The sequence below is a fragment of the Micromys minutus genome, assembly GCF_963924665.1.
Source record: "Micromys minutus genome assembly, chromosome: 32".
NCBI lineage: Eukaryota > Metazoa > Chordata > Mammalia > Rodentia > Muridae > Micromys > Micromys minutus.
The window spans coordinates 14,813,761-14,957,422 of NC_137967.1; the positions used below are offsets into that span (position 1 = coordinate 14,813,761).

Here is a 143,662-nt window from a genome sequence, read left to right on the forward strand (position 1 = left end):
AGAGACCAGATATCCAAAGCAAGTTGGCTAGCATAACCATATCTAGCCATATTTAGCAAGCTCTGGGTTGGATTGAGAGCCCCTGCACCATCGCTGAGCTCTGGGTTGGATTGAGAGCCCCTGCCCCAGTACATACAGTGGAAGAGTGATTGGAGGTGGTTTCTGAGATAACCCAGGGTCTCCACATGGTACCTGTGCAGAAGTCCACATCCACACATACAAACATAAATATATGCAAATAAATACAGTGCAAACAAATTCAAAAAAAAATTATAGTCAACATATGCTCAGATTGGTATGTTTCAAGATGGATCTTTTCTTTTTAAGATTTTTATGTATGTGAGTACACTGTAGCTGTCTTTAGCACAGGGGGGGCTTTCACGAAATCTCTGAGACTAAGGAGTAAAGGTCACTAGAAATCTGCCAGAGGGAGGGTTCCAGTAAGCTCAACAGGGAGCTGAGATACACAGGAGAACGGGGCTGCCAGGAGGGAAAGGGGCCATTCTTGGGAGCTGGAGGAAGACAGCAGGCAGCTTCTATGGTGAACTGAGGACACTCCTGGTGGGAGCTAAGAACATATGAGGAGAGAGAATAGGGTAGGAGAGGGAAGGGTACGTGTTCTGGTGAAAAAAATTAGCAATCCAGTCATCCCTAAGTGGACTCAGACTTGTCAGGGACAAATGTCCCCAGTCACAGAGGCGAGGTATTTCTTTCCACATGATGGCCCAGGAGGGTAAGAGGAGCTTGTGGCACACACCAGTGTGGCTTTACAGCAGTGGACAAAGGTTGCTCCAGGGTGACACCCAGTAGAGGAAGAAAGATATGGCTGAAGAGATGGTCTGGGAGGCTTTGGGAAAAGGGAGAAGGGTATGTGTCTTAGCAGAGAAGTGGCCACGTGACGGGTATAACAGATGTCAGGAGCCAGGGGGACACTGAGTAGGTGAGAGGGATGAAAGATTAGAACAGGTAGAAGGAAGAGGTGGCAGGAACCAACAAAGACAAATAATCCATACATACCGTAGGAGTTCTGTCTTAGGGTTTCTATTGCTGTGAACAGATACCATGACCAAGGCAACTCTTATAAGGACAACATTTCATTGGGGCTGGCTTACAGGCTCAGAGATTCAGTTCATCATCATCAAGGAGGGAACATGGCAGCATCCAGGCAGGCATGGTGCTGGAGGAGCTGAGAGCTCTACATCTTCATCCAAAGGCAGCTAGGAGAAGACTGTCTTCCAGGAAGCTAGAAGGAGGATCTCAAAGCCCACCCCCACGGTGACACACTTTCTTCAACAAGGCCACTCCCTGGGCCAATCATATTCAAACCACCACACTCCACTACCTGGTCCCCAGAGGCTTGTTCAAACACATGAGTCTATGGGGGCCATACCTAAACATAGCACAATGCAAAGTACATTTAGGTCAACTTCAAAATCCCTCCCCCCAAGTCTATCACAGTGTGCACCATGTTTAAAAGTCAAACGATTCATGCAATCTCTAAACTGCAAATTCTGACAAAATAAAAATGCAGACCACACACTTCCAACGTATTTTTCTTACATATGTGCATGTTTTGGCTATATGTGCACCACTTGTGTGTCTGGTACCCAGAGAGGCCAGAGCAGAATGTTGGATCTCTGGAACTGGAGTTATGGATGGATTTTGAACCACTATGGGGATGCTGGACTTGAACCTAAGTCCTCTGAAATAACAGCCTTAACCACTCAAGCCATCTCTCCAACCCGTTTTTACTTAAAAAAAAAAAAAAAAAAAAAAAAATTGACCTGAGTGACCCCTTGTCCTCTATCTTGTCTTTTTCCCCCCATTTCCCACATGACCCAATCTGTTGCTAAGGCTTTCTGCAGGACCTTTAATTTGGCTTACTGGGTTTTTCATTTCCAGAATGATTTCTGTTGGCCTTTTTTTAAGCTTTATTTTTATTTTATATACATTGTCGTTCTGACTGCATGTATGTGAGATCCCCTGGGACTGAAGTTACAGTTATGAGCTGCTATGTAGATGATGCTTGGAATTAAACCCAGGTCATCTGAAACAGGAGCTGGTGCTCTCTCCAGCCCCTAGTTCGGTTTATCCTAATTTTATTTTATTGAATCCTATTCTATTTTGATTTCCTCATTTTCCTCTCTTTATTCTTAGAGCAGATGATGTCTAATTTAGGTTGCTAAAAAGAGTTCTTCCAAGTTATTTTCACTGGTAACCTGTTGCGTGTAATAATTTAAAAAATCAACCCACGCTATTGCTGGCTACTTTCTGGCCTGGTGGTCTCCTTCACCCCATGGCTAACTCCATGGAGTGTGTGCTTAACTTCTGGAGGTTTGCTTGCTGAGGAACCAGCTCACATTCCTATCCACCCCCTATGGCTGTTACAAATCCCCGTAACCCAGTAAAACCAAAACTCCAGAGGTTGGTAATTTATCAGATTTTTATCAGTAATTTCTCACCTTACAAAACGCCGACACAATGAACGCAGAGCCAATTGATACTGATAGAAGCTGCCCACCTAGATTGGACAAATTGTCCTATATTATCCTATAGATAATATACATACATATTGCCCTATATTATCCCTTCTATGATATTCATAGTTACCTGTGGCTATTTAAAGCCACGCAGACCTAGAGGTTTGTCTCCTTCCTCTATCTTTTCTGTCCTTTTACCGGTCTGTCCCCAGTCCCGAGAGTCTTGGCCCTACCTTCCTTTTTCATTGTCTAACCTCAGACTCATCTTACATCTCACCTGCTTATTGACAGTAATCCACAGGCGCCATCAGTAAGAGTTTGGTGATTTTTTTTGAGACGACAGGTTATCTTGTTTTCTGTTCTGCAATGGGACTTACACATTTGGAGTTCATTTATTGGTTTTCCAGTGGAATGTACATGTGGACTTGAGTCATGGGGAGTTTTCTCCTCTGAGGGGCTGCCATTTGGGGCCAGAACTCTAGATCTTGATTCCCCTGAGGTCATGTACTGCCCTTGGTCATCTTTGGTCTCCTGTCTTGTCTGTACCAAGTCCCCACCATGACTTGTGTTGGGGTTGTGGGACTCCCTGTGCACCTCACTCTAGACCACCTCAGGCTTCTTCTCTGGATCTGCATCTTCCACGGAAACTTCTGGAACACCCTGTAGGCCTTACCTGTGTCACCTTTTTTTGGGACTTCACTGGTTTTGGCAGACATGTGCCTCCTAAAGTGGTCATGTGGCCTCAAGCCTCTCACCTGTCACACTTGGTGACAGCGGGAGTGCGGTACTTCCCACCCAGCCACAGTGCATCGGGTCTGTAGCTGTTCTACTTTCTTCCTGGGTTGTATGGCTTGTAAGCATGGCTCTTTGGTTTTGCTGAATGATCTTTAAATGAGAAACCTTTATTAGTCCCTCGGTGCTTATATACAGATGTTATCCAATTCTGTGGTCCTTTCACTGAGTCTAACACACACAATGAAAAAAAGAGCAGGCACACCAAGAATTACATCTGTACTTGGCCGCCCCACACTGACAGAGTAAGAGGATGTGAGGAATATCCACCACCCATGTGTAACCTGAATTTGGTTTGCAGACACAAGAAATGGCCTCACAAAAGACTACACCATACTTTTCTGAAATGATTTATTTTATTTCACAAAATCCTAACCCAAACCAAGCAAACACAAACCCATGCTTCAGAAACACTGAGCTGACAGTACACACAGACTACTGATTCTCTGCATTTTTAGGCAGGAAAATTAAAGCCGTAAAATATGGAAAACTACTTGAGGTAAAAGATTTCAGGAACAAGACTAATAATACAGATTAGACACTACCTAAAACAGATGGGAAGGCACGCCTACAGGCTTGGCGTGGCACGGCCAGCTGCTTGCTTCTGTGAATGTTTTCTAGAAACACAGCGCTATCCAGTTCCGGTCTGGCCAGAAACATGCTGATGTTTTGGAGTGTAACATTTGCTTTGGGGGCTGTGCACCACAGGACACTGAGAAGGATCTCTGGCCTCTGTTCACTAGACACAAGCAGCAGCCATCTTTAAAGTGACAAAAATTCCCGTGGACATCGGCAAATGTTCACTGAGGGTAGAAGTGACTGGGAGTCACAGGCTCGTACAGGACAACCTTCTACAGGGCACAGGCTGCACAAAGTAGGCCCCAAGCTGAAATGTTCACTGTCTGGTCCTAAAACATCTGCTATTTTTGACAGAAACAGGGGCAAATGACATATACCAGACATTGCCCGTGTGTGATATGATCTCGTAGGCGTGTTACAAACAGCAGTGAGATCGACAGCAATGTGCAATCCTCAGAAACGAGGCTCAAACGACCTGCGGGCCAGGGAGACGCTCCACCTCCCTGGCCGTCAAGGAAGTGCAAAGGGAAGGCACATTTTCAGTCCTGGTTCCCGTTGAGATGTGAGCTCCACGTGGGAACACTAAGGCACCAGGTACATTTTAAGTCCACTACTAAGGCAGGAACATAGCTGCTCTACAGAAACGGAGGCAGCCACATGAGGTGATGATGACTATGAGGCTAACGTCTGCCAGGAAAGACCAGGCCACACGCACAAGGCTTCTGTGTATGAGGTAGAGCTGTGAGCGGTGACTGACTGAAACGCCCTCCTAAGGACATCACCATGTGAGAGAAGGAGCCTGCATTCCTGTGTGAGTGCACAATCCCACTCAATACGCTCCTCCCCACCCATAATCTGTTACCCAGACAAGGCTAAGCGTGTGTGTGCACCTCAGCCAAAAGAGAACAGCAGCGCGGCTCCCACCATCAGCACTTAGGAAACAGTGCACACATGTCCTCTAAATATATCACTGTAGGATATTTTTGGTTTCAGGTGCATCATGATACATACACTTGGGAGAGGACATTCAAGTCTTGAAAAAACTGTATATAGGAAATTAAAAAAGCTATCTTTCCAACTCTGAAATCAGTACTAAAAGCACCCTTTAAAAAACTTCTATCAATCTAGCTAATTCCTATAAAATGTGCAAGTTCTCCTCTTAGAAGAATAGTTAACAATTTTAGATAGATTTATTAAGTTAATATACCAGTGCAGATTAAAACTCAGCTATCATTTCTCCTTTAAAACACAGGGTGCTGGCTCGGGCAGGAAGGTGACCCCCAAAGCTCCCCAAACTCACAAAGCCCTGCATTTAATTCCAATGCTAGGGAGACAGAGTTGAGTGGATCCCTAGGGTCCTCTGGCCAGTCAGCTGAGCCCAGTGGGCAAGTCCCAGCTGCTTGTAAGACCTGCATCAGAAAACCACAGTGGATGGCTCCTGAGGCAGGACCCCTTAGCCTGACTGCTGGCCTCCACACGCCTGCACCCACACCCACATGCCGCCTGAACGGTCATGATTGTTCTGCAGGAGCCTGTCTATGCTCAGCAGCTTTCCCTATCACCAGGTGACGTCTGCAGGTGAGCTCCAGGAGACAGCAGACTGCTCTCAACATGGATGCCTACAGACCAGGACAAGGACGGGACTTCTCAGCAGGCTCTGCTGGTCGGGTGACTGTATAGTCCTCACTTACTCATTAGCACTTCTCCGACGTCCTTTCCAGAGCCCCACACTGCTCATTTCCTGGGCCGCTGGATGCTACACCCTGCTATAACCTCAACACCCTCTGAGGACGAAGAACTGGTGAATAACCGACTGACTTTAGATGCTGCTGCCCTTTCCCACAATTGGTGAGTGTTTGCTGCCCCCAGCTGCGCGTGCCTCCCGTCCGATGAGGTAGAAGGTGTGTTAGCTGTCGGATGATTCGGGTTTAGAGGAGTGAGCGGAGCTCCTCAAGCAGCTTCTCCTTGGCTCCCACTTCAGTTGGGAAAACAATACATTTCCAGGATTTAAGATACACTATAAAAAGCAGGCTATAAAAACACGCTATCAAATGCTCTAAGTAAAAACACTACATCTTACTAAATTGACACTGAATATATATTTCAATAATATGGCTAAGAAAATACTTTGGAAAATAATGCTTCTCTATGTCAGATATACTATAAAAAACTGAATATAGCACCTTCTATGACTGAAACGGAATATATCTGTGTAAAACAGTTTCCAATGCTAAATTTCCAAGCGCTATAAATACTGTAAAGAACTGAGTATAAATTTTCAGTAACTGCATTTCTTACTCTGTAGGTCCAGGCAAAGGAGAGCTCATGGTTCCACAGTGTCAACGACAGTGTGTTCTAAGGCAGGTGCCACAGATGGCACAGATGTGCTCCCTGCAGCACAGCCATGGTGACACTGCAGGGAGATGGCTGTCATCTGTGGATGGACAGAACCTCTGCTCTCTGCTCATTCAAGCCTTATGTCCTACACGCCATCTTCATCTCCTGTGAAACACGGTGTGTCTCATCTATTCCAGCTTTGAGGATTGATTATTTGCTCTCCTGTTACTGAACATACTTACTGAGAATCACCAGGACCAGGCACTGTAACGGGCATACAGAATCCTAGACTGTACAATCCCCATTTTTTACTCATGTGAAGGGAAGTTCATATTCTTCAGAGTGTAGTGTACAAACTTCACTATCTAGTGCAACTTATTCCTAGTGGACCTTCAGCTAGAAATGTATTTCTATACGCCTCTAACATTTCCTACGGAGGTTTGGATCTTGGTGAAAGCCTTGCTATTTCCCAGTTTTCTGGTGCATAGATTATGGCATGGCTTTCATTTATGAAGGCTCCGAGTCGGCAGAGCATGCTGTCCAGGCCACCGCCCAACTCACTAGTGGACCAGGACGGACTTGAGTTCCTGTCCTGTTCCTGCCTCCAAGTGCTGGGATTACAGGATGTGTGTAGCACCACACCTCGCTCAGGGAGGCTTTAGTAAGTTACTCAGCCCTTCACAGTGACCTCACTGCGTTCCAAATATGAGGCTTCTGACCAGCAGAAGGGTAAACTATGAACAAAAGCTTTAAGTCTTTCTCCCTAAAATTCTGTAACAGTCAAAGAGACGAGGCAAGATGTCCCTCCAGTTACTGGACATGTAAGGCTTTGCTCTTGTAAGACTGTTACAGAAAAATTACAATTATGAAAATAACAAAGAAAGCAGCCATATTTGGCCTTTTTTTAAAAAAACTAGAGTCTCCAAGCTAGCCTCAATTTTGATCTTCCTACCTTTGGCTTCCAAATGCGCACATTATCACAGGCGTGGAACAGCATGCTTGAGCACTGGCACACTTTAAATACCAGCTGACCGCTAGTCCACAAACTACACACCCTCATAGCATAACTAGAAAGATGGGGCTGACACTGCTACTTTACAATAGTCAGCAAATAATTTGCCCTGACTCACAAGGACATGTAAAAAGTCATGGCCGAGACCTTTCCACGTGAGCTTTATGAGCTAGCGACAGTTTCACGAGTGCTGAGTGGGATGAATGGCGAGTGTGCAGCAGTTTAGAAGTGTGGCCTGAGGTGTGACAGGACTTCTCTCGGAGGGCTGGCCCGGTGTGGCTGTGGCGAGGTTCCAACCGCTCACCTCTCCAACACGCCCACTGCCCTCCTCAGCATGTCCCTGCTATGACTCCCCTGCGGCCTGTTTGTTTGGCTCTAGGCCACCGAGAGGCATTCCTCCTTTCTTTACATTCATGGAACTTTCCAGTTTTTCATCAATTAAAGCCTTATGATAAATTTTGAAACGAGTAAGTCCCTTCCGGTTTCTGTAATGACAAGGTTTTTTTCTGGTGACACACGTCCAATCACTTCTGGGCCTACCTGGTCTTTGAGTTCTAGCACCGATGAGAAACCCTGTGACTCTGTCTTCCCACATCTGTCAGCCACCACAGGGTTTGTAACTGTACAGATTTTCTGACGGCACCTCATTCACTCCTCTGTCCTGTATGAATCCTCTGATGTTGGGTGAGGTGAGAGCCGCGGATAAAGGCCTTCCCACACTGATTACACTTATAGGGCTTCTCGCCCGTGTGGATTTTCTGATGTCGACTGAGCTCTGAGCCTCGGCCGAAGGTCTTCCCACATTCCTTACACTCATAGGGCTTCTCACCACTGTGGCTTCTTTCATGGTGTGTTAGCTCTGATCTTCGAATGAAGGCCTTCCCACACTCCTTACATTTGTGGGGCCTGTCTCCAGTGTGAACTTTCTGATGTCTAAGGAGCTCTGTGGTGCAGGTAAAGGACTTGCCGCATTCCTTACACTTGTAGGGCTTATCTCCAGAATGGGCTCTCTGATGTCGGGCAAGTTCTGAACCACGGCGGAAGCCTTTGCCACACTCCTTACATTTATAGGGCTTCTCACCAGTGTGAACACTCTGATGGCGAAGAAGGTGTGAGTCAGAGATGAAGCCTTTCCCACACTCCTTGCACTTGTGGGGCTTCTCCCCGGTGTGTGTCATCTGGTGGAGAGTGAGCTGGGAGGCACAGCTGTACACCTTGTCACATTCCTTACACTCAAAGCGCTTGGCCCCAGCATGAGTGAGCAGGTGAAGGCTGAGCTGGGTGTCATAGCGGAAGGCTTTCCCGCACTCCTTACACTTGTGAGGCTTCTCCCCAGTGTGGATGCGCTGGTGCCGGAGCAGGTGTGAGGGGCGCATGAAGGCTTTCCCACACTCCTTGCACTCAAAGCACTTCTCATCAGTGTGAACTCTCTGGTGAAGACTAAGCTGGGCATTAGATGGGAAGGCCTTCCCACACTCCTTACACTTGTAGGGCTTCTCACCTACATGCAACTTTTGATGGTGACTGAGTTGGGATGGAGTATGGAAGGCCTTCCCACATTCCTTACACTTATGCGGCCTCTCACTACCCTGAGCACTCTGAGGTTTCAAGGCTTCAGAACCCTCGCTGCCTTTTCTGCTTTCCTGGGGTCTCTGATGCACGGCCACGTCTGATGTGCTGTTAGAGACCTTCCTACTTTGTGCTTGCTCACTGCCCTTTTCCTTACTGGGAATCTGATTGCGTTCCTTGGGAGGTGCCTTGCTCTTGGACGTTTTCTGACATTTCTCACACCGGCAGGGTTTTCCTCCAGGTTGAGCCTCCCTATGGGCTGTGCACTGGACAGAACCAGGTCTCTCCACAGAGGTTAGTACAGCTTGTCTCAAGTGTCCTGCCTCATGGACCTGCTGACTCTCTGACTTGCATGTGACTTCTCTGTTACCTCTGGCCCTGCTGTCCTCAAGGCTGGAGCGTGCGTGGATTTTTGCCATCTTTTGTTGCAATGCTTGAATTTTAGAACTGTCCATGGGAAGGAAGTTCTTGACTTCTGTCCTGGACTCCCAATCTGTAAGACAGTAAGAAAGCGAAGGTTATTTTCACACTTCTGAAGAAAGTTTTGTTACAAGTGACAACTAAAGACAATGACAATTTAAACAACTTGTAACTCAACCATGGGCTGGAGAGGGAGGGTGTGAGCTGAGATGGAGATGAGAGAGAGCCCTGTAAGGACGGGGAGGCCATGTCTGTCTACTCTGATGGGTGATAAAGTCAGAAAGGAACTCCAAGCAAAATGTCCAGGAACGGCCCAAGAAAACGGAGCCAACATAAACAATGGGCAATCAATAGGTCACAGCTATATCTTAAGACCGTGTACAGATGTTCAGTTCTCAACATTAAAAATAAACTTACTGCTGGAGAAATGGCTTAACAGTTATGAACATTTGCTGCTTTTGTAGGGGATGTGTGTTCAATTCTACCCATAATTCCAGATCTAGGAATTATTGTGGGCATCAGGCATTTGAGAGGTGCACACATAGATGCAGGCAAAGACACTCACACACATCAACAGATCCAAACAGCATCTTAATGGAGCTGGGGAGACGGCTCAGCAGTTAGGAACGCTTGCTGCTCTTATAGAGGACCTGGGTTTGCTTCTCAGCATTGGCTGATTCCCTGGCTCTGATGGTGGGTGCGTGCGCGCACGCACACGCACGCACGCACGCACACACACACACACACACACACTCGGGAAAAAGCACCTTTCAGAAATCTGCCCCTCACTACCTCTTTCTGACCTTTAGCTAATTCTACCCCAGCTCTCTGAGCAATTGTATGCTCTTTACACTGTGAAGCATGGCATTACTTCAGAATATGCTGGCAAACATCTCCCCTCAGATCTCAATATGGCTAGTGAGTTATGGGCATCAGGCATCAGTTACTTTGTTCTGGCCCCTGGTCTCAACTCTGTGTGGGACTTCACAGAACAGGGGCTCACTCTACCTACTCTGTTTTTATGCAGCACATTTATTACATACCATCTCACATGTTCTAGTGCTATGAACAATGTCAGATATATACAGAAAAAGTTCATTAACTCATTACCCAGACTGGACAGGATGCACTGTGTTCTATTTCCCTTATTCTGCATCTAATGTGATACTAGGTAACTTTCATGTCTTTCTAATTTATTTCTGTGGTTTCTTCTCTTAAAAAAACACAGGCTGGAGAGATCACTCAGCAGTCAAGAGCACTGGCTGCTCTCCCAGAGGTCCTGAGTTCAATTCCCAGCAACCACATGGTGGCTCAGGACCATCTGTAATGGGATCTGATGCCCTCTTCTGGTGTGTCTGAAGACAACCACAGTGGATCATATACATTAAATAAATAATTATTTAAAAAACTCTCCAGTAAAATGTTTCATCATCACACTGCAACTAGTTTTGATTGCCTCACATAACTTTGATGTAGCCAAATTCCAATCATTAATCCTCTCAGCTACTTGGTTACTGTCATAGCAACCAACTGTCCCCCACGCCTCCCAGACAGGGTTTCTCTGTGTAGCCCTGGCTGTTTTAGAACTTACTCTGTAGACCAGAGATTGTCTGCTCCTGCCTCCTGAGTGCTAGGATTAAAATTGTGAGCCAGCACACCACATCTTTTTTCTAACGCTGATGAGTTGTATCACAGCATTTCCTCACAGGTGTGCCATTACAGATGGCTGTGGGCCACCAAGTGGTCACTGGGAATTGAACTCAGGACCTCTGGAAGAACAGTCAGTGTTCTTAGCTGCTAAGCCATCTCTCCAGCCCCAAGTGTGTCATTAGTCCGTCTGTCCCCTCTTCCTCCACATGACCGCCTGTGTTAGTCCCTGTTTCACGTCACATGCATCTAGTTCTCTGTCCCTTTCTTCTTAAGCTAAGGCTGTTCTCAGGGCTCTGTGAACCACTCAGATTTTCCTCTTAGCAGTCTATTCCTTCTGCCTGGCTCACTGGCTAGGTGCAACTCTTTTCTCAAGTGAATAGACATGGTAAAGGGCTGGGGCTGAGTCTTGTAACATTCCTGCTTTCCTCTCTTAGAATTATATGTAATTTAAAGCTTGGCAACAGTGGTACAGTCAAAACTACATTTCCCAAACAGCCTTGCAATTCAGCCTGCTACATTGTATCAGCATGAAAGTGAGCAACATCCTGACTGACATCAGTAATAGGAAATGATCCTGTAGGCACATCTGGACCTGGGCTTGTATGCTGGGTGTGGACAGACTGTACCAAGTATGGCTGTGGTGAAGATGCTTTTTAATTTGATGGCTTTGATATATACCCAAGTCCACAAATACTACAGCTATCCCCACTGCATACGTTACAGGATGAGTTCTATGATCCATTATATCTCAATGAAGGTGTTTAGCAAAGCCAAGAGAGCTGGACAGTGGTGGCACATGTCTTTAATCCCAGCACTGGGAGCCTGTGAGTTTGAGGCCAGCCTGGTCTACAGAGCAAGTCCTAGGATAGCCAGGGCTGCACAGAGAAAGCCTTTCTCAAAAAACCAAAAAGTCAAGAGAAAACCTGACTCAAATACAGGTAAAATTCTTGTCACAGGTTCTTCTGGGGAATGAGCAGGAGCTCTGAGGAAATACTGGTCTGAGAGTGAGGGGGTAAGAGTTCAGGGTCTTGCGCTAAGATGCCCTTGCTCCCCGGACATCAGGTTTTGCTTGCAGGGGGTTTCCCAGCAGCACCTCAGAGTGCTGCCTTCTCTATCGGGGTGACAACCTGCCCGATATCCCCAGTCGCACACCCATCGCTTACCAGGATGCCAAGTTTTTGTCTCATTCCTCATAACCATCCAGGGCTCTTTCCCCTGCTCTAAAAGGGAGACCACACTTGGCTTGGTATCAGCAAGACCTGTCCAAAGACAAAAGGAGAATTTTATGGTGCATGTCAGAGTTGTGCGTGCCTTCAGTGCTGGTGTTAGCCTGCAGGCTACGGTTCAAGTCTTCACCTACTGCAATCACCTGCCACAGCACAGAAAAGGACTTTGCCACGCATTATTCCCAGCTGTTTTCTCTCTCTCCCTCCTCCCCTCCCTTCCCCTCCTCGTACTTCTCTGTCCCCCAACTCTTCCTTCTTTGGCCTCATGGCTCTGTTCCGTTCTGCCTATTTACATGTTCTCTGGTCTGCCTCTACCTGTCTCAGGTCCGCACTCCCCTCCTCGCCCTACATAAACCCTCTTACACCAGATCTGTTGCACGGCATAATTGACTCAGGCATACCTCGGCACGGGCCGGCAGGTACCCTGGCCGTGCTGTATTTCATTGCACACAGCAGTCTAGAGGCAGAGGCAGATGGATCTCTGGGTTCAAGGCAAGTCTGGGCTACATAGTAGAAATTAAGTCCAGGTTTGCCAAGAGAGAAAAATGGGTCTCAGCCATGAGAGGGGAGTGGACAGAAACCACATTCCTAACCCAGAAGCTATTCTTTCGAACTGACAGCTCCACAAGGGAAAAGTTAAAATTTCTCCGGAAGACTCTCACCAGGTGCAGAAACCACAATTGCTGGCAGGCCCCATGCTCAGCAGGAGATGTACAAAACTCAATGTATTGTTGGGCTCCTTCTCTTGATCTTGTCTCTGAGCTTTATTTTTTTTTTTCCTCTTTAAACATAGTAACAGACCTTTTGCTCATACATTATGGTTTCCAATTGGTTTTCTATATGTGTAAATGTGTGTTTTTCATGCTCCCCCCCCCAGGGGGGCTTGTTTTCTAAAGACAGAAAGAAAGGGTGTGGATTTGGGTTGTGGGGAGGGTAGAGAGGATCTGGAAGGATTTGGGGAGAGGAAATGTAATCAGCATATATTGTATGAAAAAAATTTATTTTCAGTAAAAGACAGAGGGGTGTGTGTTTAGAGGTAGGAGGAGAAACTGGGCAATAAGATGGCTCAATGGCCTGGCAAACTAAATTTAGTCCTTGGAACCCACGTAAAGATGGTTGGAGAGACCTCTAGTGCACTCCATCCCCCGCTCCAATAATTATAATGATAAAAGATATATGTAATTTCTAAGGACCAAAGTGAAGGAACGTTAAAGCCCTGGAGAAGATAACATGCTTGTGTGCATATGTGTGTGTGAGCGCACATGTGTAACATCATCAATTTAACCCAGTGCTTGAAAAGTGTTCATGAAAAACTCAACAAAAGCTATTGGTGGTGGTGGATGCCTATTTCCCCAGCACCTATAAAGATGAGGCAGGAGGATTGTCAGTTTAAGATGATCCTGGGCTACACTGCAGACTTTGTCTCTAGGTAACGGAGAGATGGCTCAGCAGGCTGCTCCTGCGGAGGACTGGAGTTCAACTCCCAGCAACCACATGGCTCACAACTGTCTTGACTCAAATTCTAGAGGATCTAATGCACTAAGCATGCACATGATAGGCAAAACACCCATTCACACAATGAAACAAAGTCACAAAGGGCATGAAAACCACACACGGCCTTTCTGAATATTGGTGGGTGGGTGAGCTTACTCAGCGAAAGCAGGTTGCTGTAATTATCCAACATCACGGCGCGGTACAAATTCCTGCTGGAATGGCACAAGCACTCCCACTCCTCCAGAGAGAAGTAAATGACCACATCCTCGAACTTCAGGTCCTGAAACCACAGACATACCATTTGTACAATTAAGACAACAGACAGCAGAGAAGACAGTCCCTGGAGCCCTTGCTGCACCCTTCACATGGGCAGCCCAGACTCTCTGCTCTGCACCTATAAAAATCTGCCCTTCCACAATCTGAAACAGTCGCACACCCATGACCTAACCTGTACACCTCCTGTCCCATGTTGCATACACTTCTTTGTTCTAAAGAAACCATGACAGTCACACCTCCAACCAGTGCCCGTGCTCAGTCTCTATGCACGGAAACTCAAGAGGAGTATGAAAGGAGCAAAACTGGAACTGGTGATGAACCATTAGGCACACCACCCCAATCTGCTCTAATAGCTGCAGGGAATGATTCCCACTGAGGAAAACCTTTAAAGGCCTACCACAAAACAGCCCTGGAAAGAGTTAAGATGGAAAAACACACCCATCCCCACAGACGTGCAAAGCACAGCAAAGATTATAGGACCATTAACTGCACAGCAGGTGCTCAAATCCCCAACTCCCCATAACAGAAACCAAACCGTGGCCCAGTGAATGAGAGCAGTGAGCTGCCCTGTCCCTCCCAGGCTGCAGCTGAGCACAGGCCCAACAATGCCTGGGCAGCACAGTAGAGGGGCCCTGATGGTGAAGCCAACCTCAAGGGCGTGAGTGTGGAAGCACTGGCTCAGCCCCTTGCAGGCTGCAGCACTTGGGAGAGTGGACCCTGGCTCTGGAGGTGCAGGTGTGGGTGAGCCAGGCCCAAGGGCATGAGTTCAGGAGAGTTTGTCCTGCCTCCTGCAGATGGTGGCATTGGGTGGCTCACCAGAGCAGTGCAGGAGAGCTTGCCCTGGTGTTTCGGGTTCAAGACAGTTGGCAGGTTGACCAACTAGGCCCACATCAATAATTGGCCTACCCCACAATCTACTCCATCTATGAACTGTTAGCGTGTGAGAAAGGGCCAGTCTTACAGATCCAAAGCAGCAGGACCCCATAGCACAAAACAGTAACTGTGAGGGTACCCAGTGCGCCCAATATGGCTGGTGTCACACAGCCAGGTCTTAAACCTGACCAATGACTCCTTGCAATGAACATCTGCAAGTGACGATGTGTGGGTAGAGGGACACACTCTGACACACTACAGCTTCCACAATGAGACGGTGGTGGTGGTGGTGGTGGTGGTGGTGCGTGTATGCATGCTTTACTTTGGAGGGGATGTCGCAAGGGCAAGGGTGGATATGAGGGATGGGAAAATGAGTGGGACTGTGATAAACGATGTGAGACTCCCTAAGAATCAAGAAAAAGTTAAGCTCTGTGACGTAGGAAAAAAGGGAGTCTCTGTCACCAGCTGTGTAATCACCGGTGACCCAACCAGGCACAGGACAAGTTCAAATCCAAGAGTGACCGTTTGCTGTACTGGCCCATATTTTTAGTCACAGCACTAGGGAGGCAGAGGATCTCTCTCAGTTTGGGTCATCCTGGTCTTCAAATTGAGTTCCAGGCCATCCAAGACAAACCAACCAATCTGTGGGTCACACAGATGGCGCTGGTTAAACTATATGGGTCACAAAACAAACCCAAGGAAAGAGACATGTAAAGAGACTGGGGTGTTGTCTGGGATAAGGGGAAGATAGGAGAGGATCAGGAAAGAATTACCAGAATGCATGAAACTGTCAAAGGAACATCATTAAAAAAGAAAAAAAGGGGAGGGAGAGGGGGTGCTGGAGAAATGGCTCAGCGGTTAGATCATTGGCTGCTCTTCCAGAGAATGCAGGTTCAATTCCCAGCACCCAAAAGGCAGCCCATAACCATAAGTAATTCCAGTCTCTGAGGATCTACCATCTTTTACCAGGCACACACGTAGTGCAAACACGCACACACAGGCAAAAGACGCGCACACATAAAATAAAAATACATCTTTTTTAATGTCACTGTCTTCAGACACACCAGAAGAGGGCATCAGATCTCATTACAGATGGTGAGCCACCATGTGGTTGCTGGGAATTGAACTCAGGACCTTTGGAAGAGCAGCCAGTGCTCTTAACCCCTGAGCCATCTCTCCAGCCCATAAAAATAAATCTTAAAACAATGTAATTCGCCATAGGAACGTCATTAAGGCTAGGAGAGGCACAGTAACATGGCCGTGGCACTCTGCCCAGGCCTGAGCCCGCAGGACCAGTCAGCACCAATGGGACTCACTGGGTGAAAAAGGGCCTAAAAGGGACACAGGACTGTCTGGGGGAGGTGACAGGGAAAGCTGAGGGTGCATGTGATCAATAGCCATCATTGACAAAAAGACACCCTATTTAATTCTGTCGGCATGTTCATGCACTGAACAGACTCATGAGGCCAATTATACGCACAGACAAAAGAATCCAAAACCAGTAACCACCGAGTGTCTTCTGGGTGACTGATGTTCTTGGTCAGTTCTCAGATTTTTACAGAAATCTTCTTTACTAATGTACATACAGAATGCAATCAGGGTTTTCCATCTTGTGAAAAAATGAGTTGAAGAGGCAGGCAGACACCCTAGGCTGTTTCAACTTTTAAGCAAGAATGTCGTCACCACAGTGACACTAGAAGGGACAACGAAGAGGCAGAAATGACCTTATTCTGCTAACTGATCAGGTTCTAATGGACAAAGCCTAGGAGACAGAATCTAGATAACACAGATACTGTCTGTACAAAGCAAACACTCTACGCTGGTGTGGGAAAACTACTCACAAACATGGCTTTCTCTTCTCCAAATCACCTAAGCCTCCTGAGAAGATTCCTCAATTTTCAGCAGCATTTAGAAACCAAGAAGCTTTCCCGTGGCCAAAGTGGCAAACTCTGCTTACCTTGGCCATGTCCTTAGAGGCAAAACTCTTCATTCCTCTTCTTGCGGCTTCTTAGAAAGAGAAAGAGGTGGGATATGGTTAAGAAATTGCTCAGAGGTTCTCCTGCACCATCCCACCTACCCCCAAGAGGACAAAGAGGCCAGACCTCACTGCCTGCTCAAGTCTTCCTTAGTTAAAAGGTGGCCTTACGATCCATATTAGGACCCTGGGGCAGGGTCCCAAATGTAGCTTTATTAAGAAAAGGCTGTCTGCGGCCACCATCTTTAACAAGTCAGATCTCATCCATCTCGTCGGTAAGTAGGGTTGGGCTTGTCTGGTTATACGTGGATGAGGGAGACCCTTACTCCACAGTCTTCAGCCTCAGTATTTTATAGTGAGCCCAAGTGTGGCTCTAAGACACTCCCTAAGAGTAGGTGCGCTGCTGTCCTTCAGTCTGTGGTATCTACAGATAGAGGAGTGAGAGCCCTAAGGTTCTAGACCTTAAGGCTAGTGCTAGCCTGAGGGAACGCATTCCCAGCACTGGAGAGTTGCAGTTCGGGCCAGTCGGACTCCAGCCAGCTCCCAAGGAGTACACTGCTCACAGAAGGAAAAGGCTGCCTGTCCTGGGGCACAGCAGGTACTGGACGTCATGGAGTGTCCCATACACACATCTACTAATGTTCCTCAGATAGGAGCAAGGAAAAGGACAATGCAGCCACCAAAGCCAAGAGGAGCTCTCTTCCTTCGTGTCCCCTTTGCAACCTCTACTGACCAAGCTTAATATCACACCCGCTGGAAAGAGACCAATCAGAGTTTATGGCAAGGAGTGAATAAATCTTTAATCACGTCATAAAGAGTAGCTGGCAGCCTTTCCCACCGGCTACTCAGTTCCTATAAACCATCAGACGCACAATCAAGCTCCCTCAGGACAACCTGACTCCTTAGTTCTTCTAGCGTTGTGCAACTAAGCAAACAAGAAGATGCACAATCCGAACGGTTGGTCATCGGTACTAACTGGCTAATTAGTAGCCATATTAATTAGTTTTCAAATTTAGGTACACAGAACACTCTTTTACCTAAAGAGTAGGTTATAGCTGGGTGTGTGGTGCACACCTTTAATCCTAACACCCAGGAGGCAAAGGCAGATGGACCTGTGAGTTCGAGGTCAGCCTGGTCAACAGGGTGAGTTCTAGGACATCCAGGACTACAGAGAAACCTTGTCTTGAAAAACAAAACAAAACAACCAACCATAGATAACATACAAACACATGTAACAAAATAAAATGCACTGAGTTAATAGCAGCCTTGACATTTGTCATTGGATACACCTTATGCTTGAGGGCTGTAGCTTCCTTTTCAAGATATTCTCATGCATGTAAAGGAAAGGGCCACTAGTGTCTTAAGTCTCACAAGCAGGGTGGCCTAAGCCTTCATTCCTGAGGTCCGGCTCTTCAATTGCCACCCCTGCCCCCATTGCTGCCCCCACTGCTGCCGTTCCCCACGAAGTCACACAGGAGGTGCAAGAGCAGGCCAGAGCCTCCTGGGATTTACAGCCCCTACTGCCTGTGAAGCCACATCCAACAGAGCCAGTTGATCAACATTTAAAAACCACTGGAGCGTCTGAGGTGGGGACAGCTTCAGAACTCACTTGTATTAGAGAATACCCAACTTATGTTTGCTGCTGCAGAAGTGTGTAGATGCTGACAAATGAGGTCACCTCTATTAGTGACATCAGTCATCCTGTAGGATGTGATTATGCCTACTCCTGTCAAACCATTTCTCAGGTGGACCTCAGTTTTATCATTTTAATATAAAGATCAGACAGACTGAGATTCCTCATGGTATAGTTAACACCATGGTTTACTTCATCTTCAATCTGGTTTCTTTCCTTCTCCCCACTACGCACTCTCCTCTTGGTTCTTCTGTCCTGGACTCTCTCTGTAGAGCAGGCCGTCCTTAAACTCAGAGATCCACCTCCCTCTGCCTCCTCAGCGCCGGGACTAAAGGCGTGCGTCACCACTGGAAACCAAGTTGAGAGAAGATCCCAGCGCTGGGTGAGTGTCCTGCAGGCTTGGATCAGAACCTATTTCTAGGGACACTTATTCTCCCTTGGTTTATCATCTGTGACATTTGTCACACACTAGGAAGGGAGTTAAAAAAAAATTCATGAAGATTGTTTCTTATCCCTCTCAAGTGGATCTGATTAATTAGCTAAAAGTCTCATAATGGGTCTCTAACACTTTACACACTGAGACATCTTCACACAGTGAAAGCAGACACAACTCCTGCCCCGGAAGCTGCCTTCCCCTCTGCCACTATTTTTACAACAACCGGACACGCAGCGTGGTGGCCTTTAATCCAGCACTTGGGAGGCTGAGGCAGGTAGAGCTCAGAGTTACGGGACAGCAGAGGTACACAGGGAAGCCCTGTCTTAAAAAACAAAATAAAACAAAAACCAAGAGAAAAAAAATAAAGCCCATCTACCCCCAAATCCCAAATCCTTTACTGGGGATGCCCAGCGGCTACAACTCTTCCCTTTGTGAAGTAGCAGCCTTTTGCAGCTTTAGTCCCTGCTCTGAGCAGGTCCAGCCTCTCAGGATAACAGCCAGTGCCTGCCTCCAGAAAAGCAAGCGTAGGAACCTGCCACACTTCTGCTTGCAGCTCCCTTATCCAGACAAGTACCAAGTTCTCAACCCCTCAAAATGTCCTTCCTTATTCATGTGGTCCTGTGACAACCTAACTCCCTCTATCTGAATCTCCTTAGTGTGCCTAACAGCAAGAGTGGAAACCCCAGACGCATCCATGTCCCGTTTTTAGCTGGAAGTCAACAGCCACTTCAGCAGCTGCTTCAGGAGCCTAACTGATGCCTGCTACCATGTCACTGTCTAGGGGGACTCACTGTCCACTGACACATTTTAAATTTTAGGGTTAGGTAGCTAGCAGACATCAGCAGGCATGAAGGTCATCAAGGAAGGACCTCCCCCACAGCACCCTTCTCCTCTAGGATTTCCCACAGTAGAGACTGTCCACAACTTCCCTGATAAGTCTTTATCCACCTCTACCTAGCAGGAGAAAAACTACTCAATTCATATGTCTCCCCTCCCTATCTTTTATCTGGCTAATTAGAACAACAACGGAAAAACCCCCAACCACTCAAGAATGTTAGCTAGGGGCTCACCAGTGTCTAAAGATCCTCTATGACCTATGTTTCTAGATTCCAGTCCTTCCCCACTTCAGGCAAAGCCTGCCTTCAGGTCATATAGACAGCCTCATTCAAACTACTTGCTACCCATCCAACAGACATGTGTAGACATGTGTCCTAGAACCTCCCCCTCTGGGACTGACAGAAGAGACAGTCATTTGGTCACATGGGGCTGCACTCCTCAGAGCCCCCACTGTGCTGTCTGTCTTCTATGACGTTAACAACTTTTAATAAGCCTCATACATAGAAGAGAACAAGGCATCGTGAATCACGCGGAACAGATCTAAAACAGGGAAGCAGCCATTCTGCCAAGCTCACTGACAGAGACTTTATGTAAATTGGTTTTTTGCATTGCTCTCAGTTGTTCGACATGGGAACAGGCATCAGTAATGCTCCTGAGGCAGCTGCTGAGGCTTCCCGAGGAGCTGGCACAGGCGCTTTGGCAGCTGACACCCATCTGTCATTTACTGGTGCAGTCATCAGTCAGAATTACCACTGTGACCCGAGTTTCCATGGTTTGCTGAGCTAAGAAAAGAAAACTATTAAGATGGAATCAACAGTACTAAAAATGGTGAGTTTTCATAATCACACGCCTCATGTTATCCAGCGACCCTCACCTCTGTTCATCTGGTCAGGAGAAATGAAATACTCTGCATGAAGGCTCCTGTACGCGCCACAATGGCTTTCTTCTGACAGCCACAACTGGAAGCTGTTCGGCTAGTCCCTGACAGGTGACTGGATAAGTTAGTTGTGGGAACATCACTAATAAAAAGCTGCTGCTCAGACAGCAGTGTGGAGAAAGCTCCCAGGATCTGAGCAGTTGAAGCCAGCTGCCACGGCGCTGCGCGATCCCACTACAGGAAGGGCTAGAATGTGTGACTAATCCAAGATACAAGTCGGAACTGGTGACTCTAAACTGGAGTCATCTGAGGGAAGGGGCAGAGGACACTGTGGGAAAGTGGGCTATTGTCTCCTCTAGGAACAGAGACATGTCTCTGTGTAAATTTATCAAGATGTAGACTTACAACTCTTATGTAAAATGCTTCCATCTTTAAAAAAGGAGAAATTTTAGTCTTTAAAGTAAAATACAGTTTCTGGAGTCCAAGGCTGGTAAAGAGAGAAGGAGTAAGAGGCCGACAGCCTGACTTACGCAGACTATTTCAGAGCAGAAGTGGAGCAGCTAATACGTTACGAGTTGGCTTCTCATGAGCGTATGAAGCTTGGAAGCTCTTGCTCTCCTAACAAGTAAACCCATTTAAAAACCACCATCTTCTCCATCCACCCACCCAAACTGTGCAACCCAGGAGAAACTATTCTTCCCAGTTCTGAGACACAGGCAGATGTGCGATCACAGAAAACAAGTCATGGGGTAGAAAACCCAGCACTACAGCTGATGGGTTCCCAGCCGGATCCACTGCGCAACACAAGTCCCAGTCTCAGGAGAGCACTCGTGAGTTTCTATTCTTTTTTAAAAGATTTATTTATTTATTTTATGTGTATGAGTACACTGTCTCTGTCTTCAGACACACAGAAGAGGGCATCAGATCTCATTACAGATGGTTGTGAGCCACCATGTGGTTGCTGGAATTTGAACCCAGGACCTCTAGAAGAGCAGTCAGTGCTCTTAACCACTGAGCCATCTCTCCAGCCCTGAGTTTCTTTTTTATATAAAAACAAAGTGGATTTTATTTAAAATATAAGGGGGCGGTACCCATTTTGGTTAAAAGTTGGCCTGTAGTGCTTTAAAAGGATTTTAGCGCCCTCACGCCAAGGGCAGTTTGACTGCTAAATACAAAAGTGAAGAGAGTGCTTAGTTGGGTCACACCAGCAATTCCCTCCCTTTCTCTACAAATCCTTAGGAAAGACTACAGTTGCATCTGACAGCTCAAGTCTCAACATTTCAAAGCAGAAGGGTGGAGAAGCTGGCAAAATGGGGGGGGGGGGAGAAAGAAAGGAAAAAGGGTATATTGAGAAATATAACTGACAGAGGCAGCCGCCACTTGTGGCAGACCACCAGTCTGTTGTCAGTGTTTTCTTCCCAGTGGCCCTGACATCTTCCCAAGCAGTCTGTGGTAACAGCATTCTTGAGCGAATGTGCCCAAGACTCGGGATGGAAAGCCTGGAGAGTCAGCAGACAGAAAATGCTTTGTATCCACTCCTAAGTAACACACGTGACTAAGGCCAACACAGACTATGCAGAGCTCACAAAAGGGGCAGCCTGAGCAGCAGCACCTGTCACCCTCCCTGGTAACAAACCACAGCAAACACATGCCAAGCCTTGTTTCCATCTGCTTCTCAGCATGCCTGCTGTGCCCAGTGTCTACCGAGCAGTACACACACCAGAAACAGGAATAACTGTAATTACCATAGGTCTGTTCTCTCCCTCCAACATTTCCGCCCCACACTCCTTGAGCCTCACCCTAAGCCTGCCTAGCATCAGGAATGGCTAGTGCGTGGGAGCAATGCACTCAGGGAGCACTCAGAGAGCACTCAGGGAGCAATGCTCTCCTGGCGGGGCTGCTCTCTAGCTGCCTCACCAAGTTCTTAGGCCAGACCAGAAATTCTCCACTGTACCTCTGACAGGAGGGTGGGAAAGCCACCTTCTGAAACCAAAACTGTCTGTTATTCACAAGGCAAGCCCCAGGAGCCTTTTTAAGAGCCTAATCTAGTGGGGTTCCATAGACGCTAACCTGAAAAAATGGGGTTCACTGTCGTCACCCCGTTTGACCTACAGGGTAAAAACCCAGAGGCACCAGTGAAGTTCACAGTTCAGAGCAGCAGTTTACTGGATGACGGAGAACAGATATTCCCTTCACATCAACCGGGGAGACCCACTGGAAAGACAGAAAGTGACTTCAGAATGGAGATGCTACGAAAGATCCCCAGAGTTTCCTTCCTCTCCGCCTACACCTGACCGCCATATCACTATAGGTCTGTCTCCTGGAGTTACTTTTCTCAGAAAAAGTCTAGTTTTCAATAAAAAACAAAGGCACAGTAAAAACAAAACATCGGAGTCAGTACAAGAACCCATTTAGGTATGACAAGGCCATCGTAGTTGAGCAGATGGGACTTAAAATAGCATGCTAAAGACTTAGCGGGAAGGGGAGGAGTGGGGGATAAAAATTGTAAAAACCAGACAACAGGAGTCAATGCCACAGATCAGAAACACTGCAAAAGAAACAAGGAACGGGCTTGTGGGCACAGAGCTAAAGTTCAAATTCACTGAGGAAATCTGAGCTGCCACAGGTTTAGTAGAGACTTCAAATGCTAATAATAAAAAAGGACCGAAAAACGAGGGAAATAATATCTAACTACAGAAAAGTTATAAAGACTAAAATAGGAGCCACACAGATCCAATACACAAGTAACTTTGAAAACAGCACAGGGCACAGAAATATCTACTGTAAACTTTACCAAACAAGGAAGAAACTACATCAATTCTGAGGAACTGCTAACTTGTCCTGGACAGGCCATTCCTATAACAGACAGTCACTGTAAGAAAACAACCAACCACAAACGCATCTCTGAACACAGATGCAAAATTCCTGAACAAAATATTAGCAAATCAAAGTCCAACCAGACATAAGATAACCAAACAACCCATGATGAAACTCTGTGCACGAACACCATTTCTCTCTGAGTGTGTGATGCATGCGTGTATAAAGCATGTATACCCATGTGTCACACATGGAGGTCAGGGGTTGATTCTGAGGATCTTCTATTGCTCCCCACCTCACTTTTGAAGCAGGATCTGTCTTCCTGAACATGGAGCTCACTTCAGCTACACTGGGAGACTGAAGAGTTTCAAGGATCTCCCTGAGTCTGCTCTCCAACAAGGCCTGTGGCTATAGGCACATGCGACCTCACATGGATTTGTATATTAGGGCTTAGAACCTGAGCTTGGGTCTTCAGGCTTGCACATCAAACACTTTACCTATCCTGTAAACACAACAATAACAACAAAACCCCAAACTCAACAGAGCAGCAAGATGGTTTACTGGGTAAAAGATACTTGCTGCCAAGCCCAAGAACATGAGCGCAATCCTGGGACCCACATACCTCAAAGGAGAGAACCAACTCCCACAAGCTGACTTTTGACTCCACACATACAGCCCAATGAAAACAGGCAGAAGAGAGCCAGAGAGACGGCTCAGTGGGTAAAGGTGCTCAACCCAGAGTCTAACAAGCTGAATTCAGTTCCAGGGACCTAAATAACAGAAAGGCTCTCACAAACTGTCCGCTGACCACACGTACACCTACACACACACCAAGCAAACAAATGCATGCGTGCAAACATCAATAGCCTAGAACAAGCATTTTATTACGAGATGCCTAGTAACCAGAAATATATGGAGACGGTACTGTGGGGGTTGGAGAGATGACTGAGTAGTTAAGAGTACTCCCTGTTCTTCAGAGGTCCAGGGTTCTGCACTAGCACAAGTCTGACAACTCACAACTGCTTAACACTCCGGCTCCCAGGGACCCAACGCCCTCGTCTAGCCTCCACATAGCACACATTCACCCCACCACCACACACAAAAGAAGTCTTCAAAAAAGGGAGGATGTATTTTAAATTATTTCCTTCGAAGGAAGCTGGTACATTAGCCAGCGGTGAAAGATGAATATTGGTTTCCAGATGTGCTTTTCCAGGGTCATCTCATCTGTGCCGATTCCACGTCCATTAATCTTGTCAAAGGCTCCCTATTTTGGATCACCGAGTCCCTTCAAGGGCTCTTCCAGGCTTCCAAACGAGCTCAGCAGTCAATACTTTAATTGCTCCTTGACACACAAAAGCCTCAGGCTTCCATACTGCATGCCTGGCGAACGGCGCGGCTGTCAGGGTGACTCAACACTACCACCTAGTATCTGGCTGATTCCTCATGATCAATTTCTACCTGCTCCTTCCTCTGTATTAAGGAATGTGGAGTCTTGCTTTTCCAGGTGCAAATCTTGGATGGTACTCCCAATTGGTCAGTACATTAGTCATGTGCTTGAGTTATTTTACACAGCAACTTGTCTGCTCAGTCAAACATGGAAGAAAGGGAGGGGTGGAGAGAACTGTGAGCCCTCCTGTGCATCTCTTTAGTGTCCAGACATCTTTAGTCTCTTCACTGGAGCCTGACCCCCACCTTAGTGACTCATCTCTGCTCACATGGGAACCTGAGGACGTCCATCATTTCGTACACAATGCTCCCTCCAGTCACCCTCTCTGGGACCCTGTCTTAGCTCCAAAGCCCTGCTTTGTCCCCAAAACATCAGGCCACAGCTCTCTTATTTAAAATCAGTCAAGGAGGACCAGGAGGTCTAAGACCAGCCTTGGCTATATAGGAAGTTGAAGGCCACCATGGACTACACGAGACCTTAACTCAACAAAAAACCAATTACGACGACCGCTTTGCTAGGTCAACACAATTCCTTACTACATTCTAAACCCTAACCATAGACGCACGGATAATTGGGTCAAAGAAGCCGGTCTTTGCAGCAAATTCAGACCATTTCCGAACGCCACAACTAGATATGACGCAGAGATATCTTGGCTGTGGGGAGCCCAGCCCCAATGGATACATCCATCCGCACACTACAGCTGTTGGGGACCCAGGGGACCCAATGCCCTTTTCTGGTGTGTCTGAAGACAGCTACACTGTGCTCATATCTCATGTCCATAAAATAAATATACTTTTAAAAATATGAAACAAGTCTAACATCTTGACAATGTTCATGTCCACACCATAATCAAAAGCACCAGACATCAAAGAAAATGACTCCTCGGATGATACAGATACTGGGATGAGAGGGCTTTAAACTTGAGTGTGAAGACTTAACCATTTTAGCCATTTCCCATACACTGAGTGTAGCAACATTCAGTTATCTTCAATATGACGGCCTTCACCTCTCCGTCCACACAATTCTCATCATTCCAAATACTTTTTCTCTCTTCAACATCAATCTGCTTCTCCCACCCCAGACCCTGGTAACCTCTATGCCAACTTCTCAATTCTCCTCTTCTAGGTACTTACTTCAACAAGTGAAGGTATATCAACTTAGCTTTTTGTGTTTGGTTTACTTAGCATAATGACTTCAAACACTCCCCACGTTGTAGCATGTAGCAAGATCTCATCTTATTGTTAAATACATACTGGGTTTTATTCGTCGGATGGCAGGCTGTGGCAAAGGAACCTTGGCTTGTCTTTTACCACCAAGATTGTTTTTTTTGGGGGAGGGGGTTTAGGGGGAGGGGACAGGTGAGACAAGGTGAAACGACCCTGCCTTCCCAGAAACTTGTTCTGTTGACCAGGCTGGTCTTGAACTCTCTGATATCTGCCTAAAGGCATGTGCCACCATGCCCGGCCCACCACTAAGGTTTTTACCGAACCTTTCGTGTGCAGCCATTGAATATTTTTCTTTCGTGAGGTAAGAAGGAGATGATGTTGGCATAGTGTCCTTTCCTTGAGATCTGCTGACTGCCCTTTCCTGTTATTTTATGGAGGTGGCTCTTTGCTTTTCTCTCCCATAGCAGACTGGCCTGGCACTCCTGACACTCCTGCCTCCACCTCCCAAGGTCTAGGACTGCAGATACACCCAACACCCAGATACTAAATTTTTAAAAGAATTGGGCTTGAATTCTGTCGCATGCCCTTTCTTTAACCAACTGAAATGACCGTGTGTGTCCTCAGTGTATTAGTGTGCTGTGATTTCATCGCTCTATCATGGTGTGCCATTCTTTTTAAAATGTATTTAAATTCTGTTCTAGTGTTTTACCACATTATTTTAAATTAATAAAAAATTAATTTTATCTTGTTGGGGTGTTTTGCCTGGAAGTATGTCTGTGCATGACATGTGTGCAGTCCCCACAGAGGCCAGTGGAGGATGTTACCTCATTTGGAACTAGGGTTACAGACAGCTGTGAGCTGCCATGGGGACGCCGGGAACTTAACCCAGGCCCTCCAAGAACAGATGATGCTCTTAACCACAGAACCGCAGGGATGTGTCAGACTGTATCTTCTATCAGGGTAATGCTGACTTCACATAAGAGTTAGGAAGCATTTCTTCCCCTCGAACAAGCGATGCTCCTCTTCCTTGTGTGTTTTCCAATTCAAGGAACACACTTTCCGAGCATCACGTGTGCTGAGCCCTCTCATTCTCAGTGACAGCCACAAATGCTGGCTGGCCAGGAAATGAGGACACAGGCTTCAAGTGTCTAGCTCTGCGAAAGGTATACATTTTCCTCTCATCTTAGTCATTTCACTGAAGAATTCAACATTAAGTGCTATACTTACAACATGATTTTTTAAAGAGAAATACAATATGACGTTTAACCCTTCTGTGGAATATTAGCAAGCCTATACCTTACATACACTAGGAGGGTCTTTGAAAAGCCCCCCCCCACCCACACACACTGGCTGCTTCAACGTTTGCTTCATCGTCTTTCCTGCTCTCAGGCTTCCCCTTCTGCAGATTTAGTGTGATGAACACAGGTACAGTTTTTCATGTTTAATCTGTTTGGTGTTCTTTTGCGCCTATTGGATCTGTGATTTTGCCATCTTTAATTCTGGAAAGTCTCAGACCATTAGTTGTCAATACTTTTGTCCCTTTATCTTTTAATTCTTCTGACATTCTAGTGACAGTTATGTCGCACTGGTTTGAGAAATTTCAGCTGACACATTTCCAGCTCACTGCATCTTTCCGTGGCTGTGTTTAGGAGGCTGATGAGCCTTTGAGCCCTGGGAGTCTTTCCATTTCCTCGCTTGCATTACCAGTCTGCTTGCACTCCCGGTCTGCTTGCAGACTTTACTTTGCACAGCACTCCTGAACATTTCAATCGTGCTCATCTTGAATTTCTTTCTTAGGAATCTGCGTCAAACCCGAGTGGGTCTGGTTTTATGCTTGTCTTTGTGTACTCGGGCTATTTTTCCTTTCCTCTTTAATATGCTTCCTGGTGTTTGAAAGGATTCAATGTAGAATGAGGAAAACATGCTAGACTGCTCAGGTTTCTGTGATTACCTTGGGTTTCCTCTACTCCTGGGTCCTCTCATCTACTCTGGTTTTCTTAAGATCTCTCCAGTCTATCTTATGACTGTGTCTTATGTTTGTGGGTATTGTCCTCCTGCGGCGGAGTTTCCGTGTGCAGGAGGGAGGGGAAGCTCTCTGTAGTTTTATAGCTCAACCTCACACTGTACTGCACTGAGTATGTGGCCTTCAGAGGCTTATCTGTCCCTTTAGCCTCTCTAGCAAGGCAAGACAAATGGTGTTTAGCAGCCAGATGCTTGACCTGAAGGAGGTCAGTCTGTAATGTCCTTTGCCTGGGAAGGCAGAGCTTTGTTAGAGGCAACGCTCCCCACTGTGCTCCAAAAAAGCCAAGCCCTATGCATACCCCTCATGCACACCATAAAAGTGCAAGAGCTTCACGTTCATGTTTGCCTAATCTTTCACATGAGCAAATCCTGTTGAGTTCTTACCTACTGGTGTCCCTCTGGTCCTGCCGTCTAAGGCAGAGGAAGGGTGTGAACATACAGGACCAATCATTTGTTCCTTGGTGAACAGTTATAACCAGCAAACACAGACTGCAAGGGCAGCTCCTCCAGCACGTCATCTCACCCACCCAGTTAGCCAGCCTTACTGGGGCAGGGCAGGCCCAAAGAGGACCTAAGGGACCCTTCCAATCTGCAGCAAAAAGTTAATTCTGTTTTCTTCAAAGCCACATCGAGGAACAGGATGCGAAAGCGGCATTTCATACACTTCACACAACTTTATATATTATATGAAAAACAGGTCCAAGGTAAGAAAGAACACGGGGGGGGGGGGGGGGAGAGGAAAAAGAGAACAGCTTAACCAAAACCCCAAAACCCAATATGTTACAACTGAGAACATTTACATGGGGTTCTTATGTGGACAAAGTATGATATTTCAAAATTATTTTTATATCTATAAACATTAAGTATACTTGTAAAATGAGACCTAGAATGAAGCTTATCAGAGAACAAAGTATATAAAATGACAACTCTTTATTAGGGCTTCAGTAAAACAATGTGTCTATTAAAATGACTCCTGCTATTTAGGACAAGCTGCTGCCCATCACCCTGAATTCCATAACCGTCCAAACGAAAACAGCCAAAGTTGTGCTGCGCAAGTCTTATCTGAAAGATTTACTTATGTAAAGTCCACTTCAAACAAATAAAATGCTCAAATGTAAAATCTAAAAACCCCTCTGACCAACTCTTAATTCTTGATTTTAAAAATAATTAGTGGCCTTTTGCTCATCAAATAATACTGTAAAGGTGACTACATTTTAAACATTATCTTAAAGACTGACTCATGTGTTAAGAAGGCCCACATGGAGAACATTATTGCTCAGCATTTGGGACACTCACTGCTTCCAACCAAAACTAGATAAGCCATTAAGTCAACGGTTGTGAAAGGATTAACATGGGCTCTAGGTTACGACTAAACAACAAAATTGCATATAGCCACCTAAGGGAATAAAAAGGACTTTTCGTTCCAAAATGTTAACAATGAATTAATGCCTATGTTAATCACAGGCAAAGATCACAGGGTAAAGGACATTAATACTAAAATGTTAATTCCTTAGAACATCTTAATTCTGCATGATGCTAAACACATCAGTAACTAGTGAGCTAACAGCCTAACAAGTCCACGTGGAATGATGGTAGACACACGGAAGGTGGGGGAGGCAGGGGAGGACGACACCCTGAAGGAGTAAATAAAACACATTTCCAGCCGGGCACAGCAGCAATGCCTACGGTCTCAAGACTTTGGGAAGATCAGGAGTTCAGTTCCAGCCTGAGCTACACATGGAGACCCGTCTCAGAAAACCAAGGGTGGGGACACAGTGAAGCAGGGGAGCAGCTGCCAAACATGTGCAAAGCCCTGGGTTCCATTCCTAGCACTACACACACCCAAAAACCAAGGCTCACAAAGAAACAAGCAGCATATGTTATGCTGAACTTAAATGAAGGGGTTGGATATGATTGGCTCAGTGGCAGAGTAACTGTCTAACACAGCAAGGCCCTGTGCTAATCCTCAGTACTTCAAACCTCCACAAGAAAATAACCACGGTACATCTGCTAATAGTGAGCTCACATTTCCATTTTCATACTAAAAACTTATTTGGATTTAACAACTCATTAGTTGAAAGATGAATCCAAATATCAAAAATATCAAAATGTAAAACGAAGCACAGACGAAAGCACACTAACTCTGTACCATTCTAAGTACTGTGTGGACATGCATGTTCATGTGGATTCATGGTGCATGCACATGTATATGCAGGTCTGGGAGGTTTTAGAGGACATCTTGGGTATCCTCAGAAGCTATTCACTTCTGGGGGCAAGAAACAAGGAAGTTGTAAGTGGCCTAGCTAGGGCTTGCAAAACAGGCTAGGCTAGTTGGCTAGCCGGGCTCAGGGGTCTGCCTCTCTCCCCAATACTGGGAACACAATTATGAACCACTAAGCTTTGCATTTTTCTTGTTTTTCTCTCTTTTGTTTATTAAAGCACAGGCTCTGGGACTCTTAGGCCCTCGTGTTTGCAGAGATGGGCTTTACCAGCTGACTTGTTCCCCCAGACAAAGTCTGGTTTCCAGGATGGGGGTCTCACCATGTAGGCAGAGTGACCTCACAGTCTTAACCCCTTTGTGTCCGCTCATGGGGGTACTTACTAGGAGGCAGATTGAAATACTTCTGATCGAATGGTCCAGCATCTGAAAGGCCACAAGTATACTTTTCAACATTTCATGGACACAAGTTTAACTAGTTACTAGTGAGAACTAGAAAAACCAACATCCGGGAGGAACAAGGGAATCACCTTGTGTGTCATAGCTCATTTGTTTAAAGAGAGAATCAACAGAATGAATGTTATTAGAAAAAAAGACAAGTCATCATTACTAGGTATCGCTAACTTTTAAGATTTAATCCATTTTTAAATAGCTTTACATCTATACATATTTCAGTAAGAGCTGCTCTGTTCTTTGCAATGACATCACTAACCAACACCGTAGGCTCCACTGCCATCATTTCTTTCCCACTCAACACCATCTCTGCAACACGGTACGGATCTACTTGTTTTTAACTGCTACATGCCGTTTCTTTCTTGGAAAAGGCCATACTTTCTTCATTCATCAGCCCACTGCTAGGTCTCCAAGGTTTTATACACACACACACACACACACACACACACACACACACACACACACACGTTTCTTCTTCATTACTTACATGTTTCTAGAGCCTCTAATAGAAAGGAAATGTAGATCCTCCTGCCCTGAACTCCAGAGCTGTAGGGATTACAATAGGCATGTTTGAACTATTCTTTTTCTAAAATTATGTTGGCAATCCCTGGACTTGTATTTACTTACTGAGACACAGTCTCACTATGTAGCCCAGGCTGGCCTCAATCTGTGGCAATCCTCCTACTTGCCATAAATGCTAGGAGGACAGGCAAGCATCCCCAGGCCCAGGTTTCACTTCTATTTCATGTGAATTTTAGGATAATTTTATAAATACTAGAGAAAGATGGTATAATATTATTTGAAACTGTACTGTCTACAGATTTTCAGAATTGAAAATTGATGATGGTGAGTTTATCTATATACACATTTTTCTGCACGTTCCCAGGAGTGCCGACTTTTCCAGAGATCTTGGTTTGGCGCCTCTACCTGACACTTCAGGTAAATCAGGCACAGATAAATCAACACATGGGGCGTTTCTCACCCATACGGCCTCTCTTATGTATAGACAGAGATGCTCTCTGAGAAAAGGCCTTCCCACACTCATTACACTCAAAGGGCTTCTCAGCAGTGTAGCTTCTCATGTTACAATCAGTAATGAACACTGAGGCTCTCCCACATGTGCTGCACTCATACGGTTTCTCCCATGTGATTCTCACATGAAGAGTAAGTGAGGAGACTCGAGAGAAGGCTTTCCCACACTCGTTACATTTAAACGTGGATTTTTCCATGTTCAAGGAGATTCTGTCTCTGACTGAAGGCTTTTCCACACTGATTGCAATGATAAGGTCTCTCTCCAGTGTGGATTTTCTCGTGCTCCGTCAGATTTGATTTCTGGCTAAAGGCCTTCCCACATATTGTACACACATAGGGTTTCTCACTGGTGTGAGTTCGCTCATGTCTGATGAGGTTTGACAACTGAATAAAAGCCTTCCCACACTCAGTACATTCATAAGGTTTCTCTCCAGTGTGGATTTTCTGATGGGTGATAAGATTTTCTTCCCGGCTGAAGGGAAGAACTGTGCATACATAAGGTTCTCCCTGCGTGGCTTTTCATATGAATGATAAATACTGAGCACTAAGAGAAAGCTTTTCCACATTCATTACATGTGTAGGGCTTTTCCTCTGTGTGGACTCTCAGGGCTTTTCCTCTGTGTGGACTCTCATGTGCAGAGTAACAGATGACTTTCGGGAGAAAGCTCTACCACATTCATTACATGTGTAGAGTTTCTCCCCAGTGTGAATTTTCTCATGCTCAATAAGATTCTGCTTCTGGCTGAAGGATTTTCCACACTCCTTCCATTCATAGGGTTTGTCTCCAGTGTGGACCTTCTCATGCTCAGTGAGATTGGATCTCTGACTAAAGGCTTTCCAACAACCCTTACATGAGTAAGGCTTCTCCCCAGTATGGACTCTCTGATGTCTAATGAGGTTAGACATTTGTATAAAATTCCTTACACATATAGGGCTTTTCCCCAGTGTGAATTTTCTGATGTGTGATGAGATTTTCCTTTCCGCTAAAGGATTTCCCACATTCTTTGCAGTCGTAAGATTTTCCTACAGCATGATTTTTCTCATGTATGAGGAGGTCACATTTATGAAGGAAATCTTGTCCACACTGATTACATAGAAAGGGATCTACAGCACAGGGTGAGCAATGGTCAAACTGCGCGCCACACTCACAGTCAAAATTCTTGTCTCTTACACAGACTCTCTTATAACTAAGTGTGTCTAAATTTCCTTCCAAATCCTTATTGAGTGAATCACAATCATAGAGGCTTTGTCTTGAAGCAACAAGATCTGAGCTCAAAGGAAAGATTTTTGCAGCCTTTTTAGTCAGTGACATTTTCGTTAATCAGAATTTCCTGGAGGCAGCTGTGCCTTTCCTCACCAGGGTTTCCTGTTGTTTCTCCATCTGTGCATCAACTTCCCAACCTTCTAGAATGGAGGACTGAAGATCATTACTTGTGACCTTCTCTATCACTATACTTACTATTCACGCTTAGAAATCTGAATCCTTATGGTGGGCCTTAGTCAGCCAGTAAAAAACTAAAATGCAAATACCCTCATTCATAAAGACTGAGAAGTTAACTCCTGTAGGTGACATTATAGGGAAAAAGCGACAAAAGCAACCCAAAAACCTGGCACGTGTATGTCTAAGTAGCACTGATGGGGTTTTGAAAAACATCATCCTTGATTATAAGGAAGAAATCAGCAAAGACAATGAAATTAAAATAAGGGGTAAACACACAGTGGACTAGGGCAAAGGTCAAGTATCAACAAGACAAAATTCCTATTTGTGGTTAAACGTGGCGGGCCAGAATAAATTTGTATGTTTATTTCCCTTCTTTTCCAAAAAGAATAAAGGGCCAAACTTTAAAGGCCTAAGAAGTAGAAGGGAACATAGAGCAAACAAGGTTTCAACAAGATGGTACAAGATGAAGGACTGTTAGTGACAAGGACCAGGAGACAAAACCCAAAGGCAGCAGGCAGGTGCTCCTTCTGACCTCTGCTTTTCTACATCACACTGAATACTTGGCTAGTACAGTGAGAATAGAAAATTTACAGTTTGGAAAGGAGGAAGCCATTTGAATAGTTTCTTCACATGCTCAGCTATGCAGAAAAATGGAAGGAAAAAAAAACTCAACAACTAAAAGCTGCTGGTAGCAGCCATTACAAGATGGCAGGACACAGGTTAACATGCAAGAATGAACAAGCAGACTTTGAAATGAGCACATCACTAGTACTCCTCAAAACAAAATAAAGACAAATCTAATAACGTACGTACAAAGCCTGCAACGGGAAAAACATACAACTCCTGACTTCTAAAATCAAAGAATAAATGGATATTGCATGCCGATGGATAGGAAGAGCCAAACTCAGCATCTTAGCTCTTAATGTGACTGACAGGCTCAATGCAGTCTCCGCTGTTCTTTACTGTGTAGAGAGACAGATGGTTCTCAAGTTCACTTGGAGATGAAATATTCAGAGAACTCAGTATGACAGAAGAAAATGCTGGGGGCTGAGACCACCTGACCTCAAGACTCGTGATTAAGTCCTAGCAATCATATAGAAAGGAAGACAGGAGAAGAGACAAAGGGACAAAGGAACGGAATAAACACAGGAACAGACTTGAGTAACTGCAGTCAGTTGGTCTTTGACAGGAAGAGACAGGGTCTCAACCACGTGCCGCACATACTGGCCACCTGCACCAAACCTATGCCGCTAGACACAAACCTTACACCCACCACAAAGCTGACAACCACAGCGCCAAGTGTGAAGCACAGCTGTGAACAGGACAAGGCCAGGGCCGTGGCGGTGGCTGGAGAGGTTGATGAGGGCAGGCAAGGGTCTGATCAATGAACAAAAGCAAGCTGAGTATCATCAAAATACCAACATTTCTGCTTTGCAAAAGACTCAAGGGAAAAGACAAGAACAGACGTTAAATACTTACAGAAAGGGTATCATACGACATACACAAAGAACACAGAACATTTGACATTACAAACAAAAACAAGCCAGACAGTGGTGGTACACTCCCTTAATCCTAGCACTTAGGAGGCTGAGGCAGGTGCATCTCTGTGAGTTCAAGGTCAGTCTGGTTTATGGAGCTAATTCCAGAACAGCCAGAGCTACACAGAGAAACCGTCCTGAAAAAAAGACAAAGCAAAACCCCAAACTTCAAACAAACAAACAAAACCTTTCAGGGTGTGGCTGTACGTGCCTGTGGTTCCTCTTAGAGGCTGAAGCAGGAAGACTGGAAGATTAAGGACATCCAGAGCACTGCACATTAAACATGGGCGAGATACCACTAAGCATCTGTCAGAGTAACCAAAACCTTTACTAGGGATGCCTCCAGAGGTAAACGGACGCACAAGCTGCAGCTGGGAATCTAAGATGGTACATCTACTTTAAAGATAATCTGGATATTTCTTACAAAATTAGGTATTTCTCTCTCCCTCCCTCTTGGATTTTTTTTTAAAAAGACCTATTTACTTATTTTATTTATAAGTACACTGTCACTGTCTTCAGACACACCAGAAGAGGGCATCAGATCTCATTACAGATGGTCGTGAGCCACCATGTACTTGCTGGGAATTGAACTCGGGACCTCTGAAATAGCAGTTGGTGCTCTTAACCACTGAGCCATCTCTCCTAACATATTCTTAAACAAATTTACTACATTATTTCTTTGCTTGTGTGTTACTTCAGGGAGGGATACCTGTGCAGTGTGTGTGGACCCCCAGGCCTTGGGCTCAGGTGGTCAGGCTTGGTGCACCATCTCACTAGCCAACAAAATCAAATGATATTTCCACCTATGATTCAGTAAACATACTCTTTGGTATTTGCCCCAATGGATTAAAAAAGCCAAGCTTAATATATATTTTATATATATATGATAAAACTGACAATTAAAATTCTGATTAGGGAGCAATTAGACACCACACCCCAGGCAGACAATACAGACCTGCTTAAATATAACATCTGTAACATCTCTTCCAAGCACAAGAGGAAAAAACAAAGGATGAGATAATTCACACTATCCTTCCTAAATAGAACTGTACAAGGGCCCACATGTGACTTATGGGATGCCATCTGTAGGTATGAGCATTAGACTGACAATTAAACGAGGAAATGCACTAGGAGATTAAACAGAGGCAGGCAGCACTCAGAGGTAGAAAGCATTTCATTAGTTCAACCCCAAGTACTTTCTGGATCATTTTTCCAGAAAACTTCTAGACATGTAAAAGTCAAAGTTTCTTCAGTCCTTCTCCAAATTTGGTGAGCCACTTCCTACCCTCACATAAGTCCTGCTGTAACTGTTGCTTGACTACACCACCGCTTACTGATCTGTGTAAGAAACTGGCTGGCTCTCTACAACCCAGGCAGGAGAAAGGTTTCCTTCTGGAAATGAACCAAAGGCTCTAGACTTAGAAGCAAGCAGATGCAGAACTCGGGTTGATAAAAAAAGCAGGAGTAATTTGAATGTTTATATATCGGATGCTGAGACCTCCAATCAATTCTCATGAGTGCCGTGTAGGGTGTTTGGCATGTGCCTCCAGGTACCACGGCATGGAAGTTTAAAAAAAGGCCTATAGGTGGTGGTATCTGGGACACTGAACCAAACTTCTGGGTTCTGATTTAACCAGTACAGTCTACTACTCAAAACAAGCACAAAAATTTGTATTACCTTTTAAGAATATGTAGAGTTTTCCTAAAGGAGGGGAAGATAAACCAGGGAGAATGCATTTCTATTGGCTTTGGAGAGGATGGCTCAGTTGGTAAAGTGCCCGTCTTGCAAGCAGGAGGACCTGAGTTCAATCCCCAACACTCACATAGAAACAGGCGGATCCCTTTAGCTCAAGGGTCAGCCAATTTAGCCCAACTGGTGAGTTTCAGGCCAGCGAGAGGCTCGGTTTTAAAGGAGGTAGTTGGTATTTCTGAGGATGTTTGTCCTGTCTTCTACTTACCATACAGAAATAACATAAATTGTACAAAAGGAAAACAACAGCTCCATGAGAGCAAGAGACTAACCACAAGTTCTTATTTGTTTCCATGAACTATCACAGAATCCTGGTGAATCTGCCCATTTTATATACCAAAAGCCCATTGGTTTGCATAAATAATAATTATGAAAGCATTTGGAGATTAGATTGTCTCAACTAATTCCAATCCAAAACTATTAGCAAGTATGAAGAGAATGTCAACTATCTACTTATAACTTATTTTTATTTTTATATATGCTTAATGGATAAGCCGAATTTCCAATAAAAAGTATAAAGTGATCCAGAGTCAAGTCCTGTTTAATCACTGTTGTTCTTGGACCAGTGTGTGTGTGTGTGTGTGTGTGTGTGTGTGTGTGTGTGAGATGTCATCTTGTCCTATGCGTTTTCTTACCTGTGAGTGTCATCAACTGCACTCTACTACAGTCTACAAGTGCAGACTACTTTAAACCTGTTAATCAGTTAGAAGCTCTGCTTACCAGGGACCTTTGTATCTTTGCTGCCACTACATAGAAGCCAAACAACACACACAATGAAAGAAAGAACCTTTCAAAGTACAGGTGACCAGCTCAGGAATCGATTAGGAAAACAAGGCACAGACTTCCTCTTCCTCTCAGTGGGTTAACATGAAGTATTGGATACCAAAGTGTGAAACTGGGGGATGAAGAGAGGCAAGGCGGACACTGACGGGGACTGAGCTCAGCATTAAATAACGGCTGAGTCCATAGTTCAGAGTGAAAGGAAGACAGAGTTAGTTCTCTGGTTCTGGAGGCATTAGAGATAACATTCCCACAGGTCCTTTCTAGAGCTAACATCAGATTACTGGGATGAGCAGATATATCAGGTAAGCACATGACCAGAACCTGAAGGAATGAAGGTCCTGAACTGCGGGGTGCCATGGAGAGGACCAGGGATGAGAAAAGGATAAGAAGACACCAAGCTGGAGCGAGGACTGCATCTAGTATGGACCACACACCGTTTGTAGAGAGTAGGAAAAGCCAACAGACCATTGTCACATACTGCAATGTCCGTCATCAGGAAGCTAACCCAGAAATGCTGAGCAAAGGGTCGAGGCTATCTGGAAGGTGCACACAGATAAGCAGGCCAGGCCCGGGGACTGATAACCTCCGCCTTTCCAGGGGAAGAGGCTCTTTTTCCAGGAACTGAAACTTTGACTCCCAGGAGATCCTGAGCCCCACCCCAGCCCTGGGGCAAGAACACAAGTATTAATGATCCCTTTGTCCTTCCAACAAAGCTTCTGAAGTTTTCAATTGGTCTGGTCCCAAACAATCCAGGGGAAGTTGAGAAAAGGCGTCTGGCAAAAAGCACTTTATAAAACAAGAAGAGATAAACAGTGAGTGACAGACACCTAAAGAAAAACCTAAACCTGCAGAGGAGGAAAGAGGAAAGCTATTTCCCAGGGCGCTTTATGGAGTCAATAGAGCAGAGGTCTCCCAGACTCGGTATGGTGTCAAACACATCTCCCTACAAATAAAAGGAACAGAATAGAAAATGCATCCTCAGTAAAACTTTTAAGTATAAGCAAAGAACAGAAAACAGTTGGTTACGGTAGAGAAGTCCAGAGGTCAAGACTTATTTGTTCTCTCAGATAAGATATCTAGGAAAAAAAGAGTTCTGCAAAACATAGACATGTGTTTTCCAACTCTGAGATCCAGGTGTGGTGACACAGGGGGAAGCACCTAGCTGACTACAACTGAGTAAGCAGATACAAGCCTTATTCCAGAAAGACTGGGCACAGGAGGGTGGGAGGGATGGGAAGATAAAGGGATCCTGAAGAGGACAGTCCCTTCAGCTTGGGACAAAGGGTAACCCAACTCTGAACCCGATGGCATGGACAGTGTGAGGCACAAAGATTTCCTATTAGCTTAGAACAATTTTTTCTCTTTCTAGTGGGTCCAGAAGAAAATACCCTGACAACGAGACTCCTGAGATAAACAATGAGAATCAGAAAAGCATGCCATCAAATCTATACAGTGAAGTATAAAAGCAAAACCCCAAAATAATCTTTGAGCTGATGGAGGTGTTTGGAAATAGAAACACTTGTTTTAAATGCACAAGTTGGGGAGAGTGTGTGTGATTCCTAACACTGGAAACAAACAAACAAATATAGAGAAGGAAGGAAACAATCCACAAGTCTAAAGGAAATGCCGATCACACTCGGCAGCGTTCTCAAGCTTTAAAGAAAATACAACAGAGCAACTCCCCACCTGTGAATCCCTGACTACGTGGAGACGAGTGGACCAGGTGACTTAGGTGGAAGGACCGGGTCTCATGCTAACGACATTAAAGTGGACAATGACAAATAAAACTCACAAGACACTGCCCACAATAAACCTTCAGGAAAGAAACAAGGCTTAAAAACTTGATACAGCCAATCTTGACAAATGTAACCATTTAGAAAGGCATTTTCTTTGTTTTTAAAGTGTATTGGGGTGTATATATGTGTACTATGTGTACTTGGTGTCCAAAAAGCTAGAAGAGGGTCTCAGAACTGCCTGAACTAGATTTACAGTGGTTGTGAGCTGCCTGCTGTGGTGCTGGGAGCCAAACCCAGGTTCTCTGAAAGGCAAACGCTGTTAACTGCTGAGCCATGTATGTGTCCAGTACTCAAAGGTATTATCAATTATGGGCTGGTGATACGGCTCAGTTGGTAGAGTGCTTGCCCGGCAGGCACGAAGCCCTAGGTTTGATCACCAGTGTCACATAAACCCAGCAGTTGAGAGGAAGTTCAAGAGATTTCAAGGACAGTAGGGTCTATCTAGATATCTAACCTTAAACAAAGAAACCAAAAACCCATCCAAACACACACACACACACACACACACTCTCTCTCTCTCTCTCTCTCTCTCTCTCTCTCTCTCTCTCTCTCTTTCCTAATCCATGCTCACATACATGTTCTGTCCAGTGTTACATGCCCATCCTCAAGCAGTATTTTACTTTAACTGCTATTCCTATAAATGGACGTCCTTTCTTTTATGTCCTCCTAGTTTTGAGGTACTCATGAAAACTATTGGTTTCTATGTTACATTCCTAGTACCTCACTGGATTCTCAGACAACTTGATAGATCTCAAATGATTCTAGCATTTTACAGAAATACAATCACATCTGTAAATTCAAATGGTTTTATAATTTCCTTTTCAATTCTTTCAAAACATGTTTTTAAATTTTCATTTACTTCCCAAGGAGGCGGAGAGGGCTTCAGATCCCCTGAAAGTGGAGGTACAGACAGCTGTGAGCTGCCATGAGGGTGCTGGGAACCGAACTCAGGCCCTCTGAAAGAACAGCCAGTGCTCTTAACTGGTAGACGTGGCTCCAGCCCCCTTAAATTTTTTTTTCTTAAAATGTAGGTGATTGCACTGTTACTCTCTTCAGACACACCAGAAGAGGGCATCAGATCCATGACAGATGGTTGTGAGCCACCATGTGGTTCCTGGGAATTGAGCTCAGGACCTCTGGAAGAGCAGCCAGTGCTCTTAACCACTTAGCCATCTCTTCAGCCCTCTTCCTTCAATTCTTTAAAAACTTGGGTTTTTTTTTTTTGTTCTTGTCTAATACTCAGGTAAACTTAAAAAACATACAAAACGAAAAAAGAGAACTTAGAAACTCCATTTCTCAAAGTAGATAGAAAACAGACAAACAGAGAACTTGGCAAACTTGTACATCCAGTATAGTCCTAAGAAAAATTCAGCATGTTTTTTCCAAATAAGAGTTAAATCTAAAATACATATGGCAAAATAAACAGGAGAGATCTGGAAACAAGGGAGTGAATACAGCTGAAAGAGAGAGAAAGAGAGAGGTGGGGGGGGGAGAATAAAAAGAATGAAGAACACTTTTAATGTATTTTTGGATGGTTTGCATTGTTTGACCTAGATAGAAGGCACTAAAGACGATGTGGTAAGAAGGAAGGACATCCCACCGTACTTTCTAAGGCAGAATGTAACTTTCAAACCTCAAGACCTGTGAGGCCTGCAGAGTACAAAGGAAAGTGCCACTTACTGTAAGAGACAAGGTGAAGCTTTTCAGGGTGCAGAGAAGCCAAGAACCAAAGGAATCCCAAATATGCAGTAAGACTGGCTTAAAGTACCACAGTCCACAAAACGCTGCCAGTAAGAAGGTAGTGAGAGGCAGGGCGCAAGGATCATAGAAAGGTACAACAATCACAAGGTAAGCTGTAGACATACTAAAGACAGGCACCCTGAAATCACAGGGGCTCTGTCCTCCTGAGGTTTGAAAAAAACACAACTCCAACAGGGCAGAGTCATTCCTAGAATAAAAATGTCACCCAATCTGACAAGTGGCATGTCACACACACACACATCCATCATTTAGAAGACTAGGGTCTTTAACGCAGTCTTGGGAAATGGGGAATAGAGCCCTCACTGAACTGTCCCGTGGCTTTCTCATTAAAAGACACTTCTCACTTATTTACCTGGAGAGAGTCTCCAAAACATCTCTTCCTCCAGCACCCACGGCTCCTCTTCCTGTTCCAACTTGAAGATCACATCTGGTTTGGTGACATGACAACCTGGTTCAGGAAACAGGAAAAATACTTGGATGTTAATGCTAGCGACAATCTACAGCTATGGGGCTGAGGTCTTAGGAAGGAGAATGGAGCCTATGCAAACTAGGAAAAGGAACTTCGTGGTGACTGGAAAGCTCTCCTTACCCACGGTTACTAGGTTGCTGTAGGTCTCCAGCATCACATCTCGGTACAAATCCCTCTGAGCAGGCTTCATTTGCTGCCATTCCTCCTGGGTGAGGTCCACAGCCACATCCTTGAATGTCACTGTTTTCTATTTATATTTTAAAAAAATATCTCAATTAATCTGGTCATCAAAATTAGGGCCTGTGATAATAAGTAAGGATTCATTTGGCTAGTAACCAACGGCCAGTCTTCTCATTCACCGTGTTCCACTTACACAGAAGGGGCAGTCACTATACGACAGTGAAAATGTCCTGTAGGAGTATGTGAGCCAGAGTCAGCAAGCATGCGTTCATGCTGCCATTAGCTGACTAGGGGCAGTGCTCACTGAGTTTCCCTGTAAGAGGAATGAAGGAGCTGAACAGGACTCATAAGGAAGGAGCTCAGACCTGACAGACACCAAGTGTTCTACTTAGTGGGAAAGGGAGCAGGGCAGAGTAACGGGGAAGAGAAAGAGGCAAGAAGGGCATGAATATCTGAAGTTTGAAATTTCTACTGGACTTCCGGATAGAACATCGGGTATGCAGTCAGACCCGTAAAGTAAGGAGCAGAGAACACAGGCCATCAGTCTGAAACTGGAAGATAAATAAATCCGTGGCGGCGAGCATGAATGCTTAATGAGAGCGCGTTTCTCAAACATGTCAAATATCCCAGTAGTTTTATGTTTGTTGCTTTCTTCCTTTTACAAGTATGCCCCATTACTGAAGTTTTATTAATTATAGATGTGAGTTTTCTTACTTTGTGAGAGGTTATACCTTGGCATGGGTGTGAAGGTCAGAGGACGACTTTACTTGCCCTTTGTGGGTCTGAGGGATAGAACTCCAGCTCCACATTTTGCGCACTCTGAGCTCTACCCCCAGGTCAAGAACCAGAGCAAGCATTTCTACTGCTGAGCCATTTCATCAGCCCTACACACTTTATAATTTTTGAATGAGTTTTCATTAGTGTTGGTGTGTTCAATGTGCGACCCAAGGCAATTCTTGATCCACTGCAGCTTAGAGAAACCAAGAGGTCGGTCTAGGCAATGTTTTCTTAGACATGATATGAAAAATGCAGCAGTATGAGCCATCTGGTTACGTCTCTGACTTCAGTGGGAATGTATCTAGTTTTCATCAGTAAAAAAGGTATTGGCTTTTAGTTTATTGTGAGTAAAAAAGTTTGTATGTACATGTGTGAACAATTTCTTTCTTCTTTTCTGAGACAGGGTTTCTTTGTAACAGCCCTGGCTGCCCTAGAACTCATTCTGTAGACCAGGTTGGCGTCGAATTCACAGAGATCATCCTGCTTTTGCCTCTGAAGTGCTGAGATTAAAGGCCACTATGCATGGCTGTTAACAGTTTTTTAACCTTTGAAGGTCTAGGAATCTCCTGAGTGGCTCTGCCAGATCATGACAAATACAGAGGCGGATGCTCACAGCCAACCACTGAACTGAGAACGGATTCCCAGAGGAGGAGTTAGAGAAAGGACTGAAGGAGCTGAAGGGGTTTGCAGCTCCTTAAGAACAATACCAGTCCATCTAGCGAGCAGCTCAGGAAGGAGACTACAGAGTCAAGGAGAGTGAGCAACGCCAGGCAACTATGCAGCACTCACCAGGTGCCCTCGATGCCCCACTGTAAGGACTCCACGCGTGTGTGCGCTGACTCTCTACTTCTCACTATAAGGACTCCACGCGTGTGTGCGCTGACTCTCTACTTCACACCGCAAGGACTCCATGCGTGTGTGCGCTGACTCTCTACTTCACACTGTAAGGACTCCACAAGTGTGTGCGCTGACTCTCTACTTCACACTGTAAGGACTCCACGCGTGTGTGCGCTGACTCTCTACTTCACACTGTAAGGACTCCACGCGTGTGTGCGCTGACTCTCTCTTTCACACTGGACTCTGAGCCCAGAGGCTCTGCAGCACCTTTTCCTGGCAGCTGAGCTCCCTCCCCTGCTCTCACGTTTATCTGCATTTCCTTCGCTTAATTTCATTCCTGTCACTTTCACCATCTTAGTGATAGATGACAGCAGCCCACAACAGCTGCACTGCAAACAACACAGGGCGAAAATGTTTAGAACGTACAGAAGGCCTGGTCATGTCCTCTTCTTCCTGGCGAAGTGCAGAGTCCTTGGAACACCAAGCTGAGGAAAAAGAAGCACAGCAGGTTTGCGCAGAGTTCACGACAAAGGAATGTGAGGATCTCTCTGACCAGATGGTCTAAGATCCCCTAGAAACTTGATTCTCAATGGTTAGAAACCACATCAATCTCCAGGGACTCTGAAATGTATGTGGAAAGCTAAACACATGCTGTCTGATAGATTTCCGGAAGGTTAATAACCTACTGGCTACACAGCAATACAGTATTTCTTTAAGAAAGAGAAAGTCCTGATGTGAATTATAGAAAGTGTAAAAACTCAATAAACCAAAAAGAAAAGCAGTGATGAGCGCCCAGATAAAAAGGTTCTAAGAAACTCAGAAGTAGGGAGGGGCAGGCATCAGGAGAGAGGAGACAAGAGACATTACTTCCAGTTTATAACACCACTTTTAAAATGCATTCAAGTATATTCTCTAGGAAAGGGATGGCAGTAAGAGGGCTCAGCAGGCCAGTAAAGGCACCTCCAAGCCTGACAACCTGAGTTCTATTCCTAGGAGAGAACTTGCACATTATCCTGACCTATGCACATTCTGTGGTACGTGTGGGCCTACACACGTGTGTGCATAGACAGACACACAAAGTAAACAAACGTAAAAGTCAAATGAACAAAATGAAGGTCATCTATCAAGTATACTCAGTAATGCCCTAATAAACTTCCATGACTGGAGCACCAGACTTCCAAGCTGTAGAACCTTCCCTCAACACAGCTCTCCCAAGAGCCCTCGCTGCTCTTTCCTATGACACCTCACCTCTTCCCGCCATCTGGGACAAGTGCTCCATGCCCCGCAGCTGTTGCTGGTATTTCAAGGTCGAGACAGTCACTTAGTGCTTGTTGGCTCTAGGAAACGCTGCTCAGGAAGGTCTGCAGGTCCAGAGTCCACCCTCTCCCAGGCCCCTGCAGCCTGTGCTGTGGGTCTCAGGTCAGAAGGTCTCCTTCCACGACAGACGCCTGTTTTCAGCCATCTTTATGGTCACAGCACGAATCTCGGGAGGCAGGACCTGTGGGCTTAGACCAGAAATAAGATTGGCCTCTTGTGCTCTCACAGGTTCTTTGTCATAACCAGCCTCAGAGACAGCCCCAGGTCACTATCTTCTGGTAGATGACTGCTGTTTAAAACATCACATTTTTGGACAATGTGATACATACCAAGAGAAAATTAACACAGCCCACAACACTTACTTCCTCGTCTGTGACATTCTCTCTGCAGCCGGAGCTACCAAATGTAAAACCCAGGTCAGGGTAAATGACGTACTCAACAGACAGAGTCTAGAAGTAAAACGGTGCAAACATCTTTGGTTCACTCAGGAGCTGGCAAGATGCATCGCGGCATAGCAAGACTTACTGCTTCAGCCTGATGACCTGAGTTCTAGGCCTGGAACCCTCCACAGTGAAGAGCAGAGAACTGACCCTAAAACCTGTCCTCTGACCTTCACCCGCATGTTCTGACACGTGAGCACCTCACAGGCACAATGATAATAAAGGTCTTAGAAATACTTAGTCACAGAAATCCCCAGTTGTAATAAAGGGAGGTGCATTAAAAAGCCAGCTATTCGGTGGGGCCTGGGAGGGAGGGACAAGGACAGGGACCAGGAACAGTGTCTGGGTTACACACACACACACACACACACACACACACACACACACACACACACACACACCATTCTCTACATGAGTTACCTTGGTAACTGAGGTGAAAGAGCATTTAATTTAGAATTTCATGTCTCATTACAAATAAAATTTGTAACCATGTCACATGATAACTAGATATAAATGAATGAAATGGCTATTAAAATACGCTAGTTTACCACCGATGAAAGTGAATGAACTTGTCTCTGTATGACAAAGAAAGCCAAAAGGATTGTTTTAATCTTGCTGTTATGCTTGAGATCATTCACATAGTGACTTCTGTCTTTAAGATCATGCTCTCTCTAATCCAGACTGGCCTTGAACTTGGTATCCTGTTTCTTCTGCCTTCTGGGTACCAGGATTATACATGAGCCACTCCACGTGTTTACTTTTTATTCCGAAATTCTCAAATTCTAAGAAGCGGCAGGCTTTCTATTACGGTATCCATCCACTGCCTTCATGCAAACAGGAATTCGGTCTAATTTTTCCAATGATAGTTAAGTGTTCGGTGAATCAAATATGAAGCCCTAACAGGTCAGTCAAAAAGCTAAAATGAGTAACTAATAAAATCAAGCAGCGCTCCTCCTGGGTACAACACCCAGAATGACTGAAAGCTGGGGCTCCAGCTCTTTGTGTCCTTTTATTTAGAGTAGTAGCTCATGCTCACGTGTGTTCACGAGTGTTCACAGACTCATGAGGAAACTAAAAATATTTACTCATATACAACATATGAACATTTGCACTAAATGGTAACCCTCCCCCAATATAAAAGGACTTCTTGGGAATTTCTTAATGTGGCAAACGGTTATTTTGGTACCACTGCCTTGTCTTCAAAGAAACTATCTTTGGAATCCGTTCTTTTTAACTTGAGCCCCAGAAAAAAAAAAATAGAGAAAAGATCTGAATTCATCCGACCGATTCAATCAAATGCGGCCTGGATCAGTTAAACGCAACATGAGTTGGAGACTGAATCCCAGTTGGTTTGCTATTGAGCTTAACAATTTTTTTCATCCATTATTAAACTAATTTCAGGGTTGGGAATGTAGCTCATAGGTAGAGTTTTTTGCCTGGCGTGATTGAAGCGTTAGGTTTAACCTCAACACTGCGAAGGTGAAAGAGAAAGAGAGGAACAAGGAGAGGGAGAGGGAAGAAGAGAAGGAGCGAGGGAGGACGGAGGGAGGGGAAGAGAGGGGGGAGGGGAGGAGAAGAGAGGGGGGAGGGGAAAGGGAGGGAGAGAGGTTTATTTTAAAAATTTAAAATTAAGTAAGCCAAGCAGGACATTATGTAATAATGAACTTAAAAACTTATAAAGAGAAAAACTGAAAAGCTAGAGAAGAAAGTGTTAGACGGGGGGCAGCGAAGGGGAAATCATTAGAAAGTATAGATTTGTCCCCCGTAGTTGAGTTACGCCAAATCCAACAAACCTAAGAACTCCGCGGTACAGTCCCACGCGCTACGCCACCCCCACACTCGCCACACCCTTACTCAATCACAGACCACCAAAGATGGCCAGGGCACGGCACCCGCACCCACACAACCACACCCCCTCAAAACCTCCAGAGTTGCACACAAACTCTTACCAGCTTTTTTTGGTTGCAACTCCGAGAAGTCACGAGTACCGCCTTCTGGCCGAGAGCACTGCGCAAAGTTTGTTACTCCGGCTACTCCGGGCCCCCCGAGAGCCCGCGCCCAGTCCGAAGTCCACGACCGGCGCAAACCGGACCACTCGGGCCTCTTCCGCGGAGGGGTCCCGGCAGCGCCACCAGCCACACCCTCCCGAAACGCGACCTCAGAGGCACCTCATGCAGGCAACTCGCAGCCCGGTCCGAAAACTCAGGCGGCAGCGCGTGCCCGTTATGTCCCAGAGCACAGGTGCTCCCAGAAGAACCCGCGGTCCGACACGACTTCCGGTCAGAGCTTGGCTCGCATTTCCTGTGCCGGGGGACAGGAGTGATGGCCGAAGGCGCCTAGGTGGCTGAGCCCATTAGTGCCGCGAGAGGGTGACGCCGGCTGAGAAGCGGCGCTGGACGTGAGCAGCTGCGGGAACCGTCTTTTCGGGAACAGCCAGAGGAGGCGCTGGAGGCGCGAGGCGGTTGTCTCTTTGTGGACTACATTTCCCAGAAAGCCTAGTGTCCTGTCCAGCCTCTCCCAGGAACCCCAGCGTCTCTCTGGCGGGACAATTCGGAGTTCTGTAGAAATCCTAGAGAGAGTACAATTTTGTTGCTGTTTTGGGTTACAGGTTCGAACTTGTAGGAATGAATAATTAAAGGGCTCCGAGTGAGGACAGGGGAGACCCGTGGGAGGTGGAGCTTTGGAACTCGGTGTCTTTGAATGGGTTTTGTGGGTTGTTTGTAATACATTCTGACAGATTTTCTGTGAGGACATGAAATGTGTGGTCATTGGAGAGTTGTGGCTTAAGTGTAAGACTGTGCCTACATGAACGTGGCATCTTGTATGTTACCGTGGAGCTCCTGTCATCTGTGTGGTTGTGATTTCAGAACTCTTCCTAGGAACGGTCTAGACACAAATGGGTCAGGATGCCCGTTCTCCCCTAATCTCCATTCCCCACACAGGATGGACACTGGGGATAAGGCTGGTGATTGTTGTAAGAGGAGTCTTAGCTCAGGAGTGGGACCCACAGAGCACAATTAGATAGACCGCTGTAATAACAAGAGATTTTTATTCCATGTACATGGGGTTGCTCATCCTCACAGGGAGAGTCAGCCCCAAACTCAAAAAGCACACATCTTTTATACTTTTTTTGTGTGTGGGGTGAACTACTATTTTACCATTGGTCAGCAGTATAATTTTCAGAAAGAGGAGAGGAAGGGGGGAGAAACTTTGGCAGTGAGATTGTTGACAATTTGCATCCTCCTTGGAATTCAGTACAGGGAGGGGTAGGGGAGCTGTTCCTAAAGCAGTCATTTTTGTTTTGTCTTAACTCAGTCTGGTCAGTGTAGCTTGACCTGTCCACTAAAACTTTGTTTTTACATTTTCAGAACCTTGTTTATGTATTTCAAAACTTTGAGGGGTTTTGCCTTTGTTTTGTTTCTCAGAAATGGGTGATTAGGGCATGAGTTGTGACATCCATCAGGACCCTATCTAGGGCTTTCTAGAAGGCCAGGTGGATATCAGTCAGTATATTCTGTATTTTTTTCTGAGAATTACTCTGGGCCATTGTTTTTATTTGTCAGGCACAGGCAGGATTTCATAGCCGTGGGATGACTGGAAAATCTCTGAGTCTGACTTTAACCATTTCTGTGTCTTTAAGGTCTCACATTCTAAGAATGGGGTGTTTTAGAAAAAAGTCTCAGAGCCCCTAAAAACTTTGTTTTTTACATCATAATGATCTCTGGCCTAACCAAAAAAGACCTAGAAGGTCACAACTTTTTTTCTCTCCTCCCAGTTTTACCCGTTGCCAGGTGTGTTACGCAAAGAGGGAAAGATTGCTCGCTGAACTACAACTAATAGCCAAGGTTTCTTTTGTGTAAAGAACCCAGAGTAATTCCAGGTATTAGGTTGCTACCCCCATCTTACTCCAAGTCCTCAAGCTGTCTTTCTAGTTGCTGTAAAACCACCTGGCCTGGGTGAACTCCATAAAGATTGAGATAAGGCTGTAGTGCCTTAGAATAGCCAACATCCTGTGACCTGCCACACCCTGGACTAACCCTCAATTTACGGATTCCTTCTTCTTTATCCCCCAGAACATCTGCTTGAGGGTTTATGCTTCAAAGGGGGACTGCTCTTGCCCTTTCAAAGGTCACAGCTATCAACTCTGAGTCTGACCCCTGACCCTAACCAGTTAGAAGCATTTTCCTGCCGGGAATAAAGTTTCTGGCCTTTGTGGTCCTTTCCTCATTATATTTGTGCACCCCGTAGCCCCAACATCTGCATGCCTTCTGGAAATACTTGCTTAACGAGATTTGTCATTTGGATATAGAGTCTTATTTTGTCTACAGTATAGATATTACACCTCTCAGCTGAAGGGCCCTAACTTGACAAGACAAATTCCATCTTGCAACCAGGCCTTCATTTTATATACTAGGATATATTTTATATATTCATTTTATATACTAGGATTTATTTTATATACTAGGATATTCTCTATCCTCAGGTTAAACTCTGATTACTGGGGGAAAAAAAACCCCACAAACTATTCCCGGAAGGAACTAGCCTAGACACAGGCCACCAGCAAGAAAATACCGAACATTCCAGAGGCTGTAGATAGCTATAAATAGGTTGCTTAAGCCAACTGAAGTCACTGTTAGCCAATCCCGTAACTGTGGAGCTGATAAGCCCCTCACCCCTCTGTAACCACACAACAAAACGGCTGAACCTTTAGTGCTCCTGGTCCCTGCCTCGGAGGAGGGCCCGAGGGTGAGTGAATAAAGACTCTGCTTTTGCACCCCAGTTTGACATCTGGTGGCTTTGGGAACTCTCAGATCTGGGTACAACACAGGCAGTCCTTCGATTCAGTAACTGACTAGAACAATTCACGTGGAATCCCTATGCAGCGGTGCACCACGTGACAATGTCATGGCCAGTGACTGACCTCATGTACAAAGTTGCTCCCATAAAATTAAAATGGAGCTGAAAAATCCACTTGCCCAGTATTTTTCCTATGTTTTCCATGTTTATCAGCAGAGCCTGTTGTAATTTGCCTATAGTTTCCAGTATAATTGCATACAGTATATGTTTGTAGCTTAGGAACCACAGGCGTGTGCAATAGGCCATCTGGGTTTATGGAAGTACACTCACTCAATGGTGGTGTATGGTGAGCCCACCTAGAAACATGTTTCTCAGAACACGTCCTTGTTGCCAAACAATGGGTGACTGTGCTTGAGATTGCAGTTTTATTGTGACAGCTGCGACCTCAGGACAACAAAAACGAAGTAGTCCAAGTATCTGCAGGGGGGAAGGGTATCCAAAAGCATTGTTGATGAGTTGGCCTAACAAAATGCCTGAAGTGAATGGGTTAGTCATTAGTGTGGTTATGGTAGACATTTCTGCCACCATAAACTTATAAAATTCAAGAATCGGCTCCTGTTTGTTTTTGGGGGGGATCTCTAAACACTTCTCTGGCACTACATCAGCACCTTCAGTATTTCTGACATGTAGTCTCTGGTAAAGTGTCATGAAGTTCATTTTAAACAAGCATAGCAAGGTTAGAAAGGAAAAATATAAAATATATGGTTTTGAGTATTAAAGGGGCACCAGGAAGTGAAATCTAGCTGAATCCTGTATTCAAGGAAATTTAATTGAATTAAGGGAATGGTGACCTTGGGGTAAGAGCCTACCCAGCTAACTTTAGGTCCAGGCAAGGTATTACAAGCCTTTAATCCCAGGAGGCAAAGACAAACAGATCTCTGAGTTCAAGGCCAGCCTAGAACCCAACCAAGGTAGGTGAAGAAAAACTTAAAACCAGGCTTGGTGGACCACACCTTTACTCCCAGTTGTTTAGGAGATAGTCGTGCAGATTTCTGAGTTCAAAATCAGTCTACAGAGCAAGTTCCAGAACAGCCAAACTTAGGCAGTGAAGGAGCTGGAAAACAGAAAGCTGGTGATGATGTCATAGAACGAGAGGGCCATGTTCCAGACCCAGCAAGCAGCAGAGCTCGTCAGCTTTGGCCACGTGGCTTTAGAGTCCAGAACAGAAGGGATCACTGGGACAATTGTTGCTGGTTAGCTATAGCTAAGGAATTAGCGGTGATTAAGAAGAGACCAGAATCACTGAGGTGAAATCTGGCAAGTATTTTCTGAAAACACAAAAAAGTTGTGTTCCAGAGAGACCCACAGTTGTACCTCATGCAGCAGCTGTACTTGGTAATGTGTAAGAGTCACCCACTTAAATAAGTCCCACTTACTGCTACTTTTTAAAAAAGATTATGTGTGTGTGTGTGTGTGCACTGCTGTGTCGCTGTCTTCACACGAGAAGAGGGCGTCATCGCATTACAGGTGGTTGTGAGCCACCATGTGGTTGCCGGGATTTGAACTCAGGACCCCTGGAAGAGCAGCCAGTGCTCTAACCACTGAGCCATCTCTCCGGCCTCCAGTTGTAGTTTTTGTTTTTGGTTTTGTTCTTTAAATAAAAGTTGAGGACACTGCAGACAAAGAACAGCTGACATCGAGTAACAGCAGATCCTGAGTGATTTCTCGCATCCGATGTGAAGTGGAATAATGTAATTCTTTTTTTTTTTTAAATTTTTATTGGATGTTCTCTGCATTTACATTTCAGATGTTATCCCCTTCCTCCAATCCCATCCACCACCCCTCCCCCCAGAATAATGTAATTCTAAGCAGACTGGAAGAGCTGAAGATATGGCTGCTCTTCCTCAACAATTGTTAATTGCCAGGGAAGGGTCTTCTGGGGAGAGGTGGGGTCTTACGGGCTCCTTTCTCTCCGTGATAAAATGCTAATGGGCTCAGTCTTTAAAACAGACTGCTTTGGCCTGGAGAGATGGCTCAGTGGTGAAGAGCACTGGCTGCTCTTCCAGAGGTCCTGAGTTCAGTTCCCAGCAACCACATGGTGGCTCACAACCATCTGTAATGGGATCTGATGCCCTCTTCTGGTGTGTCTGAAGACAGCTACTGTGTACTTATATAACTGTATACTTATATATAATAAATAAACAAACCTTAAAAAAAAAACAAACAAAAAATGGACTGCTTCATGAATGTTTTGTGGACGGGCCATCCCAACCTCCGTAAACGTGCTTGTTTGCAAAATGAGCTTAAATTGTATGTTTAAGATGTACATGTTTGAGCAGGGTGTGGTAAAGCAGATCCTCCTTCCCAGCACTTGGGAGGCAGAGGCAGGAGGATCTCTGTGAGCTCAGATCAGCCAGAGCTACATAGTGAAGCACTGTCTGAACAAAGAACAGAAAGAAAAGAAACACAGTCACACTCGGGCCAATGCCTATAGCTCTAAGACTCAGGAGGTTAAGGCAGGAGGGTTGTCGTGAGTTTCGTGTGTGCCTGAGCTACACAGTAAGTCAGAACAGCTAGAGCTATATAGCAGCTATATCTCTATCTTGCCTCAAATAAACCCAGATAAGACTGTCCGCAAAAAAACTAGAACAACAAAAAACAACAACAAAAAAACAACAACAAATAGCTCAGAAATAAAAACCCAATCACCAACAAAAAGAAAACAATACTTGGCTATATGTGTGTTCTTTAAAAAATAGTATTTGTTTAGGCATGTGGTTTACGCCTTTTGATTCCAGTCTGACCTACATAGCAAATTCCAGGCCATCTAGGGCTATAGAATGATATTTCAAAAAAAGACAATGATGGTAATTTAAAAAACAATGCACACTTTCATTAGATGGTTTTAGGATCCTTTGTAATCTTATTTATGTATTTTTTGTGGGGGAGGAGGTTGTCTTTTGAGACAGGGCTCACCGTGTGTGGCCTTGTCTAGCAGTTACTTGGCTTAATCATCTTCATGATTATTAATTCGTCTCTTAAGGTTTACTTTATGTACATGAACCTATGTATGAATGCTGCTTACAGAGGCCAGAAGAGGGCATCAGACACACCCCTCCAGGAACTGGCGCTACAGATGGTTGTGAGCAACCATGTGGGCACTGGAAAGGGAACCTGGGCCCGCTGGCTGCAAGAGCAGTCCCTAGTTCAACTTTAATTTGAATGAAAAAAAAAAGTTTTTTTGAATTGCTTTCAGTCTTTTTTTTTTATGTGTTCATTTATGGTAATTTTATCTTCAGTGAATTGTTTTATTGGAACTCCAGAAGAAACGGATTCATGAAGGTCCAACAATGCCACATATTAAGAAACACATAAGTGGGGGTGGATGGGAGCAGGGTGGGCAAAGGGGATAACATTTCAAATGTAAATACAGAAAGTATCTAATGAAAAATTAAAAAAACAAAAACAAAAACACATAAGTGGTTCACAAGATGGCTCCTTGGTTAAGAGCACTGACCGCTCTTCCAGAGGTCCTGAGTTCAATTCCCAGCAACCACATGGTGGCTCACAACCATCTGTAATGGGATCTGATGCCCTCTTCTAGTGTGTCTGAAGACAACTACAGTGTACTCACATACACAAAATAAATAAATCTTTTTTTTAAAAAAGTAGTTTCCAAACTCAGTTTGCTCTCCCAAAATTACAGTTTAGACCCTTAGTGAATGAGTTGTGTTGTAAACACTGGCAACCCCACCTGCATCCTGGTTGCTATGGAATAACAATGCTCGCTGTTAGGATGCTGTCAATGATTGGCACGTCAGAGAGCCTTAAAGGGAACATTAGAGAAATGCATTCAGTTCCCACCAAGAGCAAAGAAACCATTGTTGGTGTTTCATCTGTTGCTATGTATTGCAAATGCCAAGACCCGGTTGTTCCAGAGATGAAAGAGTCTGCACTTGACCCTATGTGACCCTGCCCCCAAGTTATTTTTGATTGGTAAATAAAATGCCAACAGCTAATTGCTGGGCAGAAGTGACATAGGTGGGGTTTAGGGTTTGGAGAGGGAGCTTTGGGTCAGAGGAGAACCGTGAGGCAGAGAAGAAGGCGGAGAGAGGAGAAAGCCGCCATTTGTTAGGTGAGTCATAAAATAATGGCCATGTGGGTTAGCTAATTGGACTTAAGAGCAGCCCAAACAAAACACAGCACATTATATAATGGGATTATTGACTGGGGAATAAACATAAAAGCATAAAGAATAGATATATGCCCAGCTCTGTGCTAATTGAGGCTTATCATAAACATAAAGGTTGTGTGTCTTTTATCTGGAACTAAATGGTCAAAGGCGAGGTAAAAACCCCCGATCGGGATTAAATCATTCAACAACAAACCACATCAACTCCTATAATATCTTTTAGCCGCACACAGTCTCTGATATCTAGATGTTCTTTCAGTCACTGACATACTCATTTGTCAACCTCTGGCCATGGAGGTCACTACAAAGCTTGCTGGTCCAGTTTGATTGTCAAATAGCCAATGACATCCCAGTGACGGCTTCACTTTAATCACCAGTCGGTATCCCAGTTCCCTGCTCTGATGTACGGAAGGTCAGTTAATACCCAGATTGCTAGTGGAGGATCTGAAGGAAATGGAAACCTCTCTCACTGGTGGCCCAGAGCATCTGCATTCTTCCCCCAGGACCTTTTTTATCACTGAACCTCAATGCTGGCACGATCACTACTCAGAGGAACGAATTTCTTATTGTGATTGTTAATTATTCACAATGGGTAGTGAGTGGAGCTCTGTGGAGCCAGGAAACAGGACTCTGAGTCAGAAATGTTAACTTGCAGTAGTGGAGGATTGGGATCCAGAGAGCAAACAGGAAGATCCAGCATCCAGAGTATTCCCAGGCCTGAGTTTTTATTAGAGGCAATACAAAGATGCTATGTGTTAGGTCCTCAAATTGAGGACCCCCACTCTCTGTCCTAGGAAAGGCGACACCCCCAAATCACTCACGAGAAGCAGTCTTAATGCAAACTGCAAGAGGATTTTTATTCCAAGCACTCTGGGGCCCACAGTCGTACACCACACCGGGGTAGAGTACTGCGGACCAGACCGCCCCTTTCTACTAGTGCAGGATTGGGACACCTTGTTCACAACAAGGCCCTCGAATCCCAAACCAATCATGGCAAAGCCCGCGAAGCACAAACCAACCATTTTAAATTATCTAAGCTCTTGCTTTCTAGGCCAAACATTGTAAACCATCTAAGCCCCAAGCTCCAGGGACCAATTGTGTTAAACTATCTAAGCCCCCCCCCCTCCATGGACCAATCAGTTCCCTATAGTCTCCGAGGTCTGTGTTTGCGCAGTCTCCTGGGTGGGGGTGACAATGACAGTCAGGATAAGTCACTAGGGCAGGGGGGTTTCTATGGTTCAAGCAGTTTGCAAAAGCCAGGTAAGTGGTTAGTCAGCTTATCTCCTGTTAACTTACTAGGCCCAGCTTGTGTATCCAAGGGCCTGTCCTACGTCCTTTTGCCCAGTTTTATACAGAAAGCAGGCTCCGGAACAGCAAGAACTGTGGCCTTATATTTACTTATTGGCAGAGAGCAGGGTCTGGAATTTGAGGTATTTAGGGCTACTTAGGTGCAGGGTTTAAGGCTCCTTTAGAGTGAGGTAGCTTGGGGGTCCTTGGAGGGGTTAGGCTCTAGTTTTTATCCTTTCACTCCCTTAGAGTGTTAAGGGTCAGAGTGATGTAGAGGATGTGGTAATCTCAGCTAACTGAGATGGGAAAAGAACATGACAAACCAGGCGTTCCTCTCAGCATCTTTATTACCTACCATCTTGTGTTTCTTCCCCTGCTGCAACCTTCCCTTTCGTAAACAGAGAAGGATGGAGACTCAGCAATTTGTTTGCATACAGTATAAGCCATGCATAAGTCATTTCCAATTTATTACTTGGGCAGCAAATTTACCCAGCTTACAGATAGAGACATGTGAGTGTTTTAGATAAAGATACACCTCGAAGAAATAAGTCATTAAGATTAAATAAACTTAACCATTCTCTCCAATAGAAGAGTGATTCAGAAACTCGGTAGCTTAATGTCACCACTCGGCTAGCTTGATAAGACACTGGGTGACAGTTTCAGGACTTTCTCGAATACTTAAAGTCTCAAAGATGACATTTCCAGCCACTGTCACACACATAACACAGGTAAAGGCCATGGATGTCAGCTGTTCACCCTCTCCTATATCTCCGCTCTGGTGCCATAGGCTGGCATCACTAACAACGGTCTCACATTCTAGTCACAAAGAGGCTCCACGACCGTGCAAGAGGGGGAAAGAGAAAGGTACCAGGCATAGATTCACTCTCACATTGGGTGACAGTCTCGCTGAACTGTACCAATCACTGTCTTACTCCCAGGGACGCCCAGAGAGCCTGACTACCAGAGTCTGGGAGACAGGCTTGCTACTCCCTGGCCCATTCCCCACTGGTAGAAGGAACTGCGGGAAGATCTCGCTTCTTCCCTGAAGGCTCTGGAATTTCCTCCACTCCGGCGGCCACACCCACAGCCCTTAAATTGGAATCTAGCCTGGGAGGTGGAAGGGGGTGCAGGGCGGGAAAGAAGCTTCTCTGTTGCCTGGGCTCCAGAAGGACACAAAGGGGCGACAGCCCAGCTCTCGCTGGGGCCGTTGGGAAATGTAGGACAGAAGGGCCCGTAGCACCGTGGAATTTAGCAGGACTGACAAATCTCAGTCTCAATGTCTCTCCTCACCGCCAGTGCACAATTACGTATGCGTACCAGGAGCATGCCTGGTTGCCAAGAGAGGCCAGAGGAGGGCATCGGTTCCCAGAGTGTTCTTAGTTGCTGAGCCTTTTCTCTAGTTCCTCCATAGATCTTTTTGCGGAATAGAACCCAGGTCATCAAGCATGGCTGGCAAGCACTCTGTCGCTCAACCACGTCACCCCACCCCGCCCCAATATCGTCTTCATCTGACTCTACTTCATTCAAAGTATAGAATGAAGTATAGGTGTCGCATCGCATCTTCAGGAAAAAGTTTGCGATTTTGAGAATAATACCTAACTCTCTTTGTCTTTGGGTGTGTTTGTGCACACACATTTCTCTGAGCGCAACTGTGGAAAAACTTGATGGGTTGGGTTTGTCAAACATTTCTGGAATTCTGCGTGACAGTGTTTACAGCACGTATGGTATTCACGATGGCTAAATGTGCTGTGATAGGAAGAGATTTGTGGAGAGTTCCTGAGTCGGACAGATGTTGAAGAAGTAGAATAACGGATATTTGTGTATGGAATTCTCCTCTGTGGTGTCTGATTAGAAAAGCCAACGCTGTATAGGAGAAGCTATTCGTGGTGCTGGGATAGACAGAAAATAAAATTTGGGAGGTGGGGAGCTGGGCCTGTGAAACAGAAGCAGGTGGCCAGACTGGTCTACATGTCGAACGATGGCAAATCCAATTAGTTTATTTGACAGCAACAATACTAGGCGATGAAAAGAGAAACTATAGCTTAGAGCTCTATACTCTGTGTGAAATAAAATAATGTTGATTAAATACTGTGATAAAGGAACTATGTACACTTTGTTATCTAAAGCGGGGGCTGAGGAGTCAGGCGTACTTACTGCTCTTCCAGAGGACCTGTGAGTCTCAAGGAGTGGTTCGCAAGCACAGGCCACTCCAATGTCGAGGGATCGGGTGCCCTCTTCTGGCCTCTCCGTGTACTGCACTCACGTACTGCAGGCAAAATACTCAAAACACATCAAGTAGAAATAAACCTTAAAAAAACCCAATCTTGTTCACTAAACAGTATTATCAAGAAAATAAAAGGACAAATTACTTCTACAGCATGTGTAGAAAGTATTCGTAAAACATATTTCTAATAAATTCCCCCTCCCCAGTGGAAATTAAGTTTTGTTTTGCTGGATCCTAGGGTCTTATGCATACAAAGCAAGCATTCTACCACCTTGGCTACATTCCCAATCCCTACTAAGGATTGAAAAATAAATAAATAAATAAATAAATAAATAAATAAATATTCCCCACCCCAACTTTTATATTGATATATAATATAATATTATATTATATGTATATATATAAAATCTCAACTCCAGCTAATAAGACAATCAAAAGCAAATTTTAAAAAAATTAGCCAGGATTTTGAATAGACGTTTCTCCAAAGATGTACAATGTCTAGCAAGCAGCTGAAAAATCGCCCAATATCATTGCAATTAGATTATTAGTTAATGAAAGGGAGCAAAGGAAAGGATGGAGAGAGAAAGGCTAACTGGTACACAGGTCTGTTTGACTAGCAAATGGCTCCATTTCCTTCGGATCTAGTTAGTACACAGACATTGCCCAGTAATCGTGTTTACGATCCCAGGTTATGAGTCCAGCAACACCGACGGTCAGAACTAGGAGGCTACGAAGTATAGACAAAAAGCATGTTTCTGACAAAACTGGAGGATCGCAACGAAACGCTGTTGAGAACCTACAACCAGGGTCACAAACGTGATTGCAAATCCACACAGTCATAAACGTCACCGAACCTGAAGGTTTCTTAACTCCATAAACTCCCCACCCACAGTCTAATTCTCACAGACACACGCATTCACGTAACTCCTCCTTCTGCCTGCTACGAAGAGTTTGTGGCTCCGGAGGACCATTCCCACCATAAAAGGTAAACAATCGCCGGGGACAGCCCCGATCCAAGGGACCTAAACCCACCCAGCCGCGCTTCCTTCCCAGCTCAGACTTTCTGAACCCTGAGATTCGGAGTCAAGAGCCAGTTTTTCATTTGGCTGAGCACAGGTCTCGGGCCGCGAAGGACTCTGGGAAATGTAGTTCAGAACGAGAAAGCACCGGCTGCTTTCGGATTCTTCTCAGTTGCAAGTTGCACCCCCAGGCTGTGAATGCCAGGCCTTGGGGAAGCGGCTGCTAACCAAAACCCGCCCAGGCCCAAGCCGATCCCCCTGCCGCAGCGCCGCGCCCTTACCCGAGCCGTGGCCACCCTCCGGGCTCACACACCGAAGGCCAGACCCTCCCGGCGATCCGCTGGGCCCTCTGGGAAGGGCTGCCCTGCGTTTAACGAACCCAGGTTTGTGGAGCTTCTCCCCAGCCTAGTGGCGCCGGGCCGTAGCCCCGGGGTTGTGCGCCTTGGGCGGCGTTGGGTTGTGGGATCGCGGCCCCTGGCCGAGCTGGGCGGTGAGTCCCCGGAAGCCGTGAGCCCGGAGGCCAGGACTCTTTGTGCTGGGTGGGAGCCTGGGCCCTGTGGAGCCAGCGCGGGTGTGGATGGAGGACGGGATGCCGGGGGTTTGCAGCGGCCGTGGTGCGACTGTTAATTTGCTTCTCATCCTTTATGTGCCTTTACGAACATGGGTGCACAGGTGCTGACTGAGATAATGAATGAATGCATTGATGAAAAACTCTGAGTGGAAGTTAGGCGGGTAGGATTGTGTGGGGAGATGTGGGAAGACAGCGTTTGAACGAGTGCTACTTTTAGCTGTTTATAATCACTGAACATTTTTTTAAAATATGAAACATCAGTATCCCCAGCACTTGACTGTTTTCGTCTATTGACAAAGCTGTCTTGTGCGCACGACAGGCGAAATTCATTTGCCTTGCTGCCCCAATTCCATTCTCCAAACAGCAAGATATAGAAAAGCACAAAAACTAAGAATGATTCAGTTCTACTATTCAGTCGTGCAGCTCCTGACACATTTACTTCTTGAGTATGAACACGTGAATTTATGTGCTCATGTAAGGAGCAGTAACATTATATATACAGTTCTGTAACTTAAGGCTCTTAACAATTGATACTGTTAACATTATTGACATAATTAGAAACGTATAGCATTTAAACACACACACACACACAATTTCTGTTTTCAACCTCTTGAAGTTATAAACCAGATTCATAAAGAGCTGTTTGGCAATGCTGTAAATACCCTGTTCCTCCCACATTGCTTTGTTTCCTCCCTCCCTAAGCGTGGCTTTTAGAAGTGGAATTGATATGTTAACAAGCATATCCTTATTAAAACCTCCCTAAATCTGAACACTTGTTCCCAATGCATCCTACGGTATTACTGAAATAATCATCTCGATTAATATTTCAGTAATATTGGAATAGAGCTATGCCCTAGATAGCAATGAAGACTGTAAGTAGCAGTCATCTTTGCCCTCATAGTTATAAAATAAAATTTAGGTTGCAGTGAGAGGCCAAATCTTTTGGGTTCAGACTCCATCTTAGAGAGCCTGACCTAAGACTGCACCTCAAGTTAACTAACAGGCTGGTATCTAGAACCAGTTTCCAGTTTACCCCCCGCCCCACCCAACGAAACCTGCATGTAGCACCAGATTCCAGGTCACTTGCCAACAAATCTGCACCCCCAGATTACAAGCCTGCCCCTGACATTTCACTTCCTAACTACCGCCCATCAGGAGGGAAACAGAAGTTAAGTTTATGATTTGGTTCCCAGCACCAGCCAATTATGTTAAAGGCCATAATGGACCCCCCCCCTCAATCAGATACCCCTTCTTCCTCTATAAATGCTTGCTTAAAACTAGGCTCAGGGTTCCACCTTCCTGCTGTGTCAGGGTTGGCAGGGAGCCCAAGCTCAAGGCCCTAATGCAATTGCATCCGATTCAACTCCTTAGTGGTCTTTTTGGGGGTTCATAAAGGTCTCATGGCACAATGGCAGTGCTTGTCACTAAAGTCACTTTTGCTTGTCAATAAAGGTCACTTTTGTGATGTGTTTTCTAAGGTGGCGCTCTGTTTTCAGCTTTCACTGTCAGAGTTCTTCCTGCGCTGAGGAACCGTTTATAAACTCAATATTTATTGAATGTCGGACCTCTACCAGTCAATTGTTGGTGTGCGGGATATTGCAGCAGACAAAGGAGGCATCCGCCCGTCCCCCAGCTATCACGATGCTTACGTTGCGGTGGAGCAGATAATACACAAAGTAAGTAACCGTGAACTCAATCAGATGCTGAAAAAATAAAAAGAGTCAGAATAGGAGGCCATTTAGAATTAGAGATGGGAGGTAGAGTCTGGACGGAGGGCCAGGGAAGACACAGCAGAGGAGCTACAGACGACAGGCGGAATGGAGCAAGGCGCGCACACAGCCAAGGAAGGCTTATTCCACACAGGGAAGATGCAGTTGTCAAGGTTTTGACGTTTTCATGCCTGCTCGGATGAAAACCCGGGCCGTGGCTGGAACAGCAATGGAAGGGGGACGCTCAGTGGGGGTTGGGGGGCGATCAGAGGAAGTTGGGCTTTGTAGACCTTGAATGAGACCGGAAGTATTTTGAACGTGTGAATAATCAGATCTGCTTAATGGCAGCTTTTGCTGCTCTGGTGACAGCTGGAAAAGGAGTGCCGAAGGGGTGGGACAGAGGGGCGGGACAGGGGAGCAGAAAGACCAATTAAGAGAGTCTTGGAATAGTCTAGGGGAAATATGCCGGGCATGCGGACCAGCAGACGGGACTGACGGTGGTTCAGTCCGCACAGTGGGAAACAGCGCTAAGGTAGGTGGCTGTAAGAGCAGAGCCATCGTGTGACTGTGACAAGCCCCCACGGTGTTCATTTATATACTGAAAACATAAGTTAAGGATCTGATTCGCTTTGGCTGTTTTGTTTGTTATTTGAGACAGGTTTTCCCTGGGCAGCCCTGGCTGTCCCGGAACTCACTCTGTAGATCAGGCTGGCCTTGAACTCAGAGATCTGCCTGCCTCTGCCTCCCGAGTGCTGGGATTAAAGGCGTGCACCACCACTGCCTGGCTAAGAACTCAATTCTTGAGAAGTAAGGAGATATGAGATTCTGGTTTGGGATGTTGTGTGTGCGGTGTGATCTCTTATCCACGCTGAAATGTCCCATTGGCTGTTGTACATACAAGGGTGACATACAGGAGTCCTGGGATGAGGAGTTACCATCCAAAATGATACCAAAAACCAGAAGAATGAATGAGATACTTACAACAGAAAAGGTAACAGTGGAAGACCTACTGGGGTCACTCATGCCATTGAGGGGTACTGGACAATCAGCCAAAATGGCTGACAGAACAGTCAGAGGAAACTAGGTCAATGTATTACCCTCCACACAAGGAACAAATCTATTTTAATGAAAACCATTATACAGAGAGGGTACTGAGAAAGGTGGTATGTTGGATTTGGCAACCCACTGGTGTCTCAGGAAACAGTTCTGTGGGTTATGGAGTCCGATAATGAGAGAAGAAAGACTGAAGAGATCAAATGCAGACAGCTCTTAATAACTTTACCCCCACACAATACACATACACCACAAAAGGTAAATAAGATCAAAATACACTGGGTGAAATTCTCGGAGAACTAAGCAGAAATGAGGGAGATAAATGAATGTCCTTACGTAGTCGGAGTCCATCGGATCAGAGGGCAGAGTGCGCCTTAGCTTGGGAGATGATCATACTAGTAGAGGAAAGGAGGAGGAAGAGAAGAAAGAAGAGGAGGGAGGGAGAGGATGAGGGGAAGGAAGGAGGAGAAAGAGGAAGACAGATGGGGACGGGAAGGAGGAAGAGAAGGAGGGGAAATTATCGGAGCAAGAGAGAGGCAGCCCAGCAGCTGTGCTGGGAAGGGCTTGTAAACTCTACACTTCATGGTGACGGGATGCAGGAAGACCAGCCTGTTTCAGCAGAGACAGGAAAGAGGTGTTAGGGCTTTGAAGGGAAAGAAAAACAAAACAACACCAGCACTTTAAGCCAGCAGAGATAATGTGAAAGAGAGGCAAGGGGGTCTTCAGTTAGGATGAATTGATATTTCTATTTTGGACTTTTGAAAAAGCTTTATCTTGTAACCAGGCATGGTGGCACACACCTTTAATTTCAGCACTGGGGAGGCAGAGGCAGGCGGATCTCTGTGAGTTCAAGGCCAGCCTGGTCTCCAGAGTGAACTTCAGGGACAGCCAGAGCTACACAGAGTAAGACTGTATTTAAAAAAAAAAAAAACACATAAATGATGATAATAATAATAATAATAGTACATGTAAAAGACAGAGTCCTACAGAATCAATTCGATGTCCCTTAATTCTATAAGTGGAAAGAATTTCCTCTTTTTTTATAAAAAGTGTCCTTAATTTTAAAAGTTGATGAGGGAATTGTTTTCTTTAGGAAAGTATTTCAGTTGGTGACAGCAGAAGAAATAATACTACTAACAGTGACAGTCCAACTGTCACCTCCATCTCTCCATCACATCCAGCTTTGCTCTGCTTACAAGATTCCCCCCCCCCAACCATAAATGGAAACTCTGCTCCCTGCTCCCTTACCTCAGCCCCTTCCAGGCTCAGCCGGGATTGTCTTTCATTGCCTTTCTAGTCTCAGTTCTTGGCTTGCTCAGTTCAAAACTGACAGTCTGGCTACAGGGTGGCTCAGTGGGGAAGGCCACTTGTTGCTCTTGCAGAGAACCCACCTTGGGTTCCCAGCTGCTACACAGCTAGCATCGGTCCCATAACTTCAGTTCCAGAGGGTGCAAAGATACTGCACACATATGATGTATGTGCAGACAAAATACCCATACACAAAAAGTAAAAATAAACCATCCCCTTCCCTTGCCAAAACAGGGTTTGTCCTGTATCCCTGGCTGTCCTGGATCCACTCTGTAGACCAGACTCTACAGACCGCCTGCCTCTGCCTCCCGAGTGCTGGGGTTACAGGCGTTTGCTGCCATGGCACAGCACAAATTATTTTTATTTATGTGTGTCTTTCTTTGTGTGCACCATGTATATAAGTGCCTGCAGGGGCCAGAGGTCGGTGTCCAAGCCTGTGGAACTGGAGTTAGTTACAGATGATTGTAGCCGTCCAAGGGAGGTCCTGGGGACTCAACCTTAGTTCTTTTCAAGAGAAGCGTATACTTTTAACCACTGTGACATCTCTCCAGCCTCAAACTCAAACCCAAGGGGTCAGGATGAGGTCTCTCCACAACTTCTTCCTGCTGAACAGGGGTGACAGAACTTCCTTAAAGGGGTGGGGAGGGGTAGGAAAATTAGAAAAATTGGTTAGACTTAAGAAAGCTGGCTTAAGCGTCTGTTATCCAGTCTGTGTGCTTAGAAGGCAAGGGCTTGACTGAACTTTTGACGGGATCTGTCCGAAAGTTTGGATGAAGCAAAGTCATTTGGAATTAATAGCAATTCCTGAAGCTGTTCTGGAAGCGAGTCTTTGTCCAACATCTGGAAGCAGGGGCTGGAACAGCAGGTCAGTTCAGCATCTCTGAGGATGAATCTTGCCAAAGCAGTACATTCTGTAGCATATGAGTCTCACAACAAAAATTTTAGTATTATTAAGATATTTATATGGATTGTGCAAGGAGCACAGATCAATTAAGGATGAATTTTTGTTCTTTGTTTGAGTAGATGAAAGGCAGCTGTCTTTTTTATGAGTTAATTTGATTACTACCGTGACCAACCAGACAATTTTATCTCTCCTAGAGGGACAATCTGCTTGATGAATTTCCTCAGATTTTGTTTGAGAGATTTTTAACTGTTGAAAGGTTAATTATGTAAATTACAAAATCTGATATACAGTTAACGTCCAGCTTATTATATTTGTCAATTGGTTAAAGTATTCTACCACTTATCCTAACTTAGAGTTTATAATTCTATACTTGATGTATGGTCTGATTTTAGCTTGTATTACCATCTGAAAACCATCCTTTTAAATCAGTAGCAACTTCCTCAATGCTAAACAACTTAAGTCTGATTATGAGACTATAATTAGTCTTCAACCCTGTCAGAAATCTGTGAATGAAATAAATATTTCCTGAAATTATAGGAAGCATAAAAACATAACTTCCAAACTTAAATTGTAGACAATCCCCTATTCTTCAAAATGTCAGAGCACCTGTCTTCAGCCTTCTGGCCCATGATCATGTGACAGATCTCAAACGCAGCAGGAACTATAAAGACTAGCTTACTCTGTCTTGGCAGAGTGAAGTTGTCACCTATCCCACATCATATGTCCCTTCCTGGACACTACTTTTTGTCTGTAGATGAAAGGACTGGTTTTTGCCAATGGCTCCCTTGCCATAACTAGAGCAACTCCATATGGAGGTTTTGATACTCAGTTTCTTCTTTGCACTGTGAAGGGGGTGCTGTCAGGAGAAATAACATTAAATGTCACATTCTCTGCTTTCTAATGTTTTTGAAGACAGTCTAGCCATGTAAAGTATATCTGAGCTATTAAACCTGAACTACTCTTAGCTATTTCTATTTGAATAGTATTGATGACAGTTTATTATGATTAAATCAGAATTTAATATAACCATGAGTTTACTATTTGCTCCCCTTCCCCCCCTTTTTAAAAAGATTTGTTTATTTATTTTATGAGTACACTGTAGCTGTCTTCAGACACACCAGAAGAGGGCATCAGATTTCATTACAGATGGTTGTGAACCACCATGTGGGTGCTGGGAATTGAACTCAGGACCTCTGGAAGAGCAGTCAGTGCTCTTAACCCCTGAGCCATCTCTCCAGCCCCGCTTTTTTCCTCTTACCCCCAGCTCTTGACCTACAATTTAAGATCAAAATCCTTAAAATATTTATTCATCTCTGCATTTAGCTTTGATTAAATTTCCTTCTACTTACTGTAAAAGCCTATTTCCAGGCTCTAAATTTGTCATACCAGGCTAAAGAACCCCAGAAATCCCACGTACACCATATTCAAAGAACCCGAGAGCCACCGTGGCATAGACTTTTAGTGCATTTTCTCATCCATTCTTACTTCTGTCTCTGTGTGCCTCTGTTCCTTACATCTGAGATGAAAGGCCTAGAGTTCTTTATTCCATGCATATTTAAAAACATTTGAGCAATACAATATATTTACCATTATACTCCCTCCTATCCTTGAAAAACAATTAAATCAAATCGCATTTATCTTTATTCTCTGTTTACCTGGCTGTAAAAAGAAGCTGGTCACTTCTACAGTTTGTCTCTGTTGGACTTCCCAGCAGCCTGTCTGTATCCAGCAGGGGCCCCAGTGCTTCTGAGCCCAAACTCTTTGTATAATTCTGAACTGCGGGAAGAAACCCCCACGTAGCCTGGTAAGGAGCCAGCTCTCCCCAACTCCTCGTCTTACATCATGGCATGTGTGTTTTCCATCTGAGAATTTCTAAATAATTTTCCTTTTAAAGCCAAGATTTCATTCTTTTTTTTTTTTTAAGATTTATTTATTTATTTCATTTATATGAGTACACTGTAGCTGTCTTCAAACACACTTAGAAGAGGGCATCGGATCCTATTGCAGATGGTTGTGAGCCACCATGTGGTTGCTGGGAGTTGAACTCAGGGCCTCTGGAAGAGCAGTCAGTGCTCTTAACCATCTCTCCAGTGCCCTCTAAATTTTAAATGTGAGTTCTTGCCTACCATGTTGTGTGCTCTGTAGCAGTGAATTGTTCATCTGCTTTGATCTCCTAGCAGGTCTCGTAGGCTCTGTATTCACCCTGGAGCTCTGGATTCACGGATGAAAGACACACACTCAATGTTTATATTTTGATATGCCTTGACTAGCTCAGTGGCTTGGCACTTCCTGAAACTCCCGGAGGCCAGCACACTCTCCCTTCTGGTATTCCTGAGTTAACACTTCCAGAATCTGTATTTTATCTTTGCTACGCTGTTCCTTCTGGGCAGCCCTCCCGTGGGCCGGCATCTCGCCCTCCTCTCCTTCACAGTGTGGTCAGCCCTACGCCCTTCTCATGGCAGAATTCCTTATTCCCCTGCATTTCTTGCCCAGGAATCCTAAAAGTCCAGCCTTCTTCACCTGCCCAGCCATTGGCCATTGCCTCTTTATTGATTAATCAAAAGCCAATTAGGGTCAGGGACCCTCAGCATCTAGACATGCAAATTCCCGTGTGATTTTGGGAGCCAAATTAAAACAAAGCATCCGAACCAATCCTTAACACAGCAAAACATTATGCCTACATCCCGCGTGCCACCCCACCCCACCTTTCTGTTCTCTGAACTTGTTAGGACTGGGACCAGATCTGTCATCTCTCTGGAACATTCCTGTACAGTTTTACATAAAACACTTCTCCTTTTGGCATTTCGTACGTACACATGTTGCATGTGTATCATGTGTTTTACTTTTGCCTCGGAGTTTGTTGTTTTCCACCGTTTTGCATTTGTTTAGAAAGTGTCTGTTGCCGCCTGCTCACTGATGTTTCCCCTGGATTTGTCAGTTCTCCTGAGCAGCACAAAGACCTTCCTTGTTTCTGTTCAGACTGTTCAGTTGTTCACGGTGTCCCCTTTCTTTCCTAGGTTCCACTTCTTTATTCTCCCTAAGTCTCCATTTTCCACTGGTGACCTCACATACTAACCATGGTTATAAAACTCACTTCACAAACGTTACTCTTCCCTCCCTAGAGAATTGCTGTGCGAGGTAATGAAACATCACGTCCCATCGCAGTCCACACCATAAATGCTGGTGCACTAGAGAGCCTGACATGCCAACAAATAGTACTGTTGCCGAGCGGTAAATGCCACCGTCTAGGATGCAGGAGTGTAAGTCTACACAGAAGAGCGTCCCAGCCAAGTAACAGGGGAGTTTTGACTTAAGAACAGGTGGCTTTGGAAAAGGAAAGGTGGGGCTGGTTGGAAATCAGGAGATGGTTTCTAGGCATGGGAACAGGTTGTGTGTAGTGACTTCTCGTGGTCAGGGCTGTGGGTTTTAAGAAGGCATTTCGTTGTGATAGGTGATGTTCCGCTTCAGGAATAAAAGACAAGGCCAGTGAGGCATTTAGAAATAAGTCTGTATAACAAGCTACTGAACAAACGAGCAGGAAGTGTTTTATAAATATAATTTTAAAACATTTATAGGGCTGGAGAGATGGCTCAATGGTTAAGAGCACTGACTGCTCTTCCAGAGGAACTGAGTTCAAATCCCAGCAACCACATGGAGGCTCATAACCATCTGTAATGAGATCTGATGCCCCCTCCTGGTGTGTCTGACAGCTGACTTGAGGTGGGAATGTGTGTACCATCCTCTCCACCAATGAGAAAGTGCTGAGCACAAACACCCACCGGTTCTCTGCTTCTTGACTGGATGTAGTATGACCAGAGACCCCATAGGCTCCTGCTGCCTTGAAGTCCATCCACGAGGACGGGCTGTTAAAATTGGATGTTCTATGCCCACCCCAGCTCTAAATAAAGACACGGAGAGGAGATTTATATTTATTATGAATGCCTAAGGCCTATGCTTACTACTCCACTGGGAGTTTGATGGTGCTCCGGTGAGTATATGGGCAACACAATCAGACTTTTTTTTTTTAAATCCCTCTTTTTCTTGAGGAGGGGGGAGGTCACAGGGTCGGGGAGCAGACATGGGAGGACTGGGAAGTGAGTGTGACCGAGTGCATGATGTTCAACTCCCAAAGAATGAAAATATTATGTTGGGGAAAAAAAGACATTATATGAATAAAAAGATGAGAAGAGACCCTTCTAGGATTACAGGAAGGAAAACAAAACTCCATCCAGAATTCGATAGCAAGCAAAACTGCCCCTCCAAAATGAAGGACTTGGAGATGCTGTCAGTGTATTTGACCAGCCTCATCAGAGAAGCATCTTCTTGCAGCTGATGGGCGTTGCTACAGGGACCAGCCACTGGACAGTGTGCACAGGTGCGTTTCTCACCCCCTCCACTTAAGGTAGAAAGGTAGGAAGGCTGTAAGAGCCAGAGGCGGTGGATGACTCCAGCAGACAGCATTTCTAGGCACATCTGGGCTGACGCACATACGAATTCACACAGTGGGTGACCGCATGCGGGAGACTCGCACAAAAATGTTGTCAAGCCAGAAAAATCTCATCGCGGAGAAGCAGAAGCGAACAGGAAGTCCCACCGCTGGCCAAGAAGCTGTTTGCAACTGATGCCTGCTGGGAGAGGGGAGATCTGTGCTGTGGCACTAGATGCCACAATGGAGAATGGAGTGGCACTGTATGTATTAACTACACTCAAGGGCAGGCCTGATGCTCCGAGTGACACAAATGGATTGCGGGGTTTTAGTTTTCTGTTTTCTTTTGGTTCATTTTCTTTCTTTTAAATAAATGAACATAAAGGTGGGAAGGTGAGCAGGGAGAACCTGGGAAGACTTGGGGAAGGGGAAAAAATGTGATCAAAATTCATGACAAGGCTTCACTATGAAGCAGCTCTGGATGACCTGGAACTCACTTTGTACACCAGGGTGGCCTTGAACTTGGATTGATCCCCCTGCCTCTGCCTCCCAAGTGCTGGATTCAAAGGTGTGTGTCAGTACACTTGATTTTTTTTTTTAAATGGCAGAAATGGAAGAGGGGGCCAAGCATAGTGTCACATGCCTTTTATTCTAGCACGTAGGAGGCAGAAGCAGTTGGATCTCTGAGTTAGAGGCCAGCCTGGTGTACAGAACATAGTCCAGGCTAGTCAGAGACAGATACACAGTGAGATCCTGTGTAACAATCAGTAGCGTTATAAATGTATGCAAGAAATTAATTTGGCTGCAGTTTTTCTTAAACCGAGCTAATTCCCAAGTAACAGAGAGACTACAATTTATTTACAAGTTAAAAGCATAACCATTAGGCACTATACTTCTAATACTCTTAGCTAATCTGGCTACCTCCCAGTCAGAATCCTCAGGATTTTGCTCACATTTTAGTATCGGTCTTGTTTTGGGGGCTTCAGAAATGTTCTCCCAGAATGTCTTCCCTCACTTTCCGTTTCTTCCCCTCCCCTGACTGGCAGAGGTCACACCCTGTTCTCTCTTCTGCCCAGCCATTGGCTGATCAGCTTTTATTGACAAGTCAGAGAATAAAAGAGGGGCAACGTTTACACAAACTTGAAACAGCAGATTCTTTTTTAATTTTTTTTATTAGGTACTCTCTGTATTTACATTTGAAATGTTATCCCCTTCCCCCAGCCGTTCCCGTTCCCCCTGCCCAATACCTTCACTCGCTCCCAATCACCCTCTCCATCTCAGTGCCTTGGCTTCCCCTCACTGGACCAAAGGCCCCTTCTCACATTGATGCCAGACCCTGCTATTCTCCGCTACATATGCGACTGGAGCCCTGGGCCTCTCAATGCGTCCTCAGTGGTTGGCGGTCTAGTCCATGGAGCTGTGGAGGATTTGATTGGTCGACAATGTTGTTCTTCCGATGAAGCCGCAACCCCCTTTAGCTCCTTCACACCCCCACCCCCACCCCAGCACCCTCGCCGGGGTCCCTGTGCTCAGTCTGATGGTCAGCTGCAAGCATGCTCAGGAGCTGAACCTGTTCTGCGTGGGGTGAGACGAAACCATGTGTCTTTTCGTTTACATCTCTAGGCTTCCGCTGGGGCCTTGTACCAGTCAAGGTTCTCCAGGGGAACAGAATGTTCGTTCTTTACATAGGGGGTTTGTAGAGAACCTTACAGGTGGTGGTCCAGCTAGTTCAACAATGTGTGTCTAGTGATAGAAAGTTCAGGAATCCAGTAGTTGTTCAATCCCTGAAGCTGGATGTCCCGGCTGGTCTTCAGTACGTGTTGGGGTCCTGAAGAAGGCAGCTCTAGTGCCGGTGAAGGAATGGACTTGCTAAAGCAAATGCGAGAGCCGGCAGGCAAAAAAGTGAGAGTTTCTATGTCCTGACTATAGGCTGCCAGCAGAAGGTGTGGTCCAGATTAAAGACGGCTCTTCCCACATCAAAAGATCCTGGGCCTGGGTTGCTGTTTCCACCTTCTGACAGCTCTTCCGGAGGGCATTCTAGACTGTACGGGGTTGGGGTGGATGAGGACCTCAGAGAACATAAACATCAGGGAAGAGAATGAAAGCGCCATCTCTTGGCCGCCTGTCCCCAGTCCCACGTTTATTTTTCTATCTGCCTAGATTGAGGAAAAGTAGGTTTGTGAGAGAGGTTCCCTTCCTCACAGCCTTGATGGTTGACAGCACCTATTCTTCTTTCCCTGTGTGTGTGAGCCTGTGTGAGTGTATGTGGACATGTCTCTGTGTGTGTGGGTGTGTGTGACTCTGTGTGAGGGTATGTGGACATGTGTGTGTGACTCTGTGTGAGGGTATGTGGACATGTGTGTGCAGTCACCCAGGAAGACTTGCCTTGGAGTTGGAATTACAGGCATTTGTGAGCCATGGGCTGTGGGTACTGGGATCCTAATGTGGTCTTCATGGTAGACTAGCACGTCTTAGTTATTGAGCCAACTTTCTAATCATGTGATTACCCTGTCATATTTAATGCCTTTCTCTTTTAGATCTTTTTTTTTTTTTTTTTTTTTTTTTAGATTGTGGAAGATAAAGAATTAATTCTCCTACCCACCAATACTTCTGGTACATAGTACTAACAGACATTCCAGTCCTGGTGATACATTGCCTTTAAGTTCCCATTTAATAGCCTCTTTTGTAAATGTCTCAGTGCACTAAGGCAGCCTGTATGTCTTAGCTGCTTCCTAATTGTCCCGGCCCCATGCCTCTGAGCACCCCCCAGATAACTCTTGTTCCACACACCCTGCTCTCAGCTCCAAAGCATTGTTCTAGTGATCCTTGTGGCTGCCTATTGCTCAGTAATGTGAAGACTTACATATGAGCACACTGTAGCCATGTGGTTGCTGGGAATTGAACTCAGGACCTCTGGAAGAGCAGTCGGTGCTCTAACCACTGAGCCACCTCTCCAGCCCATCTTCTGTATAGATTAAAGCTTAGGCCTTCTGCTTGGGCGATCTCCCTCCCAGCTGGCTCCTCTAACTTAACCTGACTATCTTGCCCATGACCGGTCACTTGGCTAGTTCTATGCCTTTCTGCTCTGCTCTGGTTCGTCTTTTCCCCCTACACCTCTGCTTTAGAATCTCTGGCTTCTGCTTTCTTCCCCCCATCTTTCTTTCTGACCAGAAGTTCCGCCCCCTACTTCCTGCCCAACTGTCGGCCATCTTTATTATACCCGGTCAGCAGTGAGTCAACCTCTGACACAAGTCTAGGTCGCCTTTAGGAAGGACCAATATTAACAAAAGAAAACCTGCTGATGAGCCATATCCAGATCCCGACAGCATTTAAGTCTCTGCCGGTACAGAATCAACTGTTGGAAACACCTTCACACGACGTCAAAAGTGTATCCCAGCAAATTGTAGTTATCAATAGTTTTCTGAAACCACAAGGACAACCATGTTTTAATGACTTCTGTTTTTTTTGCCAGCTCGGCTTGCTCAGGACGTCCCTCCCTAAAAAGAAGAGGAAATGACCGAGTCCGAGGTAAATTTTAAATATTGTCTCATCCCCTGCCATGCCTTTAGGAGGTCTGTATACATAAAACTTTTTTTTTCCTCCAGAGGAAGTAGCATTAAAGATTAAAAACTAAGGGAGAGTTCACATGTGGTTGTTTTATGAAGTGGTTCAGGGAGGTTAGAGCTACGTCTCAAGTTTTAGCCTCGTTCTCTGAGGTGAAGTAAACCAGGGGTCAAGTTTAACATGTCACTCTCATTATACATAAGGCTGAAACAATTAATTTCGTCACAGTAACCAGCCTCCCATTGGTGCCTGGGTCAATTGGTACTTTGTGGCTCTTTACAGTTGGTAAGCCTGTATTTTTTGCTTATCCGTTTTGACTAAAGATGAAATCGTGTCTAAGTAGTTCAGAATCAAAGGAGTACAAATGAACATCTGCAGAACAGTAAACACAGCTGTGCTGCCTATGGTGGAGAATTGCGCAGGACTAAGGGAGTGTCTCTAAATGGTCTGGTCTAGCGAGGCAGTTGATGGAGCCCCCGCACTGCTGTAAGGGAATGTATCCAAACAGCCTAGTGCTGCAGAAATCCCATCAACACAGTGAAAGAATCTGGAGACATTACACACCAACTGACCCCATTCTTACGAAGTTTGTAGCTGTAGTTGATTAAACCACTCTAAACTTCCCTTCCTCGATACTTGAAAGACACACGCATGCACACACACACACACACACACAGCCTTATATTTAATACGCCCTAAGCAGCTCAGTGGTGAACTGAACCTCCACATGGCTAACACACACCCCCCTCCCATATTTCTGAATTATTTCTTCCTAAAACCTAAATTCTATCCTGGCAGCCCTGGCCTGCAGCCCTCCATGATCCTGGATTTATACATGTTGGCTGTCTCTGTCCTGAACTTCTCAGGCTTCTTTCTGCTTCCCCCAGTGGTGGGTCTCCTGCTTTTTCGGTCCCCATGCCCCAAATTCCTAAAGTCCCTCTGTCTCTCTGCCCAACCATTGGCTGCTGGCACTTTATTTGCCAATCAGAGCCAGCTGAGGGCAGGGATTCTCGGTGTCTCACATGCCAAAAGCTTGTGCAATTTTGGGGACCCATAAAGCAAGCATTAAACCAAATCCACAACAAAGTTCAAACCTGCAGAGGTGTTAGAGTCAGAACAGTGAGCTGTGTGTGGCGGTGTATGGCTGTAATCTTTGGATGGAGAGAGTTCAATGTCATCCTTAGCTACAAAATAGCATGTTCAAAGCCAGCCTGAGTAACCTCTGGAAGAAGGACGGTTACTCGAGTAACTGGGAATACTGAAAACATCTGTATTTGATGGGTCACCATGTTGTAAGTTATAAAAATGTCAGTCATGAAGACTCTCATCTATTGACTTACTGAATGCAATCCTCACGTCACGGCATCTTTATCTCAGTTGAGGTAAATACTGAAAGCCTCCTTTCCCTGACCGTGTTTCCATCCCTGCCGGCTTTTCACACCTCTAATATTTGCCTCGGGCACCCTGTGGTAACTTCCAAAGTGAACACACTGTAGCCGGCACAGGGTCAAGAAATGGGATTGCTGGCCAGTGAAATGAGAGGAAAGGACTTGCCACCAGTTGTGAAGACATCAGCTCAGTCTGGGCCCCATGTGGTGGGCGGGAAGGATGGAGTCACGTAACCCATGTGATCTGCCTGTGTCGGGATTTATGTTCATGTGATCTGCCTGTGTCGGGATTTAATTTATGTACATGTGATCTGCCTGTGTGGGGATTTATGTATACATGTCATCTGCCTGTATCAGGATTTATGTTCATGTGATCTGCCTGTGTCGGGATTTATGTTCATGTGATCTGCCTGTGTCAGGATTTATGTACTTAATATTATGTCTACCAGATTCATCCACGGTAAGCTGTTATGTAGTTGTAGCTCAGTTTCTCTCACCTATGAACGAACGAGCTTTATTTACACACATCCCCGACAGGAACTTAGTTGGCTTTAGTTTTAGGAGATTACAAATATGAACGGTGTGAAATTTCTCATAAATGCCAGGTTGTACAAAAAGCCCATTGTTAAGGAAAACAGATTGTCCAGAGTGATCCTGTGTCTCGGTGTGCCCAGTTACCCAAAATAACCTTTTCGAGTGTTGTCATTGGTTTATCTTGTGCTAATAGGAATTGAACCCAGGGCCCCGTGCATGAGCATTCTACCACTGAGCTAGGAGCGTCCTCCACTTAAAATTAAAAAAAATGTTTTGTGTATGTGTGTGCCTGTTCAGGTGCCCTTGGAGTCCAGTGAGGGCTCCGGATCCTCTGGAGCTGGAGTTGCAGGCAGTTGTGAGCTGCCTGACGCGGATGCTGGAACTGACCCCGGCCCTCAGTAAAAGCTGCACGTGCTCTTAGTCTCTGAGCCATCTCTCTAGCCCCGTATTTAAAGTTTGCCTTTTCAATATAAAGTGGACTCATTTGTTGTCAAAGGAGAAACTCAAAACTTGAGTACATAAAGTCATATTTGTGAGGAAGACGACGATGGCGGCAGTTGCAGGCACCCACTGCCAGGGAGCTCTGTAGAGTGTGAGAGACCCAGGGAGGCTCTGAAGGGTGGTGCAGAGCCCGCAGTAGCTCTGGAACAACTATGGGGGGAAAACAGGCCTTATGGGAAGATGTTTCTAAAAAGTGGACTCCGGGCTGGAGAGATGGCTCAGTGGTTAGTGCTGGCTGCTTTTCCAGAGGTCCTGAGTTCAAATCCCAGCAACCACACGGTGGCTCACGACCATCTGTAATGGGATCTGATGCCCCCTTCTGGTGTGTCTGCGGACGGCTACAATATACTCATACATTAAATAGATGATGAAGGTGGAAAGATGATGCGGTGGGGGGTGGGGAGCAGTGACGGGGAGGTAAAGGGAATAAATGGGAAAATAAGAAATTGGAAAGATGGTGGAACAGACCCATCCATGGCACAGAAAGATGAATCTATACCCTTCACCACTGCATCTCAGCCAGCAAGCTGCAAGCACAAAGGTCGTACCTGATGAACCATAGGGCAGCCAGTATTGATGAGGAACCATGGCGGCCTGAAGCTCTTGCAGAGACAGGTCATTACTGAAGAGGGCTGGCCTGCATCATACAAGCTCGACAGTTGTGCCTGGTGAGCTGTGGGGCTGCAAGAACCAAGGACAGGGTGGTGTGCAGCGGCCTGGAGCTCCCTCGGAAATGTGCCAGTACTGAGTAGGGCTGGTCCTCACCCCCCCAGCATGGAGCCTCTGTGGCTGCAGCCTCTGCTGCTTGCACTGCTGGGGGATTGAGAGCCTTGGGCACGGAGGCTGGAGAGATGGCTCAGTGGTTAAGAGCACTGGCTGCTCTTCCAGAGGTTCTGAGTTCAATTCCCAGCAACCACATGGTGACTCACAGCCATCTGTAACGGTATCCGATGCCCTCTTCTGGTGTGTCTGTACTCATATAAATAAAAATTAATAGGAAAAAAAAAAGAGCCTTGGGCAGTGGTGCTTCCTATAGGTCACAAGCACAAAGGTCAAGCCTGGTGAGCCCGGGGACACACTGCCTAGCCACATCATCGCCCTGACTCTGGGCAACAGCAGGTTATCAGAGACGAGTCTGGGCGAGGGTTCAGTATTTTCGATGCTTCAGAAACATTGGAGTAGATTGACGGCTCATTGCAGTGAATATTTGCATGTAAATCTGTTTGGGCAAAAAAATAACTGTGACACACCGCAGTTTCCAGTGTCACTATGATGAACTTGTATGTAGTAGAGAGGCGGGAAAGATGGAGACCCTGATGACAGATGTAAGAGACAGTTGCTGTGGACAGGGAACGTGGCTGATGGTGTTGTGGTGTGTGAAGAGATGTTAGGCTGTTACCACCAGATGGGAGTGTATGTGTGTAGTCTGTATGTATCTCTATGTGTGTCTCTGTGTGTGAATGTGTGTATGTATGTGTCTATGTGTGTGAGTATGTATGTATGTATGAGTGTGAGTGTGTATGTGTGTGGTGTGTGTTTGTTTGGTATGTGTTTAGAGTCTGGGTAAGTGTGCTGACCTCACGTAAGGATGGTTCGGGACAGTAGCATCCTAGTGATTACCAGTATGATGGGCAGGATCGAAGCTTCCTGACATGGTGAATTCACCATGACAACAGGCAAGGCCGAAACCGCCTTAGCACACTGTGTTCACCATGGTAACGGGCAAGGCTGGAGTTTCCCAGGTTTGCTTGTTCGCTGGGTGTCATTTATTGCCGAACAAACTCCCACCATACATACACAGCACTGGCTCTGTTCTCTAGTAACCGGATAGAAGCTGTCAACGTTGCTAACACGACATTCGCTTCATTATGTTTAGAAAACGGGCAGTGCTTTTCATAGCCCCGTCTTTCTGAATTACATCTGAACAAGGCTTGTTGTCACGCGCCCACGCTTCCTGCCTGTAGGAACAGGCATGCAACAACAAACAGATTCTTCTGCGGACAACCTTTATTGTACAGCACTCTGAGCAGGGGACTTCCTGAGCAGGAAACTTCTCTCTGAGCAGGGGATCTCTCTAGGTGCTTGCCTGGTGGGATCTCCCGAAATCTCCTCACGTGGGGGAGAAATGCACTGCTTATATATGCCTAAGAGACTTGTGTTGCTACCTGATTGGTGCATCCTCCTGTAGCTCAATTACGTGCCCTGAGATTGGGCTGTGACTTATGTGGTTGCCAAGCAACACAAGGGGAAAGGTTTTTGTAGGCTGAATAATGGGCGGGAAGCTGGCGCCATCTATTGGCACCAACGGCTTCCTACAGCTTGTTGTGTTTTTCGTATACCATGAAGACGGATAACTTCAGGTTGAGCGTATGTGTGTATTGTATTGTCACTGGGATGTGTATTGTCACAGGGACTAGTTACCTTCAAAGATGTGGCCATCGATTTCACCCCAGAAGAATGGAAGCAGCTGGATCCTACTCAGCGGAACCTGTACCGGAATGTGATGCTGGAAAATTACAACAACTTGGTCACAGTAGGTAAGATAATGTAGATGGGACTTTTAAGTGTTGCTGAGCCTGACCTTGAGATGCCTTGAAGATGGCGCTGTCCCTGCCGCAGCTTTCAAAGGAAAATCTTTGGTGGCATTTCAGGGCACACCATTCTCAGAAGTTAGTATCCCTGGCTTTCCCAGGCCCACCTCAGAATCCTGGGTTGTTTCTGTTGCTGGTGTGTGATGCCCAAACCGATGTCCTTTCCCCCCACAACAGGCCCACCGCTCACCAAACCCGATGTGATTTTCAAGTTGGAGCAAGAGGAAGAGCCATGTGTAGTGGAGAAAGACGTGCTGAGGAGACACTGTCCAGGTCAGTGGGAGGAGCCAGGCGGGTGAAGCTAGAGGACCAATAAATGACTGAGCTGAGATGTTCCAAGGTAGATTCCCAAAGCAGGTAGTAACAGTTAAGTGGTGTGGACGCATTGAAACCACGATGTCATTTTGCTTTAAAATTTTTTAAATTACATTTCTTATTTGTATACACACGTGTGTGGGTGCGGGTGTGCTATGGTGCACATGTGGAGGTCAGAGGACAAGTTGTACGATCAAATTTGGGACATCAGGCATGGTGGCAAGTGTCTTTACTTCCTGATCCATTTCATTAGTCCAAGGTGTTTTGTGTGTGTGTGTGTGTGTGTGTCTGTGTATGTGTGTGTGAGTGAGTGTGTGTGTGAGTGTGAGTTTGTGTGTATGTGTGAGTGTGTATGTGTGAGTATGTGTATGTGTGAGTGTGTATGTGTGAGTGTGTGTATGTGTGAGTGTGTGTGAATGTGTGTGTGAGTGTGTGTGTGTGTAGATATGCATGTGGAGGCCAGAGGACAACCATATTCTGAGGTTTTGGGAATTAGAATTGTTACATCATTTTGGCAGCACACGGTTGACCTCTTAACCTTTTTCTTTTCACCTGTTGTTATTGTTGTATTGAGACAGGGTCTTACACAGCCCAAGCAAGTCTTGAACTTGCTCTGTTGCTGACACTGATCTTGAATTCCAAGTTCTTCTGCCTCTACCCCACAATGAATGAAATTTAAAAAACCAAATATTGTAAAGATTGCATTAGGGCTGGAGAGGTGGCTCAGTGGTTAAGAGCACTGGCTGCTCTTCCAGAGGCCCTGAGTTCAAATCCCAGCAACCACATGGTGGCTCACAACCATCTGTAATGGGACCTGATGCCCTCTTCTGGTGTGTCTGAAGACAGTGACAGTGTACTCACATATACAAGAATAAATAAACCTTAAAAAAAGATTACATTAAAATAGGAGATGTGCATTTGAAATTTGTTTACTTGTGGGAACATTGTTTTTCAGTATTGGAACAGAAATCACCAGTGATATTTATTGCCGTCTATTTTAGGAGACATTTTGGGAATTGATGGGCGGCAGAAAGCCCAGGACAGACTCTCGAAACAAGTTTTCAAGGGAACAGTGGTGACTTATGAAGCCACTGACTGTCCTAAGAAATTCGCAAATATATATTCTCCAAACTCGGAGTCCATTCCTTCCAGACACGATTCCGATGACCGTGACAGTGTTGGAGAGTGTTTGGAACCTAATTTTGGTGACCATGATACTTTCACACCGCCCTTGCCAGAGGAAGGTTTTGAATGTGAAGACGATACGGAGCCGTTTCACACCAGCTCGCCCCATTTTGTGCTGACCCCGTTCAAGTGCAATCACTGTGGGAAAGGCTTCAGTCAGACCTTGGACCTTATTAGGCACCTGAGAGTTCACACTGGGGGGAAGCTGTACGAATGCCACCAGTGTGGGAAGGGCTTCAGCCACAAGGAGAAACTTATTAACCATCATAAGCTTCACAGTAGGGAGCAGTGTTATGAGTGTAGCGAGTGTGGGAAAACTTTCATTAAGCTGTCAAATCTCATGAGACACCAAAGAATCCACACTGGAGAGAAACCGTATGTGTGCCAGGAATGTGGGAAATCCTTCAGCCAGAAATCTAACCTTATCGATCACGAAAAAATCCACACTGGCGAGAAGCCGTACCGATGCAGCGAGTGTGGCAAATCCTTCAGCCAGAAACAGAGCCTCGTCGCCCATCAAAAAGTTCACACTGGGGAGAAGCCTTACGCGTGCAATGAGTGTGGCAAAGCCTTCCCTCGAATCGCTTCCCTTGCTCTACATATGAGGAGTCACACTGGAGAAAAACCATATAAGTGTGATAAGTGTGGGAAATCCTTCTCTCAGTTTTCCATGCTCGTTATCCACGTGAGAATCCACACCGGCGAGAAGCCTTACGAGTGCAGCGAGTGTGGCAAAGCCTTCTCCCAGAGCTCGGCACTCACTGTACATATTAGAAGCCACACGGGCGAGAAACCCTATGAGTGTAAGGAATGCAGAAAATCCTTCAGCCACAAGAAGAACTTCATCACCCATCAGAAAATTCATACTCGAGAGAAACCTTACGGCTGCAATGAGTGTGGGAAGGCTTTTATACAGATGTCGAACCTTGTCCGGCACCAGAGGATCCACACGGGAGAAAAACCGTATCTGTGTAAGGAATGTGGCAAGGCCTTCAGCCAGAAGTCAAATCTCATCGCACATGAAAAAATCCACTCTGGAGAGAAACCCTTTGGGTGTAACGAGTGTGGGAAAGCCTTCAGCCAGAAGCAGAACTTCATCACCCATCAGAAAGTTCACACGGGCGAGAAGCCTTACGATTGTAATAAGTGTGGGAAAGCCTTTTCTCAGATCGCCTCCCTCACCCTTCACCTACGAAGCCACACGGGAGAAAAGCCTTATGAGTGTGACAAGTGTGGGAAGGCCTTCTCCCAGTGTTCGCTGCTCAACTTACACATGAGGAGCCACACGGGCGAGAAGCCCTACATATGCAACGAGTGTGGAAAAGCCTTCTCCCAAAGAACCTCCCTTATTGTGCACATGAGAGGCCATACCGGCGAGAAGCCCTATGAATGTAACAAGTGTGGGAAAGCCTTCTCCCAGAGTTCCTCTCTCACTATCCACATCCGAGGTCACACGGGCGAGAAACCCTTCGACTGCAGCAAGTGTGGGAAAGCCTTCTCTCAGATCTCGTCTCTCACGCTCCATATGAGGAAACACACAGGAGAGAAGCCCTATAACTGTATTGAGTGTGGAAAGGCTTTCAGCCAAAAGTCCCACCTTGTCAGACACCAGAGAATCCATACTCACTAGAGCCTCCGGGAGCACTGAATGTGGGCACCGCCTTCCGGTGAACTGAACACCTCGTAGCACACCACACTGGTAGTTCTGTACTGACAGCAGAAAAACCTTGTGAAGAACCCATGCATTGGTTAGAGGCTTCCCACTTCAGTGACCGATTGTCTGAGAAAGCTGAGAAACCTTGAACAAACACCCTCCGATAGCAATATTCTCACTCAAACCTGAAAGAAAATATCTGCTGTGAATCAACATACTTGAGCTCCTTGTCAGCGTAGTAAGCAAAAAGCAGGAACAATAACTTTTCTAGGCAATATGAGACGATGAGGAAACAGGTTTTCTATGACAATGTGTCAGGAAGAAAGTCTGAGGTAATTAGGTGACGTGCGTACAAAGTTACAACACGTGCTGATGAATTAACAGGCCACGTGAAAAGCAAGTTAGAAAATGCTAAGATTATTAAAATTCTCCTCCTTTGCTATACACTTTCATTCACAATTCACACATCGGTTGTAAAGAATGCCATGAACTGATTTCAGGGTAACACGGCAAGGGAAAGGACCACACATAGCAAAAACAAAAAAACACACCAAAAAACCCAAACAGAACGACAACCAAAACCATTTTTTGACAAAACAACCAGGGAAGGTGCTCACTACTAGACACTAAACTATTTAACGTTCTTATTTAAACTCTTTCGGGTGAATAAACTATTGGAGACAAATGAAAATCCAAGTTTCTATATGTGTGGTGCTACTGAATCATTGCAATAAGTCTGGCCTTGTTCCATATGTGTACAAGTCATGTGGCCCAAACATGTTACTTCTTAGACATAGACATGGCCCCGCTGACAGGGTGCTTGCTATCAAGCCTAATGGCTGGCTGTAATCCCCAGAATCCACATGGTGGATGGAAGAACTGACTCCCACACTTGTCCTCTGACCTCTAATGGCGCCCACGTGCATGCCTGCGCACACACACACACACACACACACACACGTGTGTGCACACACATACTCCACTCCAAACAGGAAAGGTAATATTCTAAAACCATGGTGGAAATAAAGTAGAATATGTTGCTTTAGAGTAAGAGTATTTAAAAAACAGAAAACTCACAATCATGGAATAGTCTATTTCTTTTAGTGTATTGGACTCGGAAGTATCCATGTACGTGTGCAGAGATTTATCTATAAATGTTCCCTGATTTATGGCTTGGTTTGCTCTAAATGATATGTAACGTTACCATCCATCCATGCGGAGATAGACCAGTATGTTTATTTCTATGACAGGACACTATACTTTATTTAAAATATACAAAAGTCACATGTAGTTAATGGATAGATCACAATAGTTTGAGAGGAAAACCCAAAATACTCAAACATGGTAAAATAATTGTAAGTTAATAAAATAGTTCAAAAAACAGTATCGGATATGGCTCATGGGTCCATTTATGATATTAGTTGCCTTTGAGGTTGTAGAAAGCTTTTATGGGTATTGTTATACTGATATGTAATACTTCTTTATTAAAAGAATAAAAGCAAATATTATCATGCTAACGAGTCTGGTCATCAAATTAGTTCTGAGGCTTTAAAGGGCCTTTAATTTAATTGTCTACTTTTACTAGAGTAAGTCAAACTGGTGTTGGAATCATGGGCTTATAGAACTCATCTTAAAATAGCATGAGCTATTTTATATTTAATCCTCTTTACACAAGCCTGACTTTAAGATGTCTTGTTTTTACTATGTTATGGTTAGATCTGGGATGTTTCCCCCAATGACTCATGTGTTGAGAACTTGGTCCCCAAAACAACAGTGTTCAGGGGTGATTTGGTCATGAGGCTTCTGTCCTCTTTAAAGTTGAATCCACTTACGGGTTCCTAGCTGATACCAAAAGGTGGGACCTGTGGGAAGGGATGCCTCCTCAGAGGAAGTCGGCCCTGAGGCATGCCTTCAACGTAGCAGCTCATTTCAGTTGACTTTTCATAGACATTCTTGTCATAGTAACAGGAAGCTGACCAACTCATCAGAACCTTCACCGGGATGATGGCAACCAACAGGGTAAAACATTTGAGGCTAGTTTAAAAACTTTGAAGCATTTATCTTCAACCTAGCTCCTTTCCCAGTTGAAAGCAGTAGAGAAACAAAAGACATTAGTTGTTGGAATAATCAACTCTCAAGTTTAAAATGTAAGGTTCCATTGCATTTGGGTTTCGGTCCAAAAGAAAGAAGAAAGGGAACTGTACACAGCCTCTCAAGCCAGAGGCCAGCGCCGGCACCAGCACCAGGCAGGAGCAAAGCTCAGTGGATCTCGGCAAAGCCGCTTTGAGTGTCTAGATTCCTTGTTTTCTTTTTAAGCTATGTTTTTTTTGTGAGTGGTGGTTTTGTGGGTGGTGTTGAAACAGTTCTGGCCTCGAACTCATGGCAATTCTACTGCCTCTAACCTTCTGAGTGTTGGGTTTGGGGGCACGTGCTACCGTAGTGCTGTGTGGTTTCTGGATCTTAACTAGAAAGGCATATCTAGGAGATTTCTGTGTGCCAGATGAAGACTGGGTGCAGGTAAAAGTTCACTTCTGGCTGTTGGGGTTAAGTTTTGCACTGGTCCTGTAGGAAGAAGGCTGAGTATTCAAACCTGCCTGGTAATTCAGACACTGCAGGATTAAGACTTTTTAATATATCTATCTATATATATATATATATAGATAGATAGATAGATAGATAGATAGATAGATTGTATAGAAGTACACTGTAGCTGTCTTCAGACACACCAGAAGAGGGCACCAGATCCCATTACAGATGGTTGTGAGCCACCATGTGGTTGCTGTGATTTGAACTCAAGACCTCTGGAAGAGCAGTCAGTGCTCTTAACCAGCATCCCTCCAGCCCATTAAGACTCTTAATTAAGACTCAACTATTAGTTTTTTCAGACACAGAAATGCCTGTGACATTAGCGCTGTGCATAGCTAGCAATCTGAAGCCCTAAGGCCACGCTTTTCTTTCCTGCTTTGTCCAGCACAGAGAGGAATTATCAGTCACTTTCACAATTTTCTACTCAACAGGTTTAACCAAAACGTGCTAAGATGCTAGATACCTGGGTCACCCAGAAACTTGCCTTAAAAACAAATCAAAACAGCCTTCATTAGGAGGACCAACAGTGTGATGCCTGCGTGTCCTTTGACACATCATTCTCTGGACAACCTATGTCCTCTGTGCTACTAGAACTAGACATAGTGCCTTTATATCGATCCACACCACTTAATTAACTAATTAAGACTTAATTAACAAAGCATTTCAAATGTCGTTCTCTGGATCTTGTTCCCAGAGTATCAGTCAAGATTCTCCAATAGGCTGTTCATCCATATATGTATATTGAATGTAACTTAGACGTTACATGTTCTATATTACATTCATGGGTAATACATAACTATCTAACAAGTATGAAAAGGACATCTTTATTTATTTATTTATTTATTTATTTATTTATTTATTTTAATGAGTTGACTGTGTAATTGTTAGCATTTCCTGGAGCTGGCTTATGCAGTTGCAGGGCTGGTAAGTCTGAAATCAAGGTAGACAGTGATACTGGAAACTCAGTCTGAAGCTAATGCTTAAGGCCTAGCAAGAGGGCCAAGCGGGTGCAGGATAACCCGAGTTCATTCCGTTAGAACCCGCATTGTGGAAAGCGAACCAATTGCTGCAAACTATCCTCTTGACCATGCGAATCGTGGCATGCACACGTGGACATGCATACGAACACGGAAAAATAACTTAAAAAAAAAGAATAAATTCAGGCAGAAGCGAGACACCCAAGCACCTGCCACACGCACCACTATGGCGAGCGAATGTGTGATGGAGAGATGGGGGAGGAGACGAGGGGATGGTGCACTGCGGAGGCTGCAGATCAAACGCCATGAGGAACAGACAGATATGAGGAGTCTGCGGAACCACAGCCATGTTAGCTGATACCCAAGCCCCGTGCTGACCTGGCCTCACCCCTTCCCTGCTATGGGTGGTGTGACTGGGGAAGGGGTGCCCTCCCCACCCTTTGTGGCAGGTGGGAGAGCTGACCCCGGGGTCATGATAGCAGGAACGATATTCTTGCTCCTCATCTGCCACGACACTCAGGAGAGTGGGGTCTGCACCCCTCCTGAGCAGCAGAGTCAAGCCCGCCCTAGTGGCAGGAGTGTAGGGGAGCCTTCCCAGAGGTGGAGAGCACTGGACAGTTAGCCCAGTCACTCATCTGTCCTGCCGTGGTGTGGGTGTGAGAGAGATGCCACCCCCCCCCGTTCCCTTGACCCTTGAAGTCTAAGGCAGGCAGGGGAGCTGGCCCTGAGGGCAGGAGAGTGACCGAGTTGGGCCGACCCCTTGCCAGCTGCAGCCTTGGGTGAGCTAGCTGGGACCGTGCTGGAAAGCTCGCCCTGCTGATAGGGAAGTGGAGGGCTGACCAGCTCAGCTGCCACCCAGGCCCAGATCCAGGGCTTTGAGCTGGCTACCCCAGCATCTACCCCATCTGTGAACTGTTAGAGCAAGTGAAGGGTTCTGTCCCTACTGATCCAAAGCTGAGGGTGTCCATGATACAGGACAAAAACAGGATATCTGAGAAAAGAGTCCCCATGAAGATCTAGTGTTGACAGTGTAGCGGAAGTCAGAGGCCTTGAGCCAGACCAAGGACTCACTGCAATGAACATTTGCAAGTGAAGATGTGTGGACAAAAGGGTGTGCTGTGTGTTACACAGTGATACACCATAGCTGCCACACACAGCAGTATTGTGTGTGTGTGTGTGTGTGTGTGTGTGTGTGCTCAAGTGTGTTAGTCAGGGTTCTCTACAGTCACAGAACTAATGGACTGAAGACATACACACACACACACACACATGGAATGTCTTACAGGCTCCAGTCCAACTTCTTAGATAGGGTTTTATTAGTTTTATTGAGGGTTATATTAGTTTTATTGAGGGTTATATTAATTTTATTGCTGTAAACAGACACCATGACCAAGGCAACTCTTATAAGAGACAACATTTAATTGGGCTCTTACAGCTTCAGAGGTTCCGTCCATTATCATCATGATAGGAACCACGGCAGCATCCAGGCAGACATGGTGCTGGAACAGGAGCCAAGAGTTCTATATTTTGATCTGAAGTCAACCAGAAGACTGTCTCCAGGCAACTAGGAGGAGGGTCTCAAAGCCCACCCCATAGTGACACACTTCCCCCAACAAGGACACACCTCCTAACAATGCTACTCCCTGGGCCAAGCATATTCAAACACACGAGGCTATGGGGGCCAAACCTATTTAAACTACTATATTCCACTCCCTGGCCCCATAGGCTTGTTTAAACACATGATTTATGGGGACCATACCTAGCCATCATGAAAAATATGTTTGGGCTGGAGAGATGGCTCAGTGGTTAGAGCACCGACTGCTCTTCCAGAGGTCCTGAGTTCACATCCCAGCAACCACATGGTGGCTCACAATCATCTGTAATGAGATCTGATGCCCTCTTCTGGTGTGTCTGAAGACAGCAACCGTGTACTCATATATAATAAATAAATCTTTAAAAAAAAAAAAAAAGAAAAATATGTTCATTTCAATTTCAAAAGTCCCCATAGTCAGTAGCAGTCTCAACAATGGTAAAAGTTCAAAGCCTCTTCTAAGATTATCTAATCACTTAACTGTAATCCCCTATAAAATCAAAAGGCAGATCATGTACATCCAACATCATAGGAAATGCATTACCCTTCCAAAATGACGTAGTGAGGGGACACTGACCAAAGGGAGATTAACAAGCAGCTGGGCAAACTCCAAAGTCTGCATCTCCATGTCTGATGTCAAAGTGCTCTTCAGATCGCTGTTGACTGCAACACAATCCCTTCTCTTGGGCTGGTTCCGCTCCATCAGCAGCTTTCCTTAGCAGATAGCCCATGACTAGCATCTCTAACATCTTAAGGAATCCAAGGCAATGTCTGGGATCCACACATGATCTTCTGGGCTCCTCCGAAGGATTTGGGTCACTTCTCCAGTTCTGTCCTCTGTGGCAGTCTAGGCTCTGGTTGACTCCACTCCACTGCTGCTGCTGTTCCTGGTGATCATCCCACGGCACTGGCATCTCCAATATGCCATGACCTTCTGTTCACCAACCGTCTCTCGTAGTGTCTCTTCGTGGTGCTGAGCCTCATGATCTCTTCAATCCTGGGCCATCAACTGCAACTGAGGCTACACCTTCACCAATAGCCTCCCATGGCCTCTCACAGTGCCAAACCTCAGCTGCTCTCATGACCCCCTCATGCCTTGAAAACCAGCACCACCTGGGTGATTCTTACACATTACCAAGTACAGCTGAGGCAGGAGGTACAACCTTGGCTCTCTCTGGAACACAGGTTCTTTGTGCTCCTTAAAAACACCTCCCAGAAGATTTCACCTCGGTGATGCTTGTTTCTCCTTAATCACTGCTAACTTCTTAGCTCCAGCTAAAAAGCATCAATTGTCCCAGTGACCTCTTCTAGTATCTGCTCTAAAGCCAGAGCCACGTGCTGAAAGCTGCTGGGTTCTGCCGCTTGCTGGGCCAGGAACATGGAGGGTGTCCTGAAGTGGAAACTTCTAGTATGTTTGGAAAGTCAGTTAGGTCAAATGATGTCTTGCTGGAGCAGATAAATGAAGGAGTGTTTTCCTGATAGACCCAGGTGAAAGGATCTTTTGCTATCAGACAGCTATAGCTTCTGACAAAGAAGATGGAGCTCGCCCCCAAAGAACTATTGCTGAACAGGTCCACTTCCCCCACATTCTGATACCTTTTCTCCTCCACTGCCTCCAGTGGGTGGTAGGCAAGAGAGGTTGAACATTTATTAAAAGTAGGTTGCAAAATATTTATGCCTGCAGGTATCAAATACTGTATAAAATGGTTCTATGAACAAAGAGTACAGAGTTTTCCTCTGGGCTATGTGTGAGTTTCCCTATGCTCTTTAAGTCCTAAAAAAATGAGGTCAAAATTCTAACGGCATCATCTTATCTGGGACAGAACTTACCAAAGCCCAACAGCCATTCCTCCTTCCATTTCTAGGGAAGGACAAAGCCTTGTAAGGGAAGGACTATGCAGGACAAAGTGACCTGTGAGTGCTGTCACCTATGGGAGAATCTCGAAGGCAGGGCCTACTTGTTCCTCTCTCACCCTCAAATCCTCCCTATGTGGGACAACTCATCTTTTGCACCATCTGAAGAAAAGGCCGTGCTGACATCAATCCCGGAAGTCCTGACTTATATTTATGATGTGTTGCCGGAACCTGACGAAACTGAAGCCTTTCCTATGGCCAACAAGGCCATCTCTGATCTAGCTTCGTCCAGCCTCTTTAGACATCTAGGTTTCCTTACTGTTCCTCAGTTACTATGGATACTGCTTTCTGGTTGGTGCGTTTGCTTCTGTCTGGGACTCACTTCTCCCAGGAATCAACATGATTCTCTCCTTTTCTTTACTCCTGCTCGACTGTTGCTAGAGAGGGACTTTGCTGCAATGTGTTACCCACAGAGTTCCTTCTGGTCACTACTTTTTTCCTTAGCCTTATACTTAATGCAGTTTTTAAGATTTTTTTTTATTAATGTGTGTCTTATATAATTTACTAATTATTATTTACTAATTAATCCAGGTGTCTGTGGGCCTGCTACGTGTGTGTGAGCGCCCACAGAGGCCAGAAGTGGGTCTCCGATTCTCTGAAGCTGGAGTTCCAGGAGATCTGTGAGACACCTGATATGGCTATTGGGAAATTAACCTAGATCCTCTGGAAAAGCAGTAAGGGCTCTTACATGGCTGAGCCATGTCTCTAACCTTCATCCTGATCCACTTTTATTCTTACTATTTACCCCATACAGTTCATTTCTTGTCTTTCCGCACTGGATTGCAAGGTCTGAGACAGCCAGGGTTTGTTTGGTTCGATGGCATTATAGTACCGGAACAACGCCAGGGCTATTGCGCATGCTCAGAAATAAGTGTATAGACATAAGCCAGATGGTGCAGCCTGTGATGTGCATGGTGAAACTATGCATGTTGTCCATGCTACTGTCCCCGTCCAACCCCCACAAACTGAAACGGTAGCTACAACTACCCTCATTTACTGACATGTATAACTGATGTTCCAGAAGTCTGAGCAACCAATTCTAATTGTTCTTTTAAATTCCCTGTGTATGTGTGTGTGTGTGTGTGTGTGTGTGTGTGTGTGTGTGTGTGTGCTTTTGCCTGCAGGTACACCTTTGCATCACATCCACGCTGTGCCCAAGAACAGAAGCGTGTGGTCAGGTGCTGTCTTAGTCGGGGTTTCTACTCCTGCACAAACATCATGAATAAGAAGCAAGTTGAGGGGCTGGAGGGATATCTCAGTGGTTAGAGCACTGACTGCTCTTCCAGAGGACCTGAGTTCAAATCCCAGCAACCACATGGTGGCTCACAACCATCTGCAACAAGATCTGACGCCCTCTTCTGTTGTGGCTGAAGACAGCAACAGCATAGTTAGGAATAATAAATAAATAAATCTTAAAAAAAAAGAAAAAGAAAAAGAAAAAGAAGAAGAAGCAAGCTGGGGAGGAAAGTGTTTATTCAGCTTACACTTCCATATCGCTGTTCATCACCAGAGGAAGTCAGGACTGGAACCCAAGCAGGTCAGGAAGCAGGAGCTGATGCAGAGGCCAAGGAGGGATGTACTTACTGGCTTGCTTCCCCTGGATTGCTCAGCCTGCTTTCTTATAGAACCAGGTCTACCAGCCCAGGGATGGCACCACCCACAGTGGGCTGGGCCAGGGGTGGCTCCACCCACAATGGGCTGGGCCAGGGACGGCTCCACCCACAATGGGCGGGGCCCTCCCCCCTTGATCACTAGTTGATAAAATGCCTTACAGCTGGATCTCATGGAGGCATTTCCTCAACTGAGGCTCCTTTCTCTGTGATAACTTCAGCCTGTGTCAAGTTGACACAAAACCAGCCAGTACAAGTGCCTGGGACTGAAATTTAGGATGGGAGTTGCCATGTGGAGGTTGGGAATCAAACCTAGATCTTCTGCAAGAACAAGTGCTTTTAACCATTGAGCCATCTCTCCAGATGCCAGTTCTAACTTGTAAGGCTCCAAAGAAAGTAAGATTTAAATGCTGGTCTTTCTCACCCCAGTTAACATGACAATGTGGACGTGGGAAATTTCGCCAGACCTCACCCCTAGGTAAAGAGCCACAGGTTATCAGAGGCAGCTGAGAGAGGGAGAGAGAGGGAGGACACGTTTTCTTCAGATATAAGACTCCTGTAACATGTTAAGGGATGATCCCTAAACTTGTGTACGTGAGCAACACTAAAACTCATTAGGTTGTGTATGTATGTGTAGTGTGTCTAAGAATAATAAGTCATAAATTTAAGAGTGGGGACCGTGAGAGGAGTTGAAGGGGGAATGGGAAGAGTGGAAACTATGTATACAGTGTAGTCACGTATGAATAATTCAAACACTTGGAGGCAGGGATAGGTGGATCTCTGTGAGTGTGAGGCTAGCCTGGTCTACAAAGCAAGTTCCAGAACAGCCTGTCTGTGAGGTGGAGAGGTGGGGAGCTACAGTGATGTCTGAACAAGGTGCACACTTTTATTCCCAGTACTTGGGTAGTAGAGGCACAGATCTTTGTTTGAGGCCAGTCTGTTCTACATAGAACAACGTGACCCTGTTTCACTAAAACAAACAAACAAACAGGCAGGCAGGCTGCAGAGACAGCTTGGCTGTTAAGAGCTCTTGCTGTTCTTTCAGAGGACCAGAGTTTGGTTCCCAGCAAATGTGTCAGGCAGGCACCAACAAGCAAACATACACATAAATAAAAGTAAACCATAAAAAAAAAAAGCTACAATGTCTGAGTGGTAAACACCAACAAAGGCCGGAGGACTGCCTTGATAAATGGCAACGGCCATCTTAATCATGCTATAGAAAACCAGCCTAAATGACACCCTGCCCCAGCAATGGATGTGGCATTAAACACCCTGGCCCCTCAAAGCCAGCATGTCTTCATTCTGCAAATTCGGAGAGCTGTATGTGACGTAGAACTCCAAGACACCCAGCATCAGCCAGGGGTCTCCAGCAACCCACTTCCTTAGTTGCAAAAGAACTCCGAACAGTCTATAAAAAGTCAGTTCCTTCTGAGAGGAAAACACGCTGCATTCTTATTGGTGGCCAGAAGGAGCCTTAAGTGGTGCCTACCTAAAAAAGTACTTTCAAGTTTCTGGTCTCTATCTGTGTATCCCGTTGGTAATGTTTCTAAGTTAGAAGTGAGCGTCAGTCTCTGCACACAGGTGTAGTAGAAAATACGGGTTTATATAGCTTCTAGACCCACACTGATTTTTCATTCCTATCCTCGGTTATATGACATTAGGCGAATCAGTCAGAAGGTTTCGTTCCCCATAGTTAAAACTGCAGGAGCCAACACAAGTAGCATGCAACCGCGGATCTTTTATTCTTTATTTTCTATTTTCTCATTTGGAAACAAGAACATTTTTCTTTATTAGAAGCTGACTTAGTACACCATTAGAAGAACAGTGGGCAAAGTCATTCTTTCTATTTTACATTTAATTGCATTTATTTTATGCTGAATTTATTCCTGTGCCATGAGCTTTTGCTTCTTCAGTTTCTTCTGGGATATCTTTTTCTTCTGTGCAACCTCCTCTTCTGGCTTTGGAACGATCTGATCCTTCTCAGTGAGGATCATCTCAATGTGGCAGGGGGAGCTCATGTACGGGTTCATCAGCCATGAGCTCTGTAGGTTCGCCGGCGCATCTTAGGTGCCTTGTTCACCTGGATGTGTTCAATGACTAGAGAATCTACATCTAAACCCTTAAGTTCAGCATCACTCTCTGCATTCTTAAGCATGTGCAGCAAAAACTCAGCACTCTTTTGGCCACCGTCCCTGTGTCCAGCCCCACTGTTTGGCCTGGGCACACCTACCAACGACACCATTATGACGCTGGAATGGCACACATTGCTTCTAAAGTGACATCCTTCAGATACTTACTTGGTGGCTTTACGGATATGCACACCCTTGATGGCCTGGGCAGTTTCCCGGGTGTTCTTAAAATGAACACGAAGGTTTGAACCTCTGGATTTGCATGATTTTGTGGGGTTTTCTGGGTCAAGAGAGTAGCGAACCATCTTCACAGGTCACCTCCGGCCACTTACAGGAAGAGGAAGTGCGAAGGCTACTGGAAGAATTCATGAAACCTCAACCTCTCGAGCTAAGTCTTTCTTGGTACCAAAAAGTGACATATTTTTGGACACATCCAAACTAAGATTCCCAAATTCAGTGACCTTACACTGTAAGGAATTACACAGCAGGTCTCAACTTGTGAGTCATGACCCACAAGTTACATATTAGATATTTCTGAATAGCAGATATTTATAATTCATAATAGCAAACTTACAGTTATGAAGTAGCAACTAAATAATTCTATGGTTGGGGGGTCACTGTGACATGACACGAGGAGCTGTATTGAAGGGTCTCAGCATTTGGAAGGTTGGGAATCACTGAATCACTGGCTTATAGGTAAGAGATGGGATGCAAAAAAAAAAAAAAAAAAAAAAAAAAAAAAAAAAAAAAAAGCAAGAAAGAAATGGGATTCAAAACGGACTTTCCTTCCCTGAAGGAAAGCAGTTTCAGTATTTTCTAACTACAATGTCTTTGAACTTCATTCTGCAACTCACAAACTGAAGAGAAATATCTGTCCATATGAAACTTCCATGACCTAAAAGTCCCAATTATCTAGAAACAATTCTCTCCAACATCCTCCCATATCTAATCCTCAAAAATACATGTTTGTGTGGGGGAGCAGGGACCAAAGCAATTTATTAATTAGGAGTAATAAGTAGGTGACTGGAAAGATGACTCAACAGTTAAGAGCACTAGCTGCTCTTCCCAATTGCCTGGGTTCAGAGTATGGCACACACCATCTGTAACTCCAGTTCTAAGGGGTCCAACACACTCTTCTGGTTCCAAGGGTACTAGGCATTTGCTGGTGGACAAACATTCAGGTAAATACTCATACACATAAAACACAAAAATCTTCATTAAAAACTTTTTTTTTTTAAAGCAAGAAGTCTAGAGGCAAACGGCTTGTGTACATTAACCAAGTGAACTTGGGCAACTAATTTTCATCTCCCCTCACCTCACAATCACAAAGTAGAGCCAGTGATCTCACCCATCACACCTAGAACTGCATGGTCACACTCACAGCCACCATCTTTCAGTCATAGGACCATGTAAGTACAGTGTGTGTATGTGTGTGTGTGGGAGGGAGGTCACACACAGCAGAGAGACAGTTGACATGCAGTCACATGTACAGTACATACCTCCTAAGATCATATATCTGTATCTTGTCACAATTATGCCTGAAGAAACAGATGGTCATAAAACTCGCATCTGCTGTCACATTTTCCAGCGCGATTACAGCCACACAAACAGGTAGACAAACAATCATACAAACACAAACTGGGACACGGAAGGTCGCATTTTTGCTCTCTTGAAAACGTGTATCCAGTAACACGTCACAAACGCATTCAGTTTTTCTGTCAGTCACACACAAGCACGAACACAGGTATGCACACCCACGGTGACACTCAGTCACAGCTGGACCCTGTCACAGTTATTATACACACTAACACACTGACACACTCTCTCACACGCACAACGTCTAGCGGTGTCCGCCGGGTCCGCACTCGGTTCACCTGGCTCCATCCCCACCTCCAGTCTCCCCCAGAACCACGCTCCTCACGACAAGCCTAACTCATCACCCCACGCCTCAGGTTACAAAATCAAGCTCTGGGACCCAGGCCCGTGATGTCACTTCCCAGAAGACACCGCGCGCAGAGAGAGCAAGCTGAGGCGGGCAAGGACCGCTCTCGGGCTTCTGATCTAGCGGTTCAGTTCGCCCCCCGAAGAACTACCAGCCCCAGAGTCCTTTGCGGCACAACCCTTTCCTCTTTGCGCCTGCGCCTCAAGATGCGCCGCATTGAGAGTGCGAGAGGCAGTTGTAGGCGGCTCCAGCGGTTCTCCTGGATGGATGGGTTTGCGAAGAAAAGTTATGGTGTGGCACTGTAAAGGCGTGACGGTGACTGAATGCATGGGTGTGTGGAGTGACTCTTATTTTAAGAGTTACATTTATGTCTAGATGTTACTGCCTTCTGTCTTTTGCTTCAGGGTTTGGGTTTGTAAGGGGGTGTGTGAGTGTGGAAAAGTTGCTGTTTAGTTTTTTGCTCGTTTTAATAAGGTCTTTATATTTTATGTATAGGAGTGTTTTGCCTGCATGTACGTATGTGCACCACGTGCGTGCCTGGTTCCCCGAAAGGCCAGAAGAAAACATTTAGGTTCCCTGGAACTGGAAACAGAGGTGTAAATTGCCTTGTAGCAGCTGAGAATCAAACCCCAATTCTCTGGAAAAGTACCAGTAACTCTCTTACAATGTGCACGTGACATTCTCTTTTAAACAAATAGGATCATTTGGTATAAATATTTACCAGTTCAGAAATCCCAAAGCTGGCACTTGGGAGGCAAAGATAGTGGCATCTCTGAATTTGAGGCCAGCCTGACCTACATACAATACAGATCCAGGCTAACCAAAACCACATAGACCCGCCTAAAGCCACATGAGTATTGATAACCAACAATATGTCACCTGTTTATGCTCCCAAGTGCTGGGTTTAAAGGCGTATGACACCATATTCTGTAGGTTGATGTCAAGGTGATACATGATTGGACAGGAGAGAGTGGGGCGGGGACAAAGTTTTTGTAAGGCGGGAGAGATGAGAAAGGAAGGAGAATCAAGATGGAGAAGGAGGTTCTAGATCCAGGTGGTCTTAATTGGCGATAGATACGAGGCTGGGTGCACTTAGGATAGGAGGCAGGCAGGTTTTCCAGGCTCACCGCATCAACATAGTGAGTTCCAGTCCAGCCAGACCTACAAAATAAAGCCTGTTAGAGAGAGGGGTGGGGAGATGCCGGAAAAAGACTATCCACAGTACCCTTTTCCCACTTGTAATTCAATAAGCAGTAGATGAAAGGCTTTATTTCATATAATTTTTTTCCACCACGAATCCTCCAGTTTTGATAATGGTATGTGGCAGTTAAGGGTAATTTTCCTGAAGCTGGGAGAAGTGAGTTGGCAGTAAACACTAGCTTAGAATTCACCAGTGAGGGCTGGGCCACAGCTCAGTGAGAGTGCTCACTTAGCACACAAAACGTTCTGGTTTCCATCCCAGGCACTCCACCCCCGTACCCCAAAGACCCGTTCCACAAATCAGAAAGAAAATCAGGAAACCGAGTATACAAATGACAACAGAGAAACTTTATTAAACTCATAATGTATGCTAGGAATAGATCTCTAAGTTCTATTTGAGTTCATTGATTTCTCAGAGCAAATCAAAACACATGACTGTAAAAGAGGGATAAACAACTATTGATAACACAGGAAACCTGTAGAGTACTTCGTTTCCAATTGTAATCACCTTCCTGGCATGACGTTAGGATAGGGTTAATGAAAAGGTTAACAAGATAGCATACAAGGAGAAAATAAATTCAGCATTAAATGGTTTTTTTTGTTGTTCTTAAGAGAAAACACAAGACATCCAAATATAAGACTGGAGTCAAACTAATGGAGACAGCTTTTATAAATGCAAAAATTCAGAAGCAACCATAACATGAATAATAGTCATTTAAAAGCTATCAGGTAAGTCTTTAAAACTAGAATCTGTATTTGCTGAAGAAAAAAAAAATCAATTTCAAAGATGATTTTTTTAGCATGATAAAAGCAGGAGGAAAACAAATTCCGTCACTGCACATCTTCAGCAGAACTGGTTCTACCAACTTGATAGTCGTCATCTAGAATCAATACAGTCACAGTTCATCTTCATGTCTGAGCTTTGGATTTTCTCATTTTCCCTTTTTTCCTCACTTATAGTTTAAAAAAAAAAAAAAAGCAAGCTCACGAGACATAGCAGTGTGACTGGCCTCGCTTCAGATCCAGCCCTGGAGCTCCACCAGGGGCTCGACTCATTAACGCTCACACAGTTAACACACCAGGCTATGAGTGCAAGCATCAGAAACAAAAGACAGACCTAAAATTAGGAGCAAACATTAACAACGAACAGTATGGCAAACCTCCAAGCAAGGGGTGAAACAACCCAATAAGCAACTAGCACTGGTGTGGGAGATGACAGTAAATGTAGGCTTGGAACTCATAGCCTACGGTCAAATAATTCAGATGAAAATGTAAATATCTTGTCAAACAATGTCAGAGAGTAACTCTGGAGCACGAATCTTTATTATTCCTTAGTGTGAATTTCCTGATGGTGAATAAGGTCTGACTCATTAGTAAACGTCTTCTCACATTCCTTACAGCTATAGGGCTTGTCATCGCGATGAGTTCTCAGATGTCGGGTGAGGTTTGAGCATTTATTAAAGGCCTTTCCGCATTTATTACACTCATATGGCCTTTCATCCGAATGGACTCTCTGGTGTTGAAAAAGCTGTGAGTTCTGGGTGAAGGCCTTCCCACATTCAAGGCATTCAAAAGGTTTCTCGCCAGCATGAATTCTTTGATGTTGCCGGAGTTGTGAGCTCTGAGTGAAGGCCTTCCCACATTCCTTGCATTCGTAGGGTTTCTCCCCAGTGTGGATTCTCTGATGATTTGTAAGGGCTGAGCCACTACTAAAGGCCTTCCCACACTCCTTGCACTCGTAGGGTTTCTCCCCAGTGTGGATTCTCTGATGCTGAACAAGCTTTGAGCTCTGAGTAAAGGCTTTGCCACACTCCTTACATTCATAAGGTTTCTCGCCCGTGTGAACTCGCACGTGTTGAAAGAGTTGCGAGCTCTTTGTAAAAGCTTTCCCACATACTTTGCAGGCATAAGGCTTCTCACCAGTGTGGATTCTCTGATGGTCAATGAGATTTGAGCAGTAGCTAAAGGCTTTCCCGCATTCCTTACATTCATAAGGTTTCTTTCCAGTATGTATTCTCTGATGCTGGGAAAGATATGAGCTACAACTGAAGGCCTTCCCACAGTCTTTGCATTCAAAGGGCTTCTCACCAGTGTGAATTTTCAGGTGTCGAGTAACATGGGACCCACAACTGAAGAATTTCCCACACTCCTTACACTCAAAAGACTTTTCGCCAATATGAATTCTTTGATGTTGAATAAATTGTGAGTTCTGGGTAAAGACCTTTCTGCATTTCTTACATTCATAGGGTTTCTCATCACTGTTAATAATTTGATGTAGGGTAAAGAAAGTCTGCTGAACAAATGTGGGCATGTATTCACGCGTGAGTAATTCTTGGCTTCCATGTCCACTTTGAAATTGGCTTCCACAGTCCAGAACATCTCTAAAACTGGAGTACTCGAGGCCTTGCTTCGAAAGTCTCATTAACTCCCTCTGGCAGGATTCTATTTCATAAACTTCCTTCTTTAGAGATAATAACTTGCTTTCACACATCGACTCCAGAGCTGAAAGAAGAGTAGCAAATATTGTTTTCCACTCTTATTTAGAAAAACTTTGAACTTTCATACCGGAAATGAAGAAAAGACAGTGAATTCACTGTCTTTAAGTAAACGTCACGGGCTCTTATGGAGATCGAAAAACGGAAATGGACAAAGAGCACAGGGAAATTAATAAGATGTACGATGGAGGCAGAGGAGACCACGGCAGAAATAAGTTACCAACAAGCGTTGTCTTGTTTTGGAGACGGTTTCTCTGTGTAGCCCTGGCTATCCTGGAACTTGATCTATAGACCAGGCTGGCCTCAAACTCAGAGGGATCCTCCAGCCTCTGCCTCCTCAGTACTGGGGTAGAGGCGTGCGCCACCAACACCCAGCTCCCAACAGTGGCTCTTAAACATGGACGTAGGTCAGAATGGTTTGGAAAAGAAAAATCACTGGGCACAGACATGAAAAAAAAATACATAACAGATAATACATTTGGTCTTCTGTTCATTTTGTTTGATTTGAGACAGGGTCTCACTATCTAGCCCCGATTGGACTTGAACTCAAGAGATCCTTTGCCTCCACGTGCAAGGATTAAAGGAACGTCTCCTGAGACAAGGTCTTACTGTATAACTCTGCCTGGTTTTGAACTCTGGATTATCTTGCCCCAGTCTCTCTAGCTGCTAGGATTACAAACATATACTGCCAAGCTGGTCTCCGTCCTGGTTTTCTGCCATGGAACTTGAGAGAACCTCGAGACTCTCTGGATGATAGCACTATGTCTGCACTGCTACCGAGGCAACTGGGACAGGCCTTAAAGAGCCTCAGGACTGGAAAGGTGGCCCAGAGGTTAAGAATGTGAGCTGCTCTTGCAAAGGACTGGGGTTCAGTTCCTGGTGCCCATATAGCCTTACAAATACCTGTGCCTCTAGTTCCAGAGGATTTTATGCAGTCTTCTGACCGTGGGCACCAGTCCATAACTGGTGGTACACACACCCACACCACATACACACACACTCGGGCCCATGAATATAAAACAATACATCTTTAAAAGAAAGAAAAAAAAAGCTTTAGTGTTGAGCCTGGACACCAGAGGGCAAATCAGGTTGTTAGAAGCTTGGGATTTTAGGTAGCTGACCTCTGGATGGAGGAGAAAAGGTAAAGGCTGAGAAGCCAGTTATATAATCATTTCTATGTAAAAACAAACCAAACTTGATGACCTGAGCCTGATCCCCAGGACCAACCTAACCGTGTACAGAGAGAACGAACTCTTATAGTTGTCCTTCGATTTCCCCCTCAGCCTCAAGCAATAAACAGCTAAAAAAAAAAAAAAAAAAAAAAAAAAAAACTTGGTTTTCTCATTTAGACCTAGGTTTTTTGGCAGAAGCTTATAAAATAACAACCAAGGGACTGGAGAGACGGCTCAGCGGTTAAGAGCACTGGCTGCTCTTCCAGAGGTCCTGAGTTCAATCCCAACAACCACATGGTGGCTCACAACCATCTATAATGAGATCCGATGCCCTCTTCTGGCCTGCAGGTGTACATGCAGACAGAGAGCACTCACAAACATAAAATCAGTCAATAAATAAATCTTTAAACAAAACATCGGAAGGGTGCAGCTTCCTCGATCACCAGCGAGTTGCTCCTGTGGGCACTGCTTTCTGCTCAGTGTTTCTTACTTACCCGAGCACAGGCCTCTTGTAAGCTCTTTACCAATCATCCAGGGCTCTTTGCCTTGCTCCAATAAAGATATCACCTGAGGCTTGGGAATGTGAAGTCCTGCTTACGAGAAAAGATATGGGACATAGTTATGCTGTGGGAAACAGACGCAATCCCTCGATCACCAAGCAAGAGGTGCCAAGACAGGAACAGCCAAAGACGCAGGAGCTTCAGCCACAGCCCCCTCGAGTGGCCTGTTTCCCAGGCTTCTTTTCCGGCCCAGCTGAAACCATTTATTTGCAAACAAGGAGCAGGAATTCAGGCGGCAAACTTGAAAGGTGGGTGGGAAGTTCCTTGAGGAAGAAGCAGACCCTCGGAGATGGCTGCCCGGTTGGTACAGGTGCCCTTACCCACTGCGAGCAGGTTGCTGTAATTCTCCAGCATCACATCTTTGTACAAGTCCCTCTGCGCAGGACCCAGACACTCCCACTCCTCCTGAGAGAAGTCCAGGGACACGTCACTGAACACCATCGGCTTCTGAAACAATAAAACACACCCAAATGTATAACACAGAAAGCACTTCCGAAACGGTGCCCGTGTTGTCAGGCTGAGCAAATGAGCCACTACATGATGTCACCAAGACCCCAGTACCTCTGGATTGTCTGTTCATCCAGAAGTGACACAAAGTCAGGCATGGTGCTGCACAATGGTAATCCCAGCACCAGGGAAGGGGAAGCAAGAGGATTGATTTGGAGTTGAGTTGTCAGCCCAGGTTGCACAGTAAGTTCAAGACCAGCATTAGCTATGTAGCGTGATCAAGTCTCGAAATAAAAGGGTTGGGGAGTTAGCCCACTGACACGGCATGTGCATAATGCCCTGGTTTCAAACACCAAAACAATACTTCATTTCCTATTAATACAGATTTTTTTTTTTTTTTTTTTTTTTTTTTTGCTGGTGGTCAAATGTACAATCTCAATAGCTTATACACACTGGTCAAACTTATTAGAATCACCCATTATCATACTTGCTCCTATCTGAAATAAATTAAAGATTTATATGGAAAATCAGCCTCACCCACATTTCCTACTAGACTTCAACTTGTTCCACAATTGCCACAAGAGTCTCAAGAGATCTGCACTCACAACTCTCCAAGCCTCATAAACTAGCAAATCTTTTGACAGTTGAAACTTCCAACCCCATCTCCCATCCTCTATCGTTGGAAAAATGCTAGTTTATAGACACTGTTTTGGCTTCTCCATGTGTCTTTCCAGTTAAATGACTCATATTGCCACCTAGATCACAGCCCAGGCAGGACAAGCTTATTCTGCAATTCTATGCTTGCTTCTCTGAGCACATAATCTCCTGTCCATCACGGTGCCCGGGGAAAAGGCCAAGAAAAGATGACCAGTTGTTCCCTCAATGAAAGTACCAATGTTGCCTGAAAACCAGGGGCCCTGGGGGGTGATGGATGACCCGCTGGCAGGAGAGTCAACAGGGACCAGGTCCTGGCGGGATCTTTACCACCCACAATGTCAGCACTGGAAAGCAAACGCAGCCTCCTGAATGCTGGGCCACAGTATTCACACCACTGTACCTATCACATCTGGAAAAAGGAATGAACGTTAGGGAAGTAAGACATGTCAGTTACCTCAGCCATGGTTTTCAAGGCTGAGCCAGTCTTACTCAAGGAGCGAGGGAAAGTTCTGAGAAAGTACGGCTGGGTTAAGGAAAGAAAGACCCTAGAAACTACACTAGTCTTCCATGAATGCTTACCGAAGTCAGATGAAGACTGACCACTTTCCTTGATAGAACTCTAGTGTGTGAGAATTGGAACAAATATTACCTATACTTGATGTGTTTGTTACACTTGAAACAATCACACTAGGTAGTCTTGGTGGGCCTGGAACTTGTTCTGTACAGCCGGCTGGCCTTGAACTCATGGAGATTTTCTGCAACCCAGGTGCTAAGGCATGCACCATCTTGTCCAGCTATTTTATTATAAACTATTCCCTTTATCTCTCGGGATGCTTCCTGTCTGGACGAGTATGCTTACACACTGCAGCTGGAACTACAGATCGAGAAAACCATTTTGGGAAGTCAGCATCAGTTCAAGTGTAACTTATGCATGTGTAACTTATGGGCCAGCAATCTTACTACTAGGGATTTACATAAAACAAAATGCACACATTGTGGATGTGCACTGAAAGGCCCAGAACGTCCTGTTCATAATCGCCTAACGTTGAAAACAACTCAAACGGCAATAACGGCATCTACTGTGACAAACAGGGTCTTATAGTGAACGCCGGCTTGGAACTCACTGAGTAGCCCAGGTTGGCCTCAGCCTCACACCCGTTACCTGAGCCTCCTGAGTACTGAGATACCTGACTTCTTACAAAGAGAATTTAAAGGGCAACAGTAATAAACAACTCATCACTACATAGAGCAACGTGGGTGAATCTCACATCACTCACACAATATACTGTTAAATAATGCCTTCAAGAAATGTGAAATCTAATACCCAGCCAAAGGAACCAACCAAGAAGGGTAGACATTTTGTGATTCTATTTATATAAAATATGGTACAAGCAAAACTAATCTACCGATACAGAAGAAGATTATCCTTGGGAGAGAGAGATAGCAAGTAGAGAAGAACAGGAGTTCTGGAGTGCTGTCTCTGATTAAACGAATATGTGCAGTCTTCAAAATTAATCCTATGACAACCCGTTTTCAATATTTTAAAGACACGTGTTATCCTTCTTAAATTACATTTTTAATTGTGTCAGGTCAGAGGTCAGAGGACAACCTGTGAGAGTTGTGCCAGTTTTCTCAATCCAACTTGTAGGTCACAGGGACTGAGCCCATGCCGTCAGGTTTGGCAGCAGGCACACTATTTGCTGAGCCATCTTGCCAGACCCATTTTTTTTTAGACAGGATCTCCTGTGTCTGTGACAGCCTTAAGTGAACTTTCAACTTCTAGTCTTTCTGCCTCTAACTCCCGAGTACTGGAATTACAGGACTGCACCCCTGTGGAGGCTTAATGTGGTGCTGGAGACTCGAACCCAGGGCCTCATACAAACTAGGTAAGCACTCTATCCCCCAAGTGCATCCCTAGCCCCTGTGTGTTATTATTCCAAATCATCATGTTATTTTATCATTGAATTCACCCAATATTGTAATACCAAAGGGCTGAAAGTTAGAAGACAGAATGTTTTATCAACCACTGATGAAAATTTAGCTTGTCAAAACCAGATTGTAAATTGGTACATGTTGGAGTGATAGTTTTGTACAGGGTGAAATGTAGGCATAAAGTTTTTTATTTGTAATAAGGCAACCCCAGTTTTTTTTTTGTTTTTGTTTTTGTTTTTGTTTTTGAGACAAAGCAAAGAATCTCACTATATAGTCCTCAATGTATAGACCAAGAGCTAATCTTAAACTCACAAAAATTAGCCTGATTCTCACCTGGTAAATTCCATTTTGTTGGTGGTGGTTGTGGTTGGTTGTTTTGAGACAGGCTTTTTTTGTATAGCCCTGACTGTCCTAGAACTCACCAGGCTGGCTTCAAACTCATAGATTCACCTGCCTCTGCCTTCTGAGTGCTGGGATTAAAGGTGTGTGCAACCACTGCCTAGCTTGGATTTTTAAAAGAAAAGCAACCCTTGTACAGAACTTGGCACGGTGGCTTATACTAGTAACTTGGTACTTAGGAGGCTGAAACAGAATCTAGAACAGTAGTTCTAGATAATCAAGTGATTCCGGATAATCAAATATACTGCATATGAAATATTTACATTATGATTCATAACAGTAGTGAAATTACATTCATGAAGTACCAACAAAATAATTCCATGGTTGGGGGTCACCACAACATGAGAGATGTATTAAAGGGTCGCAGCGTTAGGAAGGTTGAGAACCACCGATTTAAGCATGGAGTCAGCCTGGGTTATACAACGAGACCCTGTCTCAGAGCTAAACACAACCAACTGAACACAAAACTCAAAATGGGGGCTGAATGCTTGCTCAGGGGCTAAGAGTGCCTCCTGCTCCTGCCGTGGACCTGGGTTTGGTGAGCAGGCAGCTCACAACCTTCAGTATCTTCAGTTCCAGTGAGTCTCCACCAGCACTGCATGATGTGTTGCTGCACATATATACATACATACATACATGCAGGAGTGTGATTCATACATGTAACTGCAGCTCAGGGAAGCGGAGGCAGGAGAATTAGAAGTATACGGTCATCCTCAGCGACAGAGTTTGAGACCACCCTGTTTCAAAACTCAAAAGAAAGCAAGCAACAACCAAGCCACACAACCGCCACACCTGAGTGTAAGTTCAAATATATGAAATGGTTACTGCTGTAAGACCCCACCCTTGAAAATATCATGAGAGGGAAACTGACAAAACAGAGGTTATCTTTGTGTAGCAGAGATTTAACTTGGCTCAGTTTCCCAAACTCTTTGAAATAACCATGTTATAGATACGTGTTTGGAAAGAAGCAAAAACCGAGTAAGTCGTCTAATTCCTAAATTAACATGGCCATCAAACAGAAGGAAGTCAGAGGCAGTCTAGGTCTGAGTTTCCCACCATTCTCACAAATGGATAATTTGAAGTACCAAAGACACGGAGACATCTACATAGTTTAAAGCCTTTATAGTCTCTCAGCTACTACTTTATCCCGACCTCTCCTTCATACTGTAGGGCCACATGGTTCTTTCTCACAATCAGTTTCTAGGCCGGCCCCAAGTCCCACTCCCTTACTTCCTGCTCCACCTCTGCCTCTGGCTCATTATTGTGTAAAAAGTCACATTCCTTATTCAACCAGCAGGCTGGGGGAAAGTCAGCTTACTTTTAAAGGCAGGTGTGGAAGTGATATTTACATATTTGGTAGCCAAGGGTTACCAGCTCCAAATAATTGAAAAATAAGAACACACTTTTTTTTTTTATAGCCAGAAAATACAGTATTTGTGGGTTATCCCAACAGAAACCCCAGCGTACCTTTTGTTTGGCTCGATCCACAGCCATTCCTCTTTTCTCCACTGGGTACCTCTGGAGGAGGGGAGCTGAGGAACAAAAAAAAAACTTTTAATAAAAGGCCACCCTAGATCCATACCTGTCACTTAGGGAGAAGTCTAGGTTGTCAGGATAATTTCTAGAGTCAGAGAAGGAATGAATCCTAGGTTGTCCAATACTGGAATCTGTTTTCATCTCACTGGGGTCTCTTAGGACAGAAAACTGGGAGTCACTTGGGCAGTCGGAAGCACGCCAAATCTACACACCCATCATGGAGCCACATTTAATCTCACAAGCACACCCTACCCAAACAAAAGCACAACTAAGTACGGTAGGATAGTCAGTCACGCATCCATCCGGAGGATGAAACCACATCCACATTTATAGACCCCCTTAAATACAACACCACATAAACCCACAGTGGTACAGATGGCCACAGGGCACATTCACTGCGGAGTCACACCATAGTCAGAATTACCTCCAGTTGTCCTCATGGAATTATACACAACCGCACATTCAACAGAACAGCCCCTGAGACTACACACAGTCAGCCTGACTATCACATGCATCTTCCGATTGTAGTGAGAATTCTGAAATTTCCGCCTCATCAAAAAACACAGAAATATTCTAAAGAGTGTGTTTTAGTTTTAATCTCAGCTGAGGGGGGAGGGGAATAAACGGGGTACTTCAAAGCAGCTGATTTACCTCCAGCTCTAGCAGAGGCTTGGATTTGCTGGCTGCAGATAGTTTCTAAGATTGTGTGACATTTGAAATTCTGAGAACTTTTCAGAGGGTCCAGAGGACCAGGATTGGTGGTTATTGGCTGTTCAGGGTTAAGGTTTGTTAGTAGTTGCTCAAAGAAGAAGCAAGAAGAAAGAAATTAGATTCAAGAATTTCTCTTTCTCCCCCATCTATTTTTCTTTCTCTTTGGTCTAGTGGGAGGGTGGTGTGTGTGGGGGTATAAAGGGGAGAGGGGGGAAGGAACCCACAAAGTAGCAAAGACCAGCTACATCCTACCTCACTCATTGTATCACATAAAGTTACATAATCACACTCAAACATCTTCAGTTACGGGCACCCAGTACACATAGTATACAAACATACACACAGCCCCCATCAGACTAACAGTCACGGGAGCGTAATTACTGATTATCTGATATATCCCTCATACACAAGCGTTATACTGTTACACACAATAGGTCCAAACACACGGAGACGCAATCACACTCACACACGCTGCCACAAAGTTATTAATCACACATACTAATAAAGAAAATGGGCATACGTACGCAGCTCTGCGCATGTTCACAGGTCATTGACACACCCACCTGAGAAACCTAAAAATCACCGCCACGCACTCACAGCGTGCTAGGGTCACTTAAGGTCACACACACACACACACAGCCAAAGCCTTATTGCTGCTCACCCAGCTAGACCAACTCCCACTGACCTGACACCTCAGATACTGACTGGTATTTCCCTTTAGACCCCAGAACCGCACCTTTGGAGTCTTAACAAGGGCCTAGGCCGCTCACCGTACACTTTCCCGTCCGGGACGACGAGGGTCCCGCTGGCAAAAGAAGGGGCTGCCTAGAATTCGCGGACGCTTCTGGGAAATGTAGTCCGCGATGGGAAGGAACTGGCGGGGAAAATGGCATCCATTGTCGGATTTCCCGCCAGGGCACGGCCCGAGGCAGGCCGAGGAGCTGACACTGCATTTGGAATTTTGTACGCAAAATTCTTAGACACAGATACAAACTCGGATTGAAACTCTTACAACACGTACGACTGCCATCCTGGACACGAGCCCCTCTCATGATAGAGGCCAATCTCAAAGAATCACTGTATATTTTTGGACTAGGTCTGCACCGGAAGTTGTGTCGAGTCGCATGTGTCTCTGGGAAATGTAGTCTAGAAAAGGAACTGCGTGGCACTGGTCTCCTGGAACAAAGTTGCTGAAATGATTTCTGAGATACCACACCCTGAGTCTGCACATTTAATGGCTTTGTAACTCACTGTAGGAATGTTCAGGATGACGATAGATTCTCCGTTTTGCATTGGTGAGGCGCAGCACGCTATTTATATGATCCATTTAGGTGGCATATATAAAAAGAATGAATATTAGTTATTAAAATTTAGCAGATTTAGGAAGAATTCTAAACGAGGGGTTGTTCTTCGAGTAGGTATAGAGTTCTGTTACAGCGTAGTGGAAAAAAATTCTCTTTGAATATTTATTTATTTTGAGTCTGGGTCTCACTCTAGGCCGATCTGCAAGCCACTCAGTAGATTTGATTTGCACTGAATTCATGTAGATCAGTCTGTCCCTGTCGCACAAATACTTGGACTAAAGGCAAACTTCATCACATACTAGGTGTACTTTTTTACGTTGGTGTTTACGGGACTTATTTCTACATTAAGTATTTCCTTTCTTAGCTGAACAATATTCTGTTTTGAGTTATGCGTATGGGTTTTTTTTTATCCAGCCAGACACTTATGGTTGTTATAGTAATTTATAGATCAGTTTATTTTAATAAATCAGATAAAGCAGATCTAAGCATTCGTTTACAATTCTTTCTTTATTTATTTATTTATTTATTTATTTATTTATTTATTTATTTATTTATTGTTCTTCAAGACAGTTTCATTGTATAGCCTGTCCTGGAACTCACTCTGTAGACCAGGATGGCCTCAACTCAGAGTTCTGCCTGCCTCTACCTCTTTAGTTCTGGGGTTAAAAGCCTGTGCCAGCACCTCTGGCCTTTGTCAGAACTTTAAATACATACGTGCCTGTACAGGTCAAAAGTCACATCACCTAGTAACAGAGCTGCCTGTGGTGGGGGCTGGGAACAGAACTCTGGAACACATAATGCTTGAGACAGTGTTTCAATGTCATTCTCTGGAGTTTAATTATATGTTCAGAGGGTGAGCCATGGTATTAAGGCTTCGTTTACACACTAAGGGCATCGGTATCTATAAATTATATTTTAACTTTAGGTGCTTTTAGTCGAATGTTGGTCTTTCCTCCCCCCCCCCCCCCCCCCACTCCATATATCTTAGCTTGGCCCATTGCTTAGTCCTGCGGAGTCCCGAGCTTTCAAACGTGAACCATTATGCCTGGCATCAAACTGTTCCTGAGTTGGTGAGAGTGGAGACCTCGTGCCTGCATTCTCTACTCCGTCCTTCCAAAGGACACCCTGACTGCTCTCTTCCCGGTGCTAACTCCCACGGGATTTATCCCAGCTTCTACCCAATTTCCCAATGCGGTTGGTGATGTGTTTACAAAAGATATGTGCTGGAGAAGACGGCTCAGCGGCTAAATCACTGACTGCTCTTCCAGATGTCCCAGCAACCACATGGTGGCTCACAACCATCTGTAATGAGATCCAATGCCCGCTTCTGGTGTGTCTGAAGACAGCTACAGTGTACTCGTTTAAAAAAAAAAAAGTCCCGGGTTTCCGCACCAATCTTAGGAAAAAAAAAGATAAAGAGAGTGTGTGTGTGTGGGGGGGGGGGATCTGGTCCAGGGAGGTGCGGCGAGGTATGGGGGGAAGGGGGATGCCTCTGGGGGACCCATGTTGGGAATCCCTTCCCCCTGAGGGACCAGCCACACGACTGTATACTTAGAGCGTGGGGAGGGGAGTTAAGAGGGTAGTAGGGGCAGAGAGAAGAGAGGAGTAGAGAAGTAGAGGCCGCCCATGAGCATGTGGAGAGAGACGGGGCGGGGGGGGGGGGGCACGGAGGGAATGGGGAGAGGAGGGGAAAATGGATAAGGGCAAGAGAAGAGAGGAAGAGGAGGGGCAAACAGCCCCTTTTATAGTGCCAGTTAACTGTAGGGCAGAACATATCTGGCTGTTGCCAGGTAACTGTGGGGTGGGGTATACAGAGTCCCAACAGTTTGTCCTATTAAAGATGTCGACTCTCTTCCAGTTGCCTCTGATTCTGGTGCCTCTCGGGGTTGCTGGGGGTTTTCCTCGGGAGCAGAGTTCCTGAATTGCCTGTTTTTTTTCATGAATGGTTTTTCTATAAAGTGGATTGTACCACCTTCACCTTGATTTCTCCTCTCATATGGTTTCTCCCACAAACCCTCTCACTTTTCTTTTTCTTCCCTGTCTGGATCCCCTGTGCAGAATGGTTTCTTCCAGGAGAGGGCGGAGTATTCAGGGTGGCAACGAGGTTTCTAAGAATAACAGAACTCATGACCCCATGTCCTATCGGACGATGTACAGTCAAGGGCCACTGTGTTTGGATCTACGTTCTTTATCTTATTCTGTGTAATCTGGCCGGATAGCTATTTCTCCACTGTACGGAATGTATAAGTATCAAATATGGCGGCCTACACGGTATCACTGGGCGCGGCCATAGCCTCCTAAGGAATTGTCTAAAAAGGCTCTTCACGCTATACATGCACGCTGTGGGCTGTTGGATTCCTCAGGCAGGGCAGGCAACGCTGAGCATGCGCAGTAGTAATCGCCCGCGACTTTTTTTTTTCTTTTTAGACCGGAAGTGACCTTGGTCCTTGAAGGTGTTTCTCCCCCTCCCCCGCGCTGTCCATTGAGTCTTAAGAATAAGAAGTCTTCAGCGATGATTCCGGTTGGTTTCAACTAGAATTCTCTAGAGTCAGTAGTGTGTGTGTGTTGGGAGTTAGTCTGCCGTGTAGATGGTTGTCAGTAGCAAGGGTTTCTCCTATCCATAACGGGACTCTGGATTTTGGAGGAGGGAGGTTTGCCGGGTGAAGTGTGATTGTCGTGACACGTGAGTGATGTTAGGAAATGTGATAAGTGATTGTCTGTGACACCCGAGGGTCCGTGGGGTCTGTGATCGGTTTCCTTTTAACCCGAAAGTTTAGCTCATTTTTAGCCTCGGTTAATGCGAGAATTTACATTCTTTATTTATATGTAGACTTTTAATTTTATTGTTCTTTAAATATAAATGGTTTTCTTTTTTACATTTATTTTCTTTGATCCAGGAGTCATTTGGAAATGCATTTTCTGTTTCAGATAATATCTCTGGGTAGTGGTCGAGTTGAAAAGTGCTTTATGGTCGATACCATAATCGTTTTCATAAATGTCACATTGCATAAAAATTACTGTTCCCCAATTTTATTGTGATATATATATATATATATATATATATATCATATGACTTTACAGTTTTGTTTTTGTTTTTTGTAGCCCTGGCTGTCCCAGAACTCACTCTGTAGACCATTCTGGACTCACAGAGATCCACCTGCCTCTACCTCTGGAGTTTTGGGATTAAAGGCCTGCACCACCACACCAGCAGACGTTACAATTTTTTGTCTGCTAAGTTGTGGTGGAGGTATATCACAAGAGAAACGTGATTTGTCCCTCTTTCCTCCGTCCATTTCTGGTTTATATGTTTAAAGTTATATTGTTATCAACACTTATGTGTATTTTTACAAAATATATTTATTCTCCGAAGATTTGTGTACAGTGTATTTTGGTCCCACCAATGCTTACTACCTCCACCGAGTGATTTTTAGTAATAGGTATGACTAAGTACCTCAAGAGATCTTATTAGCAGTTTTGAGCTTCTGCCATCAGTTTGTAAAGGAGCTTATTTTTACAAACATCTTTTCATTTTGCTAGTTTTCTATCTTTTGTCCAGTTTTTACCCCTTGGCTTTTTTAAAGCAATTGCTAGATTTATTTTTTTTATATATAAAACATTAGAAATGTGTCTCATGGTGAAAATAATATATATCAATATTTTAGTTTGTGGAGCTTTTTTCCTTTTCTTCAAACTGGGGATTAGACCCAGGACCTCAAGCATGCTGGGCAGATGCTCTCACCTTGAGCGATGACCTCCTAGTCCCCCCCCCCACTACATACACATACATCACAGTGTTTGTGTGTGTGCACACACACTCGTGACAGCCCAGAGATGCCATGTCACAGGTCTGGAAGTCAGAATACCTCATGGGAATTGGTTTCCTTTTCCTTCCCATGTGGGTACCTGGCATCACACGTGGGTCATCAGCCCTGGTGGCAAGTGCCTTTTCCAACTGGGTCACCTTGCTGCCCATTGTGGCATATTTTATCGTATAGGATGGCCTGCTCAGAAGTGTGTGGTCTCTCTTTGATAGCTTCTAGGTTTCCTCTTACGTGTGCTGTGCGTGTGGAAGCTTCTCTCTCTGGGCATAGCTTGATGCCATTGTGGAGTTGACAGCTGGAGCAGAGCTCTTAGTGACAGGCCTGTGGTCACGTGGAGCCATGAATTCCCTAGGGCTTCTACTCCTTCCTCTAGCTTCGGGGGATCATGGGAGATTAATTAAAAACAGGACTTGCTATAGTGCCCAAGAGGTCGTCATCTACGAAGGGGTGAGATCACTTTAATATGATGCAGCAGTTTTGGGGGGTCACCCACGCTCCTTTTAATCCCTCCCCACCTGTCTTCTGTAAGCAAGCCCCATAGACTCACCAGTGTGGACTTGGATAAAGTTTTGTTGTTTGCCACTGGTCCAGTTTGGCGTAAATCATTTGTCTAGTCTGGTGTAATTAGAATTTAGTGTGTCTCCCCCGTGTAACAGACAGCACCATATGTGTTTCACACAGTATTGCACAAACACAGACTCCAAGAATATATTTTAATATGGAGGAGGGGTAGGTGTCTAAAGTACATATATTGAGTTTTCAGGCCTTCCTGAGTTCGTTTACTGAGCAGCGTGTGAGGGTTGATTGAGTTTCTTTCCAGAAGCAAACATCAATCACGAAATGAATGCCTTGGGTACATTTTACCTTTTTTTGCATTTATTCAGTGTATGTGTGTGTTTGTGTGCAGGAGCACATGCCATGGTGTGGGTATGAAGGGAGATGGTAATTTTGTGGGGTCGCCCCCTGGGGGGGGCGACAATGCTCTTTCACTGGGTGAGTCTTGGGGATGGGACTCAGGTTGTCAAAGTTGGTTGTAGATGCCTTTACCCTCTAAGACGTCTCTCCAAACCCAGATTTTCTTAAATTTTCTACTCTCCCAGCAGTTTCTTGAGGGTAGTCCCCGGTACAGCAGTTTTCAGCATAATTATGAAAACTAGTTAAAAGCATGCATTCTTAGATCCCTAAACCTGCTGGGATAGAAGTCATCGGAGTGAGGTTGAGATTTTTTTTTTTTTTAAACTGTATTTTGACAATCCCTCTAGATAATCTGAGCGCATGCCTGCTCAAATTTGAGAGCGACTGCTCTGTGGTACCTTGAGGTACCCGGATGTGTTTCAGCGGCGAGCGTCTAACGATTAAGGATTTGACCTTTCTGGGTGTCCTGGTATCTCTGCACGGCTCTTTCCAAGATCTTCCACCAACATTCTACAGCGCTGCTTCTTCCTCACAGCTCTGACTGAACTCACAGAGGACCGCTAAGCATCTGGTTGCTGAGAACAGGGTCTGGACCCAGGGCAATCATGGCGACTGACTGGACTTCAACCCCGGAAGCTACAGCCTTGGCCCCGGAGGATCCTGGGAGCTCCTGTGAGGTCAGTGGGAGGGGCCTTGGGGTGGGCGTTCTTCCCAGGAGTTGATGTCCTTGATTTGTCCCTGGTGGAGGAGAAGCAGAGAGGCCACCGGAGCAACTGGACTCCTACTCCTCAGGGAGCCAACCTTGATCTTTTTAAAACCAAAACCCAAGAAACACCTGAGCAAATGTTATCCACTCCAGAGGCAATGAGGGTGGACCATATTGAAAGACTTTTATTTTTTTTCTTCTGCCGTGTTTATCTGTTGTCTGTGGATATAATTCTTGGTAGAAATTACTTCCACAGAGCACAAATACCCCCTTGATTCAGTGACATTTCTGCTTCTCAGTAGGTCTCCAATGTTCATTTTTCCTCCACGATTTTAGCTGCTCTCCTTTTTGGGAAGCATTGTCAACTTTGTCTCCTCCCCCTCCGTTTGAGCTGCTGTTGCCACTACGGACATTTAATTTCAAGTTATGGTTTTAAACATTTTACTCCGGGAGATGGCTAAGTATGCTCACCCCATAAGCCTGGAGACCCAAAATCAATGCCTGCAACCACATCAAAGTGGGAAGAGAACAGACCCATAAAGATGTCTTGACCAAGGCAAGCTCGGTCAAACATCTAGTTCCCTGGGACAGGATGGGAAAGAGAGACAATTAGACTATTAGACAAAACTGCAGCATTAGACAAACCTCCCCCCCCCCCCAGCCAGTTCTGAGGCTGAAAAGGCAGATTTAATTCTTCCAGTCTCCTTTTACACCATTTTAATTACATGCAAGTAATAATAAGTTCTAGCTTAAGGGAACAAGAAAGGCAAAGAACACAGATAGACAGGGAACAAGCAAGGCCATAAACAAAATCTCCATCACCGTTTTTCAGGGCTTGTAAGTAGGGCAGGATTATCTGAGCCTGCTTCCCTGTCCAAGGTCAAAGTCAAGTTATTGCCTGAAGCCTGTTTCTTTGTTCTAGCCTAAAATCATATTCCTCTCTGAGCTTACTTCCCTGTCCTAGCCCAATGTCAAATTCCTGCCTGAGGTAGCTCTGCTTTCTTGTCCTGGCCCAATGTCAAACTCTTGCCTAGTGACCCCAAAAGCTCCCCATGTTGTCTTCTGTCTCTGTACACCATCACCACACACACAGGCCCTTTAGCTTGGGCTAAAGGCTGCTGGGACTTGAAGACTGCCAAGTGACATGATGTCAGAGTTTCTTTATCATATACAGCCTGCACCTCTTTCTCAGCAAGGCAACCTTTGCCAAGCAGCTGATCTGTGGAAATCTCTCTACCCCTGGCACTATCTCCTTCGCCTCTTCTCTCCACCAGGAGATCCACTGTAAATGTGATGCAGGTTCTCGTATTGCTTTTGCCACATTCCTTCCAGTCTTGGGGGATTATTCTATTTTTAATAGTCCAAGAAATCAGGATTTATTTTTTATAAATGGCAAATGCATTCCAAGATTAGTGACATTTTCCTTAAATTTTCTTAGTTCTAACACATCCGTGGGTTGCTATTCGAATTCCTGATAACCCTGTGATTATCATCTGGTGGTCTTTGTTGTATATTAACCAGATAAACTACCGTTTGTTTTCTTAACAACCTTCGGTAGGCTTTCTCTAATTTTACCTTCTGTCTTTATCTGAGTGTTTTCCCCTGATTGACGTGTTAAGTTCCTTCCTTAAGGTCTGTGCCCGTCTCTCTCCTTTTGCCGCTCCTCCTCTTCCATAAGTTCCCGAATTCTCTGCTCACGGTTCTGCGTCCACACTTTCACTTTATTTATGTAGTAATTCTGTTGTTCTGCTGTCTGTTTTATTATGGTTGGTCAGTTTTAAAAGATTCTCTCCGAGCCTTGCTTCCCATCCTCATCATTTTCTCTCTGCCGCTCAGTCTGGCCTGGGAGCTGCTGCATCCTTTGTCTTAGCATCTGTTCCAGCTCCTGACTCCAACCTCCGTTTTCCTCTCTCAGTTGCCTGTCCTTACCTGTACATTCTTGTATTTTTAGTTCTAGTGTTTCCTCTAATCCCCTTTTTTTTAAAAATTGGGCTAATCCCTTTTCTAAGGCTTGGAATTTTTTTTTTAATCTACGGCCCTGCCTTTTGAAAAGACGTAGTAAACCAAGATAATTCTTTATACTTGATCTGCAGCTTTTTGTACCTTTGTCTCTCTCTGCTGTTTGGTTCAGGACACTGCAGTCCTTTCTGGTTCTTTTATTCACAGGGAGGGCCTATCTGTAGAAAGACCTGCTGCCTCTGTGCTTTTGTGTGTGTTGCAGCCAGCATCTTGTGCCCTGATCTCAGGCAGTTCGGAGAGTGGAGAGTGGATCTCGCTGCCCGGTGTCCTGTTTAGATGTGGCGGATATGAGGAAGTGAGCACAGGAAGGCTCCCTTGGTTATAGGTGCCCAGATCAGCCTGCTGTGTCCGTGAGAAAATTACCACCTGTCTCCGAGGTTCCCAGTCCTTTCCTAGGATCAGGGAACCCCAACTGTGTTTCAAGAGTGGCATTGCCCAAGTCCCACCTCAGCTTGGGGTGCTGCCCCTGGCTGCCGAGGTGTGCTTGGGGCATGGGGAGGGAGCCTCTTGGCAGCTCTCTGTAAACCTCTCAGACTCACTCAGCTTTCGACCCACACATTGCTGCAACCCTAGATCACAGCCCCGGACATTTATTGGGGGGTGGGAAGAGGGGTGGACATTTTAATCTCAGGTTAGTTAGGTTCTAAGCGATATGTTGGTGCGCCAGTTTGGTGCAGTAATTTCCAACCCCAATAAGCCTGTATAAAAACCACACAGCCCAGTTATATATATAAGCTGTATGCCTAGATTGGGAAGATCTATCACCATCCTAATTTATTTTCCAGCTTTGAGACCCTTTGGTCATGTGGTTCTGTTCTGTGTTGGCTTTCACCTTTTCTTCCTTGGTCCTCTCTCTCTTCCTTCTCCTCTCCTTCCCTGCTTCCCCCACTTCCCCCCACTCTAAGACTTCCAGTCCCACCTTTCCCTTCCACTGCCCAATCACAGGCTCCAGCCTTTATTTGACCAGTTAGAATGAGGAGAAGGTTCACAAGAGAGAGGCAGAATTAGCATCAGAATACAAACAGCAAGGGGACAACCCACATTTCCCCCTTTTTATTCAATTAAAAGGCTTCTTCCTCTTAGATATAAACTGAGCACAACCATCACAAGTATGCAAATTATAAAGTATACAAAGAATTACTGTAGTGACCATTTTGGAATTTTGATTTTTAAAAACACAGAAATGTTGTAAGAATGTGTTTTTTGTTTTAATTCCAGGTGTGGGTTATGGGGCTGCTTCAGACTGTCCACAGCAGCTGACTGTGATTTGCCTCCTGCTCTAGCAGGGGTGCGATTTTGCCAGCCACAGATAGTTTCTGTGAGTGTGTAACATTTGGCCTTCTGGTGACTTTTCAGAGGGTGTTTTAAATGCTAGGGCTTCAAAAGGCAGGGTGGGCTGTAGCTTGTTGGTTGACTGAGGTCTTTTTTAAGTAGTCATGTGACAAGAAGAAAGGAGAAATTAGATATTCTGATTGCAAATATCAAGGTTGCCCCAAGAAACTTGATGTCCCTATTGGCAAGAAGTAGTCCAATAAGAACGCCACCCCTTTCCCCTCTAGCCTCCTTTCTCTCCTATCTGCTGTTAGGGGGTTGAAAGGGTGGAAAAAAAGAGGTAGAAAAGGTGAGGAGAAAGAAGAATCCACAAAGTATCAAAGGCCGGATACAAATTACAATATTTATTTACTAATGTATTTTTACATAAAAGTAAGCAGAGATCACCACTGGCCCATCTGTGGGCTGAGCTGAAGTGGTTCCCAGGCCCCTGGAGCAAGCCATACCCGGCAAGATGGTGGAGCGCCCTGAACTGAGGATTGATTTCTGCCCTTGTTCTGTTTCTTCTCTGTGATGAAGTACCCTCACTGAAGCAACATAACAAAGGAAGGGCTTATTTTGCTCACAGTCGCAAGTTATAGTCATCACGTAGGGATGTCAAAGTGTGAGGAACTTGTCACACCTGCAGTCAAGAGCAAAGAGAAAAAATGCATTAATGTGCTTAATTTGCTCTGCCTCCCCACCCCCATCGGCCACATCTGCAGTCTGGGATCCCCTACCTCGGGAACCGGGAACTGCAGTGGCTGCTGTCAGTTGACAGAAGACAGCCTCCCTCAGGCCGACTTGATCTAGACGATTCCTCACTGGTATTCTCTTGCCACAATGCTAAATTGGGTGAGGTTGACAAACCTACCCATTACAGTGATCGCTGGGGTCTTCTTACCCTCCTGCCTTGGAGCCAGGGACAGCTACCAGGGGCCTGGAGGGCAGTAAAGCCGTTGTGTTTTGGTCTCTCGTGTGGACCTCCTGATTTCTGTGATGCCCTCTAGCCTTCTTCTTAGGTTCTTTTCATCAAAACACAGTAGTTTCTTTGTTACTTTGTGGGATGAGCTTTACAGGTTCTACCAGACTGAAGACAAAAACAAAACCCATGCTTCCTAGTTCTAAATATGGTTTCACACCCCCACAACCCCCCCCCCCCAAGTATTTACTCTGAACAGGAATTTGCTCTTACAGGGACTAGTGTCCTTCATGGATGTGACTATAGATTTCAGCAGAGAGGAGTGGCAGCGTCTAGACCCTGCTCAAAGAAGTCTCTACCAGGATGTGATGCAGGAGACCTACAGCCACCTGCGTTCAGTGGGTAAGCAGAGTCTCCTGGGTGGGAAGGAGGTCTCACTGAGCATATTCTATTCTCAGTTGGATGCCTGCTCTGAGGCATCTTAAGATTTATTTGTGTGTGTGTGTGTGTGTGTGTGTTGTGATCACACTCACGAAGGTGCAGTATCTGTGGAGGCCAGAAGAGGGCATTAGTTTCCCTAGAACTGTATTTACAGGCAGCTGTGAGTGTCCAACGTGGATGCTGTGAACCAAACCTTCAATTTAAGAGTAAGTACTTGTAACTGTTGAGCGTCTTTCCAGCTCTGCCTGTGAGCAGGGTTCTTTATCTCCTTTGTGCATTGCTCACATCCTGTTCCCGGAGATGTGCGGCTACTCCAGAACAAACTCACCGAGCCATAGAACGACCGATGGGTCTGTGAAGTGGCAGTGGTTGGGCCCAGTCCTTTGTCGCTTTCCAAGGACGTGATAGCAAAGTTCTCAGGACAGAGGTTTGTATACCGGAGTGAGGGAGGGAGACACTGGCGTTAAAGAATGAGAGCCCGTGCCAGCACTGTGCGGTGAATGTGTGCAACCCATTTGGGTGGGAGGCAAGAGATCTCAGCAAAGCAAGAGACAGAAATCTCCACCGTCTAAGCCGATCAGCACCGTAGAAATGCTATTAAGATGGCTTCTGGGGAAAGTTCTAAATTATTCCTATTGCTTGAGGACCCTTGACATTAATTTCTCCGGTTCCTGGATGGCTTGCACCCGGACAGCCTCCGCCATTGCTGTCTTCTTGGCTTTAGATTCTACTGTGTGCTAATCTACCTCATTCCTTCGTTACTCCTGTTTTTTCTCTTAACCTTTTTTTCTTCACGCTTTCCTCACAGCTTTAGTCTTTATTTACGTACACGGGTATTTTGGAGTCTTTCCTTCATAGTTACTCTGTGACAAACATATTCATGCTCCCACATACCCCCTTCTTTCTTTCCTGTGAGATGCTTTAGAACTGCATCTTTGCCCCAGCGCGCTCTCCTCCTGCTGTTTTCCTGGCCCCGCGGCATGAGATTTCTCATGGTTTCCCGCCTACCTTTCCTCCCACTTATGACTTGGAGACCCTTGTCACTTAACCATTGGCAATATCTGTGTGCTGTGTTTGACACCTTTTTAAAAAAGCTGTATGTATGTATACATGTATACATGTATGTATGTATGTATGTATGTATGTATGAGTGCACTGTGACTGTCTTCAGACACACCAGAAGAGGGCCTCAGATTCCATTACAGATGGTTGTGAGCCACCATGTGGTTGCTGGGATTTGAACTCAGGACGTCTGGAAGAGCAGTCAGTGCTCTAACCACTGAGCCATCTCTCCAGACCTCTTAATCACCCTTTATAAAGCTTCAGTTTAATCCTGCCTGAGTGAGTCCGCATTTGACAGGGTCTGTCTTCCTGGTTAGCTGAGTTTCGTTGTTATTGTGATTTTTATTACTGGGCTTCACTGATGAAACCCACATTTAATTATAATTAGATTTATAATTACTAATGTCTATCTTCTAGATATTATATAAATGTAAATGTATGAATTATAATTCTAATCCAGTCTTTGACTTATGATAAAGTGTGACATCCCCACTCCTCCTGCCATGGATCATTTATATAATGGAGACAAATAAAAATCCTCTGCATTAGAAAGTTAAAAGTAAGGGCTGGAGAGATGGCTCAGTGGTTAGAGCACCGACTGCCCTTCCAGAGGTCCTGAGTTCAAATCCCAGCAACCACATGGTGGCTCACAATCATCTGTAATGAGATCTGATGCCCTCTTCTGGTGTGTCTGAAGATAGCTACAGTGTGCTCACATATATACAATAAATAAATTTTCAAAAGAAGAAAGTTAAAAATAAACGAGAACTGTGTAACAGTTCTACAGGCACAGCTCTGTCTGTGTCCTTTGCTCTTTGCTTTACTTTGCCTCGTGTAATGTGTCTACCTCGCTGTTCTCTCTGATGTCCTTTATACCTGGATGCTTCTCATCCCCCAGCCTTCTTCATCAAATCGCGCCCTCGCCCCTCTTCTCTGGGCTTGCCCTGGGTGAGCTGTGTGCGCCCTGCCGTCTAGCTGCACTGTGAGCTAAAACCATCCATTTCTCCTTCAGAGAGGAGCTTGGTTTTACAGCGGGCAGTTCTGCAACAGTTTCTTTGCACACTGAGCAAGAAAGTGGTTCTAATTTTTATTTATTTATTTATTTACACATGATGTTTTCTCGTATTTCACTCTAGAAGAACTGCAGCAGACTGGTGACCAGAAAAAGATCTACCAGCAAATAGAACATAAATCAGCAAGTGATATGGTTTTCATCAAGAAGGCGCTGGATGCAGAGAGTATGAGAGAATATCCGGCCATTCGAAAGGTGATCCATGTAAACTCATACACTGTTCTCTCCCGCACGAGGCCCCATCACTGTGACTCACTTGAGAATGAGCAGGGGCATGATTTAGACTTACAGACTCATAACGAAAATAATGGACCAAGGAGAACGAAAAAGATTACGGGATATGGTAAAATTTCTTCCCACACCAACACTGAACATAGTCTGACGGGAGAGAAACGGGACTATGATCAAGTTGAAGAAGTCCTCAGACAAGTACCTTGTCGATATCAGAAAATTCATATTGGGGGGAGATCATATGTAAGCGTTGAATTTGGAAAGCTTTTTACCCAGAAGTCACAGCTCAGGGTACATGTGAGGTCTCCCACAGGAGAGCAACTCTGTGTGTGTGTTGAATGTGGGAAGGCGTTTACCCAGAAGTCGGAATTGCTCGCACATCAACGGACCCACACCAGAGAGAAGCTCTACAAATGCAGCGACTGTGGAAAGTCCTTTTTCCAAGCGTCTTCTCTCTTCAGGCATCAGAGGATTCACACTGGGGAAAAGCTCTGTGAATGTAGCAGTTGTGGGAAACGCTTCTCTTACAAGTCAGACCTCAGGATACATCAGAAGATCCACACAGGAGAGAGACATTACAGCTGTGTGGACTGTGGGAAGGCCTTCACCCAAAAGTCCACGCTCAAGATGCACCAGAAAATCCACACGGGAGATCGGGCCTATGTCTGCATTGAATGTGGACAGGCTTTTATCCAGAAGACACACCTGGTCTCACACCAAAGAATTCACACGGGAGAAAAGCCATACGAGTGTGACAATTGTGGCAAATCCTTCGTTTCCAAGTCCCAGCTTCAGGTCCACCAGCGAATTCACTCCAGAGTGAGGCCCTGCCTGTCTCCCAACCACGGGAAAGCCTTCGGCAGCCAACCCAACCTCCTTGCACACAAGAAAGTTCAAGGGAGAGAGAAATCGTCTGTCTGCACCGAATGCGGGAAGGCCTTTACCTACCAGTCAGAGCTCATGATTCATCAGAGGACTCACACCGGAGAGAAGCCCTATCAGTGCGGGGACTGCGGCAAAGCCTTCACCCAGAAGTCAGCCCTCACCGTGCACCGAAGAATCCACACAGGAGAGAAGTCCTACGTGTGTGTGAAGTGTGGGCTGGCTTTCGTCCAGAAGGCCCACTTGGTTGCCCATCAGGTGATTCACACTGGCGAAAAGCCTTACAAATGCGGTCACTGTGGGAAACTCTTCACTTCCAAGTCGCAACTCCACGTCCACAAGCGGATTCACACCGGGGAAAAGCCGTACTCGTGCGGTAAATGTGGGAAGGCCTTTGCCAACAGGTCCAACCTTATCACGCATCAGAAAATCCACACAGGAGAGAAGTCCTACGTCTGTCCGAGGTGTGGGAAAGCCTTCACTCAGAGGTCAGACCTGGTTACACACCAGAGAATTCATACTGGAGAGAAGCCATACGGCTGTGGCACCTGCGGCAAAGCCTTTACCCAGAAATCGCACCTCAATATCCACCAGAAGATTCACACCGGAGAGAGACAGTACGAATGCCGCGACTGTGGGAAAGCCTTCAACCAGAAATCGATACTCATTGTGCACCAGAAAATCCACACCGGCGAGAAACCCTTCGCGTGCGCCCAGTGCGGGAGAGCTTTCATCCGGAAGTCCAACTTCCTCACCCACCAACGAATCCACACCGGCGAGAAACCTTACGGCTGCGGCGCCTGCGGCAAGTCCTTTACCTCCAAGTCGCAGCTCCTGGTGCACCAGCCGGTCCACACGGGCGAGAAACCGCACATGTGCGCCGAGTGTGGCAGAGCCTTCAGCGGCAGGTCAAATCTCAGTAAGCACCAGAAGACTCACACCCAGGAGAAGCCATACGTGTGTTCCGAGTGCGGGAAGACCTTCAGGCAGAAGTCAGAGTTGATGACGCACCACCGGACCCACACCGGGGAAAAGCCTTACCACTGCAGCGTCTGTGGGAAATGCTTCACCAAGAAGTCCCAGCTCCAAGTGCATCACCGAGTCCACACAGGAGAGAAGCCTTACACGTGTGCCGAGTGCGGGAAGGCCTTCACTGATAGGTCCAATTTGAACAAACACCTAGCAACACACACCGGAGAGAAACCTTACAAGTGTGCAGTCTGTGGGAAGGGCTTTGTGCAGAAGTCAGCGCTCGGTATCCATCAGGGCATCCACACCTAAGCAGTGTGAGAGAGAACTCACCGAGGACATGTCTTACTGTGATTACCGTCTCTGTGGAATAGAATAGTACGTATATTATTGAAATTTTAAAAAAATTCCTGGCGACTGTGTCGCTGCTCAGAAGAGGATAACAGAGAAGGCACTGAATATGATTAGGGGGAAGGACATTGCTCCTTGCTGAGAAGAAATTTGAGACAATAAAAGCTTTCTTGGGGGGGGGGGCAACAGTGGAACACTTGCCAAGTTCTTCACAAGAAAGGTTGTGTCAACCCGTGTTAATGCAAATCCTGTTGGAGGATGTTTACGGCCGACTAACTGAATGGTTACATAATCTAATGTACACGACAGGGATCGTCCTCTCTCCTGTCAGTTGTTGGCTGAAAACACCTGGGTATGGCATTTCATGTCAGTAATCCCAGCCCTCGGGAAGAGCTGAGGCAGGAGGATCACCATGAGTCCAAGGCTTGTCTGAGCTACAGGGTAAGACACTGTTTCAAAAAAACGAGAGGAAGACCATAGTAAGGACACAAACTTGAGAGCGAATGTGGACCTGCTGTCCTCACTTACACCAGGACCTGTAACGGACCTCATACGCCACAAGCACAGTCTTTGTCCAAAAACAACCAACTTCTTTTCTCCTACCTCAAGTGTCATGTCTTTTGTATTTCCCTTACCCTCAGGAAGGCTTGAAGTAAAAATCTTTAGATCACCTGGGTCAAATTAAGACCCTTCTCCCAGTTTTCTACACTCACGCGCCCTCCTCGGTGGTTTCATAAATCACAGCTTTGGGGTTGGGAAGTTAGCTAAATGCCCGCATGTGCATAGGCCGAGCAGGGGCTGCCATGCTGCCAGAAACCTTCATTGGCTGACGTTTCCTCAGCTTGGTGTGGTGCGATCTCCTCTTTGGAAATCACTTGGGTGTCATTCACAGGTGTAGTAATGAGACACTGAACTGGGCGGGTCCCCTGGCTGGCTGAGGATGGGTGGAGGGGAGAAACGCCCAGCAGCACTGCAGTGGTTCCCAACCTCCCTACCGCTGTGACCCTAAAGTAGAGGTCCTCATGCTGGGGTGACCCTGGGCCATATTCCGTCCCTACTTCATATCCATAATTTTGTTACTGTTATTCATTGTAGTGTAAAATTTTGGAGACAGAGAGATGTCAAAGGAGCCCCGACCCACAGGTTGAGTGAGACCTGTGAGTTCATTGTGTGCTCTGCCCACCTTCATACGATCCACAGCGCCCTTCTCTCCGTATTCCGAAAACACAGCAGTTGGCTTCTGGCTTCAGGGCCCTTTCCTCTGTTGTGCCTCTGCAAAGAGCAGTTTTGTTGTGGTAGCTTGCTCCGCCATGTTCTCTTCCATGACACCTCCACGAAGATCCTCCCTGCCTGCTTGGCGTAAAATCCCAGCCTCTCCTTTATCCTGCCTTGGAGGTTTTACTTAATTGTCCTTCGTTCACTGTAGAATGTTTCCCCTGTTTACCGTTACAAGTCTACACTCATGCCTGGCTGTGTGTCACGGAGATTGACCCTGGCCTGTCATACCGAGTCCCTCCGGTGCTCTATTTGACTGCAGAGGAGGATCCAACAGAAAGGACCAACTCCCCTACAACGTACCTAACTTTGCCTACAGTCTTTTCTTGATCCTACTTTGCTTAATGAAGGGGAAAACTGGGAAATATGTGGATGTCTCTTCCCAGAATTCACTGCCATGGTTCTAAAACCTCAGAGTGATTGGGGAAGGAACGTAAACAGCCCATTCACCATTATCTCTACATGCGCAGTTCTGTTCAACCCCACCAGGAACCCAAACTGCAGACCTTTATCCTGGTTTGACTAAGTAGCATCCATTTAGGTTTCTACGTCTACATGAGTGGACCGACTGCTCATGACCTTAGCGCTGAACAATCACCCCATTGTGTGGATAGGCCATTCACTCACCTACAGGACTTTTGGCGTAGCACTGTACCTGTGTGCAGGGGTTTGAAAAGACAACCAAAGTATTTACGTTAGAGAAGATGAACGTGTAGGAGATGCTGAGAATACATCTTTCCACTGAAACCGTTCATACCGGGGAGCTGGAGACATGGCTCAACGGTCAAGAACACCATTGTTCCTGAAGAAGACCCAAGTCTGGTTCCCAGGAGCCATGCTGGGCAGCTCCCAACTACTTGCAGTTTCAGGGAGGTTCCATGCTTCTGTTTTTTATGCACACACATACACACAGTTAAAAACAAATCTTGGCAAGGAACACATGAATAGTAGAGGTAGAGAGAGGGGAGGAATTGGCAGAGAAGAAATAGGAATTAGATTTAATCAAAACATAAGCATATATAAAATTCTCAAGAAATAGTAAAATCATTCTTAATAATTAAAATGTTTTTAGGCCATTCAATACACAAAGGATTTTTAGTCACTAAAAAATGAGAGGGTTAGGACACAGGCTAGTATATTCATATAATATAAAATAGTATATATATTATATAAAAGAACCTTGAGAAGACCGGAAGATATTAACTCAGGCTGATCTTTGGTACTGAGAAATCCTGAAACATTTTTAGATTCCAGTAAGCCCTGGGAAATGAGAAAATTATTGTCTAGCATTACTGAGTTATAAAATTTCAGGCCAGGTGGTGATGGCGCACGTCTTTAGTCCCAGCACTGGGGAGGATGCAGGTGGATCTCTCTGAGTTCTGGCCAGCCTGGTGGACAGAGTTCCAGGGTTATGAGTTTACTGCTCAATCACAGGAAAGAGACTCCGTAGGATGAATTTAGGCTTCTCAGCATCAGGGTGGAGCTCTGATGGGCTGAACTCAGAACTGCCTTGCAGAAAAGCCTCTTTATTGTTACTTAGAAGGCACTTTTAGCAAGCCAAATTCTGCACACCAAAACTTGTCTGAGCTAGGAGTTGTCTAAAGGAACCATTCCCGAAGTAATTCTCAGCCATACAAGACTTCCCTGTTTGCCGGGTTTGTCTCTGAACTAAGTTATGCAAATTTCTGCGAATCCTTCTGGAAGAGCAACTCTGTAAACCTCAGATAATTACTACTAACAAAAGGCTACTTCAAACCTTATGTGCCAGACCTATTCATGCCAGATACAACAGCTCTACTCAAATTCTGCTATAACAATGTGTCCCTGGACAGCCAAGATTACAGATAGAAGCTCTGTCTCAAAAACAAAAGCAAAAAAAAAAAAAAAAACAAAAAAACATAGCTCCTCAGTTCATGGTGGGACTTCACACACAGCTCTCCCCTCCATGCAGGGATTTAACCTGGCTTTACTGTTTAGATTTTGTTGTGGTACCAGGATCACTGCCCCGCTGTGTTCAGAAAGCACTGTTTCCTTAAGCCACCCACCAAGTCTGACTCTTACCATTCTTTCTGCCCCCTCTTCCATGGTAATCCCTGAGCCTTGAGAGGACAGGGTATGATACTTATGTTCCATGTAGGGATGAGTATTCTGACCCTTTTCTGTCATGTCTACTTTGCACTTTTAGCCAAGTTGTGGATGTTTATATTAATTGCCACACACAATAGAAGCTTTAAGTAAGAGATTCCTTTTTAAAAAGATTTATTATATATAAGTAGACTGTAGCTGTCTTCAGACACCAGAAGAGAGCATCAGATCTTATTACAGATGGTCGTGAGCCACCATGTGGTTGCTGGGAATTGAACTCAGGACCTCTGGAAGAGCAGTCAGTGCTCTTAACCGCTGAGCCCTCTCTCCAGCCCCGATCCTGTATTTTTAACTGTTAATTTGTAGTGGCAGAGGGCTAAGTGCTGGCAGGATTTGGGTATTGTTTCTATGGCCCGTCACCAAGTTTTTTTATTTGTAAATGCTTCTCCTTCGAGTCTCCCTCTTCTCTCTGCCACCAGATTTTTATTATAACCAGTCAGCAGGAAAACAACACCTGGTCCATCTCTTTGGTTGCCTAAGGCATTGAGGTGGCCAATAGGTGGGGCGGGAAGTGTGAGGGCAGAACTCCTGGACATGGGTAGCTGCAGGAGGGATGGCAGCAGAGGGAAGAGGGAGACTTGAAGGGGATAAGGAAGGAACAGAAGGGAGACCTGCGCAGAGCATGGGGGTCTGAAAGCCGGGTTAGGTCAGAAGCTAGCTGAGAGACTGCCCCAGCAAAGAGGCCTAAAGCTTTACATTACATAGAAGTCTCCACATCCACATTATTGAACTGGGTCTGAGAAAGCCATGTAATAATATGTGACTTTAGCTGTACACATCGGACTGGCCTCAAACTCACAGAGATGAGCTTGTGGTACCATCTGTGTCTCTAGTGTAGGAAGCTACCGCATTCGCCATTACAAGATGGCGCTCAGCCCAAAGGGAGGATGGCCAGTTTTGAGATAAACAACCTAAGTGTGCATGCACGCCTGCCTGTTTTTGCTGAATCATGGTGACTCTGAGTATGCTAATTAGGGCACACAGAATGCACCAATCAGGTGGCGGCACAGTCCTCCTAAGCATATATAAGGAGGGCTGGTTTCTGGGCTCTGGGTCTTTTCGCAACTACAATCAAACCGGCAATAAACGCCTGTAGAAAGATCCTGTTGTGGCGCGTCTTTCTTGCCGGCGAGATAGGCGATCGCTACATCTAGTGCGGGGATTAAAGGCATGAACCACCTGTCCGGCATGGCTTTCACAGTTTTCCCTGAGAAAATAGGCCCTTGTGTGATGGAGACATGTGGATGTGGGCTTGCTTATTTAAAAAGTACAGAACTTAGCCTCTGGAATAGTCCTCTTATGGTCTAAATGTCATTTACTCTCCACATGGCACCCTGGGGTCTTAGAGTCTTAACCTCAACTGACACTCTCAGAATTCATGTTTACCATTTCGAAAACACACTACTTCACTTTCTGTCTGGGACCCCAGTTCTGTATTTGACCCACAAGACACCTGCTATCCCCTTGTAGAAGTTAAGTCTGGTTCTTCCTGCAATTCCATGCTCCCAGAAATAAGACTCAGACTCAAAAATGCATTTACAAACCCTTGGCCATGTTGCTAAAGGCTATTCTTATTAGATAATAACTTCATGGGGGCTGGAGAAATGGCTCAGTGGTTAAGAGGGTTAAGAAATCCCTCCAGCCCTAAAACACTGAGCTGGTACCCAGCCCCCAGGAGCCTTCAAGGAATTGGGAATGTGAGTATCATCAGGATACAGGGTAGGTGGAAAGAATGGATGAGGCACCTGTTAATAAATCTGATGGACAATCGTTTAGGCAGGAAATAGGAGGTGGGACATCTGGAAGTGTGGAGAGCGGGTGTGGTGGCAGTCCAAAGACGGCGCTTGGGACTACGGCCAAGTCTTGTGACTAGCACCTGACTTCCTCCTGCCCCCCCCCAGATTAGCCACTCCCACCTTGTGAGCTGAGCAGGCGCACCCAAGACTCGAGATCAGGCCAGATGACTCGGCCCTATGACCTGCAGCCATGTAACATGGTCTGGGGAGGTGGAGTTGAGAGATGATAAAAGGGACTGCACTTGGGGGCCGGAGAGGAGAAAGAGAAACAGAAAGAGAGACAGGAGACAGAAAGATTTTCACTGGCATGCTGTAAGGTTCCTGAATAAACCGCTTTGAGAAGAACGCTGTGTCGTCGCTCCTTTTCTGCTGGTCGGAGATGGTAGCAACATGGGAGGAGAGAGAATTCTGGGATAGAGCCAGATAGGAGATTTGCCTAGGGGAAGAGGCGAGGAAATGGGCTTGTGGTACATTGGCACAGGTGACCAGCCACAGGATAGTATCTAGATTAGAATAAATGTGATAGTTTAAGTTATTTTTTTAAGATTTTATTTAATCTATATAAGTACACTGTCGCTGTCTTCAGACACACCAGAAGAGGGCATCAGATCCCATTACAGATGGTTGTGAGCCACCATGTGGTTGCTGGGATTTGAACTCAGGACCTCTGGAATTAGTTTCCAGATGGCATAACCACCTTCTGCCTCAGCTCCCTCCCTTCACCAGCAAGCAGTTACATTTAACACAGTCTATATTTCGCCACCTTCTGCTAAGATCCCTTACAGATATACCCCAATACCGCTAATAATGATTGGATTCTAACAAGCATTCAAATAAGTGAGACGACCTTTAGAATATGCCGGGATGGGGGTGAGGCATATAAAACCTCAAGGTTCTCTGCAGACTACTCACTTACCGTTGCCGATGTGGGCTGTGGCCTCCTTCGCCCACATTCTTCCTTTACGTCAGCTCATTGGTTTCCGTAAAGACCAAACATGCCAAGCGCTGAGGGAGCACACCTTTAATCCCAGCACTTGGGAGGCAGGGGCAGAGAGCTCTGTGAGTTTGAAGCTAGCCTTGTCAACAAATGAGTTCCAGGACACAGCCAGGGCTAAACACACACACACACACACACACACACACACACACACACACACACACACACACACACAAAGTCTCTAAACAAACAAGCAAAACCAAAAAGACCAAACTTTCCTTTTGTAGTCACAGGTACACAGGCAGCCCCTCTCCCTCCCCCTCGTCAGACACAGTCTCATTATGTACCCCTGGCTGGCCTCACACTCACACAGACCCAACTGCGTCTCCCTTCTGCATGCTGAGGACAAAGGCATGGGCCATCCGTCATCTGTGGCTGCATTTGTTAAGAAAGCAATATGATATCTCCCTGGCCGGGTTACACCTACTCTGAACGAATGTCTTTTATAAGACATGTCTTTTTGTAAGCAGTGGGAACTACGGAACATGTATGTTCTGCCTATCTCTGCCGTTTCCTCTAACACGCCTAAGGCTGACACTGGCGGCAGGACTGCTGTAGGAGACATAGGGATGCAGGCCGATCAAATGTCCTGCCTGGAAAATAAGAATATCCAGTGCTCACGCTCGGTGTACCCTCGGTCTCCACGGCCTTATATTAATGCCACCTTTGAGATTCTGGTTGTCCACAGCATCTCATTCCCAGACAAGACATTATTCCATGCCCTTAAGAGAAGTTTATATTCAGTGAACGAGGAGAGCATCAGAAAGTATGAGGGTTACTTTAATTTTAAATCAAGCACATAGGCAAGGCAGACTGAGCATGACGGTCCACAAATAACAGCCTTGCAGACAGCACGCCCGAACCCCTCATGAGGCCGTCTGTGTACCTTCCGTGTAAAGAAGGGCAGGAAGCAGAGGGGATGGATTTCTCCATTGTTCTATTTGTACCAATGCCATTTTCATCTTGGTGATCTGCAATGGAGGCTGAGATGGGTTTTTGTTTAGGGGGGTGGTGGTTGTTTTTGTTTTGTTTTCTTGTCTAGATTTTATGATGAAAAGGGAGATGAGAAGTGGGTAGAGCAGCAATCTCTGATTCAGGATCATCTTTTCTTTTTTACTATTATAAGTAATGGACGGCTGTAACTTCGTACTTTCGGTTTAGTTCACAAAACTACATATTTGAGGGTTTTTTTTTTTTCCAGTTCCTAGATTTATCTTGTCTACTTAGTTCATCATGTATAAGTTATAATCCTGAGTTGAAGTTAGAGACGGTGAAATGTTTAGGCTTTGGGACTCTGTGGCAAATCAATTCTGTAACCATGGTGCTCAATAACCCACTAATACCAAGGGTTTCTTTATAGTATAAATTTTCTTTTATAATAAATGTATAAGATCTGAATGAAAGCTTTCTCACACTGAGGACAGTATATAAACCTCCCAAATAATAACGGAAGATTAATGACAACTATGCTCATAAGTTCCCTCCTTTCATGCAAATAACGAAAATAGCAGCTAATATTTATGATATGTATGTGAAAGGCACTGACCCAAGTGCCTTTGCAAGTTAAAACGTGATGTGTAGAAGAATCTTACGAAAAAAGTGGGTCTTAGATGTACCTTAAATGGTTAAATGAAAGCCAGGGTACTCATAACAAATGTCACAACGGAAACCAACTGATGGGGCCCAGATGATGTGACAGACATTGTCTGTGCTCAGGAACTTCTGCACCACAGCAAAGGGATCACTTTCTATTTTAATTGCTGAAACATAACACAAGGAAAACATGTAAACAAACGGTTTTCCTCTGTGGATTACATCAGCATTTCTGTTCTCCCACATGAATTCTCAAATGCTGAACTTCACGAGTCCCGCATTCACATGTGTTAAGACTCCTTCAATGAAAATGAACGGCCCGGGAGAGCCATGTTAGTTGCCGAGAATAAATTAACTCACATGAAAATTTGTGAGTGATGACAAAGGTCTATCTGGCATTCCTTATTGACAAACGATTTGTCACTGATATGAGTTCTCTGATGTTGCATTAGTTGGGACCCACGTGTGAAGGCCTTTTCGCATTCTTTACACTGATACGGCTTCTCACCAGTATGAACTCGCTGGTGCCGAGAAAGATGTGAGCTCTGAGCGAAGGCCTTTCTGCACTCCTTACATTCATACGGCTTCTCACCAGTGTGGACCCTCTGATGCAGAGTAAGTTGAGAGCCATGACCAAAGGCCTTCCCACATTCCCTGCATCCATAAGGTTTCTCTCCAGTGTGAGTTCGCTGGTGTTGAGTGAGCTGGGAGCCACGGATAAAAGCCTTCCCACATTCCCTACACTGGTACGGCTTCTCGCCGGTGTGAATCCTCTGATGCTGTATGAGCAGCAGTCCACGCGCGAAGGCCTTCCCACACTCGCTACACACGTAGGGCTTCTCACCGGTGTGGAGTCTCTGATGTTGGGAAAGATGTGAGCTCTGAGTGAAGGCCATTCGGCATTCTTTACACTCGTAGGGTTTTTCGCCTGTGTGGATTCTTTGATGCTGAGTGAGCTGGGAGCCACGGATAAAGGACTTCCCACACTCCTTACACTCATAGGGCTTCTCGCCCGTGTGGATTCTCTCGTGCTGGGTAAGTTCTGAGCCCCGGCTAAAATTTTTCCCACATTCTTTACATTTGTAGGGCTTTTCACCAGTGTGAATCCTCTGATGTCGAGTAAGGAGCGACCCACGATTAAAGGCCTTCCCACACTCCTTACATTGATAGGGCTTCTCGCCGGTGTGGATTCTCTGATGTTGAGTTAGTTGTGAGCCGTGGCTGAAGGTCTTCCCACATTCTTTACATTCGTAAGGCTTTTCGTTAGTGTGAATCCTCAGATGTTGAGTGAGCTGGGAGCCACGGATAAAGGCCTTTCCACACTCGTCACACTTGTAGGGCTTTTCACCGGTGTGAATCCTTTGATGCTGCATAAGTAGTGAGCCTCGGATAAAAGCCTTCCCACACTCCTTACATTCGTACGGCTTTTCCCCGCTGTGGATCTTCTGGTGCTGCGAAAGCTGTGAGCCACAAGTGAAGGCCTTCCCACATTCTTCACACCCGTAGGGTTTCTCGCCGGTGTGGCTTCTCCTGTGGAGGATCAGCTGGGAGAGCTGAGTAAAGACCTTCCTACACTCCTCGCAGTCGTAAAGCTTCTCGCCAGTGTGCAGCCGCTGGTGCAGAGTGAGCTGGGAGTTCTGGGTGAAGGCCTTCCCACAGTCTTTACATTCAAAAGGCTTCTCTCCAGTGTGGACCTTTTGGTGACGGCCGAGTTGTGAGCTCCGAATGAAGGCTTTCCCACATGCTTCGCACTTGTACGGCTTCTCACCTGTATGAATTCTGTGGTGCAAAATAAGTTGTGAGCTCTGAGTGAAGGCCTTTCCACATTCCTTGCACGTGTAGGGTTTCTCACCAGTGTGGAGTCTCTGATGAAGACTTAGCTGGGAATCACGGCTAAAGGCCTTCCCACACTGCTTACACTCATAGGGTTTCTCACCAGTGTGAACACTCTGATGCTGGGACAGGTGTGAGGCTCGCCTGAAGGCTTTTCCACACTCCTCACATTTATAGGGCTTCTCAGTGGAGTAACTCCGTGGATGCTGAGGTAGGCATGTGCCTGGGCTGAAAATGGACATTTTTTCATGTGTTATCATCTCGCGCCTGTAATATTCCTTCTGATTTTCTTGTTCCTTTTCTAACTCTGACTTCCAAAGGTTTTCTAGAATTAGGCACACAGGTTTTGAGCCTCTTGCTCATTTTCCACTGAGACAGTTCTGATCACTCGGTGTGCTATTTTGAAGATAAGTCCGTGTTCAGTAGGCAAGCCTGGAAGATGAAAGCAAAACACTTCAGAGAAACAGAACTAATATGCCAGAAAAGACAGAAAGAAAATAACACCTGCAAGAAATAACAAATATCTATTAGTGTTTTCTACATATGGCTTACAATGTCCCACCTGTACATTTTATAGCAGAATTCACTACAATTTCATTAAAAGAATAATGTTTTCCGCCTTTCGCCGCTGCATCTGCAGCCATGAGTATGCTCAGGCTACAGAAGAGGCTTGCCACTAGTGTCCTCCGCTGTGGTAAAAAGAAGGTCTGGTTAGACCCCAAATGAGACCAATGCCAACTCCCGTCAGCAGATCAGGAAGCTGATCAAAGATGGGCTGATCATCCGGAAACCTGTGACTGTCCATTCCCGGGCTCGCTGCCGGAAAAACACCTTGGAAAAATGACGGAAGGGCAGGCATATGGTACAGCCAACGATCGCATGCCCAAGAAGGTGACCTGGATGAGAAGGATGAGGATCCTGCACTGGCTTCTCAGGAGATACCGGGAACCTAAGAAGATTGACCGCCATATGTATCACAGCCTGTACCTGAAGGTCGAAGGGAATGTGTCAAAACTAAGCGGATTCTCATGGAGCACATCCACAAACTGAAGGCAGACAAGGCCCGCAAGAAGCTACTGGCTGACCAGGGTGAGGCTCGCAGGTCTAAGACCAAGGAAGCACCAGGAGGAGCGCCTCCAGGCCAAGAAGGAAGAGATCAAGACTCTGTCCAAGGAGGAGGAGAGCAAGAAATAAAGCTTCCCTCATGTCTGTACATAGTAGCCTGGCTGTGGCTTCACATGGATCAGTCACTAAAATATAACAAGCCTTAAAAAAAAAAAAAAGAATGTTTTCCATTCTGTGTTATTCTCTGCTCCCCTATAGTTAAAAACCCAAAAGCAATGGTTGTTGTACTCTAGTGGGGATAAATATGTCAAGTAGTTGTTGAAATTAAAGATGTCCAACTATACACCAGATTAACGGACTCGAACGCTAATAAATCAGAAAAGAAATACAATGCCGACCACGGTTTGCTATTTTCGTTACCTGATTAGACTGTGAGTTGCTATCTCTGCTTACACTTCTGGTAGTAATTAGATCAGAAAGAAAAGCTATAGTTCTATGATACTGACAGAGTTCTCCATGGTCTGGAGCCATCTCAGCCTTGATGACTGTGTGTCAATCTTGCTAGCTTCCTTTCTACTCTGAAAATGTCCCAAGACCTTCCCCAGTTTACAGTTAACTATGTGGCCTGTAGCCTGGTCCATCTTGTTAGACCTCTCTGTTGGAAATCATGTAAACTAGCTCTTATCTTCAGGTACCAACTTAACTATTGTTTAATAATTAAATAGTAACAATTCTGCCTGGTTTGGAAGGATATAGAGGCCCTGGGTTCGATTTCTTTCTTTTTTTAAAAAAAGAGATTTACTTATTTTATGTGAGTGCCTTGTTGTTATCTTCAGACACTAGAAGAAGGCATCAGATCCCATTACAGATGGTTGTGATTCACCATGTAGTTGCTGGGAATTGAACTCAGGACCTCTGGAAGAGCAGTCAGTGTTCTAACCACTTAGCCATCTCTCCAGCCCTCTGGGCTCAATTTCTAGCAGCCACATGGCAGCTGACAACTGTCTGTAATCCCAGTTCCAGGGGATCTGATGCCTCTTCTTGATTCCATAGTCAGTGAATGTATTTGTGCACAGATGTACACGCAGAAAAAGCAGTCATACACATATGGTTTTCCTTTCTCCCTCTTTCCTTCCTTCTTTCTTCTCCTTCCTTCCTTCCTCCTCCTTCCTTCCTTCCTTTCAGTGTTTTTGAGACAGAGTTACTCTGTGTAATGCCCTGGCTGTCCTGGAACTTGTTTTGTAGATCAGGCTGACCTCGAATCTGCTTACTTCTGTCTCCTAAGTGCTGGGATTAAAGGAAGGTATGTATGATCATGCCCAGCAAAAGTAAAAATTAAAAAAATAAATATTTTTTCTCTTTTTTCATTTTTCAGATGTTATTGAAAAATAAATCTTAATTAAAAAAAAAAGAATCTTGGCCAGACACATGGTGGCATATTGATTCCCAGCACTCAGAGGCAAAGGCAGAGGCAGGTAGATCCCTGTGAGACTGAGGCCAGCCTGCTCTACCTCACGTGTTCCAGGCAAGTCAGAGTTATTAGTGAGACCTTATCTTGAAGAAAAAAAAATCTTAAGAATCCATTCTGTTAATTCAGCATAAGTCATGAAAAATATAAAAAGCACAGAAATGAAAGAATTTGTAGGCTAAGTAAGTCTCAATAACCTGAGAAGCCATAGGCAGGGTTTAAGAATGAATGCTCATACTGCTTGGAGTTTGGATCGGGATTCTGAGGGCTACAGTGTAGAACAAGAGACTGGCCAGTGCAGGCCTAAACCTAGCCAGGCTGCCTCTCTGTTCTCTTGCTTTTATGTAGTCCAGACTGGCAATCCTCCTGCCTCAATCCTGGAGTACTGAGGCATACATACACTAAGCCCAACCTCTACTTTTAAATAACTTAAAGCACAGACATGTGAAGACATGGTTCAAAGGTTACTAGCATCAGATGCTCCTGCAGAGGACCTGGGTTCCATCCTCAGCACCCACATGGTGGTTCACAACCATTTCTAACTCCAGTTTCCGGGGGACCTGATGCCTCTCTGGCCTCAGCAGGCACTGCATACACGCTGTACACAAACATATGTGTGAGAGAAATACTCATACATATAAAATAAATGTTTTAAAATGTAGGCGATGAGATACAAGGGGCAGAAATTATTTCTAACCGACACCAAGTCAGTTTTCCAAAGATCACATCTCTGTATAAATCCCTCTGAGCAGAGCCCAAGTATCTGCGTTCTTCCTGAGAGAAGTCAGAGCAACATCATCACACACCCCTGATTTCTGAAAAAACAAACAGAATTATCAGATGTAGAGGTAAAGGGCACGATTCCCTAATGGAGGGGAGAGAGAAGGAGCTCTCTGTAAGGGGCACTGTCGAGCAAGCACGTCAAAGGCTCTGATGCAGGGCAAAGAGTCAAGATACGAGGTGAGAACATGGATTTCCTGTGTCATCTTCGGCACACAAAGCCTCACATTATACAGGTGATTCTGGTGCTCACTGAAGTCCGTATAGTGTCTTAGTTTCTTCTAGGAAACAACATACACAAATACCCTGTACAAGTAAAGAGGTTGGGTTATCATACAAATGGGGTTTCACCTGTTTGGGAATATGAAAAATTGAATTTTGTTCTGTAAAATCTTTTTTGTTGTCTTTCTCCAGCTTCCCACATACACCAGGCTGGGCTCGGCTTGACTCTTGGACTAAGACTCTAATGACTAAGCAAAACACTCTATTCCTTGTAAACACAGCTTAATGAGTATATTGGATCTTTCGATGTAGTTGCTTCTAATCAAAGCTCAGGCCAGGAGGAGCTCTAGGTCCGGAGCCCATTGCATGCTCTGTGTCACCATCTCCCTACTGGAAATTAACGTTTCAGGTTCAGAGTCTTGTTTCAGGAACTGTGCAAATACACAGCTGGTGCAACCTTACGAAATAACTTCATCATGTTATCACAACGTGTTAGGGTTCTCTAGAATAACAAAACTAAGGTTATGTATGGAATTTATTAGAATGGCTTCCAGGCTGTGGTTCAGCAAATCCAAAACCAAAAATGGTTGGCTACGAATACAAAGTCTAGGAATCCAGTAACGGCTCAGCCCACGAGGCTAGATGTCTCAGATTAGTGGTTCTCAATATGTGGGTTGTGATGGGGTGGGAGGGGGTTGCCTAAGGCCATCAGAAAACACAGATTTTTGCATCATGATTCATAACAGTATCAAACTTACGGTTATAAAGTATCAACAAAATTATTTTTTTGAGAAGTTGTATTAAAGAGTCGCAGCATTAGGAAGGCTGAAAACCAGTGACACAGTTGGTCTTCGACTGTATATAAAGGAATCCTGAGGAGGTAGCTTCTGAGGCCAGTGAAGGAATGGACTTGCTAGCAAGATAAGAGCAAGCAGGCAATGAGCAAAACCTTTCTTGTCCCATGTACTCATATAGGGGTCCAGCAGACAGATGGACCACATTAGATCTGGATTAAAGGTGTCTTCCTACCTCAAAGGTCTGGATGAATAGATCTTCTCACTTCAAATTAAGCAGAAATCACTCAAAGGTGTGCCCTCCATTTTGAGGTTTTAGTTACTTTCAGAATGTAGTCAAGCTGACAGCCAAGAACAGTTATCACACAGAGCACTCCATCAAAATGCACTTCTGATGGCACCAGATTTTCACCATTTTACAGACTTCAGAAGAGCCGCCATCATGTGTTGCAGAATATTCGATCACGCTGTGAACCTTGAGATTTGGTTATTTACTAAAAAAAGAAACAAACAAACAATACTGTTTCTAACTGTGGTGTGGCTCAGCCCTTAGCACACATCATTAATCCCAAAAAATGACGGTAACGTTTGTTTGCAGAAGGAAGCAACCATGTTTGAAGGTGGTGTTTAACTGACTGGAAAAGTGATGAACCAGAGAAAGGTTTGGCGGAATAGGATCTGCCCAGCTCTCACAAGAAGAAAGGAAAGTTACTTGGGGGCAGCGCAGAAAGAGGAAGGAGGCAGTTTTACTGGGACAGTTGTACAGAGACAGGTTACACACACACACACACACACACATACACACACACACACACACACACACACACAAACACACACACACACAGAGAGAGAGAGAGAGAGGGTGTGGGACGATAAGCTATACACAGGCTAGAGAGGAAGAAAGAACCAGAAGTTTAGAACAGATTGCTAAAGTTAGTATGAGGCCAAGCAGAGCAATTTAGGCGAGGCTGAGAGAAGCCAGATTGAATCAGTCAGCTTGAAGAGGAGTTTTGAGCCAGAACAGTTGAACTGAACTAGCCAGCCAAAGCTCAGGAAGATTAAGAAACGGTGAACTTATTCCACAGTAAGCCTCAAAGGCTGGAAACATTCTAGACCTAGATAAGATCGTATATATGCTAGAGGCTTTCAGAACCAGGCCTAGGTTAGCAGACAGAGACAGTAAGCCTCCGAAATGAGAATATTACAGAATAAAAGTTATGTTTAAAATCATATAAGTAGATTGATTTTTACCTATGAAAATTTCAGTTTATTGAAACTGTTTCTTACTTTTGAATTTATTACTATTTATCACTCTTAAAAAATCTCCTTTTCTCGCCTAAACAATAGGAAGATGGAAATATATCTATCCCAAGTATACACGTTCAGCCTCAGAACACATTAAGTTACAAAATTATCCACTTATCAGTATGGGTGAGTTACACATGGCTCATCTCTCTGTACCCAGCCCCAGCCACTTTCTATCCTTAAAGTCTATAAAAATGAACTTTCTGTAATCCCAGCATGAGGCTGATAATGAGGAGGTGTGTGAGGCCAGCCTGGGATACTCAGGGAGTCTGGGGGACCATGTAGTCTAAATAAGCAAGTTCGAGACCAGCATGAGCTCCAGGCAAAGAAAGACCTTGTCTAAAACAAACAAGGTCACATACTGAGAAACAGAAAGATTCCTTTTTGTCATCACCATCTTCCCTATGTTATAAAATCAGAGGGATCTTTATCTTATAAAATCTTTTGTTAGATCAGTCAAAGATGCTGTATGTGGGGCTGGAGATACTGTTTGCTGGTTCAGAGCCCTTGCTTTTCTTGAAGAGGATTGAGGTTCAGTTCCCAGAACTTATGTGGTAGCTCACAACCTTCCCAAATCCACTTTCAGAGTTCTAATGCCTTCTGACTACCATACATACATGCAGGCATGCATACATACATGTAAGCAAAATATTCATACATACAAAGTAAATCTTTTAAAAACAACTAAGAGCACTTGCTGCTCTTTCAGAGCATCTGGGTTTAGTTCCCAGCACCACATAACGGCTCAGAACCATCTGAAACTCCAGTTCGAGTGTTTGATGCCATCTTCTGGCCACTAGAGTACCTGCATGCATGTGGTACACTTAGATACATGTAGGAAAACCATTCATACACCTAAAATAAGAATTCTTAATTTGTAAAAAGTTGCTGGGCTGGAGAGATGGCTCAGTGGTTAAGAGCACTGACTTCTCTTCCAGGGGTCCTAGGTTCAAATCCCACCAACCACATAGTGGCTCACAACCATCTGTAATGGGATCTGATGCCCTCTTCTGGTGTGTCTGAAGACAGCTACAGTGTACTTCTATGTAATAAATAAATCTTGAGACAGTAAAACATCACTCTGCTCCTGACTGTAGATGTCATGTGACCAGTCGCCTTATGTTGCTGACATTTAATCTTATCTAGAACAATGGACTGACCTTCAAACCATGAGTCCAAATGAACCCTTTACTTAAAAACGTAGAAATAACAACCCACTGTTAATAGTTCAATGTATCAATAATCTTACATAACTGCGTTGGAAAGCAAGAATATCAGTTACATACCAATAAAACTTTATTCCAAAAATGCACATGTGCACTCATTTGCCAACTTCTGTTGAGATGACTCCTAGTGTGCAACAAAGAGTTGTTTGTGAGTCTGTACCTGGAAAAATGTGTTTTTAAACATCTAGGTCTGGTCCCTCCCCAGTGAAGTGTTTTTGACAATCATCTTTACTTGAGGAGTTTATCTATTTCCTTATTTCTGGGTAGCTTTATTACCAGGCGAGTCTTCCAGGGATGCAAATGAGGCTGATTGAGGGATGGTGGTACTTTATTCTACGGAAGTTTTACTGAGTTTGAAAAATCATTTCAAAAGGCCAGCACAGTCATGAAAACACTGCTTGCAGTTTTTTGATTACAGAAGGCTGTTTGTAAATATGCCCTCTACTCTACACATACATATGAGTACACACATACACTTAGCTTTTGCTTCAAAAGGCTGAGGCTCGGGAGGTGGCTTGGTGGTTACGAGCACTTGCTGCTCTTCCAGAGCCCCAGAGTTCTGTTTTCTAGTACCTACATGGTAGCACACCACCATTGTTAACTCTTCTGACACGGTCTTACGACATCATCAGGTGCCAGGTATGCACATGTATGCAGACCAAACACCCAAGATAAAAATTAATTTAAAAAAGTAAGCCAGTGCGGGTGGTGGTGGTGCATGATTTAATCCTAGAACTCAGTGGAGCAGAGGCAGGTGGATATCTGAGTTTGAGGCCAGCCTGGTTTCTAGAGTGAGTTCTAGGACAGCCAGGGCTACGCTGAGAGTCTCAAAAAAAAAAAAGAAAAAAGAAAAAAAAAAGGCCAAGTATAAATAAAAGGTCGTTGAGTATTTCCATCTCATAAATTAATTTTAATTTCATTGTAGTATTTGTAAGCACAGCTGGTATTACAGATGTAGGCCACCACATCCAACATTGCCAAACTCAAACATACATTGTTGTCTAACAGTTTCCCCTAAGATGGAAACATTCCATCCTTCAGGGAAGCTCTCTGAGATGGGAGGTAAGTAACTCAACATAGCTTTAGACAGTTCCTGAAACTAGCAGATTCACAGCCTGATTTGTTTGTTAGTCACATGAAGGTGACTTAAAACAGAGGCTTAGAGGGAATTTTGCAGTCTTTGATATTACCACGCAGGGATCAAAATTGTTGCCACGCAGCAGCAGAGGCAGCCTGGCCACTGTTGTGTGGAGTCGGAAATGCATCTGAGGCCAAGATGGCAGCAAACGGGACCTCGTTTATGTTAAGGAGCAATTACAACAAGAAAGGCAGATGCAGCTACTAACAGTCTCCATGTTAGCCTGATTTGGCTGAGACTGGTGGTAAAGGCAGTGAATGTCCCTCAGGTCCAACCCTGAGTAGAGAAAGAGGGAAAATCTGTACAGTAGCCTGCAGACAGGGCCTTAACCTCGGTCCCATAGAGAAACTAGTGTCATCGGGAAATGACCAGCGGTGAACCGCTGGAATTGGAATTCTTTAAACAAGCAATGAAAGAGCCTGTCACAGCCTGGCTTGTGAGGCTGGGGACATGGGAGCAGATGGGTTTAGCTTGACTGCTGTGAAGGAAGAAAGACAAATATAGAATTTCCCATCCCTTCTAAGGCAACGACAGCTTAACCCGAGTCAGCACGAGGGAGGTCGGTGGCTCTTGACAGACTGACTTATTAGAGCCACTAGGAACATTTGGTTATCTCCATCTGAGGTCCCCACAAACAAAAGGACCATAGAGGAGGTACTGGTGCTACTAAAGGACTAGGGTAAGAGAAGCTGTGTTCTAATCCCTGTGCGCTGGGCCAAACAGGACTGTGCTCATAGAGGAACTTAAAGGTGGATCCAGCAGGGACCTCAAGGCTGGTATCCAGCTTTAGCGGTGTTGCTGAGCCTTTTGGGTGGGCAGGGTCTTTATAAAGTAGTTACGGCTTCATGGATCTCAGCGACTTCGACCAGCACGTAAAGAAAGAGTCTGGTTAGACGAGAGAGCAGCCTAGAGTAGAAGGAAAAAGCAAGGCAGAGGAAGATGTCTGTCTGGGCTCCTCAAAGACAACGCTGGAGCTGCTAAGAAAACACAGAAAAAGCTAAGCCGTGTGCTGAGGAGCTGCTGGAAGGCCTGAAAGCCCGAGGAGCCATTCACAAGAAGGTAAACATAGGTGAAGATGTTCTGGGGGTGGGTAATTATCTCTCCAGCAAAAAGTCATACTAGGTGTAGGTGACGATTGCCTATCCCAGAACAGCAAAAAGTTAGGTGTGGATGACGATTTTCTATCCCAGAACTCCTCCAACAGCCACCATGCCAACCCAGGACCACTCTGATGCAGGAAGCCAGCAGGTGCAGCAGGGGAGGGCAGGGACGCTCGCCTCTGGCCCTGAGGGTTACAGAGAGCTAACTAAGTTAGCAGTGCCTGTCCAGGGTTTGTTTCCAGCCTGTGATATGGATGGATGGGCCTTTCCACGCTGTACTGGACGCTGCCTAGGTCTGACTTTAGTATCTTCTCACTGATGAACTGGGCTCCCTAACACTTGCTGAGGACAAGTGACAGAAGTCTTTCAGAGAATGTCCCCAAGGTTGTCTTTGTAACCCCACCCTTTGTTAGGGGATGTTCCTTGCCCTGCCCGTCCTCTGGAAAAGGCTTGGTTATACAGACCATATAATGCCAGCCTCTGAGGGGTTGGCAGCTTTGGAAAGCCACCGGTGACCCAAGCCAAGCTGCAAAGAAGACTCAGACAGGCCAAGCTGCAAAGAAGACGGAGGCCAGACAGCTGCCTGGAAGAGGTGTGAGAACAGAGTCGCTTGGAAAAGCCAATCTCTAACATGCAGTTGCCTGCAGGCAGAGAGCTCCCAGTTCCCAGCTTCAGTGAGCTGTTATCCAGGGTGAGCTTTGGTGGTGGTGACATCTGATCTGTGAGTCACTCCTCCTGTAAATAACTCCAGTAAAACTCTCTGGTTCACCAAGTTCGACTTTCCTCCTACCGGGGGCGAGTAGACATGTGTATCCAATCTCCCCAGGAAAAGATCTTTCTCAAAACACACACACACACACACACACACACACACACACACACACGGGGGGGGGGGACTGTATACCTGTAGGGCTTAAAATAAATACTAGCAATAATTAATAATTTAATCATCCAAAACCGGAGAAATAATAAAACTTAAAAAGCAAGTTCCAACTACATGGTCTTTAGGGGGAATATGCTTTAATTATAATAAAAACAAAAGTAAGATAATGTTCGACTTAAAGGGATCAGTTCCCCACCCGTCCTTGGGGATTTATAAGCAGCTTATGGTTGCTTATTTTTATAGGCAACCCCGGAGAAACTCAATGGGTCACCAGCAAGTCACAAAAATAGGATCAACTTGTTACACAGAACCCCTGACTGCATTTTAAATATGAAAAAAAAAATTCAAATTTCAAAAATCAAGAGAACTAAAGGAAGAGACAAGTCTGCAATTAGAAATCGTGGGCCAGCAAGATGGCTCGTCAGCTAAAGGAACTCCCAAGCCCTGCAGCATGATCTGGATCCCAGAACCCACATAGAAGAAAGCAGGGACCAAGTCCTGAGGCTGCCCTGACTTCCACGTGTACCCCATGGCAGGCCCATACCCATGCCCACCCCCTCCCACCCCATCACATACATAAAGAGTTACTTTAAAAAAAAGGAAATTGTAACATCTTTCATTCAGTAAGTAAAAATAAATAAATAAATAAATCATTAGCAATATAGAGGATTTAGATAACATTTGCCTTAACTAATTTTTTATAGTATTTGCCATAACTAATACTGGCACCGAATACCAACTCCCAAGTGGCCTGAAGGGGGCAGGACTACCAGGCAATGAGCCAACATGGGAGTCCTGGCTAACTTTTAACCGTTTATTAACCATTTGGTATTAGCAGAGGGCAATTTGGGATAAAGTGCCAGCTCCCCCCGCTGTTCCTCCAGGGAATAGCACTGAGTAATCAACCCTGAGGGGGGAAATCCTCTCAAGCTTAGAGCCTGCCATTTTATAGACTGAGCACAAAGGAGAGGAAGGTGGAGGTCAGGCTTGGGGTGGAAAAGTACCAAGAGCTGCTTTACAGTAGGGATTAGTGCCTTCAAGGCTTTAGTGTCACTAAAGGAGCTCCCAGGAGAGGGGCCTGGGCTAGGGATGCAGGAGTGCCTGAGGCATGACTGCTGAGGTGGGCTTCAACTCTCTCAAGTCTGCAAAGCACTCCGTGTGTACTAAGTCTGGTGTGGTGAGGACAGCTTCCCCCTAAGTGGCTTACCAGGATCACCTTTGAAGAAAAAGAGATAAATCCAATAAATAAACTAAAAGAGAAAAAAGAAAAGACAAAGAAATTAGTAAAGGTCTAGAGGATTCAAACTACAGTCACTGTACAGTGACGTCTCTCTCCTTACCACCAGGAGAATACAGTCTTTCCCACTGCACGGGGAACATCTACTCCGACGCACCAGACTGTCGGTCAGGAAACAAATCTTGGTAAATTTAAAAGGCTTCAAGTCACACGAAGGAATGAGAAACAACAGGTCTAGGGAAAATACTTGAAAACGAAAGAACGCACCTCACGGGTTAAAGGCAATTAAAGGCAGAAGGCAAGTGGATACCGGTTCCAAGTGAAGCTCAAAAAAAGGAAATGGTGTGGAAGGACTTTTGAGCTGGTGCGTGTACTAATGGTTCACCACACTTTTTCTCACTTTAAAATTCCAATCAAAAGCTTAAAAAAAAAAAACAACAAAAAACAAACAAACAAACAAAAAAAACCCAGAGCTGGGTGTGGCAGCATATGCCCGCTCTCTCTCAGCTCTTAGGGGGTGGAGACAAGAGGATCCAAGAGTTCAAGGTGGCCCTTTTCCTTGCCAGCCCCTCTACTGGGGTCACCCACCGAAGTTGGGAACTGCCACGGTCTGATCCGTAAAGACCGGCGGGACGCGAAGGACACAGGCTTCATCAAGTGGGGCTAAGCCACCTTGAACGGATTATTCGACTGCCTACCCAGGGAACCGGGATCGTGCTAGTCTTTATGCACAAACAACAAAAAAGTGAAGACTTTAAACGAAAGGAAATCTGCAGTGGCAGAGGATCCCAGTTTTGTTCCGAGCGTCTCTACCCGGCAGCTTGCAAATGCCTGTAACTCCAGAACCTCTAGTCTTTCTCACGCACTTCCTGGGTACCCGCATACACGTGGAACAAACTCACTCAAATACACATAGGTATAAGATGTCATTTATTCAATTAAATGCACACCAAAAAAAAAAAAAAAATCAAAACTGAAGGCTGAAGCAAGAATCTGACCTAGACAGAGCTATAAGGCAAGATAGTATTGATAAATATAAGAAAAGCCGAAACCCAGGGTGGTGCTGATTCGTGCCTTTAATGCCAGCACTGAGGATGCCAAGACAGAGGCTGAAGCAGGTGGATCTCTGAGTTCAAGGCCACTGTGGTCTACAGAGTGAGTTCTAGGACAGCCAGAGCTGCAAAGAGAAACCCTGTCTCAAAAGCAAAAGAAAACAAAACAGAAAATGGAAACAAAAGCGAAAGTCTCCCCAAAGTTAAACATAAATAGAAGAAAAATGCTCTCACTTTGAATTTGAGCATCAGATCTGTTCTTTATAAACGCGTCCACTATTGGAAACACCTACCGCAAACTACACATTTTCATTACTCTCCAAACGTAAATGTTAGATGCCACTGGGCTGGTGTATGCAGAGCTTGGGAGGAAGAGGAAGAGGGGTCTTTATGATTTCAAGGATAGTCTACATAAGGAGGTTCAAAACGGGCAGAGACCCTGCCTCAGAAATAACTAAGCATAAATAAATTGCCTCGTTCCTCCAGTGTAAGACTTGGGTGGGAGACATTCAGGAAAACAACAGACAAGCAAAACAAAGATTATTTTCTGACAAGATAAAGGCTGTCAAGGAAGCAAATATCTACTTACCTCAATCTTCCCTTCTAAATGGACAGCAGCCATTTTTTTTCCCTCTTCTATGTGATACCCTGAAAACAAGAAAGGTAAATGAGATGCTACGTTGTTCTTGTCATACACTCTGAATTAGAGACAACCTCTTCCTCCGCCCCCGGAAATCCGTCCCTCCTCTAATATAGAGCAGACAGGAGACTGGTGTTGGAAATGGAGAAGGTTGGGCTATCTTGCGCTATATTTCTAAACTTAAACCTGCCCACAATGACAGTGCCTGTATGGCTGTGTCGTAAACCCCATCCCCTATAGCACCTCTTCTTCATGAGTGGTAGAGGTGCTCTTGCATCTGGAAGCATCATCTAAATCCTAGGCCCATAGCTTCTTCGTGAGGATTCTCGACTACCTGGCTTCCTTCCTGCCAGCTTCCATGGCTATCCGATGAGAGAGCACAGGGAACCAACAACAAAACCATTCCCAGATGCAAAGTGGAGAGCTGGAGGAACTGAATCAGTGCTGGCCATGGGTGGATGGACGAGCTGCCATCGGGGTCAAAACAGAGGTTTAAGTCCTTAATTTCTGGGAGTGAGTGGGGAGGAACGCAAAAGTCACAAACTCACGATCCTTTGGCAGATCCTGCCCCCACCTCCAATGAATTCCAAACAAAATTTCACCGCTGTACCTACTACATTAGGGAAGGATCACAGATACAAAATATACTAATGACCACACGAAGCTACATGCAATAAAGTTTCCACAGTCACATTGCTAGTGCCACAATTTACATCGTTAGAGCTACCCTGTTGGAGCACGAACTCTTATATAGGATCCAATTACCAAACATCCTGTCGGGGACAAAAACTGTCAGCGACATTCTTTTACCAGGGTGCACTTCTTTACAATCAGGAGAACAGCACATACCATCCTACAGTCACGCACGTACTCACACATACAAACACACATACATTCATTCACACACACCACACGCACAGTCACCCAGATGGGAAAACACAATAAAGTCACAAGCAACGGAAACAAGCAATCGCAATCCCAGTCATACACGTCTTCCCAGGCAAGCCGGTTAGGCACAGCATACCAGGCACATCAGCAACCTCAGAGTGACATAAATATCCAAATACCTCGCTATAACAGCACCGTTTCTCCACCATACACGTGGGCCGACACCATCGCAGACCCAGAAGCATCTCCCGTGAGATAAGCAACAATCACACACATCCTTGGAGTCACAACTCATTCGCACACATCACGCCAACCTCAAACCAGGGTCGCAACAGGCTCCAAAAGCACAGGCTTGCAGCAGCACATACACGGGAGACACCGCCACCTAACGCCACAGACGCGTCCTCCAGGCGTTCCCAACTCTCACCT

General features: G+C 45.3%; 5 protein-coding genes and 2 pseudogenes across 8 annotated transcripts in view; 3 read left to right on the plus strand and 4 right to left on the minus strand.

Annotated features, from left to right (window-relative positions):
- Positions 1 to 3,674: 3,674 nt before the first annotated feature.
- Positions 3,675 to 46,892, minus strand: LOC308414083 (uncharacterized protein). Its single transcript, XM_080909258.1, has 9 exons — positions 46,660 to 46,892; positions 44,202 to 44,458; positions 43,380 to 43,438; positions 41,280 to 41,406; positions 41,043 to 41,138; positions 16,666 to 16,715; positions 13,716 to 13,839; positions 12,003 to 12,098; positions 3,675 to 9,262 (listed from the first exon to the last, which is right to left on the minus strand). The coding sequence occupies exons 2-9, from the start codon at positions 44,230 to 44,232 to the stop codon at positions 7,845 to 7,847; spliced, it is 2,001 nt and encodes a 666-aa protein (XP_080765384.1). The 5' UTR covers positions 44,233 to 44,458; positions 46,660 to 46,892; the 3' UTR covers positions 3,675 to 7,844.
- An 11,584-nt stretch (positions 46,893 to 58,476) lies between these two features.
- On the plus strand, positions 58,477 to 81,363 carry ZNF569 (zinc finger protein 569). The gene is made up of 6 exons (XM_080909116.1): positions 58,477 to 58,612; positions 60,297 to 60,476; positions 71,673 to 71,728; positions 76,598 to 76,724; positions 76,956 to 77,051; positions 78,095 to 81,363. Exons 3-6 carry the CDS (start codon positions 71,714 to 71,716, stop codon positions 79,906 to 79,908), a joined length of 2,052 nt encoding a protein of 683 aa, XP_080765242.1. The 5' UTR covers positions 58,477 to 58,612; positions 60,297 to 60,476; positions 71,673 to 71,713; the 3' UTR covers positions 79,909 to 81,363.
- Positions 81,364 to 90,490: 9,127 nt separating this feature from the next.
- Positions 90,491 to 91,044, minus strand: LOC308413350 (large ribosomal subunit protein uL22-like; annotated as a pseudogene). Its single transcript has one exon. The product of its transcript is annotated as a large ribosomal subunit protein uL22-like (transcript).
- A 3,214-nt stretch (positions 91,045 to 94,258) lies between these two features.
- Positions 94,259 to 104,573, minus strand: LOC308413932 (uncharacterized protein). The gene is made up of 5 exons (XM_080909083.1): positions 104,527 to 104,573; positions 103,011 to 103,075; positions 98,429 to 98,555; positions 98,043 to 98,138; positions 94,259 to 96,383 (listed from the first exon to the last, which is right to left on the minus strand). Exons 2-5 carry the CDS (start codon positions 103,035 to 103,037, stop codon positions 95,206 to 95,208), a joined length of 1,428 nt encoding a protein of 475 aa, XP_080765209.1. The 5' UTR covers positions 103,038 to 103,075; positions 104,527 to 104,573; the 3' UTR covers positions 94,259 to 95,205.
- Positions 104,574 to 107,575: 3,002 nt separating this feature from the next.
- Positions 107,576 to 120,389, plus strand: LOC308413938 (uncharacterized protein). 2 transcript variants are annotated; one of them, XM_080909086.1, is made up of 4 exons: positions 107,576 to 107,615; positions 110,366 to 110,507; positions 115,064 to 115,190; positions 117,428 to 120,389. In XM_080909086.1, exons 2-4 carry the CDS (start codon positions 110,436 to 110,438, stop codon positions 119,755 to 119,757), a joined length of 2,529 nt encoding a protein of 842 aa, XP_080765212.1. In that variant the 5' UTR covers positions 107,576 to 107,615; positions 110,366 to 110,435; the 3' UTR covers positions 119,758 to 120,389. The 2 variants fall into 2 exon arrangements, with proteins under 2 accessions (XP_080765212.1, XP_080765213.1); XM_080909087.1 differs by having other exon boundaries at positions 117,431 to 120,389.
- Positions 120,390 to 127,907: 7,518 nt separating this feature from the next.
- Positions 127,908 to 143,662, minus strand: part of LOC308413576 (uncharacterized protein) — a 15,860-nt gene continuing 105 nt past the window's right edge. The window contains exons 1-3 of the mRNA XM_080908618.1: positions 143,661 to 143,662; positions 142,295 to 142,353; positions 127,908 to 129,867 (exon numbers count right to left, since the gene is read on the minus strand). The exon at positions 143,661 to 143,662 is cut by the window's right edge and continues 105 nt beyond it. Of these exons, the coding sequence (XP_080764744.1) occupies positions 127,959 to 129,695 (1,737 nt within the window). The 5' untranslated portion in view covers positions 129,696 to 129,867; positions 142,295 to 142,353; positions 143,661 to 143,662 and the 3' untranslated portion in view covers positions 127,908 to 127,958. The remainder of the gene's footprint in view (positions 129,868 to 142,294; positions 142,354 to 143,660) is intronic.
- LOC308414114 (large ribosomal subunit protein eL19-like) lies at positions 130,078 to 130,629 on the plus strand (annotated as a pseudogene). The gene has a single exon. The product of its transcript is annotated as a large ribosomal subunit protein eL19-like (transcript).

Coding starts and splice junctions, on each gene's coding strand:
- LOC308413932 (XM_080909083.1), bottom strand. CDS start 103,037: ATGGCTGTGGATCGAGCCAAACAAAAG. Junction 98,139..98,428: donor CAGCAACCTGCTCGCAGTGG/GTAAGGGCACCT, acceptor TCTCGTAAGCAG/GACTTCACATTCCCAAGCCT. Junction 96,384..98,042: donor TACAAGAGGCCTGTGCTCGG/GTAAGTAAGAAA, acceptor CTCTTCTTTCAG/CTCTGGAGTCGATGTGTGAA.
- ZNF569 (XM_080909116.1), top strand. Junction 76,725..76,955: donor CAACAACTTGGTCACAGTAG/GTAAGATAATGT, acceptor CCCCCACAACAG/GCCCACCGCTCACCAAACCC. Junction 77,052..78,094: donor GCTGAGGAGACACTGTCCAG/GTCAGTGGGAGG, acceptor CGTCTATTTTAG/GAGACATTTTGGGAATTGAT.
- LOC308413938 (XM_080909086.1), top strand. CDS start 110,436: ATGGCGACTGACTGGACTTCAACCCCGGAAGCTACAGCCTTGGCCCCG. Junction 110,508..115,063: donor ATCCTGGGAGCTCCTGTGAG/GTCAGTGGGAGG, acceptor TTGCTCTTACAG/GGACTAGTGTCCTTCATGGA. Junction 115,191..117,427: donor CAGCCACCTGCGTTCAGTGG/GTAAGCAGAGTC, acceptor ATTTCACTCTAG/AAGAACTGCAGCAGACTGGT.
- LOC308414083 (XM_080909258.1), bottom strand. CDS start 44,232: ATGGAGCACTTGTCCCAGATGGCGGGAAGAG. Junction 41,139..41,279: donor CAGCAACCTAGTAACCGTGG/GTAAGGAGAGCT, acceptor TTCCTGAACCAG/GTTGTCATGTCACCAAACCA. Junction 16,716..41,042: donor GTTTTGGAGACTCTCTCCAG/GTAAATAAGTGA, acceptor TCTCTTTCTAAG/AAGCCGCAAGAAGAGGAATG.